We start from the raw sequence: 144,179 nt of genomic DNA on the forward strand, positions 1-144,179 counted from the left end.
TTTAGATCCTGGATGGTTTTGTTTCTTTCCTTCGCCTGTTTGATTGTGTTTTCCTGTAACTCTTTAAGGGATTTTTGTGTTTCCTCTTTAAGGGTTTCTAGCTGTTTATCTGTGTTCTCCTGTATTTCTTTAAGGGAGTTATTTATGTCCTTCTTAATGTCCTCTATCATCATCATGAGAAGTGATTTTAGATCTGAATCTTGGTTTTCTGGTGTGTTGTGGTATCCAGGGCTTGCTGTGGTGGGAGAACTGGGTTCTGATGATGCCAAGTAGCCTTGGTTTCTGTTGCTTATGTTCTTATGTTTGCCTCCTGCCATCTGGTTATCTCTAGTGCTACCTGCCCTAGCTATGTCTGACTGGAGCCTGTCCTTCCTGTGATCCTAGTTGTGTCAGAACTCCTGAGTCAAGCTGTCTCTATGATCCTGTGATTCTGGATCCTGCGACACTGAGATCCTGGGTGTATCTGAGCTCCTGGGATCCTCTGATCCTGGATATGTTAGAGGACCTGGGAGTGGAGCTGCCTCTGGGTGTTGTGGGGCTGGCTGCAGAGTTTGCGCCCAAGATCTGCTCAGGGCGCTGGCCCAGACAGAATGGAAGGAACCCATGCCACTGGTCTGATGGAGTTCCTGCATGCCTGGATCCTGCTGGTCTCAATTACTCCCAGTGTTGGAGACAGATGTTGTGTCCTCCTCACCTCTGATCCTCTGATCCTCTGATCCTGGATGCTTTGGAGCGCCTGGGAGTAGAGCTACCTCTGGGTATTGTGGAGCTGGCTGCAGAGTTTGCGTCCAAGGTCTACTCAACTGATTTTGGATTTTCACATCAGGGAAATATTTTCTTTTGTGAAAAGTATGGATCTATGGAGTCCCAGATTACAGGAATCTAGTATGAATTACAGATGACATATTCCTGTGGCTGTATCAGTATTCTTCTCGATATACCAAAAAGAACTACTTATGTGTACTCAAAGTTATAAAGACGTTGTTCTATAGATTTAAATGCTAAGACATGTCTGATACATTTAACATTACTGATAAATTTCTGTTTTCATCTATACCATCTATGACATACCATCAAGAAATGAAGCCTTACTCTGATCTTCAAAACAATCTTGTAAGATTTCCAGCATGTTCTGGCCTTTTTTTGTATGAATGTTGGGTGCTCTAATAAAAAAAGAAAAAGGAAACATATAATTTCTGTTGGATGTCTGTTATTCATATTATTGTTCGCTTAAAGATGTTAACCTTAAATAAGAAGAAATATCTCTACTATTTGAACACAAGACACTCGATAGTCTAAGAGCCCGTCAAACCCATCCTATCTGTATGCAATATTAAGAGAAGTCATGTAATTATCTACTCAAAGCTGAATATCTATGTCAAAAATTGGTTCAGACAATTGCTACATTTCATAACAATTCCTGTTTTCAAAGAGACTAAATTGGTTCTGAATGTTTTGCTCTTGTTTTGGGATCTGAACCCAGGAACTCTGGCATCATAGGCAACTTGTCTACCACTGAGCTATAGTTACAGGCATGCATGCCTCTTTAATGAAGCCCTTACAGGTACCAGTCTCAACAGCTCCAAGAACATATTTTCTCCACAACTTTTCAAGTGTACTCTGTATTCAATAGTACTAATTTAATTAATCAGCAGTTTATGAATGAATAGAAATAGCTTAAATTAAATGTTGTATTGATTTAATATTACCATAGTACATATTTACTCCTGTTTTCCTGGTTCTATATGTACTCACTCGTGTGTTTATGTTTAAAAATGACTAATGTGATGCTAACTTGTCCCAACCCTGTTTGTCTGCCTAGACACTTCTCAGACTTCCAAATCCCCAATAGCCACATCCACGCTAGCGTCACTCTTGGGACTGGCCATGACCCTGACTGTGGTCTAGACATATTAAATGTAGAAACTGATTTTTCTGGAAGCTTAAAACTAAAACTAAAGCTGGGCAGTGGTGGGCACACCTTTCATCCCCACACTCAGGAGGCAGAAGCCAGCCTGGTCTACAGAGTGAGCTCCAGAGCCGCCAGAGCTACACGGAGGAACCCTGTCTGGAAAAATAAATAATAACAATAATGAAATACAAATCAAAAATAACTGTAATAAAGTGTCTAAAAATACTCCTGAGCTTTGCAAAAAATCACATGCTACTAGGGCATCCTAAATCCCTCACAAATCCTTTCCCCTAGCACTGCTGTAATTGTGGTTTTGTCTTTAAAACACTACACCCCCAAGCTTGGTCACCAAGAGACTTTTCAGAGGCAAGAGTCCACTTGTTGTATGGCCATGAAAAAGATTTAAAACTTTTAACTGGCTTAATCAGTGTGCTTGTCAGTAACTATCTTGCGTGGATCATTACAATTTCTTTTGTGTGTTATTCTGTCCAATATATTGCCTCTGGAGGTTCAACATCACAACCAGAGACAGGATACTGAACAGTCTGGTAAACATTCAGAAATACATCTACTTCTCTCTAACTGCCTTCATTCCTCATCATATCCTGTCGCTCCTAACCCATGTCCAGCAATTATGTCTTTCATTTCTAAATTTCTGTCATTTAAAAAATAAGCATCCATAGAAATAGAATTGTGTAGTATGAAGTAGTTTGCCCTGACTCTTTTTACTCAGTGTAATTCTCTAGGAAGTAACCCACGTTATTGCATGAATGAATTTGTTCATTGCAATTATTGCTGAATAATATTCTATGCTACGAATATATCACAGAGTTGAACCATTTCCCTGGAGGACATCTAGATTTCAGTCAGTATAATTTAGATACACACCTCTGAAAGGGGTTGACAAACTTTTGTTTAAAATTACTCTAAACCTTTAAATGTTACACTAACATCAAAAGCACAAATTTTATATAATTTCTTACATGGCTAGCTGCACTTCATGGCTAGCTAAATTATATAAAACTTTTATAAAATAAACTGTCACTTTATTATCCTATTATAAGAAATAGTTTTGCCCATTAAGTAATTTTACTAGTAATATAGAAAAAAAATCTTCAAATAGGAATGCAAGTATTTTACAGTCCAAATTTATTGAAATAAGTAACTTCATTAATATTACCATTCAGTGCTATAAGTAATTCAGTGTTCACTGAAATTAATAGAGGAGAATGTGGGGAAAAGTCTCGAAGATATGGGCACAGGGGAAAAATTCCTAAACAGAACAGCAATGGCTTGTGCTGTAAGATCAAGAATTGACAAATGGGACCTCATAAAATTGCAAAGCTTCTGTAAGGCAAAAGACACCGTCAATAAGACAAAAAAGCCACCAACAGATTGGGAAAGGATTTTTACCAATCCTAAATCTGATAGGGGACTAATATCCAATATAGAACTCAAGAAGCTGGACTCCAGAAAATCAAATAACCCCATTAAAAAATGGGGCTCAGAGCTTAACAAAGAATTCTCACCTGAGGAAAACTGAATGGCTGAGAAGCACCTGAAAAAAATGTTCAACATTCTTGATCATCAGGGAAATGCAAATCAAAACAACACTGAGATTCCATCTCACACCAGTCAGAATGGCTAAGATCAAAAATTCAGGTGACAGCAGATGCTGGCGAGGATGTGGAGAAAGAGGAACACTCCTCCATTGTTGGTGGGATTGCAAGCTTGTACAACCACTCTGGAAATCAGTCTGGCGGTTCCTCAGAAAATTGGATAGTGTTACCGGAGGATCCTGCAATACCTCTCCTGGGCATATATCCAGAAGATGTTCCAACTGGTAATAAGGACACATGCTCCACTATGTTCATTGAAGCCTTATTTATAATAGCCAAAACCTGGAAAGAACCCAAATGTCCCTCAAAAGAGGCATGGATACAGAAAATGTGGTACATTTACACAATGAAGTACTACTCAGCTATTAAAAACAATGAACTTATGAAATTTCTAGGCAAATGGATGGACCTGGAGGGTGGTATCATCCTGAGTGAGGTAACCCAATCACAAAAGAACATGATATGTACTCACTGATAAGCGGATATTAACCCAGAAACTTAGGATACCCAAGATATAAGATACAATTTGCAAAACACATGAAACTCAAGAAGAACGAAGACCAAAGTATGGACACTTCGCCCCTTCTTAGAATTGGGAACAAAACACCCATGGAAGGAGTTACAGAGACAAAGTTTGGAGGTGAGACGAAAGGATGGACCATCTAGAGACTGCCGCACCCAGGGATCCATCCCATAATCAGCCTCCAAACGTAGACACCATTGCATACACCAGCAAGATTTTGCTGAAAGGACCCTGATATAGCTGTCTCTCATGAGGCTATGCCAGGGCCTGGCAAACACAGAAGTGGATGCTCACAGTCAGCTATTGGAAGAAACACAGGGCCCCCAATGGAGGAGCTAGAGAAAGTACCCAAGGAGCTAAAGGGGTCTGCAACCCTATAGGTGGAACAACAACATGAACTAACCAGTACCCTCAGAGCTCGTGTCTCTAGCTGCATATGTAGCAGAAGATGGCCTAGTCGGCCATCATTGGGAAAAGAGGCCCCTTGGTCTTGCAAACTTTATATGCCCCAGTACAGGGGAACACCAGGGCCAAGAAGTGGGAGTTGGGTGGGGGGGGAGGGTATGGGGAACTTTCGGGATAGCATTTGAAATGTAAATGAAGAAAATTCCTAATAAAAATTTGGAAAAAAAAATTCAGTGTTCAATGCTTCTTGTTCATGATTCTATGTAAGTATTTTTTCTTACTTCCACTAAGTTATTATACAACTTGTGTTAATATTTCTTTCTTATATAAAATAATTAAAAGACCAAACAATTAGTGGGCATAGAAATTAATCAGTCCAAGGTAACAACTTTTTTATCTTCAAATCCATTTTGTAAAGATGAAAATAAGTCACGTTAAAAGTTCAAGTATAAAAATGGTACCTGGAAGACCGGCAATATCTTCTGTGGTAGTTCTTTAGATGATCCTGAAAGAAAAGTTAACTATCAATTTTTTTAAAATATAATCAAATACAACTCATCTTCAAATAATTCCAGTACAATACATAATTAATAAGAGAACATATTTTCATGCACTCATTGGACAAGTGTCTATCAACTGTCCAGTATAATACTATAAAGCACCCTAGAAGCAGGCAAGATGACTAAGAAGGAGCTTGCCACCCACATTCCAAGCTTTAAGCCCTGGAAACTGAAAAGCTTCTGCAAGGCTAAAGACGCCATCAATAGGACAAAATGGCAGCCTATAGAATGGGAAAAGATCTTCACCAACACTATAGCTGACAAGAGGACTAATATCCAAAATATAAAAAGAACTTGAGAAATTAGACACCAACAAACCAAATCACCCAATTTAAAAATAAGGTACAGAGCTAAACAGAGAATTCTCAATCTCTTAATGGCCAAGAAGTGCTTAAGGAAATGTTCAATGTCGTTAATCATCATGGAAATGCAAATCAAAACGACTCTGAGATTCCATCTTACACCCATCGATGGCTAAAATAAAAAACTCAAGAAATAGCACACGAAGCCGGGTGTGGTGGTGCACGCCTTTAATCCCAGCACTCAGGAGGAAGAGGCAGATGGATTTCTGAGTTCGAGGCCAGCCTGGTCTACAAAGTGAGTTCCAGGACAGCCAGCGCTATACAGAGAAACCCTATCTCAAAAAAAAAAAAAAAAAAAAAAGAAAAAGAAAAAGAAAAAGAAAAAAGAAAAAAAAAGAAAGAAAAGAAAAGAAAAGAAAAAGAAAAGAAAAGAAATGAGAAATAGCATATGCTGGCGAGGATGTGGAAAAAGAAGAATTCCATTGCTGGTGGGCATGCAAAACTATTACAACCACTCTGGAAATCAATGTGTTAGTTTCTCAGAAAACTGAGAATAGTTCTACTCCAAGACCCAGCTATATATGCCACTCCTGGGCATATACCAAATGATGCCCCCATCATACCACAAGGACACTTGCTCAACTACATTCATAGCAGCTTTACTCATAATAGCCAGAAACTGGCAACAACCTCAATGTCCCTCAACTGAAGAATGGATAATGAAAATGTTGTACATCTACACAATGGAATACCACTCAGCTACTAAAAACAAAGACATAATGAAATTTACAGGAAAATGGATGGAACTAGAAAATATCTTAAGTGAGGTAACCTAGACCCAGAAAGACAAGCATGGTATGTACTCATAAATGAATATTAGCCATAAAGTACAAAATAAACATGCTACAATCCACAGACCAAAGAAACTAAGTAATAAAGAGTGCCCAAGGGAAGATGCATGACTCACTCAAAAGGGAAAATAATATAGAGATGGATGGAGGCAGGGAACTGGGTGGGAGAGGGGAGGAGAACAGAAATGGGGATTGGGTGTGGGAAGAGTGGAGGATGCATAGGGTTGGCTGGGAAAGTGAACAGAAACTGGTGGGGGGCATCTCTGGGGCTAGCTAGAGAACTGGGGTGGGGTGGGGCACACAACACTCCCTGGAGTCTATGGGGGTGACCCTAGCTGAAACTCCTAGCAGTAGGGTATATGGAAACTGAAGTGGCCACATCCTATCAGACAGGACCCCTAGTGGAATGATAAGGATACCAACCCATTCACAAAACCTGAAATTAGCCCTGCCTACATACACAAGATGTACAGAGATAAAGATAGAGCGATGGAGCAGAAATTGAGGAAACAGCTTACCAATGACTGGCCCAACTTGAGATCCACCCCATTCAAGAGAGCCAATCTCTGACACTATTATTAATACTCTGCTATGCTTGCCAATAGAACCTACTATAACTGTCTCCTGAGAAGCTTCATCCAGCAACAGATGGAAACAAACTCAGAGATCACAGTCAAATATCAGACAGAGCTCAGGGACTCTTGTCTAAGAGTAGAGGATAGAATGAATCAGGAGGTGCTACACACACTCCGAGAGGCCTGGAAGCACTCACAAGGCAAAGAGTTTCAAGGAATCCCAACCTCCTGGTATCTTGGCATTCTCATAACCCATATACTCATACCCTATCCCCACGTTAGTCTGGTGTATGGATCCATGTGTTCTCTTTTAGTATTATTTTATTATAAGTGCCTTTAAAGATTGAATTCTGACATAACTAAGCCTTCGCCAGTGTTCCGACATCCCAAAAAATCCTTGAAGCCGACAAACTTGGAATTCAGTAAGAAGGTTATCTATTCAGTAACATTCAAATTTACTTCTAATTCACACTGGCCTAGGGAATAGGTGGGTTTACCATGAAAGAGTTAGGGAATCCCCGAGACAGGTTTCTTCACTAGGTCCAAAAGAAACAACATAATCAGGCATTTACTAAGAACCCCTAGTGGTGGGCTTAACAATAAATAGACTAGCATTACACCAGGCTCCCTTCTTAGTGGCAGTGGCCTGGTCCCTGCCTTCTTTTGATGTATACATTCCTTATGTTTTGTGTCACTGTAACTCGGTGGATGTATCTCGCCTTGGTTCTTGTTATTCTTCTGTATAAAAAGTTCGATGCTCGACTAAACTGTCTTTTCATACATGTTAAGCATGCATAAACACACACACAACTACATGATAGAAACCATCAACGAAGGTTTTCTTTCAAAGATAAATTGAACTGCTGAGTTAGGGAGGAAATAGGGCATAGTAATCATACAAAACTTGGAATGAATATCAAGTGTGTCAAGAGACATAAAGTGGCAAGTCGTGGCCCACATCAAACATTCAAAGCTGGCACCTTTTAAAATATGATTGCCTTGTATAAAGCTTTATCATTAACAGGTGTCCCATAAATATTAGACTCTTCACATAAAATAGTATTTCGAAATTAATACTCGAGGTTTTCCAGACCATCAAGACTGGCTTGTACAATAGTCATGAGTATTTGGAAGACTGAAAAACGGGAAAAGGCTGAAATGTAGAAATGAAGGAATCTCTTCCGGGGGGGGGGGGGGGGAGCAGGCACGGATGGATGAGCTTACGACGTGAACCAGTAACAGTCCAGTTACTTCCACTACCAGTACACCAGCACACCTGATTTGTTACCTGTGCAGCTTTTAAGCCACCCCAGACAAGCCCCACCCCACCCAGACAGGCGGGACTAGGCACCCGCTACCCGATCCCTCCGCACCCCTCACAAGCCTCCGCACCCCTCACAAGCCTCACCCCACCCCACCCCGACAAGCCGGATATGCACCCGGTCCAGCACAGGGCGAGCGACGCATCGCGCAGGCCCGATCCAGACCCGCACTTACCAGATGGAACGAGGCCATGGTTCCGGCCCACTAGGTCAAACGGAGGCCTGAGAGGGAAACCCAAGCCGGCCAGGGTTCCAGGAGGGTTAGAGTAAGATTGCGGACGGAGGCGTCCCCAGAGCTGCGCGACCCGCACTTAACACTCAGCCGTAAATAAACAGCAGCCACCAAGAAAAATAAATGAATAAAAGTCAAACGAGCCACGCCTGCGCACAAGCCTAGCTTAGCCGGCCGTTAATTGGCGTTTTTTAAAGACTCCGGCTCTTGTTCCCGCCCATTCGCCTGTTACTCACCTATCAACCCGCCTTTCTCAGTTCGCCCCGCCCTCCTGCCCAGCGCGCCTTGCTCTTCCGCCCGCGTCTCAACCTCCCACTCATCGCCCCGCCTCTCACCCGTCGCCACGCCTTTCACCAGTCGCCACGCCTCTCACCCTTCGCCACTCCCCTCGCCGGTCGCCACGCCTCTCACCCTTCGCCACTCCCCTCGCCGGTCGACTTGTCCGGGCTTTGTGTGGACTCTCCTGTTCTACTTTCTTCAGACAGTTTGTTGCGTCTATGACTGCTCGTATTTAGAAAGCAGGTGTTGAGCACCACCTGTGCTCCTTGAGATAAATGTATAATACATCCCAGCAGTTCTACTACGGATTAATAGGTAATACTTAAAAAGGATTACAGGTAGAAATTGCTGGCGTTTTGAGCAGAGTACACTACGCAGATTCGTCAGCTGCAACCCGCCCATCTATACAGTATCTCTGAAAATAGTAATGCTATTCTTTTTTCAAGTATTTAAAAATTATTTATGAAGCAAAGGCATAAATTATATATGCATATCAGTAGAACGAACATAATGTTTTTAAGAGAAAGTGACTGCTTCTGTCTTATGCGAAAATTAAGGTAATGACCCCAATTGGAAAACAAGGAAAATACACCGATGTGTATTTTGTCCTGTCCACGTGACTCTAGGTCGCAGCCTGTAGCTGCTCTATTTCCTTAGGAGACAGAATGCCATAAATACATACATACATACATACATACATACATACAGAAGGAAGGAAAGAAAAGAGAGAGAGTCTGCAGGGATGGAGCGATGGCTCAGTGGTCAAGAGCGCTTGCTGCACTTTTAAAGGAGCAAAGTTCGATTCCCAGCACCCACAAAGCAACTCAACCGTTTGTAGCTCCAGTTCCAGGGGATCTGACACCTATTCCGGCCTCAGCTAGCAAAAAGCACGCACGTGATGTCCTCGCAGGCAAGCAGACAAAACAATCATACCTATAAAGTGAATAAATCTCTTTTTAGTGTAGATTATTTTAGAATGATGGGGCTCCATATGAGCTGAATGTGCTCATGATTGCAGCGACGCTTGCCCGGCTCGCCAGTCAGATCCGCCAGAGGGCAGCAGAGGTGCTGCAAACTTACTTATTTATCATATTCTCCAATGGGAAGCTACAGAGTCCAGGCAAACTGTACAACAGCTACGACTCGATAAATCTCCAAGAGGAGTCAGCCGACCCTGGCGGCTGAAACGGAGACTTTCTCCTGCGTTGAAAATCATTTTGAGACGGTTGTCCTCGGTTGCAACACGACACTTTGTGGGAATTTTGAACAAGACCTGTGACCAAAATGAAAGGGCAAGATGCTTGAGTTGCTCAACATGCAGACGCTGTTTGCTGAAAAAGCAGTTGAGAGTGAATCGACTCTAGAGAATCACATCAAAACGTTCAGAGTAAACATGGGGGTTTTTGCTTTGGTGCCTTTGGAACCAACAAGCATCAGGAAGCTGTTGCTGTCCAGGAGAATAAACAAAGTTGGCAATGAGGGTTTGAGTCTCTCAGCTGCTCAAGACACAGAGAGACCAGCCCTAATACACAGGGTGTGACCTCTCAGGTAGGTGATGGCATCCAGGATGACTTGCAAGTTGATCGCCTTCCACCTTCCTTCGAATTGTGCTGATGCTGCCCAACCTGGAATAGTTGAAAATATTCTGCCCCGCTCCCCACAGAGGATGAAGCTCGAGAAAGTCCAAGTGGAACTTCCAGAAAGGTATCATCAGAAGAAATACTGAGGATGATCAAACAGGACAGCCAGTGGGGCTTTTTGTCGTCAAAATGCTAACATCCCACAGGGAATGAGGAGAGGAGAGCAGAGCCCACCAGGCCGAACGCATCTGATTTCTAAGACCCTCATCAAGTTCACAGCCCAGAAAGGCATAAAGGGGAAAGTGTGCTGGGACCTGAAACTCTCACTCCACCCCTCAACCCCACCCCTGCACATCATGAAAACCAGCCTGGTGGAGCACTTTACCTGCCTAGCTTATAGCAACGGCCACACACAGAGCATAATCTCTGATTCTGTGAAGGCAACAATAACTGCGTGTGTGGTTACCCTTGCCTTGCGCATAAATGACTTCCAGATTTCCCTGATAGTGTTACAGGCAAAATGGCACACTATGTCCTAAATTTGGATCATCTGCAGATACTTGTTCATTCAAAATGACCCTAGAGGGTTTTCGGAGGGGAAACGAGGAAAGGGGTTATAACATTTGAAATGTAAATAAAGAAAATATCCAATAAATTTAAAAAAAAAATGACCCTAGGAAACCATAAATGATAAAATGCCAAACTTTATCTCACAGGTAGTACATAAAAATAAAAGCGTGTTAAAGAGAGAAAACACAAAGAAAAAAATGCCAGCAACCTTATGGGGCAGAAATTGTAGCTGGATTAGGGGAAATTTTATTATATTGAAAAATACGTTGAGAAGAGCAAAATGTAATCTCATTATGGGACACTTCTGGTGTTACAATAAAATTTCAATAATTCTATAGCCAATGAAGGAATTATTAAAAAGACTGTAATCAGTCATTCCTATTAAAGCCCATGCGCCATCCAGCATTTAACAGCTTAGACAATCTTGGAAGGAATGGTAAAACAGTGGCTCTGGGGCAGGTTTAGAGGACCAGGGTCAAAAAAAATCAACAACAACAACAACAAAAACAGTGCAATTAAAGCTACACTAAAACACTAAAGCAGTTCTGAGGCAAATCGAAAAATTAGGAACCTGATAATAATGTTGGCCTCTAAAGAACATAAAGGAAATGCAATCAGGAAGTCACCGGAGTTACAAAACTGCCACCTCACGGAAGGCTCCGTGAATGCTAGGCCACACCAAGGCTGACCACCTCATACCTAACACTAACTGATGCCCCCTGGCTAAGTTGTCAGCATCCATGAAGCTAGTGACCAGACACTGTACCCTCCCACCCTGTTACCATGGAAAAGTCAGACACCTATGACTCATCCCTGCCCTTTCTTTGGGAGGAAAAAAAGCAAAGGCAGCAGTAAGAAATGATTGTGCTTCTCTTCTGCCTGCTTCTACAGATAAGAGCCTCACTCTGGGAACAGGGGAAATGGCTGTGAAACAGTGAAGCTTCAATCCACGGTTTCCTCCAGCAGGACCAACTGAATGATCTCAAAGGAACAATAAAGACTTGAATCTTGTATATGTTGGGTTTGTAGTGGTAAAAATATATTTTCTAAAAATTTGACTCATACAATAACATAACTATTATTCTAGCCCCAAAGTATCTATCATTCTGAATTCTTAGTTTCTGTTAAAGCTAACTGTAGCTTGCGATTGTCCTGATTTGGGAACTGGTGTTCTGGATCTATTTGCCCTCTGGGTTAGACTTTTCAACAGTGTAACCAAGCACTTGAGGAAACAACGTAACGGGAAGGGTTTTATTTTGCTCCCGGTTTCAGAAGTGTCAGTTCATGATAACAGAGGGGATATGGCAGCAGACACACAAACCACAGAAGCCAGGGAGCAGCCACACCCCCTTTTATTCCATCCTGGCTCCTTGGTATGTGCGAGGGAGTCGTCCCCTCTTAGTTAAGCTTCCCTGTAAATGTCCTCATAGACATATCCGGGAGTGTTCTTTACTAATCTAGGTGCTCCACGACCAGTTGTCAATCAAGAACCACAAGCTCAGCTGGGTGTGGCGGTGTACATCTTTGATCTCAGCACAGGCAGGCAGATAGATCTTCTGGAGTGCAAGGCCACCACCCTGGCTTACAAAGTACGTTCCAAGTCAATCAAGTTGCATAATGAGACCCTGTCTTCAAAAGGGGGAAAGGGAGATCCATAACCTCCCATATTATTCTACATATATAACAAGATACATTCTAAAATAGTAGGAACGTATAGCTAAGAGGAGCTCTTAGCAGCTAAGAGTAATTCTTCATTCAATACTTAAAATGCTAAGGCTAGCAAATTAAATTCTTAAACAGTGATTCTTCCTCTTTTTTTTTCCTGACCCAAATACTTCAGGAAAGCATGTTTTGATTTTTTTAAAAAGGCTCACTGTGTCAATAATTACAGGGTAAAGGGCAAGGGAAGAAACCCTACAATGAGTACCTAGGAATCCCTGGGATCCTATTACAACCATTTCCATTTTCTCTACTGAAAATACTTTCATCCTACCAGAGTCAATAAAAACTGACTGGAACTGAGACTGTGTGACTTGTAATTCATTCAAATATTCCAACTTATGGATAAAATTAAAGCTGTTTTTCCCCCCAGTTATGTGTTGTAAACACATATGCATGCATACACACCACACACACATGCACATATATATTTATTTTTATGTTTCATATTTATATGCAATATATTAACATATTTTATATCAGTGAAACATTTATATATTATATATTGTTTTATATATTTATACATGTTATTTATTTATTTATTTATATGCTTTTCAAGACAAAATCTCTGGCTGTCCAGGAATACATTTATAGGCCAGACTGGTCTGAACTGAGAAATTTACCTGCCACTGCATCCCAAGTGCTGAGAGTAAAGGCAAGTATCACCATGCCTGGCAACACGATTATATTCAACTCAAATTTCTTTTAAATCTATTGAAACATATTGTGATGCATGTGAAGATAAATCAGTAAATAGTAAGGGCCAGAAATTTGGAAGTACCGGATGAGGACATTTCTATTCCTACTTTCTGGCTTAATCAGTATAATAAGTCAATAAAGTAATTCTTCCCAATAACAGATTTCACCAGGCTCTTGAAGGAGAAGTAAGAATTCACCAAGTAGATAACAAAAAGAAGGGTGTGGGAGCACACAGGAGGAGCTGTCAGAAGGAGGGCCAAGGGCTTTGAGACGTCGAGGAGCAAGTGTAAGGCCTAGAGCAGAAGGTACTTGCTGGGGAAGGGGCTTGGTTTCTTGCCAGTGCAATAAATAGTGTTCAATAAAAAATGAAAGGAAGAACCGCAGAATCTGTGAGGATCGATCAGACTGACCAAGAATGAAATTTTGAAATCTATAAGGTTTGGGGGAGATGACTGAAGAAGAAATATTTGATTCTTGGTACATTGAGGATTAATGTTATTTACAAATCAACAGTCCAAAAGAGTCTACCTGGTTTGATGAACTAGATTTAATTTAATTAATTTATTTATTTGTGCATTTACTTATTTATTTATTGCTTACTTTTTAAAATGGTAAAAAGACAAAATTAAGCAGATGTTTAATTAACATAAATATTTCTCTCTGGGCTCAGGACACTAAGGGACATACTACCAAATTCGTTGCTTGAGCCCCCACATATTAGAAGAGAACCGATTGCTACAAATTGTCCTCTAAGTTCCACATGTGCACTGTAACATGTGCACACTTGAACCTACCTGAATATTAGCACACACAAACACACACACACACATGCACAGCCCTACACACACACACACACAAAGTAAATGTCAAAACATCAAAAATATTCTTTTCTGTATTTTTCTGTAAGTCATCTTTCTCTTCTAAAGCTCTCTGGCAACAGCTAGGTATGATGACATAAATCTTTAAGCCCAACACTTTGGAGGCAGAAGCAAGTAGACCTCTGTGAGTCTGAGACCAGCCTGGTCTACACAGTAGAATTTCAGGCTATCCACGGCTACAAAAATGAGACCATATTTTCAATAAAAAAAAAAAAAAAACACTATTGGATATATAGCCAATAGGATCAATACAAAAATATTCAATGAAGAATTTTTTTAATGGATACAGTTTATTTAAGTCACATATCTTCGAAATAAAGGCAGAGAACAATCAACAAAAATGAAAGCTGGAAAAGCTAAGTGTGTCGTTGGTGTTGCTCCAAAAGTCTCGCACCTGCTCCTTTCATCATTAGGAGATGGTAATCTGCTGTTTATTTTGTTACCATCAACCTAAGCACATGAAGTTTACACAGCAGACGCCTTTTAAAAGTTGGTCTGTGCCTGATCTTTTTTACTTCACAATAACTGAAGGAGGGAAAGTGTGTGTGTGTGTGTGTGTGTGTGTGTGTGTGTGTGTGTGTGTGTGCTGTTGGTGGAAGGGTTGGTGGTTAAAAAGCGAGTTGAGACTTCCTCTTTGAACAGTTGCCTCTCCTCTCAACACTACGGAGATTTCGGTTTTTTTGAGGCTGGATAGAACTGAAAGCAAGCCAAACTCCAAAGCAAAGGCTATGATGGCGAAAAAGCCCCCGAAACCTGCCCCTCGCAGGATCTTCCAGGAAAGACTGAAGATCACTGCTCTGCCCCTGTACTTTGAAGGATTTTTACTGGTCAAACGGTCTGATCACCAGGTAAGTGTGTAGACAATAATTGTAACCCTGAACATTGGCACTTATCATAAAACTTATGTCATGGCAACACGATGCGATGAAGCCTCCTCGTTTCTGTTTGGGTTATACTGTCTTCCTTGAGTTAGAAGAATGATTCTCACTTTGAATTAATGCACAGCTTTACACACACACACACACACACACACACACACACATATGTATTGTAAGGTTTCTAATATTTAGCCATAATCTAAAAATGCAGTGAAATTTCCAAAAGAGTCTTTTAAGCATCCCAGAAGATTTTGGCTTTAAAGATGAGAGTTTTATATGTTTTATAAGCATAGCTGACTGCTATGCTTCGGTGGTGAGGAACCGCATGATGTTGAGGGGATTTAATGAGAGATAACAACCTACTTCTACTCTGGTTACAATGAGCCTTATAATGACCACGTTGTAAGAAATGATAAACTTCCATAAGATTGTGAAAATTTGATATTGACTTAATATTGTTTCATTACACAATCTGAAAATACTGTTCACAATGCTTATTTTAAAAGAATATTTAAGGTGTTATTGTAACTAGTGAACACATTAGGGTTTTTTTTTTTCAAAAGTACATTTGCTCTAAGAAAACTCATGAAGTATTTCACATACTTTTTATGTAAAATCTTAAACTACAGTTATAAAAGTGTATTTGCCTTTAAAGTTGTAATTGTGGACAACATAAAATTGATTAAGGAAGTACGAAATTATGAAATTATGTTACTAAAGAAGTAAAGAAGCCACTAGTGTAGGTATGGCATTTTCATATTGACTGAAGTTAGCAAGGTTTTAAATGTTTTCAGAAGTAGCAGTGGGTGTTCAATGAAAATGATAAGGCAAGGTTCAGAGGAGTCGATAACAGTCATGGAAAAGTTCTAAATGTGAAAATACTCTACTTGTAAGCTCATTTGCCATTTGAAAGTCAGATTGTGACTCTTGCCGTGGCTGTTAAATTTGCAAATTTAAAATAGTAAATTGGCAAACTATATTCAAATGTTGTTGTTGTTGCTGCTGCTGTTATTGAGTCTTCACAGGTCTACAAGGTTTTTACTTCACCAGAAGTGTGCAACACCTAGAAGTAAATTTCTAGGTGGTAATTTAGATTTGGTCTTTCTCTGATTCTCTTCCCAAAGTGTTTATAGTAACTGGGTCTATTACCAAGATCCTTCAGCTGTTTAAAGAAGCCATGTGGTGGCACGCTTAGCAGGAGAAAAAAAAATCCCATGTGGTGGCACGCTTAGCAGGAAAAAAAAAAAATCCACAATTTTAGAATACCAGTAAACCATGTCTTCACTTGATAGTTCTTCTACATACAACTCATGACCTTAGGAAAATTCTTCCACCCCCTGAACTCAGTTTATTCAACTGTTAAAAAAAAAAAGTAGCCAAAGGATACTACTTGCTGTGATGTAATATATTATTATTTATGTTGTACTCTTCATTATGTCTGGGATAAGCAAATGCAGTGCTGAATCAAGTTGTGTTTCAAGCAACATTGATCTTACACGTTGCACTCAACAAACGTTAAAAGAGGCTTAGCTCGGTGGGAGTTATGACTTTGCTCTTTTTATCTAACTCCTCTTCTGGTTTTGCTTAGAAAGCATGTTTTAAAATAGGATGAATTATGAGGATTAGGGATATATAGCTAAAGGTAACACATTCTCGAAGAGGCATTAGGTCCTGAGTTCAGCCCGACCGAGGTAATGTAAATAATGGTGAAACGCGTGTATATGAGAAAGCCAGTTTCTTTTCCCATTTGAATTTATTTCCAAGTTTCTTTCTCTCATGTGTCAATCAAAGAGGAACCAGAGGGTGACAATGACAACATAAAGGGTGGCTGGAAAGATGAAAACCGTAACTACAGGCTTCATTCGCACTTCAGAGTCATTTTCTTCTGGTTTACATAGATGTTTGCTAGTGTCCTAAAGTCAGGTTGAGGTCTACAAGTAAAATTGCTCAAAGGAACACCACAGGGCTCAAAGATTTAAATAGAGAAGCAATGAGAAAAACGCTAAGGGAAATAAGTGGAGTTTCTATACAATTGGCAGCCAATTCCAGGGTGCATTGAGAGCAAGGTGAGCTGCGAGAGCTATCACCAAGGATCTGTTGTGCGATGGGATACAGGAGGATAGGAGGCTAGGCAGGATGCTGAGCTCCTGCTGAAAAGAATTCAGAAGACTGAGCTGGAGAAAATGTGGCTCAAGGACAATATGCTCAGAGATTACAGGTCAAGAGGCTCTTGTTACAAGGCTTTTTGTTTTGGGGGTTTGTTTGTTTGTTTGTTTGTTTGTTTTTCAAGATCATTGTTTTAAAAGATTTATTTATTTATCTTATGTATATGAGTACACTGTCTCAGTGTACTGTCATATGGCTGTCTTCAGACACAACAGAAGAAGGCATCAGATCCCATTACAGATGGTTGTGAGTCACCAAATGAACTCAGGACCTCTGGAAGAGCCATCTCTGCAGCCCTTTCCAGGTCATTTAAAAAGAAGTTACAATGTTCCAATGCCAGGGAAATACACAATATATGATGATTTTAATGCACTTCTAGAAGGACTCTGAATTTCAGGCCAATAATCTATGAAAAGTATCTTTGAAGGGAAAGATTTGGGAAGTTTCATTTGAACTGCAGCATTAGGAATTTAGGTTCACCAAGAAGATGTATTCAATAATTTAAACACAATCAAATACAAAATACATCATACATTCTATAAATTGGGGTTTAAAAAAAAGCAAACTTTCCTGAAACTTTAAATACAAGAAGGTTTGGGCAATAGTGCCTTGTTCTTTCCATCTGTGATGTGCATGGCTTACACTGTTACACTGTTAAAAAGTGTAATATGTCCTCTTTGCCTTTGTGATCACCATAATGTAACAAAATATCACTCTCTGATGGCCCTCACATTTATGAAGGCTTTTGTGTTCCCTTGCATTTCCTGAAACACAAACTCCACAGTTTAAAATAGCATATCTCTTCCAGGAAAACATTTTGAACATAGCTCTCTACGGTGAGAATGTGAACATATGCACCTCTGGACTAATATTCTATGTAATTTATTGAATATATGCATCTTTTAGAGCCAGAATGCCAATAATCAGCTTTGGCATCCATATGGTGGGTAAACTGAGGCAGGCAGCCATTGGTAGTCAGTGCTTAGAGCTGCTTACGGGGGGGGGGGGGGGGTGGATCCAGTTATGTACAGGGCCTGCTGCCTAAGGCAGCCAGTGATTAGAGAAGTTACTCAGCAGACTTTTCTCTGAGGGAATAAAGCTTAATTTCCTGGGGCTGAAACATTATTATTGTGAGTGCCAAAAATACTGCCAGCAAGAGCCTCAAAGCCCCCTAGAATTTTCATATAATTCTTAGATTAAGAGGGATGTGAGGGCAGCAACCAAAACAGGACTCCATCTTTGCCATCTCACTCAGATGAGAATATAAATCACTTCGTTAGAAAAAAAAAAAAGCATTCCAGGGAATGGGGAGATGGCACTGGCTGTGCTTCCAAAAAATCCAGGGTCAATGTCCAGCCCCCACCTGGTGGCTCATAACCATCTGTAACTATAGAAAGCAATAGTAACCATCTGGATTCTCTACTTCTCTTCTCTGTGATATGGATACTGAAAAATACAAAATACCTGTCAATACTGTGAAGGGCCTACATGGTTGCTCACAACCACCTTTAACTCCCGATCCAGGGGATCAGACCCACTTCTTGCCACTGTGGGCTCCTGCACACACATAGTGAATATAAACTCATTAGGCACGTGTGCACGCGTGTGTGTGTGCGCGCACACACACACAAACATACACACTAAAAATGACACAAGTATGCTTACACATTGGGCTTCACTCTCTTTTAGAAAATGTTTAAGTGTTCTGTTTTTGAGATTTACTTTTAATTATGTATATGGGCGGGGAGGTATGTCCATTATGGATGTTGGGAACTGGATCATGACTTCTGGAAGAACAGCAAGCTGGCTTGCTTCTTGTTTGCTTGTTTGCATCCTTCCTTACAACCTTCCTCCCTCCCTCCCTCCCTCCCTCCCTCCCTCCCTTCCTTCCTTCTGCTTTTGATCGCTGTTGTTGTTGGTTTTTATTTTCAAGGCAAGGTTTCTTTGTGTAGCTCTGACTGTCCTGGAACTTGCTCTGAGGCACAAACTGGCCTTGAACTCAGACATCTACCTCTGCCTCCTGAGCACTGGGATTAAAGGCATGCATCACCACCTTGGCTGTCACCACCACCCAGTCAAAAAGCATTCATAATCACTGTACATCTCCCAGTCCATTTCTGTTGATGTTTATAAAGTGTGTGAATGAAGCCTGGGCAGGATGTAAAGATACACACTTTTAATCCCAGCAGACAGGACAGGACACGCGGACAGGTAGAACTCTGTGAGTTCAAGCCTAGCCTGAAGCCTGGTTTATATAGTGAGCTCTAGAAGAGCCAGAGCTACCTAGTGAGACCCTGTCTCATAATAATAATGATAATAATAATAATAATAATAATAATAATAAATGAAGCTTGAGTCAAGTGAAATGAGAGTCTGTCTAACTAGGTTATTTTTAAAATGTTTAAATTTAGAACATTATTTGTAAAGAACTCATGGAAATGTGATCCTATTATTAGTTAAACATTTACTTAATGAATGAAATATGTTCTTTAAACTTCAACTATTAAATTATTTTTATCATCAATTTATTTATCCCCTTAATCTATGTCAGTAATAAATACTTTTTAAGGAACCCAATCTAAGCAAGATGTCCTCTGCTAAGTATGTTAACTTTACATATTTGCTCAGTCCTTTCATCTCCAATAGAGAGCAGATATATACGATCTCTGATCTGGCCCTCTCACTCACGCAAGCTTCCACTAACGTTGAATAAATAGTTTAAAATTAACAAGAAGAGTTCCAGAAATGATCTAATTAAGAATAAGTTAAACATCATACTAAGATAAGTTTGAAAAGGATTTACCCAAGAATTAGCAGGGCTAAAAAAGTGGTTCAGTGGTTAAGAGCATTGGTTGCTTTGCCAGAGGACCTGGTTCAGTTCTCAGCACCTCTATAGTGTCTCACAACTGTCTTTAATGCCAGTTCTAGGGGATTCAATGACCTCTTCTGATTTCCAGGGAAAACAGACACACATGTGTTGCTGATAAAATACATGCAGGAAAAATGCTCATACATATAAAATAAATTTATCAATTTTTCTAATTAACTGCAAAGTAAAGCCATTAAAACTTCATTTAAGAATGTCATATACTGATTACATGTATGGCAATTTAAAAAATTATGGGAAAATTCAATGAATAACAAGGTGTACTGGTATGCACCATTAATCCCAGCACTTGGGGAGCAGAGGCAGGAAGATCGCTGTGAGTTCAAGACCAACATGATCTACACAGCCAGTTTCAGGCCAACCAGGGCTATTTATTAAGATACTGTCTCCAAAATTTAAAAAAGAACAGGAAAAGAAAGAAAGAGAGGAAGGAAGGGAGGGAGGGAGGGAGGGAGGGAGGGAGGGAGGGAGGGAGGGAGGGAAGGAGGGAGGGAGGGAGGGAAGGAGGGAAGGAAGGGAGGGAGGGAGGAAGAAAAGAGGTGTGTGTGTGTGTGTGTGTGTGTGTGTGTGTGTGTGGGTGTGGGTGGGTGGTGTGTGGTATGTGTGTGTGTGTGTGTGTGTGTGTGTGTGTGTGTGTGGTGTGTGTGTGTGTGTGTGTGTGTGTGTGTGTGTGTGTGTGTGTGTGTAAATGGCTCAGTGATTAAGAGCACTTTCCAGCACCCACATCAGGCAACTCACAATCTCTTGTAATTCCAGTTCCCAGTGATTCAACTCTTCTGGCCTCCTTGGTTACACAGGAGCACACACATATACAAATAAAATAGATAATGTTTAGGCAAAATGTGAAAGATAAAGAATAAATTTGTATCATACAATTGCAAAAGATAAAACAGAAAGTGAAAAAGGTTGACTATGCCTTTGTGAAGTGGTGTTTCTTTCTTTTCCCAGGAGTACAAACACTATTGGACGGAGCTGAGAGGGACCACGCTGTTCTTTTACACTGACAAAAAAAGCACAATCGTAAGTAGAGCCTGATGTGGCCACATAGTTCAGCCTTTCAGTAGGCCCTTGGCATATAAACTCATTATCCCCTTTTCCTCTCATCCCCAAATGAAGGTATTCACACATGTAAATCTGAGGGGCCTATCAAGTCCTTGGACAACTCAGAGGGTATTCGTTCATGTTTTTTAACTTTTTGTTATTTCTTCCTGGCCTAGATAATAAAGAATTACTTCAGAAGTAGAAATCTTAGATACCTCCTCGCTATCACCCGCTTAATGCAAAGTGTTAGCTTCCATTTCTTGTAACTGGAATACTACTATGTTATGGCATGCGATTGTAATCTGAAAGGAATGAGATGATTCCCATAGCATCATAACATACGATGCTACAATTTAATTTTCCCAGACAAAAACATACCCTCTAGAAGTAGACTTCTAAGAGCTAAAGGAGGCAGAGGAGGAGGAGGAGGAGGAGGAGGAGGAGGAGGAGGAGGAGGAGGAGGAGGAGGAGGTGGAGGAGGGGAAGGAGGAAGAGAAGGAAGTGATAATTTAATTAATCATTTAAAGAGTAAGATTGTTTTAAATAGTGTACTGCAACTGTCCAGTGATGTCAAGAAAACAAAGATCCTGGCCAAAACCTTGTGTGATTCACAGTAACCAGCTTCACTCAGAGCATTTCAAGGGAAGTACAACTTGGTGATTAGGAACCTGGTATGTCCAGAAAGATTGCCTAGTTTTTCAGTGCTAGCCCTGCTATTGGTAACTGGGATATTGAAATAATTACCCAACCTCTCTATGAGTCATTTCATATAAAGGGGCAGATTAGAAAACAGATGACATCTCAAATTGGGCAATTTGAAGAACGTCACTAGAAATATGTAAAGCAGTGGGCAGAATATAGAGAAGTCACACACTTAGCTCTCAGGCTAAAAATAATGCCATATTACCACATGAGGCAGGAGGGGAAAGAGTGGGAGAGCTCATACTTAAGGGGTAAACATGACATTTGATTGAAGGAACAGCTACATAGGGCACTAAACCATCTTCCTGCCTTAGTCTCCTGGGTGCTAAGATTGCAAGCATGCACACCACGAGGCACTGTGGGATGGCTAATTCCTAGATGAAGTTGCAGTCAGAAATGGCAGGTCTGTGAAAGGAGGTCCCTTAATCATGACATTAAAAAGCCCCAGCCCAGCTCATACAATCTCCTTCCACCCTCAGGAGGCTCTGAGCCATTAGACATCCTAAGTTATATTTTAAGTTTAAATGACTGCGCTTAAGAGATCTTTAAGACAAAATACCTCTAACCTGTAAGTCTCACTTACCCAAAGGCAAATAACTTCCTGCAATGTTGAGGGCTGTTTTCACGAAAAGTCATAAGCCGTATGTATTCACTTCTGTTAACCAGTTTGCTTGCCCCAACTGCACAGGATGTATGTTAGGATGTACGCTAGGATGTAGAAAGAACTCTAGGATGATTGGACAAACGCAGGAAGTGTGTAGTCTTGCAAGTTTTGCCTTTATAAGTTCCTGGCTGATGTAATTCTGCATCATACACTGGAATCTGGGCATGGACCTGGTCAGTATTTAATAAAGTTTGCGTCAAATTTGGCTAAGAAATTGTGGTAGTGGTCTTATTCTCACTTGGTGGTATTAATAACTACTTAACCCCTATTTACAAATGAAAACTGTCAAATTTAAGGATTAAGAAATTGTAGAGGCTCATACATACCTGGCAGGGTTGATACCATCATCACCAAGGTGGGTTTTCCAAGGACAAGTCTTCGCCATCGTATTCTAGATGTGCTAACCCTTATGATTTCCCCAAAGGCGCAAAATGTGTGGAACAGACTTGCATAATTTGTGTTAGTGAAGAACTGAATACACATTTTCCTCTGAAAACATTTTTTATACATATACATGAAAGAAATTGTACAAGATGATATCACTAGTAAAAGGGGGTGTGATCCAGGTATGGCCTTAGAGCCTGTATTTTTAGGCACAGTGCCACAAAGAGGTCACAGCAAAAGGCTCTACAGTTGTCCACCTACCAATGTTGTTAAAGAGGATGAAAAACACTTGGGGAAGTTTTCTGGGTGATAGTCTCAGAAGAAACACCAGAATAGACCAGCTGAGAGCTGGTCTATTTGTGTGGTCTACAGAAGGGAACAATATAAAGCTGGTTTTACATGTCTAAAGGGCTTAGAGGGTGTCATGTGGAAAGGTCATTGAATTTGTTTAGTGTTATTCCAGAGAAAAGAAGTCAGGACCAGTAGATGAGAAGTAGCTAGAGGGAAACTTTGGCTCAAAGCACAGAACACTTAGTAGGGCTGCGTCCGCAATGTGACTTCAGTGTTATTACAGATGTTCAACGAGGCTTGAGGTCAGCATGGAGAACGGATCCAATCAGCTGGGTTGGACAGATGACATTTCAGGCTCTTTTCAACCTACAGTTAAAAACAGAAGCTTCGACTCCTTTTCTGTAATTGGTGTATCAGTCTCTGTTTGTTACAGCAGAATTCATAGAGATTGATATAGACATAGCCAGAGCATTTATTAGAAGGAGGGTTGCCTGTGGGACAAGCAACACGCTAATACATTGCAGTCATTTGTAAGTGGCCTAGCAGTTGCCAGAGTATGAACATCCCTGCTGCAATTGATTCAACCTTTCACTGGGCCTGTACTGAGCACGGCATGTGACGAGATACACAGCAGCACTGATGCACAGTATTAATGCCACAGAGAACAAGGATGGAAATGTTGTGGACATTATAGACAGTGAACTACTGCAATAGAATTAGAAAATAATGAAATTTGAATTTCAACCTTATTATACATTTTATGTTAATAAAATTTTTCATTTACTGGTATGTTAGTATAATTAATTTTTAATAATAGCTATGATAACCAACTGCAAAGTTCTCAATTATTTAATATGACTTTTGCAAATTTGTATGGGTCAAAGTCAGTACACCACCCCAAAATGCGTTTTTACATACTTTCTGGCATGGGATAAACCAGGTTATTATGCAAATACACTTAAAAACTATGATTTTTCTTTCATGTTAGAACAAATGTATCTTACACAGGAAGTAATTTAACAATATTTTCCTTTATTTTTGCAGTATGTTGGCAAGTTAGATATAATAGACCTCGTGTGCCTTACTGGCCAACATTCAACTGAAAAGAATTGTGCAAAATTCACTCTTGTTTTGCCCAAAGAAGAAGTGCATGTGAAGGTGAGCGAGGAGAAATAGCAACTCATAGAGAGCAAAGTTTGTATATCGCTTTTACCTTCTAACATCCTGTTTTAGTTAGGGTTTCTATTCCTGCACAAACATCATGATCAAGAAGCAGTTGGGGAGGAAAGGGTTTATTCAGCTTACACATCCACATTGCTGTTAATCACTGAAGGAAGTCAGGACTGGAACTCAGGCAGGTCAGGAAGCAGGAGCTGATGCAGAGGCCATGGAGGGATGTTCTTTACTGGCTTGCTTCCCCTGGCTTGCTCAGCCTGCTCTCTTATAGAAATAAGACTACCAGCCCAGAGATGGCACCACCCACAAGGGGCCTTTCCCCCTTGGTCACTAATTGAGAAAATGCCTTACAGTTGGATCTCATGGAGGCATTTCCTCAACTGAAGTTCCTTTCTCTGTGATAACTCCAGCTGTGTCAAGTTGACACAAAACTAGCCAGTACACATCCCATAGCTGGAATGAAGAAGAATTACAAGAGGGGCTGAGTCTTAACACTTTGCTATCATTTTTTTGCCATAGGCTTTACTGTTCTGAGTTACAGTTTAGAAGAACACATGCACTTGTTTAGTCTATAAGCACAAGGAAACCTTAGACTTCTATCCTCTGAAAAAGTCAAGGATCCTACCTGGTGTTTTTCAAGGTTGTCCTTGAATTAGCATAGTGAGCTAAGAAAAATCCCCCAACAACAACAGTCATAACACAGAGAACAGCTTGGAATTGGTAAAGATAATAATATTAGAGACATTCCTAGGAAGTTGCTGGCTGACTTGGAGAGCTGTAGAGGTCAAACTTTGCAACTCTATGCAGAAGTCGTGTATCACAGGCAAGTCAGTCAACCTCTTTGCTCATTTGTTTCTTGAATTAGAAATAAGTCTTTGCTCAAATATAAGGTACCCTCCGTGGTCCACTTCATCAAAACTGTATCCTGGTCCACCTAGCCTGCTGTTGTGGTCTCTATGAGAATGACCCCTTGGGCTCCTTAGGTTTGAAAGCCTGGTCCCCAGTTGGAGAAATATTTGAGAAAGATTAGAAGGATAAGGAGGTGTGGCCCTGTGCATCATTGAGGGTGGGCTTGGAAGTTTCGAAAGCCCACACCAGGGCCAGTACCTGTGCCTTTCTTGCTATCTGTGCCTGTTGCTTGTGGATCAGGGTGTGAGGCTCTCAACTCCTGCTCCAGCACCAGGCCTGTTTGCCTGCCATGATGACCATGGACTAACCTTCTAATCCTGTAAGCGAGCCCCCCCCCAGTCAAATGCTTTCCTTTGTAAGAGTTGCCTTAGTCATGGTGTCTCTTCATAGCAGTAGAACAGTGACTAAGACCCTCCCTTTCATTACATTATCAGTTTGTCTTCTCTGCTCTATATTTTATTTTTCCTATTTGTTTCTTTCCAACTAAATCAAAATTACTATTACATCGACTATTTATTCTTCCTTGCTATATTTCAAGAACGAGGATTTTTGTTTTGCTCCCAAGATCTACACTTAACAATACATATCTTTTAATTGAACAGATACAAAAAAAGGATAATAAAAAACCTCTTACTAAGCTACCTTGAAGATTGTCAGAGGATAAAGTTACATCATATAAAGATCTTAATTAGTTTTATAGACTACTAAAGAACCAGATGTTCTTGGTAGACAAAAATAAGAAGACAAATAATAGAAAAATAATTGTCATTAGGTTACTTCAGGCTACTTTTCTTGGACACAGAGGGAACAAATTGAAGTTGTTCTGTATGGGAAATGTGGTTGTTATGGTTTTTTTTTTTTCTGATTTCTTTTTTTTTTTTTTTTTTTTTTATTTATTTATTTATTATATGTAAGTACACTGTAGCTGTCCTCAGACACTCCAGAAGAGGGAGTCAGATCTCATTACAGATGGTTGTGAGCCACCATGTGGTTGCTGGGATTTGAACTCCTAACCTTCGGAAGAGCAGTCGGGTGCTCTTACCCACTGAGCCATCTCACCAGCCCCTTTTTCTGATTTCTTAAGAAGGCAAGATAACATCTTCTTTTGGCTTAGTGATGTGGAACACTAGCACAGATGGCTCCATTTTTATTTCTTGTGAGGATTATTCAGGACCTCAGTGCAGAAACCTAGCAAACAATGGCCACCTACCTTTCTTCAACATGATTAAGCAGGTAATACCTGTGGAATACATAGCTAGATGCACTCTAGGTTACAGTCAGTTGTTTGACTCTAAGAGTGCTAGGTAGCTGGAAGTGGCTTCCAAACTTTCTCCTCTCACTACCTCCCATTTTGCCAGAGGCACACTAGAATTATATGTCTCAATGTGCCCAACTCTGTGACTTTTTTGAGGCTTGAATTCAGGTCTTGGCACTTGTGCGACAAGTGCTTTATTCACCAAGCAACCCCACTCCCAGATGTTTATATTTTTGCTTGCCTATAAAGGAAAAACGGGACTGAAATATTTCATAATAAATATATTAATTCTAAGCAAAAAAGGAAAGTGTAGTATTTCTCCTTGCAGCTGATTGTATACAGTTCAAAATTTTCAAATGATCTTATTTAACAAAGTTCCTGAACAGAAAGAAGAATATGCGTTTTTTTACCAATCTTGCTAGGTTTTTTTCTCTCTTTGCATGTATGTGTGTGTGATACATGTGCACGTATGCATGGATATTTGGATGTGGATGGGTGTTCAGGAATGTGTAGGTGCAGTTGCATGAGTGTGCTTATGTGTAGATTTTTTTTCTTATTCACCTTCCGTCTTATACATAGAGGCAACACCTTTCGCATGGACCTCATGGCTTCCCAATTTGACCCATGTAGCCAGCCAGCTTGCCCTAGAGATCCTCTGTCTTCACCTCCTAGGTGCATGGATGACAGTTAAGCTGCCACGTGTACCTGGCATTTTATTTGGTTCCAGAGGTTCAAACTGTGGCCTTCACACTCATGTGGCAAATGATTTACCCACAGAACCACCTCTCTGCCTCGAGATCTTGCTAGCCTTTGATGGCGAACCCACTTTGTCAGCAAATAATCCTGTGAAATTCTTGTTATTCAAAGTTAGTACAGATCATCCGTTAATTATGTATTTTCTGCTTTATGTTTGTTTTCATCTCTAGACAGAAAACACAGAAAGTGGAGAAGAATGGAGGGGCTTCATTCTTACAGTAACAGAGGTAAGGGGGCCATCTGCTTCTTTTGCTGAGACAAGGTGTCAATAGCCCATGGTGGTCACAAACTTATGATTCTCCTGTCTCGACCTCCCAGGTGATAAGATTTCCACTGTGAGTCACCACGTCCAGCAGAAGATCATTAATGTCTGCTGATTCATCATCTAGTTGTAAAATAGTTGCTAACACCTACTGCCGCTGTGTACATTAAAGTGGCTGGGATGTAGAAACTAGAAAAGGCAGATAGAAATCCATGCTTTTATTTCTGAAAGTCATAATTTTTTATCTCATTGTATCTGGTGGGTCAAGAATGCAAATGTTAGTCTGGGCAGTGGTGCCACATGCCTTTAATCCCAGCACTTGAGAGGGCAAAGGCAGGCGGATTTCTGAGTTCGAGGCCAGACTGGACTACAGAGTGAGTTCTAGGACAGCCAGAGCTACACAGAGAAACCCTGTCTTGAAAATAATAATAATTAATAATAATAATAATAATAATTTTACTAAACACAGCCCACTTCACCTTGTGATAACTGTTCTGAAATAATATTGGTGAGCAAGGGCTGAGGGAGATCTACTTCGTCTATGATTTTCTGCTTGATACATATTTAGGGCAGAGCATCAACTTGCTGCGTGTGAATACATCATTTGTTAAAATGTTCCACTATTCTGACTATTGCTCCAGGGGAGCATAATGAGGAACTAGACTTGCGTCTGAGAGCAATTTAGTAGGACATGTTCGGGTGACTCAATCAAAACCACACTGCTAGAAAAGGCAGTATCAAGGGAAGCAACTACCCTAACATTCTTAGGCCTTTAGCAGAGGAGCCCAAGGAGCACGAGCTGCCCCGTTGCTTTATTTGACATTCCTCATTCCTGAGTCCCAAGAGCATGGGACTAGACAACACACACACACACACACACACACACACACGAGAGAGAGAGGGGGGGGGTTAGCTAAATTGAAAATTGAAAGTGAAGTTTTCTACTCACATGGATTCTCTTGAATGTTACCTGATGAATGTTCATTCTCCTCTGGTGGCCAAATTATAAACCAGACATGGCTGTCCGCAAATACTGACTAGCTAGCTAAGGTCACAGGTAGAAAACTGTTGTATCATACTTCCCCAGAAAGCACAGGTTGTTCCCAACTAAATTTTGAGATGTGAATGCAATTCACAAGACTTTACATGGATAATGGAATTCAAAACACATTTCTACATGGATAATGGAATTCAAAACACATTTCTAGAGAACAACGAAACTAACATGAAGAGCAATATCAACATGTTTAAATATGAATGGATGGCTAGAAATGGAGTGAACCCCCAGCAGTGTAAACCTGCTCACCTCAAACCCACGTTCTCAGAATAATGTGGGGCTTTTCCAAGTTAACTTGTAGGAAAATAAGGTATCTCCTGGCGATACTAAACTTCTTGGGCATTACAAAGGTATGTGAGTTTAGAATGAGAAATGAGAGATTAGCTGTGTGTTGGTGGCAAATACCTGGTCTACAGAGCAGAACAGCCAGGGCTACACAGAGAGACCCTGTCTTGAAAAACCAAAAAAATTAAAAGGGAGAAAGAGAGAAAGAAAGAAAGAAAGAAAGAAAGAAAGAAAGAAAGGAAGGAAGGAAGGAAGGAAGGAAGGAAGGAAGGAAGAAAGAAAAAAATTGAGAGATTGGTTGCTACTTAGCTCACAGTAAAAAGTATGTTTACTTTTACCTAAGACCAGATCAACTATGATCTCAGCTAGGCATGTTGGTAACACACCTTTAATCCCAGCACCTGGTCAATCTCTGTGAGTTTGATTACTGATCTGATGTACAGAGTGAGTTCTAGGACAGCCAGGACCACATAGAGGGACGGTATGGAAAGAAAACATACAAAACAAAACAAAATAACCTAAATAAACCAACCAACCAACCAGTTAACCAACCAACCAGTCCACCAAACAATCAGCCCACCAACCAGCTCATCAACCAACCAGTTCTGCAAACAACCAAGCAAACCTCTGTGCAGGTTCTAGTTGATATAGGGGCAGTACTGTAATGCCCAAGTTAGACTGGAATCTTCTTATTGTTCTGTCCATTTGTCTTTGAGAATGGATACTAAGTCACTACAACTCCTTGTGGCCAACAAGGTCCTCTATACTAAAGCCAGTATGCTATTTGGTTGCAGCTTTAGTTTGCCTACTGTTTTAACTGGTTTCAGTTGACAGTTCCTCAGCATGTGTCACTTCTACCTGGGCAAGTGATTAGACTGCACGAAGTCTTAGAGAGAGAAAAGAAAAGAAGGATTGAGACAGATCAGCTGCCTCTTATGCCTCCGGAGAAAGAGAAGGAGCCAGTACAAGACTATGCGGATGTACTGAACCCACTGCCTGAGTAAGTGCATAGTTGACTCGTTTATTCATTCAGTTAAGACTAATTGCTAGTTACCAGGTAGCACTACCTACCTGAACGTGTTGCCAGCAGGGATGCTAAATATCTTGGGGACCAATTGTGAGCCCTGCCACACTTCCTCTCTTATGTCATGATCAACGTTGTGTGCATTTGAACTAACTCTTACCACAGAGGAAATCCCCTTCCACCCACACATGTAGACTAAATAGATCTCCTTCCGGAGCTCAAACCTAAATTAAAGTTGCTATGAAGAAGGAAGGAAATGGCATAGATATGTGAGACTCTATAACTGGATGATTTATCATCATGTATACCAAATATTTTTAAATTCTTAGAATATTGTATTCAGTTGGTTGATCAGTGAGCATTGAACTTGCCTTCTGAGGAAAGCTTTGTGTAAAGCATTTTTTAAAAGGTACTAGGACAGTACCTGGATTCTGAAGCATCCTATACGTCTTCTTTCTTGAGGAACATATTATGGGCCTTCTCCTTTGGGGATTTTGATGCTCTTGCCATTAAAACACATCCTGGTTTTTTTCATGACATTATGTTCAGATGCCTAGTCCACTGGAACCTGCTAATCAATGCTGCCAGCTCAAACTAGACAGGGGATCAATTCATAAAATAAAAGTCACATGGACTGTTTCTTTTTCTTTTGTTCCAAGAAGAATATAATATGTCTATTGCAGATAAATAAAGAGAAGATTAAAATTAATTCTTGTCGCTACACTCAAAGATAGTTGCTGATAACACTTTGGATATATTATATACTCTGTCAAAATTTTCTATGATGATTACATTTCACTGAATATAACATGCATTATAAAACAGGGGACAGTGGTGGCACATGCCTTTAATCCCAGCACTTGGAGGCAGAGGCAGGCAGATTTCTTTTTTTTTGGGGGGGGGGCATTTTCAAGACAGGGTTTCTCTGTGTAGCCCTGGCTGTCCTGGAACTCATTCTGTAGACCAGGCTGGCCTCGAACTCAGAAATCTGCCTGCCTCTGCCTCCCGAGTGCTGGGATTAAAGGCGTGCATCACTAGCATCACTATGCCCAGCGGTAGACGGATTTCTGAGTTCGAGACCAGCCTGGTCTACAAAGTGAGTTCCAGGACAGCCAGGGCTACACAGAGAAACCCTGTCTCGAAAAGACAAAAAAAAAAAAAAAGGGAAGTTTTTATTTATTTATTTATTTAGATATTTTATTTATATACATTTCAAATGCTATCCCGAAAGTTCCCTATACCCTCCCTCTGCCCTGCTCCCCACCAACCCACTCCCTCTTCTTGGCCCTGGCATTCCCCTGTACTGGGCATATAAAGTTTGCAATACCAAGGGGCCTCTCTTCCCAAATGATGGCCAATTAGGCCATCTTCCGCTACATATACAGCTAGAATATATGAGCTCTGGGGGTACTGGTTAGTTCATATTGTTGTCCCACCTATAGGGTTGCAGACCCCTTCAGCTCCTTGGGTACTTTCTCTAGCTTCTCCATTGGGGGCCCTGTGTTCCATCCTATAGATGACTATGAGCATCCACTTCTGTATTTGCCAGGCACTGGCATAGCCTCACACAAGACAGCTATAACAGGGTCCTTTCAGCAAAATCTTTCTGGAATATGCAATAGTGTCTGGGTTTGGTGGCTGATTATGGGATGGATCCCCGGGTGGGATATTCTCTGGATAGTCCATCCTTTTGTCTTAGCTCCAAACTTTGTCTCTGTAACTCCTTTCATGGGTATTTTGTTCCCTTTCCTAAGGAGGAATGAAGTATCCACCCATTGGTCTTCCCTCTTCTTGATTTTCTTGTGTTTTGCAAATTGTATCTTGGGTGTTTTATGTTTCTGGGCTAATATCCACTTATCAATGAGTGCATACCTAATGACTTCTTTTGTGATTGGGTTACCTCACTAAGGATGATATCCTCCAGATACATTCATTTGTCCAAGAATTTCATAAATCCATTCTTTATAATAGCTGAGTAATACTAAAACAGGAAGTTTTAATTCTTTAATTTTATGTCTAAAAATACTATGGGTGACATTTTAACACAAGTTATAAATGAAGCATGCCTTTAATCCCAGCACTCGGGAGGCATAGGCAGGAGCAGGTAGGTCTCTGATTTCAAAGCCAGTTTGGTCTGAAGAGTAAGTACAATTGGGGCTATATGGCTATACAAAGAAACTTAATCTCAAAATATCAAATGAAGAAACAAAACCCTACAAACAACAAATTATGCCAAATAGAGTCAGTTCAGACACAGTCTTACTGTCAGGTGTTTAAACAGAGCCCTACTTGGCTGGCGTGGCTTCTAGCTTCAAGCCCAGTTCTGGGAAGATGAGGCAGGTAGATTAAGGCCAGTTTAAGGCCAGCATAGTCTATATGGTGAGTTTCAGACCCATCTCAAAATAAATAAAGAGATATACAAGAAAAACAGAGCCCTAAAGAGAGCCTTAGGACATTTTGGAGTCCTGCAAGGAAACGACCAACAAATCCATCTAAGACTTGTTATGGATTGAAACTGGGGCTATGCTATTATTAGTTGTCATAAGTTTTCTTTTTTTTTGTGTGGGGTATTTTCTTTTTTTTTTTCATTTTTTATTAGGTATTTAGCTCATTTACATTTCCAATGCTATACCAAAAGTCCCCCATACCCACCCACCCCCACTCCCCTACCCACCCACTCTCCCTTTTTGGCCCTGGCGTTCCCCTGTACTGGGGCATATAAAGTTTGCGTGTCCAATGGGCCTCTCTTTCCAGTGATGGCCGACTAGGCCATCATTTGATACATATGCAGCTAGAGTCAAGAGCTCCGGGGTACTGGTTAGTTCATAATGTTGTTCCACCTATAGGGTTGCAGATCCCTTTAGCTCCTTGGGTACTTTCTCTAGCTCCTCCATTGGGAGCCCTGTGATCCATCCATTAGCTGACTGTGAGCATCCACTTCTGTGTTTGCTAGGCCCCTGCCTGGTCTCACAAGAGACAGCTATATCTGGGTCCTTTCAACAAAATCTTGCTAGTGTATGCAGTGGTGTCAGTGTTTGGATGCTGATTATGGGGTGGATCCCTAGATAAGGCAGTCTCTACATGGTCCATCCTTTCATCTCAGCTCCAAACTTTGTCTCTGTAACTCCTTCCATGGGTGTTTTGTTCCCAATTCTAAGGAGGGGCATAGTGTCCACACTTCAGTCTTCATTCTTCTTGAGTTTCATGTGTTTAGCAAATTGTATCTTATATCTTGGGTATCCTAGGTTTGGGGCTAATATCCACTTATCAGTGAGTACATATTGTGTGAGTTCCTTTGTGAATGTGTTAAGGGCACAGGGACAAAATCCTAATTAACAAAATCAGAAATGAAAAGGGAGACATAACAACAGATCCTGAAGAAATCCAAAACACCATCAGATCCTTCTACAAAAGGCTATACTCAACCAAACTGGAAAACCTGGACGAAATGGACAAATTTCTGGACAGATACCAGTTACCAAAGTTGAATCAGGATCAAGTTGACCATCTAAACAGTCCCATATCACCTAAAGAAATAGAAGCAGTTATTAATAGTCTCCCAGCCAAAAAAAGCCCAGGACCAGACGGGTTTAGTGCAGAGTTCTATCAGACCTTCAAAGAAGATCTAATTCCAGTTCTGCACAAACTATTTCACAAAATAGAAGTAGAAGGTACTCTACCCAACTCATTTTATGAAGCCACTATTACTCTGATACCTAAACCACAGAAAGACCCAACAAAGAGAGAGAACTTCAGACCAATTTCTCTTATGAATATCGATGCAAAAATCCTCAATAAAATTCTCGCTAACCGAATCCAAGAACACATTAAAGCAATCATCCATCCTGACCAAGTAGGTTTTATTCCAGGGATGCAGTTGTCATAAGTTTTCAATGGTTATCATGCTAAAGTAAATTGCTTTTCATGTTCTCTATGTTTAAAAGATAAACACTGTAGCTCTCATGTTATTTTGGTAGTATTATTTTCAAGAAATTATCTTCGTCAGATATTTTTTAAACCTTTTTTTTTCTTTTCATCTCATACTTATAGATGTTTTTATGCAGTTTCCCGGAAAGAAGCAACTGCAATGCTGGAAAAGAACCCTTCTTGGGGAAATATGATCCTGAGGCCTGGTAGTGACAGCAAAAACTACTCCATCACTATCCGGCAGGAGATAGAGTATGTTCAATTTCCTCTGGCTATCATATTGTTAAGAGCAGGCATGCAGGTCATTACCTGCTGTGCATTCTCTTAGGGCTGCAAATATTAGCACAAGAATGAGAAGCACTGTAACATAAGCAAAGCTCTCTCCTTAGTGGTGGCAAAGAGAGCAGACCTGCGATGGCTATTGTTTTCATGTGCAGTCTGAAGAGTGAAGGCACTCAGTTAGTGGACGTTTAAGCAGAGACTCAAAGAGAGGGAATCAAACCACACCAGTGCTGCGGGGGGTGGGGTGGAGGTGGGGTGGGTGGGGCACATCCCAGGCAGCAAGTGTACTTCCCCAGAAGCAAACACCTCTCTTGTTCAGGAAAGAGAAAGAGCTGCAATTTAATTGATTAATAACTTAACCAGTGACCTTGAAATAAACCCAAAAGAAGTATAGGCTATAACTGCCAGTGAATATGTTGAAGTAAACACGGGTTTTTCTCCTCTCTCTCTCTCTCTCTCTCTCTCTCTCTCTCTCTCTCTCTCTCTCTCTCTCTTTCTCTAGATAATATAATTACAACATTTCCCTCCCCCTTTCCTCCTTCCAAACCCTTCCATATACCCATCCCCACTGTCCCTCGAATTCAAGGCCTCTTTTTTCACTAACATTTATTGCATGCATATATGCACAACCAAATGCTGTGTTCTTCCCTGGGGAAGACCACCTCTCCCACTCCCAGATTTCCTCCACTGCTGCTGATTGTTCGTAGAGTTGAGACCTCCTGGGTTTATTCCCATTCACTTGGGAATGTCCTTTGGTGTGGTCCTTTTCATCTCACCTTTGTGCAGTCCTGAACCCTGGAAAAGCATCAGCTCTTTAATAGGAGATTCAAAGCATGAAATTCAGGCCCGGTCTCAGGCCTTTAGTTTAGTATCTTCTACTTAGCATGTCACTTGATTTTTAGAGATAGCACTATGAGAGGATATTAGAATTGTGCCTTACTGGTAGAGTTGAGTTTAATGTAAAGTTTTGGGCAGGCATCTGGACTATTAAGAAGCACCTGTGTTTCCCACAAAACAAGTTCATTTTCTTTCCTAGAGTGTCCAGGAGAAGTGCTCAGCCATGCACATTGCTCAGTGAGTCCGGTAAACACAAGCTGGAAAGGACAAACTGGTTTACACAACAAAACTTGAAAGTAGTTTTTGGTTTTTTTTTTTTTCCCCTCCTGTGTTTACAGATCAGCTGTAGGAAGGCTGTTCTCAGGAGTAATCAAAGGTTGCCATTGCCAAACTAGCAGGTGATTCCTCTCTCAGAGCAGAGCATCATCTGTCTTCACCCAGGGAAGTGGTTCGTGAACTCTTAAGACATACAACTATTTTTACAAACCTCATACATTTTCCCCCTTGAAGTTGTTCTGACTAGGCGTCGTGCTAGCATTATAGGCACCTAATTAGTCACTAAGGAGGCAGGCGAAAATCCTTACCACAGATTCATCCTTTTCCAAAAATTGAGGTTAGGACTTAAGAACAAATATCTAGTACCACACTGAAGGTCACAGTTTCGGGTTTTCGTTTTGTTTTGTTTTGTTTTGTTTTGTTTTGTTTTGTTTTGTTTGTTTGTTTGTTTTTCTTTAAAACTAGCTTCTCTTTTCCTGTCATAGCCTAGATAGACTTGTACTTCTCCTGGCTGGGCCTCTTTTAAGTGCTAGGATCACAGGTTCATGCTACTACATTTCATATGATTCTATTTTTGATATCATAACCAGAACACTTTAAACAGAAAAATTTATCCATTGTGTTTTTTCCTTCCTAAGACAAAACAAAACAAAACTTGGAAGAAAAGTATGGTCTAAACAGAGAGATAAAGCCTTCGAGACTTCCGAGCCACTGTTTCTCTACATCAGCTCGGACTGGGAAACGTAACCCCATTCCTCAGACATTCTAGAGCTTCTGTGGACCTCCGTCTGCGTCCGTCTCACAGCTTCCCATGAACTGATGAGATGATGTGACGACTGTTCCCAGCCATCATCCCATTATATGAAAACCTTAAGTGCCTTGTGCTGAGTGCTACAGACACTTCCTCCAGGCACAAAAGAATAACTGAGATGTATAGTATTTTCCATGCTTTACAAATAAGACTTGCAGAAAACAATAATATTATCTACATATGTGTTCATCCACATATGTAGATAAATGTAGATAAAATAGTTATAATTTAGTGAGTGCCTAAATAAGTCAAGGACTTTACTAATGGCTTTTGCAAGTATTACCTAAGACGTAAGCCTTTATTACCTCCATTATATAGACAGAAAACACACACACATAATCATTCACCTACACTCACACACACAGACACACACAGACACACACGTACTCACAAAGCACGCAGAATTACACAACACCCACATTCACACATACATACACACACAGTTGGGGAAGGTTTGGAGAGCACATATGATAGAAACAGAACTTAAGCCAACTGTCCCATCAGTCTCCCATTTACTGTCATTTACTGTCAGGACACAGGAATTGTGATTGAAACCTAAGAGTTTTTAACAGTAACTGTCTGACTACAAAGATGCTGTCTTAGGGTTAAGATAAGATAAGATGAGAGGCAAGCATCTTGACCAGGCACATGTAAGACATCCTCTGTCTAAAGATTCTCTCCCTACAAGCCTTTCTCTTAGCTCCTGAACATAAGGCAGATATTGAATCAGTTTGCCACTCAGATAAATGACACCATAAGACATGCTCTCAACTCCTCACCATTAGAAAAAGTTTACGTTAAACACAATTGCCCTATGAACCAAATGAGCTCAAGACAATCATGCTGCTATCCCACACTAACTACCATGGACTCTGACTTCTGTTGGCATCGGAGATTCTTGGCTTATGGCAGATAGCATTTTGAGATGAGCTCCTAATATTGTTCAATTGGCTTTATAAATTCTGTGTTTATAATGTTGAAATAACAGTGCTGAGAACAATGTGATTTCTTGTTTTGAAGCGGTTCGTAATAAAATCTTACTATTTGGGGTGTTAACAATATGGTGTGTTATAAACTAAAACGGAAGACCCGAAGATACTCCTGAGGTCTTTACATTCCCACGTCCCTGTTACATAGCACTTAACGTGTTTCCTGTCTTTACGATAGCAAAGTTAGTAGCAATCGAGGGTTGCACGGGAGCTAGCACAGTCACAGGTGTAGAAGGCTGTCTGCTGGGATTAGCCATGAGGCAGAGTACAAAGCTTCTTGCTTTCAATAATTCCTTTTATTTCTCTTTCACAGAGGGGTAATTATTTGACCTATATGTGCCCACATAAGATTTATTTTGTATTCCTCTGGGATTTGGTTGATGGTTTTGTTTGTTTGATTGGTTTTGTTTCCAAACGTTGGGAGTGGTATACTTATACAAGTGCTGAACCACTGAGTTCTATCCCTCCTCTTCCATAAGATTTTATAGCTCTACTGTATAGGTCACTGACTGAGTTTTAGTTTTTTATTTTCGTCGACTCTTTTCTCATTTACTAACATAGTGACTCAGATTTCCTATGCTTCCTCATGGATTGCCATGTGCTCCAAAGAGATGTACTAATCCCAAGGAAGAAAACAGGATTCTATACCCTAAACTATAGTTGTAGGTGGACAGGTTAACCAGCCAAGGCACATTTTATATTAATTAATTTGCATCGATGCAACTGTATAATCAAAAGTGGGCCAACCATGTATTTCCTTTCAGAATGCCAAGAATCAAGCACTTCAAAGTGACGCGCACTGGAAACAACTACACCATCGAGCTGGAAAAACCTGTACGTAGCCATTCCTTTGTTGTTGATAATCTTTCTCCTCTTGCCTCCCGAATCAACCTGTAAAGAATCCAGTGAAAAGTGTGAAAACAGAAGTTATCCAGAGGAGCAGATGCAGAGATGCTAAAAAAGGGAGATAAGCATGTGGCGGTAGATAAGCCTATCTCAGAGAGGAAGGGTGAGAAGAGACAACAAGAACAGGCAGGGAGACTGACTAGCCAATGGTTTGCTTCTAATAGCCGGTCTCCCTTTACTCTCTCTGCAAACAATTACTCATATAATCGTTTCAGGGCAAGAAAAGTGTTTTTATTAAATGTCTTTGTAATAAATATTCAAATGAGCCTATATCGGGTGGGAAACCATCAAGAGAGCCTTGCCCTCTACTACCTGCCATGCAGAAGTCCAGCAATGCCCTCTTACCAGCAGTGTGCAGGAGGCCAGGTTTCTTCTCTGTCTTCAGTGCATCTTCAAGCTTAGTTATCATCCCCTGGAGCTAATGATGGGCAGTCTTATCCTCCAACACAACATGAGGTACACACATTATGAATTTTTCTATTTCTATTTTCAATTCTATAATTGTTACATATATTATGTATGTGAGTAAACTGGCATTTAGAGTGCCCTCAGCCATTGACTGTGTGGTGACACGGCCTGATCTTGAAAATTAGCTCCTGCTCCCTCAGCTTCTCTGGGCACATCTTATAGCAAAATGGACTGTATGGTAGAATTCCTCCTGTTTTGTCTGTAAATCTTAGAAGACACTGATCCATACAGCTCACTTTAGATGAGAAGGCCTCCAGAAATTCTCGGATTCACATTTATGGATCCAGATACATCTCAGCCCATCCTAAACACAAGATCTCCTTGCCTCTGGAAGAAGCCAACCAGACCTGGATCCAATTGAGCTTTGAAAGCAAAGTTCTAGTAAAGGAGACAGAGAATTTGATTTCTGAAGGAGCATCCATCAGACCAAATGGACAGAACTAGTTCCAGGGAGGACCAGTGTGATTACTGTACCCTTCTAAGTGCAGAACTGGATTCTTGTCATTAGCCTCTAGGGTCCACAGAAGGATTGCTCTTTTACTTTTTAAATTCTTCCTAACCCTGCTTTCAACCAGCTTGCATTTTACTGAGTTATTTTACTCCAGATTATTTGGGATATTCAGGTCTAACCAGATTTCACTTGGACAAAATTATTGATTTATGAGCTATTAAAATGCTTACATTCTATTATCAACCTATAGAAGGTTCTTATTATAAACAGTTTGCAAGGTAGCAAATCTTATGGACTAGAAAACATTTGGTTATAGAGTTGTCGGGTGTTTTTGTTTTTTATTGTTTGTCTATTTAAGTTCCAGTTTCACAAAGGGAGAACTTGGCCTACATTAAGTGATTTTTATGTTTTAACTGAGAGAAGGCATCGTACCTAAATATGTATTGTTCAACAGACTATAGCAAATGCAAAGAGAACAACTCACCAGAGAATGTGAGGCCTCATAGTCCTTTAAAAAGGGAGAAAACAGACACCGGTAAGAAAACTATAGTCATTCAGCAAGTCATTAAACTATGATGTTGTCCTGACCTGACTTTCTGGAGGTCAGGAAAAGGTAGCAATCCCCACTACACTGCAGGAGAGTACCTCTTGTTTGTAGTGCCTTAGCCAGGCACTGAGCTATCTCTCATTTTCTTTTACACAGGTAACACTCCCAAACCTTTTCAGTGTCATTGATTATTTTGTGAAGGAGACTCGAGGGAATTTGAGACCATTTATACATTCAGCTGATGACAACTTTGGTATGTCCTGGATTTTATTACTACATCAAACAAAACAGAACAAAACCAAACCAACCAACCAAACAAAAAAACCCAAAACCCCAAACATGCCAAGGTAGAGACTAAATTTTAAACATTTCAATCTCTCTGTTTGACAATCATTTTGTCAGAGTCTGGGGGAAAAGGCATGTCTTTGCAGATGGTCTATGAGTCATGAATTGTTATGATTAACACCATCCCACCAGTCCATTTGACATCATCAAACAAGTTCAGAAACAACAGGACAGCAAAACAATATGGACTCATGAAAAGCAAAGCGGAAGTGTAAAGGGATGGGACTACAAGAGCATCAGATGCTTGAGACTGGGTAGAATGCATTAGGATAAGCAAAGGCTGTGGGGATTGGCCACTTGGTAGTAATGGCCTCAATCCTAGTGCTATTCTGCTACAAAGGGGTAACGAACTCAGATAACAAGGTCATAGGGATTGAATGATGAGGAGCTACTGAAAAAGACTGATGTTGGGTCAGCTTCAGAACCGGTGGGCTCCTTTTTCATAAATTATGAATGTTACCTAGGCAATGGTCCACTAAACTTAGCAAAGAGACCTGTGTCATCAGGGCAGTTCAAACATTAGTTAAATTGGCTCCTTTCACATTCTAGTTTTTGGCACAGCATGGCAGACTAGACATGATCATTTGCCCTGTTCTATCAATAGTCTACATGTGGTCCCTAGCCAAGCTCTAAGCAGGAGAGGTGAACTGTCTCTAGCTAGTTTGGGTTTCATTCCTCAATAGAGTTTCTTTTCCTACACATCACAAAGGAAAACAGCTTTGTCTACCAGCACTAGAGGCATCTCTGGAATGACTAATTAAAGGAGCAGCAGGTTTAAAAAGTTCTTAAAATATCACTGTTAATCTCTGGATGTTACATAACAATACAAAAATCCCAGAGAACCAAATAACCCTATTAAAGATGGGGTACAGAGCTTACAAAGAATTCTCAACTGAGGAATACCGAACAGCTGAGAAGCACCTAAGTAAATGTTCAACATCCTTAGTCATCAGGGAAACGTAAATCAAAATAACCCTGAGATTCCACCCGACCCCAGTCAGAATGGCTAAGATCAAAAACTGAGGGAAAAAAAAAAAAGAGCTGGGCAGTGGTGGTGCACGCCTTTAATCCCAGCACTTGGGAGGCAGAGGCAGAGGCAGAGGCAGGCGGATTTCTGAGCTCCAGAGGCCAGCCTGGTCTACAGAGTGAGTTCCAGGACAGCCAGGGCTACACAGAGAAACCCTGTCTTGAAAAACAAACAAACAAACAAACAAACAAACAAACAAACAAACAAACCACCTCAGGTGACAGCAGATGCTGGTGAGGATGTGGAGGAAGAGGAACACTCCTCCATTGCTGGTGGGATTGCAAGCTGGTACAACCACTCTGGAAATCAGTTTGGCAGTTCCTCAGAAAATTGAACATAGTACTACCTGAGGACCCAGCTATACCATTCCTGGGCATATACCTAGAAGATGCTCCAACATGTAATAAGGACACATGCTCCACCATGTTCATATCACCTTTATTTATAACAGCCAGAATCTGGAAAACACCCAAATGTCCTTCAACAGAGGAAAGGATACAGAAAATGTGGTACATTTATACAATGGAGTAAGTACTACTCAACTATTAAAAATGATGAGTTCTTAGACAAATGGATGGAACTAGAAAATATCCTGAGTGAGGTAACCCAAATCCAAAAGAACACACATGGTATGCACTCACTGATAAGTGGATATTAGCCCAAAAGCTCAGAATATCCAAGATACAATTTGTAAAACACATGAAACTCAAGAAGAAGGAAGACCAAAGTGTGGATACTTTGGTCCTTCTTGGAAGGGGGAACAAAATACTCTTGGGAGGAGATATAGAGACAAAGTTTGGGGCAGAAACTGAAGGAAAGGCCATCCAGTGACTGCTCCACCTGGGGATCCATCCCATATACAGTTACCAAACCCAGACACTATTGTGGATGCCAACAAGTGTTTGCTGACAGGAGCCTGATGTAGCTGTCTCCTGAGAGGCTCTGTCAGAGCCTGACAAATATAGAAGCAGAGGCTCAGAGCCACAGGGTCCCCAATGAAGGAGTTAAGAGAAAGGACCCAAGAAGCTGAAGGGGTTTGCAGCCCCATAGAAGGAACAACAATATGAACCAACCAATACCTCCCCAGACCCCAGGGACTAAACCACCAACCAAAGGGTACACATGGAGGGACCCATGGCTCCAGCTGCATATGTAGCAGAGGATGGCCTTGTGGGACACCAATGAGAGGAGAGGTCTTTGGCCTTGTGAAGGCTCAGTGCTCCAGTGTAGGGGAGTGCCAGGACAGGGAAGCAGGAGTGGGTGGGTTAGTAAGCAGGGGATGGGGGATAAGATAGGGAGTTTTCAGAGGAGAAGTGAGGAAAGAGGATAAAATTTGAAATGTTAATAAAGAAAATATCTAATAAAAAATACAAAAACCATATAAGAGCTCAGTCCGAAGGAGATTAGGAAAGGGATCAAGTGTGATCTTAGTCTGTGTAGGGTCCTCCTCTGTACATTCAGCAGAGGAAGTGTCTCTAAGTTGTGGTCACACAGTGTGCTTGGCAACCTCTATTATGTGCAGCAGTTTACTGGGGTTTTGTTCTAAAAAAAGAATTCTTCCTCCAGTCTAAAACATTCCTTCATCTTCGGCCATATGAATCTAGTTTTAGGCTTGGAGTTTTATACCATTAAAATAACCACAGCACTTCCTCGTAGTGTTTTTATCTGCTCTTTGAGTTGCTGGTTCCCAGAGCCCACTTTCCTCTCATCTGACCTTCTCTGCAGGTTTTCTAGCCTCTGAAAACCTCTCATAGCCTATGATCCCAAGCACAACACATAACTACACATAAAGTCAACATAATGGGCTGTTTGATATGTATGCAGGAAAACACACCTACGAGCTCTATGAGAGAATGAGTTCTTAGAATAACATTTCCCCAGTCCCTTAGGATTTCTTAAAATAAAAGTTGGGGTGGGTAGAAAATCCAATGTAACTTTCTTCCCCTCTGAACACAAGTTTATTTGTTAGCTATCCAGCCCTGTAAAATAAACTGCCTCCATGGTGGTTAAATCAACTATTATGTATTGTTCTGCGGGTCAGAAAATTGGATTGGATTCAGTTGGACAATTTTTCTAGTCTCACTTTGTCACTCGCATGTGCTCCAGCTTGATAGGAGGTTTAGGCTGAGACCTTCCACCACCCTAGTGCTTGCACTACAGACACATACCACCACACCTGGCTTGAGAGATTTTTCTGTAGGATTCATGGTGTGGTAGACATCTTTAGCTCTAGAAAGCTTTAGCTTCCCTAGTGTGCATGTACTCTCACTGAGTGGAGTGGCCAAAACCTCCCTCCCGTCCTTGCTCTCAGCTTTAGGGGAAAAAACTTCCATCTTTCATTACTATGTATAATATTGTGTTGTTTTTGTTTTGTTTTGTTTTGTCTTAATTCAGAATGAAAGAAGTTCCCTTTACAATTACTACTTTTTTTTTTTTTTTGGAATGGCATTTTACTCAGATATCATGGATAGATGCCGAGTTTTGTGAACTTTTTTTGCATATTTTGTATATGATCATAGTTTTTCCTTAGTTGGTTAATATGGTGTTTTTACTGTTTATACATACACACATACATACATAGTTTCTACTGTTGATCAGATCATTCAGTGAACCCACTTATAGTGTATCAGGTGTTGGATTTGCCTAATATGCAAAAATGTGCTTGCTTATGAGAAATATTGTGTTTTTACTAAGTGAATTCACTTCTCACAGTTTACCTTCTAGGTTTCAGTATGGTTTTGATTCCGTCTTAGACTGCAGAGCTTTATCCTTGGGCTAGGGAGCATAGGTCAGACAAAGATCCTGCATGTATTCCCCAAACACTCTCCCCTCAAGTTAAAAACAAACGTAGCTGTAGCTGTTCTAAAGTCCATATGATAATTCCAACATTTTGTTGCTTTCCTATTGACCTCTGTGGTTTTCTCAGGAGAATCAGAGGACTGGTCATATTTCTCTAGTTTTTTTGTGAAACAAAATATTACCTTTTTTTTTTCCCAAATAATTCTGGGTTTCAGTTTGGGCCTTTTGAGTATTACTGCACTGAGTCTTTACATCCGTCTAAAGCCTCTGTAGCACTTCCTTGTTTTAAGCAGACATGATTGCTGCTAGGGTGAAGCAGTTGTTTCAACTGCTGTGGGAAGAAGCTCCGAGCCAGTTTCCTTTGTCTTACTGCTTTGGGTTTGTACACCTCAAGATGTTGTCCTACCTGTTGGGCAATGGTCCACACCACAGCTTAGTTCTCAGAGCCTTCGATGCAACTCATTGTCAGAAGTCACTCATCAGCTAGAGGACATTTAGTCTGCTTTTATTTCCTAGCCATTGTGACCAGGGCAGCAATGACATGGCTGAGCAAGTATCTCTGGAAAGGATAGCTGAGTCAGTCATATGGTAGACTTATTTTTAGCTTTTTGAGTAATCTCTACTGATAGTATCTAGCTGATAAAGAATCTCTCCTACTCTGGGCTTCTTCTTTACGACTGCTTCTTTTGCCATAGAAACTTTTTAGTTTTATGAAGTTCCATTTGTCATTTGTTGGCATTATTTCTTCAGTGAATGGAATTACTATTCAGAAAGTTCTTTCTTACACCTGTAACTTGTAGGGCTCTGTATATATTTCCTTCTAGCAGTCTCAGTATGTGGGGGTTTTACATAGAAATCTTTGGCCTATATGAGTAGATTTTTGTTCAGGGTGATAGATATCATCTGTGTCACAATTGGTTCAACATTAGTTGGCTCTCTTTCCCAGTTCTTTAGGACTTCTTTGTCCTGAGGACCACTGTTCCTGGTCATCTACATAAAACAAGGGGCTTGTGTTGTCATGCAGTCTGGTGACCTAGACACCATGTCTCTTCAAGCAAAGAAAAAATATGCAAAAGAAATTCCAACTGTTTTCTTAGTTCTCTAAGCTCATTGTCTTGATTTCTACAACCAGAAAGGGTTTCTTTGGAGTGTTATGACCAGGAGTGAAGAAAACAGACAATAGAAAAAACCAAAACCAACTGAAAATGGCTTGCTGAGTTAAACTGTAAATGATTTTAAAAACAGACTACCAGATTATTAGTGCTATTTGACTGAATTGGTTTGGTTTGTACTGTGATCATGAGAATATTACTCAAACCCCTTGCATCTGATTCCTTTTTTATTACTGTTATTGATAGGGAAAACAGGTCAATTACAGCAGCCTGGGGAGCCTTTTCAAATCAGAAAAGCTTCTGGAGAGTAAATTTCAAAAGCAAGAAGAGGCTGGGCAGTTGGCCCTTGCCTTTAATCCCAGCACTTGGGAGGCAGAGGCAGGTGGATTTCTGAGTTCGAGGCCAGCCTGGTCTACAAAGTGAGTTCCAGGACAGTCTGGGTTATACAGAGAAACCCTGTCTGGGGGGAGGTGGGGAGCAGGACAAGATGAAAAATAGGACTTCTTGAGAAAAGCCGGTACTCATCCCACCCCTCCCCTCCCAACCCTAAATGCTTCATTTCTTTTTTTCCCTTTTATTGGGTATTTTATTTACATTTCAAATGTTATCCCCTCTCCAGGTCTCCCCTCCAGAAACCCCCTACCCCATCCCTCCTCCCCTTGCCTCTATGAGGGGGTTCCACCACCCATCTACCCACTCCTCCCTTCCAGCCCTGTCATTCCCCTACACTGGGGCGTCGAAGCCCCACAGGCCCAAGGGCCTCCCACTGATGACCAACAAGGCCATCCTCTGTCACATATGGGGCTGGAGCCCTGGGTCCCTCCACATGTACTCCTTGGTTGATGGTTCAGTCCCTGGGAGCTCTGGAGTGTCTGGTTGGTTGATGTTGTTTTTCTTCCTATGGGGTTTCAAACCCCTTCAGCTCTTGAAGTCCTTTCTCTAACTCCTCCATTGGGGACCCTGTGCTTAGTCCAATGGTTGGCTGTGATCATCCACATCTGTATGTCAAGCTCTGGCAGAGCCTTTTAGGAGACAGCCAAATCAGGCTTCCATCAGGAAGCACTTCTTGACATCCACAATAGTGTCTGCGTTTGGTGACTGTATATGGGATGGATCCCTAGGTGGGGCAGTTTCTGGATGGCCTTTCCTTCAGTCTCTGCTCCACACTTTGTCTCTATGATCGGGTGGGTTACCTCACTCAGGATATTTGCTAATTCCATCCATTTGCCTGCAAATTTCATGAGATCATTGTTTTTTAATAGCCGAGTAGTATTCCATTGTGTAAATGTACCACATTTTCTGTATCCATTCCTTTGTTGAGGGATATCTGGGTTGTTTTCAGCTTCTGGCTATTATAAATATGGCTGCTATGAACATAGTGGAACATGTGTCCTTATTACATGTTGGAGCATCTTCTGGGTATATGGCCAGGAATGGTATAGCTGGGTCCTCAGATAGTACTATGTCCAATTTTCTGAGGAACCGCCAGACTGATTTCCAGAGTGGTTTAAATACTTTGTTTTGAGAAAACTTTGTGGAATCTGGTGATTGTTTCTGGGACACAGACTTATTTGTTGAGACAGTGGAAATGCTAGACCACTTAGTTTAATTTGCCTTGAGCTGAAAATTGAAGTTGTACAGTACTTTATCAGGGATCTGGAGATGTGGAATGGGTCAATAATGTGTTACACAGAGTACCAAGAACAAGAAACTGGGATTTTCTTTGACCTTTGTTAATCTATATTAGTGTCCAGCTTCCTTTCCGACATCTGAAGGCAACAGAAATAGAAGAGTGAAGAGATACCATCTGAACTTATTTTCCCCAAACGCGTCATTTCAAAATATGGCATGGAAGGCGTATAGAACATTAAGCTAAAGCATAAGAAAATGCATGATATTTTAGGTAGAAGATACAAAGATATTAAAGAAGGCTGGATATTCCTCATCTAGTTATATAATACCAACATAGTGCCAGTGTTTGGGAACAAGAAAACCAACTCCTATTGAAGTAGCAAAAACTTAATCCTGTAGTATCGCTTCATTAATTAATCAAGACTTTCTATTAATAATTTCTAGGTCAAGATCCCAACATAGAAGACAGGAGTGAGAAGTTTAAGAAAAATCCACACAATGCATGAAGTAACATGACACCTTTCTTCATTTATCTCAGTATTTATTATTTTCAAAAGGAAGACTTTCACTTTTAAAGAAAACAATCTATTTCCCTGACCTAGTTTGGGCATAAGAATAAAATGATGTAGCATATAATTTGATTATCAGCAGGAAAATAACTTACCACAACTCTACTCTGTAGAGTAGCTTGATAACATGCATTTCTTTGCATTAAATAGAAAAAAAAATTTACTTTCCAAAACAAGGTTTTTGTTCCCTCTTGGCTTCAATTTCACATACAAAGTTTGCATTACAGATTATCTAGTTCCCCTAAATCTTACCAATCTCTTAAACCCTAACTAGGTTCTTAGTGTATTCTGATGGGACTAATTAATCAAATATAAGTTATTTAAATTATCTAGGTTGGAGGTCACAAACATGAAACGAAGTAGGAAATGCCCCTCTGGTGTAAACACTATATGCCAAGTATTATGTTCATGGAACCAAATTCAATCATTTTAGGTTCTTTTTCGATGCTATCTTCTTACCAGTTCAAAACTAACTCATACATCTTTAAAGGACAATAAAACACATACCACTGTTTCAAATTTAATACTATACATGTTAACTATGGTGATTCATTTCTTTAAAAACATGGAACCTCCATCAAGACTAGATCTCAGAAATCACAATTTAAGCCATACTATTTTTTTCTCTGAAAACAAATTCCTAGGTTGATTTTAGTGGTCACATAGTTAAAGAATTATGGAATTAAGAACAAAATGAGGGGCAAGAGATGGCTCAGCAGTTAAGAGCACTAAGAGTTTTTCCAGAGGTTCTGAGATCAATTCTTAGCAACCACATGGTGGCTCACAACCATCTATAATGGGATCTGATGCCCTCTTCTGGTATGTCTGGAGAGCAACAGTGTATTCACATACATCAAATAAATAAATAAATCTTAAAAAAATATGATATGGTATATATTCTACTCTTGGTTCTAATTACTTGGGTATTTAGCTTGTTTTTCTCACCTAAAAAAAAAAAAACACAAACCAGGCAGAGGCAGGCGGATTTCTGAGTTTGAGGCCAGCCTGGTCTACAAAGTGAGTTCCAGGACAGCCAGGGCTATACAGAGAAACCCTGTCTCGAAAAACCAAAACACAAACCAAAAAAAAAAAAAAAAAAAAAAAAAAGGTTAGAATTGATTAAGATTCTCTTAGCTTAAACATCTTATTAAGATGCTAATAAGGGATTAGGACTCAGAAGAAATACTATAGGTGACCAAGGGAGAAGATGGCCACTTATGTGACAATGAAAAGAATATATATTCTCAGTTTTGAAGCTGGAAGTCTGGTTGTTCTGTTTTTTTCCTCTAAGCCCTATATTTGTATGGAGCTCCAGTCAACTAATTAGTGAGCTACCTTCTAAGCTTCCCTTTAATTTGCTGCACTGGAATTTCTGAGGGTTGACCTACAACTTTGCCTTGTTAGTGTGAGACTATGTTAAATTTCTGTGCAGGAGTTTATGCAAAATCAGGTAAGGCTGTTTTTTAAATGGAAAGTTAGTGTTAATGAGAATTCTTAGATCTGGGGTATAACATAAGTATTATTAACAGAAAAGTTGATAACAAACTCATAGCACTATTAGCTCGTGCACCAAATAAGGTTCCGAAACAAGAGACTGGTCAACTTTAACATAACATCTCAAACTTTCTTTTTTCCTTTGGGTTTCTCTGTGTAGCCCTGGCTGTACTGGAACTCACTCTGCAGACCAGGCTGTCCTCGAACTCAGAAATCCGCCTGCCTTTGCCTCCCAAGTGCTGGGATCAAAGGTGTGTGCCACCACTGCTGGGCATTTCTCTAAAACTCTTAAAAGTCTTTTGCAAAGCTGGTCAAACAACATGGCTGGCCGCAATGGACAGAGAAATCTAAGCCCAGGGCATAACTAAGAAGGTCATACTAGAAAGTTATAAATACACTTAGCTGGGAAATAAGCTCTCCAGATGTTTCAATAGCAAATATGGAACCCATGAGATATTAGAGGAATAAGTACTTTCAGAAGATTTTATTTTTAATGTGCATTGGTGTTTTACCTGCATGTATGTCTATGTGAGGGAGCCAGATACCTTGGAACTGGAGTTATAGACACGTGTGAGCTGGGATTCTGGGAATGAACCTGGTTCTCAGAAAGAGCAGTCAGTGGTATTTACCACTGAGCCATCTCTCCAGCCCAGAATAAATATTTTCAATGTATTAAAGAATATTAAAAAAGACTAAAGAAAGCTATCCAGTTGTTTAAAAATACAGTATTGACTGTTGTCTTAATAGAATTCAGACACTGTACTATATAACAGAATAAAATATGTAAAAGAAATGTGTGATAAAATATAAGTTGGAGATAACAAAGTTGCTACCTGTATAATTCAGAACTCTAAAACTTCATACAGTATGTTCATGGTCTTGGCAGGTCAACCCAGGAAAGAATGGCTAGACCGTATTCAGTGAAGTCTATCACTTGATAAGCTTGTTTACTCACATCTGATAACGGAGTCTGCCTAGATTTTCTCACACTGGAGTCTCTGGGTTTCTTCACAAACTGATTCTAGGAGTGAACTTTTCAAGAGATACAATACAATGGAGTGAGAGCAAGGTGGCAAAGGTGCTTTGACCCAACCATGGAAGTCTTAAATAGGGCCCAGGAGTGGCAATTTTCTATATAAGTATTTGGATTAGAAAATATTGCTGTTTGGGGAATATGTAATTTGCCCAAGGTAATGATTAAGATTAGTTTTATTTTGTGTGAACATGCAGAATTTAATAAAGTAAAAACACTAGTTAAGAGAAAACAATGCATATAATTTAAAAAAAATGGAAACCATAATGTATTTTAATTAAAAATTTAACATAAAACTAAGTAAACATATTTTGGGAGAAATGAAAATGCCCATATAAAACACAACTATAGAAAGGAAGGTGAGAACAGTGTAGAAACTGGGAGAGATACGCCCCAGATGGCAGAGAAAAGCTAGAGCCTGCCAAACCATTATAGATGCTAGAAGAACAACTGTCTGGGGAAGATTATACCAACACCTCCTGACCACCAAATCCAAACAAGTGTGGTATACACTAGGGAAACGTCTAAAATTAGAATATGTAAAGATTCAAAGTTAAATGGACTGAAAAATTATTCCTTGAGAGTACCAACCAAAAAGAAACCTGAGATTGCTAAAGAGAAGACTTAAAGGCACAAAGAGACAATTTCACATTGATAAAACACAATTCAACCGGAAAATATAACAAGCTAGATTTACAGTCCTAGTCACTGTTAAATTGCTCTGAAGACACACCATGACCATGCCAACTTTTATCAAAGAAAGTGTTTAATTAGGGGTTATAGTTTCACTTTAGTGAATTATCATCATCATGATGGGGAATATGGGGGCAGGCATGGCACTGTAGTAGAGTTGAGAGCTACATGTTGACCTGAAGGCACACACACATGTGAGTGCCCAAGCACACACATACACACAAAACACCTGGCCAAAGCCCATCCCCAGTAACACACTTCCTCCAACAAGGCCACACGCCCCAATCCTTCTAATCCTTCTGAATAGTATGCATTCTGGTAAGTATTCAAAAACATGAGCCTAGGGGGACATACTTAAACAAGTGTACTTACTAATTTTGCTTCAGGATATATAAAACAGAAATACACTCTGGGAGAAAAACAGCAAGTATAATATAATAGGTGACTTTCCATATAAATCTTATAATAATTCACATTATAGCTTATTAAAACATAAGGATATAGAAAATTTAATATTAAAGATTTGATGCCATTGACAGGTGCTCGCTCCATTACTACATTCCAATGATCCTGGCTCATTAGGACTGTTTTTAAGCATGAGTTTTTAAATCATCAGTATTTTCGAAACATGTGTTTTTTTTTAATAATCTTTTTATTTTGAGTTTTAGTTTAGCTGGGTATTGGTTAAGGAAAAAACCTAATTTTCAGGGTCAATCAAGAAGTGGGGACTCTGGTATCTTCAAACCACTTTTGGAACTTCGAAGGGATGAACTTTAAGGATAAGGGTAGACAAGAACTAAGAACAAACAGTATGACGTTCTACCTTGAACTCCATTAGAAGGATCAGGAAATTGGAGGGCCTGAATGAAATTCCAGCAAAGTGATTTTAAGTCACTAGGACCTAGGTTTTGGCAGAAACAAAAGATGTGTATGTGTGTGTAGGAAGGGGGGGCGAGGGGGAGGCAGGCAGAAGTCTTGAAAAATAAAAGTATTATCCCGCTATCAAGTAATTTCTGTACATTTTCAAGTAAATTTTGGCAAGTAATTAAAAGGAAACTGGATACAGAGAAAGAACAGAAGAAACGAAAGCTGACAGACTCAGAGGAAGGCTTTTGGTTCATCAGATCACGCTCACTCTTTGGGCTGGAGAGATGGTTCAGTGGTCAACAGTACTTGCAGTTCTTGTGGAGGAGAGGGTCTCATTCACAGCACCCATCTTGGGTAACTCACCAGTGCCTCTAACTCCGTATCTAGGGGATCCGATGCCCTCCACTGGCCTCTGCATACACACAGTGCACATAAACACAGGCACACTGCATGGACACACAAACCACACAAATGAGATTAAAAAAAAATTTTTAATTTGACTGCCAGAGTGATCAATTTCCAAGTTTATAGAGAACTCTGAGAACAGAAAATAGAGGGTTAAGAATAATCATGACATTTTAACAGAAAAAATTGATTAAGTTTGAAAAATGAATTTTGCCAATCATTAAAAATATCAGCTTCAGTGATGTGACAGTATGTTGTCATTAAGACAGAAAGGGAAAGAAACAAATGGTTCAGAAAGATCCATACACATTTTTTAATGCTACCTTGGCAGTACTAGAAAAAAAATACTAATAGTATTAGCTGTCACATCTGGAATGAACTCCTTACGAATTATGACTTAAGTCTGAAAGGCAAAACTAATGTGCTTAGAAGACAAAAGAGAAGATTCCCCAGGCTGGGAATGAGGTTTTTATTATGAAACAAAAGACTGGTCCTGCTAAGTATCTAACCTTTAGCTTCTGAACAGAAGATATTTACAACTATACAGACAACAAAGAACATGATATATAAAGATCTCCCATGTATCAAATGCACTGCCAAAACAAAACATAGATGTGCCACATATATGACAAGATACTTTCCAAAAAGGAAGGTTGAAATGGCCAATAAATTTGTGAAAAGGTGCCCCACACCCTGTAATAAGAGATATGAGGAAACAGTCAATGAAATACAATTGCATGTCTACCACACTATCAAAATGTAAAAGCAAAAACCATACAAACTGATCACAATGTGGAGAAATGAACATATCTAATGCTTAGCATAGGGTGATGGTGGCGTGGTAAGCGTTGGGAAGAGGAAAGCAAAGTAGGGAAGGGGAAATGATGTAGTTATACTTTCATTTCAAAAAAGAGTATCTATAAACATGCAATTTTTATCCTTGACATATTAGTTGCAACTCAAGAGAAATGTGTGTATAAAACACATTTATTATAGAACTGTAATTATCTGAAACTAAATACATCTCATTATTCACAGTCAATACAACAGTCAATAAACTGGTACATTAATACAACAGTAATTACAGCAATGGTAAATAAAGTATGGCTACAACAAACATGGATGAATTATGATGAATGACAGACACAAAACAATGCAGGACGATTCTTTACATACAGTTCAGAAGCCGCAGAACTAAACTGTTCTGTTTAGATTCACATACATAGCAGAGGTAACTTCAGAAAAACGAGGCAACTGCAACCATTAATAAAAAAGAAGACAATAGTAATTATCAAGGGTATTTAAAGTGTTTGTGACTAGAAAGGGATTAAAAAGGTTTCTGATACCAATGTTCTATTGATTTCAATATTGGTTAGATAAGAAATTACCTTAAAATTATTCCTTAAACTGTATATTCATATTTTATATACTTTCAACATGCATTTCTCAACTACAAGGAAGCTTTGGGGTGGGGGACTGGAGTGATGGCTCAGTGGTTAAATAACTGGCTACCCTTCCAGAGAGCCTGTGTTTGCTCCCAAGGAATAAAATTGCAGGTCACAGCTGTCTGTAATTCCATCTCAGGGGATCCAACACCCTCTTCTGGCTTCATGAGCACTGCATACATGTGGAGCATGTACATATAGGCAAAACAATTCACACACACACATACACAACACATACACACACTGCATACATGTGGCACATTTAAATGCAGGCAAAACAAATCATACACACACATACCATTTCAAGATACAGTAAGAGAAAAGCAAACATAAATTGCCTGTTGATATTTCATCTGACTCCTAAAATCTAAACTTTGAGTTTTTTTTAATGAGTTGGAACTCAAACCCAGAGCCTTGTGCATGTATCTTGTGTACTACAGAGTTACAACTCCAGCTATAGTTTTTTTTTTTTTTTTTTTTTTTTGTATGTTGATGCTCTCCCCAACAATGTGCCATGGAAGACAAACTGTAAAAGCAAAATATAGTGATTCCAATTTCTACTTCTTGAACAGTATATAAGGAATAAGACACATAACACAATTGCTCCAAATCCTATAAAGAACTGACTTTAGAAACCTCAAACTAAGTTTCTGTTGGAGTGACTATTTCTGCCCTTTTTTCTTATTTATTTTTGCACCTGTATATTACAGTGAGGGCTTTACACTTGCTAAAAACACACTCCCTCTTTGGTTTACAAGGCCCTTACTAGTCTGCTTGCAAAGCATAAAAGTGAGGAGACAGTAGCAGCATTAAACACAGAAAAAGAGGTATAATTAAATTCTCTGCGATGAACCACGGGGCATGGTTGAGAATGACACCTAAAATTTCTCTTACTTTTAGTATTAAAACAAACATACAAACAGAAAACAAACCAAATGGAATAACACAACTTTCCTTCTTTTTTTTTTTTTTTTGCACTCAGTATTCAATAGCTATATTTTAGTACCAAGAATCTTAAAGTACAAAATGAACAAAAAAAAAAAGTCATTAACTTCATTATGGCTTTCCAGTTCAGTATAATTTAGTAGGACAGTAATAATCACTACCTACAGAAAAACAAAAACAAAACCCAATGACAAAATGGTTGTGGATTTAATTAGAAACAAACCAAACCTGGTTGATTTTATTTACTAAAGCACTCTACAAAGCATGGCTCTCATTTACTTTCAAAGATACGTGTAGACTTAAGTAAACAGAGCCAAGCTATTGCTTCATGTTTGAGGATTCCTGAATGATTACCTACAGAATACGTTACTACCAAAGAAGAGAAAACAAAGTGAAAACTGGAAAATAGGACTTCTTTTTGTCATTAAGTTCTAAGCCACAGAGCCTTTGATATTCATGGATTCAATTTATGAACAATGGGAAAGGTAGGATATGATAAAAACTATAGTTTATTTTAAAGGTAGCCAGTTCTTTAAAACAAACCCTGTCCACTTTTCTCCACCTCTGAATGAACAGATCATTTTATTGTACAAACTCACCCCATTTCCCAACTGGACACTTCGTAAAAGGAGGAAACAAAAAGCTGGTTACCACAGAGATCATAAATTGTTTGTAAATGGAAAGAAAGTATAGAGTATAAAGAGATACCATTGGAGTTAATACTGATGCAATCTAAATTTTAATTCATCAAAGTATTTAGTAATGGTCTTAAGAATAGGAACTCCAGGCAAGTAACTTCCAGAGGCTGTAAGCACTTGTTTAGAATGCGTGATAACCCTTGTAAAAAAGACTTACTGGCTGTTTTCAGTGATTTTACAGTCAAGTATTGTTTATATATTTTAATGGACCCAATTATATCATAAGTAGCAACTGTTCACATCAGGCAATGGAGTATTTCTTTCAGTAAAGAAAAATCTAAAAAAATATAATTTTTTCTATTTCAGTCAATCCCCAATTTGGGAATGAAGAGTGAAATAACATGCCTCCTTTAAAAAAAAATACTATATATATATATTTTTTTTTTTTCTCCATTACATTGCTGGAAAGGGAAAAAAAGACAACCAAATTAATTTGTAACTTTCATCTATTTCTAAGAATATTCCCTTTATAAAAAATTTTTGGTCTTAAATACTATGACTAGTTTAGACTTCCAGATAAATAAAATAAAGGTATATTAACAATCAAATGATTAACCATATTTATCTGCTCACATTTATGGATTCTCTATCAGAGTGCATGTAATACTGTTAACATTTAGTCCAAGTTAACATGTCATGTTACCTCACTGTTTACAACACTGATCAGATCAGGGACAATCCTGACTTAGGGAAGGGAGTAATATATCACACTGTTAGCACAGGTAGCAGGACACTAACTGTAACTACAGTTTTAAATCTCTACTCATCACCTATCTGCCACCCCTCTTCCTATCAGCTATGGAATTTTCAAAGCCTAATCATGTAAGCAGCACAGTGCCACACTATTTATATTGAAATAATGGGTCTCAAATACCAAATAAAAAAGAAAACGTTGAAGAAGGATTTAACTTTCTGAATAGTACAAATTCACTATTTTCAATTTCTTCATCTTTATTTCTTCTGGTCATAGATAAATGATTTCTTGTTCCTTCTTTCATCCACAGGGCTTAATAAGTATTAGAAAATGGTATTCCAGTTCAAAGGTGCTGTGATCATAACCGCAGGGAGCAACAGACAAATGTGTACTATGCTTCAAAATGGTTTGTAATTCTCCACTCTAGTAAGTTCCCTACTGATGGTTCCCTTACATTAAGGCAAAAAGAAATCCACAGTATTATGAGCTGAGCTTCTGAATTAAGTACACTTTCCAAAATAAAGTAGTGCTGGAGTATCTCGGTAACAATGCTACTCATTAGTGTCATGACTGAAGTAGTATCTCACTGGAGGGCCGGGCAAATCTTCATCTCCATCAGCGTCTGGGGCAAATGACACAGTAAGATCCACATATTTCTTCTCAGTGGAAGGCTTCACAAGTTTGTGCATTCTAAGAATAAGCAAAGATAAGTACTTTGGTGACTTGATTAAATGAAAGAACTTTTTGTTACTTTGTACTAGTCAGAGATTGAACTTGCATATATACTTTAAAATATGAATAATTTGCCTATTCTTATACATTAATTTTTCCTTACTAAAAGCTCCAAATTGAAAGCATGTATCTAATAGGACGTCCTCTGGTCATGACAAAAAAGAAACAAAAATCCCAAAGAGTAATGCAGTGATTCTTCCTTCACTGCCAAGTTTAGAGACATAATGGATCTTCTAGCATTTTTTTTTAAGAGAAAAAAAAAAGTAAGTTCATTAAAATCTTAAAATACAAACTGCGCAGCCTATTCTTTATTTTATTGATTTGTGCCAGGGATGGGGGGTAGGAGGGGAGCCGCTGTAGTGTCCTCTCTGAGAGGAGATAAGGAGTCCTTGAGGGAAGAGTGAGTCAGATGTGGTGGTGATCAGTGGAATCTTGCAGCTCTGACTGACTAGTGATCAGGTTGCTTTTTCAGTTGTGCAGGTTTAGTAGAACAAAGACAGACTAATGGTTATCTGAGAAGTACAGATGATATTACTTTGTCTCCAGACATGTGATTTTTTTCATTTTGTGTCCAGGGTTACAAGTTCAGTTATAATTAGAAAGTACAATTAGAATATGCTATTTTTATTTTTAGCCCTATAACTCCAATTCAAAGACTCTAAACACTGTCTCCATGAAAGCAAGCACACTGTTACGTGATAGCCTGCTTTTAAGCTGACAGTATTTACAGTTTTAAACAGATAAACAGAAAATAACTGAACTGGTCTTTTCTACAAACAGCAAATACTAACACCTAACTCCTTTTATCATCTAAGGTATACAGTAGGAAAGGTTTTTTAGTCCATCTATCTTACTTACCAAGTTCTACTTCTCCAGGGGCATACTCTGTATGATTCCTTATCTTTAAACTATACTTTTGGGGAGCTCTAGGTGTACTGTAAAAAGAGGCCTTACATCTGTTACCAAGTCAACTGCCAGTTGGAGTTTGTCAGCTATCTCTAAGCTTTCCCTGTTCTAGTTACACTGTTTCAGTTTGCTTAGGCCTCAAAAAGAAATTCCTAACTTTGTGCTTCTCTGAGCGTATCATGATCTCCACAGCATAAGGAAGACTTCCAAATAGGGCCAGATATAATTATTTCCCTAAAAGCAGGAGGGATAGTGAGTTTATGACTTCCCTAAAAGGACTCAGATATAATTTTCTCAGGAAAAGACATAAAATGAATCATAACAGAAAGTCCCCCAAGAATGCAGCATGCAGAGACCAAAACCTAAAAGTTAGAGACAGAAAGACAGCAATGACAGCATTCCACTTTGCTTTGCTGGAACTGTGTCAAGTAGCTGTGCTGGCTGCATGACTCTCACCACTTCCATATCTACGGCTATGCAAGGTTTGGCTGCCAGGCTATGAATTATGTTATCTATTTAACCCCCCATGATGCTCTTTCCATTTTACAAAGGTACTTTGTTCCATACATAACTTCACTCTAAAAAGAGTGAAATGGTAAAAACCATTCATATCCATATCACCTGACTTTCCAAAGAGATCATGTGTATTCTTTTTATTTTTCAATATGCATAAGCTGTTTGCTTTTGCCTCCTTGAAATGCTCTAAGGAAATCTAACCCAAAACAGAGGTTTGATTTAACAAAGTCCATGGTATGATGTCATTATAATAATGATTTTAGTTACAGTCTGAATTAATAATTAATGTGCCAGTTTCTTTGAGTAGACTATTTGCTATCAGGGATGTTTGTATAATAACAAATAGTAAGAACTAAAAGTTATGAAATATTCCTCCTGTGCTATTACATTTTTAGGGCGTACTAATACTTACTAATACTTTAACACTAAATAGCTATGGGAACAATCATGGAATAGAATTTATATTTCAAAGCTACTCAAGGAAACAAAACTTAATAAATAACCACCTAAGCCTGCGAGCATCAGTCTTTATAAAAAGTCTTAATCCATTGATCTCATTCACTATTCTAAAGTGTCCAGTCACTTAGGTAATCAATAAATACCTGCTAAATTAGGGATCACACACTGGCCAACTCTCATGTTACTTTGCAGCAAATTTAAAATTACTAACCAATTCATAACCATACATTTCACTTACATCTAGGTGGCAGACATCATAAGAACTCTAAATACAGCTCTTAAGTTCTCTAGATGATATTTAGGAGTCTTAATAAAAGCAACTATAAGACAAATTAATGCTTACTAATATAACCATTTTTAAGGTGAAGATGATTAAGATAATTATAGTATATGTGATTAACTTCAACTGATAACCAAAAGTTGAGAGTTATGTTAAAGAAAATAACTTTGAGAGTATAAAAGAAAATAATACTGCATAGGTAGTATGAATGTTTTTACTCATGGCTATCTTGTGCCAGGCATTGGTCTAACTGATTGAGATACAACAATGAAGAAATCTAATAAAGATTTATATCCTGTGAAAGCTAGTTTGTAGTGAGAGGGGAGAATATAATGACAGAAATAACAATACAGGCAAAACATGCTGTAGCTATTACATAATGGAAAGTGCTATGAAGAAAGAGGTATAGGAGAGCTTAGGGAAGGTAAGTGTTTGCTATGCTGCAAGCACGAAGATGTGAGTTTGGTCCCTAGACACCACATAAAAAAAAGATAAAAGGGGCAGCATTTGTAGTTTCAGTATTGAGGAGGTGGGGATGGGGTTTACAGGGACTGCTGGCCAGCCAGCTTGGCCAAGGTAGCAAGCCAGCTCTAGTTACATGAGAGACTTTGCTCCCTAAACAAGGTGGAAAGTAGCTGAGGACAATAACTGACATCATTTATATCTTTATACACAATCATACGTGTAACCCTACAGTCTACAGCACATACTACACATGTCCCTGTGTACACAGACACACATGCACATGAAAACAGGTTGGTTTTCTGAAAAGATAAACACATTTGCATACTCTTAGTCAAACTGACTCAAAAAGGGGGAGAAAAGACCCAAATTAATAAAATTGGAGATGGAACTGAGATACTGCAACAGATAAAATTATAAGGACACACCTTAAAAACTTATATTTCACTATGTTGGGAAATCCAAAAGATATAGATGAATTTCTAGATGCATGTGGCCTATCTAAGTTAAACCAAAATGACATAAAGAATTTAAACCGATCTATAATGAGCATCAAGATTGAAGTGGCAACTAAAAAAAAAAGTTGAGAACCAGATTGGTCCACTGCAGAACTCTACCAGGCTTCGAAGAACTAATACCAATCTTTCTCAGACTAGTCAATAAAATAGAAAAAGGAATAGTTCCAAAGCCACTTTGCAAAGCTACTCCTTCCCTGTCACCAAAACCAGATAAACACATACACACACACACACACACACACACACACACACACGCAAGTTACCATTCAATCTCCTTTATGAACATAGATGAAAAAGTTCTCATTAAAGTACTAGCAAACTACATTCAAGAACACATCAAAAAGATCATTCCATCAGGATCAAGTTTGCTTAATTCTAGAGATCCAGGGATAACTAAATATAAAAAATCCAATAAATGTAATATATTACATAAATAGAATTTATAACATTAATCACATGGTCATTTCAATAGATGTATAAAAGGCCATTGACAAAACCCAACATCCTTTCATGATAAAACCCCAAAGAGGCTAGAAATAGAGGGAATGTGTGTTGTGTGTGTATGTGTGTGTGTGTGTGTGTGTATATATATATATATATATATATATGAAACAAGTCTACAATGGGATAGGAGAAAAATTCAAAGTATTTACACTAAGATCAAGAACAAGATATCTGTTTAATATAGTGTTTAAAGTCTTATCCAGAACAGTAAGATAAGAAAAAGAATCAAAAGTGATTTAAAACAGGAAAAAGAAACTCTTTGTAGAAGACATGCTTATATACACTAGAGACCTTAAACATTCTACCACAAAACAGAGCTAACAAACATTTTCAGCAAAGTGGCAGAAAAAACATTAACATGCAAAAATCATCAGCCTTTCTATGATAACATACTGAGAAGCAAGCAAAGGAAACACTTTCGTTCACAAAACTACAGAATACCCTAGAATAAACAAAACCAAGGAAGTGAGACCTTTACAATGAAAACTTTAAAACACTGGAAAAGGAAATCAGAGATCTTTCAGAATTCAGAGAACCTCCTATGTTCAAGAATCAACTGTGAGCACGATCATCCTATCAAAAGTAATCTACAGGCTCAATGCAATTCCCAACAAAATCCTAAGACCATTTTTCAGAGAGAGAGACAGAGAGAGAGAGACAGAGACACACAGAGAGAGAGAGAGAGAGAGAGAGAGAGAGAGAGAGAGAGAGAGAGAGAGAGAGAGAGAGAGAGAGAAAGAAAGAAGAAAGGAAGGAAGGAAGGAAGGAAGGAAGGAAGGAAGGAAGGAAGAAAGGAAAAAAACTTTAAAATGCATATGGAAATATAAAAGGCCCTGAAGAGGCAAGTAATACTAGGCAGCAAATAAATAAATACATAAGTAAATAAGTAAATAAAGTGGCGATATCACAATACTTGTTTTGAAGTTCATATGGAAATATAAAAGGCCCTGAAGAGGCAAGTAATATTAGGCAGCAAATAAATAAATAAATAAATAAATAAATAAATAAAGTGGCGATATCACAATACTTGTTTTGAAGTTATACCACAGAGCCATCAAAATAAAAATGGCACAGCAGCAGACATGTATATCAGAAGAAGAGACTAGAGGAACCAGTTATAAGCATCTATAGCCACATCATTTTTGAAAAGGATGCCAAAACCACATACTGGAGAAAAGATAACTTCTTTATAACAAATAGCTTCAGAAAGTGGATGAAGAATGGAATTAGATCCTTTTTTTCTTAAAAAAAAATCAATTAATTCCATATGGAGCAAAGATCTTTTTCTTTTTTTAAAAGATATTACTTATTTTATGTATATGAGTACACTGTTGCTGTCTTCAGACACACCAAAAGAGGGCATCAGATCCCATTACAGATGGTTGTGAGCCACCATGAATTCAAGAATAGTGAATGGGGAAACTGCATGTGTTGAGATTAGGTGATGACTAATCTTTTTATATAAATTCCAGTAGCTTTTCTTTCCAGTGTGAATAGAAATGACATGCTGATTCTCCTCACTCTTCTGCACGTACGTTAAATACTTACGTTAACTTTAGCCTTTTTGCATGACCTGGCATTACAGGGACATAAAGCATTTTGACTCCCTGCACCACCATTGTCGGCTCAATTCCATAGTTTTCCTAGAAGTAAACATCAAAGGAAACAATCAAAGCTTCGTCCAAGGGACACAGGTAAAAATGTTTTATAGCTACCAAAAACAGGGCAGGTTTATACAAATATTAGCTAGACCTTCCAACAGCTTTACAGGTTAAAAACTATAGTGGTTATCTGTGGTTTCACTTTTCTCAGTTAACCAGAGCCTAAAAATATGGAAAATCTCAGAACTAAACAACTTATGTGCATCCCCAGTATTGGAGGCTGCACCTAGGGGCTAGATGTGTGTCAGCCACATGCTCTTCCACTAAGCTGCAGACTCAGCCCTTAGAACAAACATGTTAACACTGAACTGGATGCCATTCTAGGCAGGGTGGTAAAGTCTGACGCTGTCCTCTAACATACCCAGCCTGTGAAGCAATTGTTGGTCCAGTACACTCGCATGTTCGACCTACCAGTTGCTTTAGTAGCTGTCTTTATTACTTGAATGACTTCTCTAGTGCTAGTGTTTTTAAGTAAGCTCTGTTTCAAAATACAGCACTTTTCAACCTGTGAGTCGTGGCCCCTTGGGTATCATGTGACCCTTTCACAGTGGTCACATAAGACCATTGAAAACAGATATTTACATTATGATTCATAACAGTAGCAAAATACAGCTATGCAGTAGCAACAAAAATAATTTCAAGGCTAGGGGTCACCACAACACGAGGAACTATATTAAAGGGTTGCAGCATTAGGACGGTTGAGAATCACTGACTTGATAGAAGGCACAATGTGCAACGAGACTGACAATTCAGCCACGCCAAAGGGAAACCGAAAGTGCTTCCTTAGAAAGTAGAGAGTTCTCAATGTCAGAGGGAAGAAAACAAAATATCAGAGGCTCTGATTGGGAGGCAGAGGCCAGCCTGGTCTACAGGGTGAGTTCCAGAATAGCCAGAGCTACACAGAGAAACCCTGTCTTGAAAAAAAAAAAACAAAAAACAAAAACTACTGTAAAGTAAGGTAAGCAATCTTGAAAGAAATTTTGTCATTACATTCTACTATAATACTCTTGTTATTCTTGTAACATCTTATTTGTAAACTATACTACGTAAGTATATACAGGAGCGAACCTGATAAAGAATTTAGAACTATTATAGCTTCAAGGACATACTAGAGATTCCATATATTAGGAGGCACATTACACAGAAACCCTAGACTTCAAGGTACTAATTAAATGAAGGAAATGAAAATATCCTACTTTGACAGCATTTATGAAATCTGAGAGGGTGAAATCTTCTTTTCCATGTACAGTCCATCTGTCCCAAATTGTAAATGATATTCCATTTCTGTTGCAGAGTATATAAAAAACACAAATATTAAAATTTCCATTAGTAGTAATACATTTCCTGCAGTCCATAATTTATTATTTAGAAATTAATGCTATGGTGGTGGGGTTTACAATTTCTAAAATAGTCAATATATATAGGTAACCACTTTTATCTGTGTTTAGTATATTTTTTGCAGTGACTCATTTCAAGTATGTATTACAAAGTACCCTCATTTTCTCTTCAATACTTCTTTAGTTCACACAAAGTAATGAGTTTAGTACAGTTTCATGCACATATACCATTGCTTTTTTACTAATGTCTCTGACTCTCCTTCGTTTCCTTCTGATCCCCTCCTTCCATTCATACAATCGTTTTGTTTTCATGTCTTACACACTATATAGGTATATAGCTATGCTATATGGTGTTTCTTTCTCTCTGTGTGTGTCTATGTTTATGTATGTACATGCATGTATCCCTTTCTTTTTAAGTAGTTGTAGGGGTTTCAAAGTGCAGATTTCTAGCCATTGATAATTGAACAATCTAATTACTCAAATCACTGCATGTCATAAACATGCTACAATGATTATCTTGGCTTATATGTGACTTGGCATGTGTGCGAATGTTATGTAAAAGTCAGAAACATAGCACCTCACTTTACTTTGAATGGATAACAGTATTTTCTGTTCTTGTAAGTAATGTATGAGCATAATATGGATTAGCTCTTCCTGATAAGATTCTTCTACTGGCATTTCTGGCTGTGTTCAACCTGAAATGTCAAAAACAAAACCTCAAGGAATTGTTTTCTGTTGTAATAAATGTATAGGATTACATTGTAAGTTTCACAGTTAGACAGGACTATAACCAGACAAGAATGGTTTTAAAATTATCTAAGTTAGGAACCAAGTATAATGCTAAGTGGTGTGGCAAATCAACTGCTCTGAGAATTCTTTGGCTAGTCTACTTGGAGATAATTTATCAACATGAGGTTTGGCTGGGTCCTGAAATAGTAGGAAGGATTAGCAAAGACAAGAAGAAATAGAGATGAAACCCAGTATGTTTCCTTTTTAAAGGCAGAATACTTTCTTTCTTTCTTGTTATTTCAGCAAAACAAACTTTCATACATACCTGATTTCAGTTTTTCTTACTTCAGATGTCTCTGTAAACACTATTATTGGAATGGCTAAATTAAGGAAACAGTTTTTGTAAGCGTCGAAGGGATAGCCACCAGCTACCTTGATCATCTCCAAAGCAACCTAGATAAGAGAGGTGATCTGATTATCTGAAGAGTCTAAACTACTTGGGAACGTAATTGGTCTTGCTGTTTTCCAAGGTTCAAGCATTTCTCTGTAAATAGTATGTAAATGTATGATTGCAACAACATACATTTCTTATTTAACTGACCTGTATATTTTTAGTAAAGTTTATTTTTTTATTTTTTCATAATTTTCATTTTAGTAATTTACTATTATATTTTTAAATTCTAAGGAACATTCAATGTATTTTATTTTGTCTTTTTTTTTTTCTACCAGAGCTGAGGACTGAACCCAGGGGCAAGCACTCTACCACTGAGCTAAGTCCCCAACCCCATCAATGTATTTTAAAAAGAACTTCAAAGATGTTTTTCTTTCTTTCTTTTCTTTTCATATACTTTAGTTAAAACATAAAAAAAGTTACAAAAATATACAAACTTGGTTGGTACAACATGAAGTTTTAACACAAGTAAGTAGCTTGGGTAAATACCACAAAAAATGTAATTATTTTATTCTCTTAGATAAAATTTAGTAGTATATTAATTTATTTGTATTAACATCATTTTGAAATTTTGTGCCCAAATATATTAATCATCTGAATTTGAAAATGTTAGAGAAAGTAATTATTATCCAAATTCATTTTTTGTTTTAGCTTTGCAAGTGGTTTTTGAAAGCATTTTTAAAAATAAATATATTCTAAAACATGTAACAAAGTAATCCTTTCATGGAAAATTCTGAGCCAGCCCACATATGGCATTATTGAAATTAATTAACCTGTACAGATATCTAAAAAAGCAACAAATGATTTTTTTTACACATTCTATAATTCTCTATTAGATCGGCATTTTAATTGGAATTAAATTAAATTAAAATGGAATAGATTCAATATGTCCAGCCTATTCCATATATAGTAAACAAAATTATTTCACCATTTCATCCTATTTTCAAACTATAACACAACACAACACAAAACTAAAGCAACCTAAAACCAATCAATACAGGGATTGATAATGGACTCTAACTTTAGAGTACCAATACAGTACAGCGTAACAAGTGCTCATAATGATGATTCGCAATTACTTACAATATTGAGAATTCCTACTCTGCGTGGAGGCTAACAAGAGTCCTGTGGAGGGAGCACTGGAGGGAAACTGACAGGCTCTCTATCTGGATGCTTCTCTGTTGCCCTCAGTTCTGCTTTGGGAGGATAGGGACCCCCCATCTTCTTCCCTGACCCTGTCCAACTGCCTCTGAGTGTTCAAAAGCAAGTACTCTTCCGTAACTCACTCTGGGACCTCAGGATTTCTGCATGCTGAACTCCAAATCCAGGGGATCTTGACATGTCCCCTGGCCTCCAGGTCCTGTATATCAGCTGGCTATTGGGGTGGGACATTCTTTCCACTGCCCCAAACCCAGGAGGGAAAGAAACGTTATTGGGACCACTGTCAGTAAGAACAACTATATCCTATGTTGAGCTTATTATGTTTATAAATGTAGGACCAAGATATATGCCTTACTGTATTTTCAGAAATATCTTAAAATTTTAAATTTAGAATTTCCAACTTTTTATTCCTTCATCTCTAAAATATGAGCGGCAAGCTAAGGTTGGTATAATGTGGGAGAAACAAGCATTTTTAAAAGAATAAGCTTACCAAGCCAGAAACTGCAGCAGTAGATGTTGCTATAGCAGGTATAATTTTACCAGCTATGCGTTTAGTTTTAAAACGGTCAGCTGGTTCAATGCTATACATTTTGGCTCGAAGGTTGGAAGCAGCTGTGATGAAATCTATGTGTCCATTACGGTCATCATCTTTTTCAAATGAAAGCACTGTCATCTGAAGGTCACCTGACCAGAGCAACCAGACAAAGTTCTCTAGTTAGTGGTAATAGCTTTATGAGGTAAAAAGCAATGTACAAAGTGTATATGCATACAACTTTCAATGAAAAAGATTTTAAATAAGGAAATATACAAGTTACCAAGCTGAAGGACCCACCGAAAGCATTTCTCAATTAATATGAATATATTCATCATAAAAATCCTTGTTATTAATCAATTGAAAAATATATAAAGAACAAGGCAAATGAAGTTAGAAAAGAACATGAAAAAATAAAAATAAAAATAAAAGCAAGCTGGGCAGTGGTGGCACACGCCTTTAATCCCAGCACTCGGGAGGCAGAGGCAGGTGAATTTCTGAGTTTGAGGCCAGCCTGGTCTACAAAGTGAGTTCCAGGACAGCCAGGTCTACACAGAGAAACCCTGTCTCGAAAAACCAAAAGAAAAAAAGAAAAAAGAAGAAGAAAAAAAGAAAAGAGCATGAAAACCATGACTTTAATGTCACTAAACTAGAAGTTAATGTATGAAAAATAGTAAATAGAGAAATAAGAAAGCAATCTGCTACATTATTTGCTTCCAAGTAAATCTTTGGTACTCCTAAGAATTAACTGCATAAATATTACTTTGAAACATGTTCTCTCTGACAACTAACAAAGTCATTTATGTATCTTTTTTAATACTTCTACATTAGTGAATTCCGGTATCACATTAAATACTATAAACAGTACATTTTTTTTTCCTGAAATTTTACTGGTTCACACATGAATTCACAGAATTTTGAGCAATAGATTTCTCTAATAAAAGATGGTAAACATACATAAGCAGATGAACAATTAACTCTGCTTTTAAAGAATTAAAAGTTCAGCTTTAATAACGGTATTTTTTAAATCAGTTTGTACTCCTAGTCAGCAATTGAGACAATTAGGTAGCTCTGTAGGCAAAAGAACTTGTTCCATAGCATTAGAACCCAACTTTCAGGCCCCGAATCTCCCACACAAAACTGGACAGACACAGTGAGTGGATCTGCAACCCTAGCACTTCTATGGAGAGATGGGAGGCAGAGAAGGAAGACCCTTGGAAGCCTGTAGGCCACCTAGCCTGGTACACACAACAGCAAACCAACAAAGAGCTTCTTTCTCAAGCAAGTCGGAAAGCAGGACTAATGCCCAAGTACCCAAGTTTACCCTCTGACTTGTGTGTGTGTGTCATGGCATGTGTACAACCCACATGGTCACCTACATATATTTATTCTCATATTCCCTGTGTGTGTGTGTGTGTGTGTGTGTGTGCGTGCGCGTGTGCATGTGCGCGCACCCTTTCCTTATTCCCGATGATCCAATACAGTATGCCTAGCTAGACCTGGTCAACATCTAAAGCATAAAAACAGTAAGAATTACAATGTAACACTTAATATAATTTGGAGAATTTTACAACTTGAAGGTAACAACATAAGGAGAAAATGATTAATTTATTCATAGTTAAAGCAGAAACCTTGAACCGGGCAGTGGTGGCGCACACTGTCAATCCCAGCACTTGGGAGGCATAGACAGGTGGATTTCTGAGTTCGAGGCCAGCCTGGTTGGTCTACCAAGTGAGTTCCAGGACAGACAGGGCTACACAGAGAAACCCTGTCTCAAAACAAAACAAAACAAACAACCCCTGCAAAAAACAAAAACAAACAAACAACCCCCCCCCCAAACCAGAAATCTTTATGATGATTCAATTAGCTATTATGATTAAAAAATATTCCCATGAACTTATCAATATGGCTCTTTGGGAAAGTCGGTCTATCTTTTCCATGATATTTTAAAGAGTCCCTCTTACTTTTGGTAGCTTTGTTAGAGGAAAGAGCCTCTTCTAGTTGGAAAACAGCATTCCTTTCATCTTCACTGGAGACAGGAACATGGTCGGGCTTCCTTGCAGTTTCGTCTGTTTGAACAACCTTTAAACATATGTGTACTTGTTTATTACTATTATCACATGATTACTAATATCAACTTTACTTCCAAGTTTGACTACGACTTATCTTATTTACTTAGTGAAATCATAACAGAAAATATTTCCTCAATGCCTCTGATCACTAATCATTATGGCCTATTTTATTTCTTGCTTAGTAAGATGATTTTAATGTTTTGTTTATTATCTATTTCCATATACTAGCATGTTTATGATATAACCTGGGCCTCCACCTTGGTCACTAAGAGACCGCTAGCTTTCTAAAACAATTTATTTTTTTTACTGGAGTTTGAAATTTTTCTTATTTTAAACTGAATAGCCTGTGTGGTAGTTACTTTAAAATTTCTCACTTAAATGAAATTGATAATCAGTAGTTTTGACTTTGACAAGTCTACATTAGACTTAAATTGCATAGTTCTAAGTAGCTGGTTCATGCAGAAAAAAATGGAAGTATTTGCAAAATGTATAATATGGCCTATAAGTACTTGCTAATTACTGAGTAGTTCTTTTCTAAAGAATACATCTTCCTTCATATACCAACTACAGCATCATTAGTGAAGCATATACCACAACTGATTTATCTTTAAATTACCCAGCAGACCGTTCACAGGATCAGTAGATGTTTTTAAACCAAAGAATGTCTCCATGATTGTTAAAGTACTATTTATTTTACAAATTTACCAAATTATGTTCTGAGATATTAAACATCACAAACATTTATGATGTATAAAGAAGCAATAAAATAGACATGTCTAATATTCTGGCTGTCACATCTAGAACTACAAGAGCATGTTGGCCTTAAACCTGTAGTGTAAGCGATCTTAAGGAGTTGTACAACAGTCTATATTAAAACTTTATACTGTTCAGGGAAACCTACTAGACCTGAACTGCCATACCAGCAGGAACAATGCAAGCCAGAAAACATACTAGAGTATGTTTCCTGGGCTTTAGTTTGGCTTTGCCAAAGAGAAATATGGGTTGGAAACTTTTCTTATGAAAGTGACACCACTTTGTCCTTAATTTACTAAATTATTATTTATAGGTTACATGTCATGAATATTTTTTTTTCAGAAAACTCATCCACTTATGTAAAAATCCACTGGCTACAAAGATCCCTTTCTATGAAATAAAGATGTAGGATGCCTACACATATCACTTCCTTGAGGAAGGTTATTTCATGGTTAATTTTTAGAGTATATAAAAGAATAGCATACAGTATGTCTATAAAAAAGAAAAATACTTTATGCACATAAAAATTTTTTTCTCCAAACTTTCCTATTTTCACTGCCTACTTCTCAGGTTCTGATGCTTTCTAAGATATTTTCTGGGCGTAATTATTAGACCAATTTTCCATCTATTTGGTAGCATAAACAAGTGCCACAATGGTATCAAAGCTAAATGTGTTTGAATGTCATGGCAAGCTATAGTAGAACACATCACACATACTAGCATTATATGAATCCTCAGTGATGTCTTGCAATTCTGTATCATTTACTGACTTTTCTACTCTGCTCTCAACTACTGTATACTCTATGTTCAGTTTCCTACCTTCATCCCACACTGTTAAACTTATTTCATCTAAGAAACTAGCAGTCTTTCCCATAGCTCCTTTTAATTTCAAATCTTGAGAACTCCTGTCAGTACTACACACACACACACACACACACACACACACACACACACACACGCGCAGAATCCAGTTCCATGTCATCTGTCTTATTATCCATGTCTGCCTGTGTTCTTGAAATACCTAACAGGGCTGCTACTCTTTCCCACCACTTACTGTAAGGACAGGTTTCTGTGTAAGGCTGGAAGATGCTTTTGCCTGTTTAGCAACGGCCCAAATGACAGGCCAGCTAGAGCAGACTTTGGGTGCATTTCTTCCTATAGCACATCTCTACTCTTTGGAATAAAATATCCCTAACGGCAAAAACTGTTCATCTTGGAATTCTTCAGGCTGAGAATGGGATTTGTTATAAACAACAGTTTAATAACCACTAGTTATGTGAATAGACTTCTATCTTACCTTGTTGGAAGGCTTGAATTCCTCAATTTTAACTTCTGAAAGAATGTCCATGAGGCTATTCACTGATAAGTCCTGTTTCATAAAATAAGTTAATTTATCAACACATTTCTTCATTAAACACATTAAGTTCATACACTGAGAAGCAAGAAACTATAATAGCCCAAGCTGAACTAGATGAACCCGCATCCACATTAACTATTAGGAAGCTCCTATGAAAAACTGAGACATACTGCTTTTGAGATCGGTTTAGACTTGCAGCACAAGACTGAACACTATTAGTTTTTCCTAGACCTTTATATGTTTTATTTCCAAGAAAGATTAATCTATAACATGCATATGTACACTAAATACAGATTCAGATTTAGGGCATATGTCTATAATCCCAGCAGTTAAGAGGCTGAAATGGACGAATCATGAGTACACTTACTGGGTTTATATATCTACTTAGTAAAAACCTATCTTAAAAAAGAAAACAACAGAAACTAAGACCTTTTTCTTTTTATATTTCTCTAATCAGTTTACTTGAAGGCAGAATTTACTTAACTCTAAATATACATTTAAGGAGAAAGCTAAGCTATGCACATGAGCTCTCTCTAAACGATTTGAGTCACGCACTTGGGTGTGACTCAAAAGATGATGTCTCACAGAATGAGCATGACTCTAAGGACATGAAAATCAAAGCAGAACAACACTTTCAGACTTCTGGAAATGCATGAAAGTTAACATTAAAGGAAAAAATTATGTAAAGAGCATCTATTTCTATGAAGTATTTTTAAATTACTATGAACTGGCTCATTTTGACATCTAATAACTAGAATAACAGAAAAAGGTAAAAAAAGCTATAAACATTTTTACTACTTAAGTATGATTGCTTTCACAAATATTTCAACATTTAAAATTCAGAAAAAAAATTAGTTTTCTATTTATCTGCGCTATAATGAGTAGACAACTTCTGCCATTAGAATAGAGAGTAATACAATAAAATAAAAGATTTTTCTTTTTTAATCCAAAAGAATGATTTTAGCTGGGCATGAAGGTACATGCCTATAATCTGAGTACTTAGGAGGTAACAGCAAGAAGATCTGGAGCTTAAGGCAAGTTCTAGCTCATGGCTCAAACAAATGCACGAAAAGAGACTGAATGATTCTTAAGATCTAAATGCAAATTTTGAAGCCACCAACTAAGTCAATTCAGGTTTGAATCACTTGCTAGATCCCGAACAGTATCTTACCTTTTCTGAAAACGGAATACAATATACTGTAGCATATAGTTTTGCAGCACTCTGAAGAAAACTGAGGTGCCTTTTGAAATGAAATAAAAAATAAAGCAGTTTGAATGGCAGTTTTAAAGAAGATATTTAAGTCAGTAGGAAATACAGTCTTTATATTAATTAACACTTAAGAACTACATTTAAAGTCTGTTTTGAAGAGTTAATTTTTACCCCTTTTAAAGTTAAGGTAATGAAATTCTTGTCTAGACTAAAACAAGAGGAATACCAAATGTCCTTTTGATATAAAAACACATGTTAAAACACTATATTCAAGCAGTCATCAGGAATACTATGATATTCAGAACTATTAGAATACTTGGAGAAAAGTAATTTTAATTCATAAGAATATATGTATCAGGTATGAATGAGTATATATTAAATCTGAAATAGCAAAAAAATTTACTAAAAACAAAAATGGGCATGTCATACTAGAAAGGCAATTTAGTTGAATTCTGAAGGAAGTAATAGCTGAGAAAATTCAGCAAAGTGCTATTTGTAGAAAGGCAGATAAGTGAAGGGAGGCCAAGTGTTCGATGAGAGTGTGCACACTAAGTGTAACTATAAAAATAGCGTATAGATAGATCCAGGCACTCAGTAAGAAACAAACTAAAATCTTACTTGTATTAATATAGGTAGGTCATATTAACTGCATTTCCACAGAAAGCATCTTAGCTTTATTTATTGTAAGAACACATATTATCATTTTTATTTTCTTATAGTAGATGACTTAAGTATTTTATGGAGTAGATATTACAAACAATAAATGTATTAGGTACATAAATAAATAGATGCACATCTGTGTAGGAGGAATGTGGCTGGTTCTGCTGACTAGAATGACTTGTTAACTTTTGGATTAAGAGACTTAAATTATTTAACACTGAAGATTCTACAGTATATAACTAAGACATTTAAAGTTAAAATATACACATATACTTACAAAGGTTCATTTAAATCAAATTTTATTGGAGAAGGCGGCCTTTTTGGTGATTGCCAAAACAAACCTAGTAAAATGATAAAATATCATTTTTAATAAATATAGGTCTTATATAGTATTTCATATTACAATCTTTTCTCAATGGTTATACTCACTGCCATCTTTTAGTCTTGTCTCAAGAGGAAAACAGTGAAGAAGCTGCAGAGCCTAAAAGAGGAAGAAAACATGAAAAAAAATCCCCCCTTTTTGTTATCAGAAGAAAAAAAAACCCTGAAATTAAAAAAAACCTGCTCAGTACATATTTGCATATTTTCATTATAAATCAAACAAAAAGTCTAAAAGATACACAATGGGGTCTTGTAGTTAGCTTCCTCCTGTCCTGCCCGCATCATTATAGTCTTTTTAGAATTACTTCATACCTTTCTTACAATATTTACACACCATTTTGTATCTAAGAGCTAATCATTACAATAAATTTAAAAAAAATACAAATATATATGGCATTTAGCATTTCAAAATTATTTGCTTAAGATGTGCTTGGAAGAGGGTGGGAATATGAAACATCTGTAAACTGATAATGCTTCAACTGAAGTGAAAGGTAAAAAATGATGAATATGGACATTATACTATTTTCTTATATTTCCACGATTCCTTAATTTTTTTCTATACTACTAATAAAAAAAATCACCCAAAACAGGGCTGGTGCTCAGCGGGTAAAGCTACTTGCTGCCAAGCATAGAAACCTGAGTTTGATCCCTAGGACCCACATGGTGAAAGGCAAAAATTGCTGTTGTTTGTCTTTTGACGTCCACAGGAGCACTGTGGATGTGAACATACTCCACTCCTCTACAAAACAAATCATTAAAAGTGTATCAATAAAAATAAAAACACCAACATTAAAAAAATCCAAACCCACAATTACAGAAGATAGTTCAGAAGAAACGTAGTTAAGACATACAAAGAGTGTGCTGATTGCAAGTCCTTGAGAGTTTAGAGGCTAGGTCCTGCTCTGCAGACAAAAAGCTCATGAACAGGCCACAGAATCTCTCCAATCCCAGGCCATCCTGACAATGTCCTATGGAAGCCTGCCGCCTACTCAGTTCTCTGCTGCTTCTCTGAGCAGAGTCAGTCACTTTCGTGTCTTTCTCAATAAATCTTTTACCTGTGGTTTGTTGTACAGTGTGACTTTATGGTATTTCTTGGCACCCTACTGCCAGGACACCTTTCTCCTCAGAACTGTAACACACTGATAATTATGATAAAAACAGGGGAAATATTAAGGAAAGAAGTCCTATTTTTGGGGAAGTGAGCTTAGAACATTTCTCTAAAAAGCAAACCATACAGGAAGTGAAAACAAAAATATATCCTCAAAGACCATTTCTCTTAAGGATAACCTTATAAAGTAAGGGCTTAAGTGTAAATTGGGAGAGAAGCAAGCAGGGTACTGAGCAGAAGGCAAGATTCATATTGTTTCTTGGGGAGATGGGGTTTGGTGGAAGAAAGCTCAGGGATTGGCCCTGGTCTTGGGGTCAAGTAAGGGGCAGGGTGCTTTTCCTCCGCCCTGATATTAGGGTCAGGGTCAGGGTGTTCACTCCTTGGTCTTTTTGCCCTACCCTGAGGGATGGGTTAAAAAAGTACAGGATACAGTCTGTTAGCTATGTGACTGTAAGAATCACAGTGTGAATGAATATGTGCCTTGGCCTATTCTAAATGCTTTATATGGATTAGCTTATTTGATGCCTACTGTATTCTATATGTCTTAATTACTTTAGATTTTTAGTTGAAGAAAGACCATAAAATGTATTTATGAGTTATGATTAGAAAAGGCAAAATCTGAACAAAAATTCCATCTCAATTATCAGTCTCTTGTTTCTATTCTGAACAAACTTAAACGCCTCTTTTTTTTTTAAAGATTTCTTTATTATTATAAATAAGTACACTGTAGCTGTTTTTAGACACACCAGAAGAAAGTGTTGGATCTCATTACAGATGGTTGTGAGCCACCATGTGGTTGCTGAGATTTGAACTCAGGACCTTCGAAAGAGCCGTTAGTGCTCTTACCGCGCTGAGCCATCTCTCCAGCCCAATTGAACAAACTTCTTTAGACTACAGAATTAATGCACTCCATATTACCTAGAGACAAAAGCTACCTAAAACCCAGCTTAGCACATAGGGCCAAGTCAGTGCATAGATGACAAGTCAAGCTAACGGAGGCAGAGGCAGGTGGATTTCTGAGTTCGAGGCCAGCCTGGTCTACAGAGTGAGTTCCAGGATAGCCAGGGCTACACAGAGAAATCCTGTCTCGAAAAACCAAAAAAAAAAAAAAAAAAAAAAAAGAGAAACGGTTTATGTTAAATGGTTAAATGTTTTAACACAGAGAAATTGGTCATATGCCTAGGAGCTACTCTCATTTAACTTACTATTTATTTCTAAAATGCTTGGTGAAAAAAAAAGAACAAATATTTTAAGTCTGGGAAATTAGTAATAAATAAATGAGCCATGGACAGGCATTCATTTAATGTCTCAGAATGTATACTTACCTTATGGTTAAAGTATTTTTCAAACTTTAGTCTTGCTAACTCTACACACTGGGACCAAATTCTAGGTCTTCTGCTAAGTAGCTTAATAACTTGAAAACAGCCTTCTAAACTTTGTCCATTTTGTATCTTCTAGAATAAGAGGAAAACAAAGAAAAATAAAACACTTGATCACAAGCACAAACACATTCCAAAAGGACGATCCAAAGTGACTAACGGACTTAGTATTTTAATTTTTTTTCCTGCTTAAGAACTTCTCTCTCTCTCTCTCTCTTTCTTTCTTTAAATTATGAGGGGAATAGTAACTGGAATTTTAGACTACTTTTTCTTTTTTAAAAAATTTATTCTTATTTTGTGCACATTGGTGTTTTGCTTATATTGTATGTATCTCTGTGTGAGGGTGTCAGATCCCCTGGTACTGGAGTCAGAGACAGCTGTGAGCTGCAGTGTGGGTGCTGGCAATTGAATCTGGGTCCTCTGGAAGAGCAGTCAGTGCTCCTAACTGCGGAGGTATTTCCAGCTCCCAGATTTGAAGTTTGTTTGTTTCTTTCTTTCCTTTTTTTTTCTAGACAGGGTTTCTCTGTGTAGTCCTGGCTGTCCTGGAACTCACTTTGTAGACCAGGCTGGCCTCGAACTCAGAAATCCGCCTGCCTTTGCCTCCCAACTGCTGGGACTAAAGGCGTGCGCCACCACACCCGGCTAGATTTGAAGTTTCTTAATTCAAGAAATATTTTCATGTTTTCCTATGAGTAACATACTAAGTACCAAAGAGGTCCTTAGTATAGAGAGATCTAGGAGTAATAGTTAATTAAAAAATTGACTTTTTTAGTTGTGTATGATTAAATGTAAACTACTATCTTTGAAGTTGGCCTTATTGTAGTGATTATTTTCTCTTGAACTGACCTTAACTTTTTCCCCAAAGAATTTACCAAACCCTCTATTTTTTGCTATTTTATCATTATTATTACACCCTCATTTGGTTGAACCATAAAACCTAATGTTTGAAGGTCAGTGACAATTACATACAGTTCAATTAAGCTAAAACAAAACAAATCAAAACAACACAAAACAAAACAGGCTATTTGTGACCTAAGTTCAAGATTCCCAGTAGAACGTTTCACTGTGATCAAGTTTTTAATCACTCCCTATTTCTACAGGAGATATTATTTTTAGGTAACTAGAAAATAAGATTATACTAACATAAGTATCTGCAGTAAAATGCATTCCTTTACCTGTAAGACATCTTCTGCAGAGGGATATGCTTGCCAAAACTTGTTAAACAGTGAAGGTTTGTGGGAGAAGGAACTTTCAAACTATAAAGGGGAAAAAAAGTTTCAGATATGTTTAGTAGTTATAGTACTGCCTTTTCTAATTCAGAGAAGACAAATTCACTAAGAAGAACTTTTACCTTGTCTCTTGCCCACTGGATAGTATGTTCGATAGCTGCTGGAAAGGACTTTAGAGTGCAAAATGGTATTTCCTCTTCGGGGGGGTCTCGCTATTGAAAAATAAAAAGTAAAACCAAATATCTGGCTAAATTTTGAGTCTGATTAGTCTAAACATAAGGCCTGTTATACATTTTCATATCAGTCATTTACATAATAAAGCAAAAGTTAATTTCTTGGCCATTTAACCTGTTGAAAGTCATGTGAAAACACAAATCCCATCGTTCTTTACCATTGTGTACTTGTGCGGTGTGGCAGAAAGTCCTCATGGTAAATCATAATACATTATTAAGTTTTTTTTTCTAGAAAAATTCATGTGACATGTAAAATTTTATTACATTACTTCTAACTTAGAGAAGTGATTAAGAATCCTTAATATCTAAGCTCTTAGTGTTCCTAAAGATTCCCCATGAAGTAAATCATTTGGGAAAAGGACTCTTAGTAGTTTACTAGAAAGTATATACATTAGATGGGCAATGATTAATGTCTTACTAGTAGAAGTACCACTGAAGACCTCCTTGTCTATTAGATGGCTCACTTACAGCCTAAGCTTACTGGTTTACTCAGTCAAAAATGACTCAACTTATGCCTTTTTACTGAATGAATCTCTAATTTGATGATTTATGAGCAAATAACTTTTTATAATTCAATGAGGAGCATTGTAGGAATATTAAATTATGTTATACAAGAGTCTAAAATAAAAAAAAACAAGAGAAAGTTCAGCAAATGTAGCAGAATGAGAGGATCCTCTACTGTGAAAACCTTCCCATGGCATCATGCACATCATGACTCCCTATTTAAAACTCTAATGAACCTCAGCTTAATCTACTATATTACTGTTATTACATCTATCAGTAAGTGAATTTCATGAGAGAAAATAAGAAAACAGTGAATGCTAAGAATTTAAAAACTTTACTAAACCAAATGTACCCTTTAAATCAAGGAACACTGATACTTATAAAAATCATGTACTTTAATTATTTTACTTTAACTGTTCAATTTTAAATTATAAAACCTACAATTATTGGGGGCTGGTGATATGGCTCAGTGGGTTAGAGCACTCGACTGCTCTTCCAAAGGTCTGAAGTTCAAATCCCAGCAACCACATGGTGGCTTACAACCATCTGTAATGAGATCTGATGCCCTCTTCTGGAGTGTCTGAAGACAGCTACAGTGTGTACTTACATATAATAAATAAATAAGTAAATAAATAAATAAATCTTTTAAAAAAAACCAAAACCTACAATTATTTCTTAGATCCATAGATTCAATGTTAGCAATATTATAAAATCATTTATGGGATAAAAATGTTACATTTTACTATCTATCTAATATATATATATATGTACACACACTGCTTCCTTTGAACCATTGAAGAATATTTTTTTCAGGTAGTGTGTGGGTAGATTATCAGGTTATATTTTTAATAGGTCTGACAAATATTTCTAATAATGCATGCTAGGGACATAAATTCTTAATGAGGACAAACATTTAAGATGTACCTAGACTTACTGCAACTTGATATGCCAAGATTGGCTGGTATCTATGGGGATGGGGTCTCCTCTTTTTTTGAGGAGAAGGGGAGGAGGAGTGCATGGGGTGGCAGGTAAGAGGGAGGTACCGCAGAAGGGGAAGGGAAAGCTGTCATCAGGATGTAAAGTAAATAACTTAATAAAAAGATTTAAAAAATAAGTACACATTTATTACACTTCTGTTATTTTACTATATGCCAGCTTATATCTAATAGAATAAAACCCAACATCAGAAAATGGATTTGATTCCAAGTCTCTGGTGACAGTTCTATTTTCAGTCAAAATTTTTAATTGCTTTTAAAAGCTATTTTCAACTCTATGATAGTCAGAAAATGTAAACTCTTTCCTGTTTTATATTCAGGGGCAGGGCAGATGTATCATGTTGGTGATGTGAACTGAAGGACCTCAATGTGTTCTCAGGCACCCATGTAAAGCTGGGTGTGGTGGCATGGCATGGAATCCCAGCACTAGAGAGACAGGCCAGTCAGTTCAGTCAATCTGTATTTCTAGTGCTCAGTGAGAGACCCTGTCAGAAAGAAATCATAGAATACCAGAGAAAGATTCTGGACATTGAAATATGGCCACTATACATATGTGGTATTCCTACCATCTGAATACACACTTAAAAAACTAGGTTCAACATGTTTAAACATGCAGATGCACATATGGGTCAACCTGTCAGAGCTAAAGTCAAGATTGATAAAGCTAAGTCAAATTTATTGATTCTTTCATGAAAACAAAAATTATGATATAAAAAGACAAACATTTATTCAATATACTGACTTACATGACTATTATAAGATTCAGTTAATTGAGGTACGATAATTTCAGTATGTCCCTTGGTGCCCATTGTTCCAGAATCTAAGAGAGGCCGTAGATTTGCTAAACAGCGACTATTTGAAGACAAAATATGTAAAGAAAAAAACAAAAGAAAGCAAAACACAAAAGTGATCAGTAACAGTAAATAAAGGACAGGTTACTGCTATCTACTAAATATTCAACATGCTGATCATTTTTGTATGTAGTGTAGCGAATAGAACATGACCCACGTAACAGTTTTTCTCTTTAGCCCTATCATATATATAAAATTTGTTTCCAACCTAGTAGTTTCTATTTCTTCCTACTTACTACCTGGATTAAAATCTCATTTTTTAAAAATTTCTATTTCCTCCTTAAATTAACTACATTATTCTTTCTTCACTTACATTCTACTTACTATTTGATTATTATTGCCTGTAAGTTCTTCTCAAATGGCCTTTATCCCAAGCAGTATTAACTAAATACTATCACTAGTCATGTTTCATCCACTTTAGTATTTTAAGTTTTTTTGTGTGTGTGCACCACCCCTCCAACACAAAAAGAAATGCAATAATTTTTTTTCTTCTGCTCAAAATTTGCTTCTCTTTCATTTCTCAACTGGTAAAACTCTGATATATGCTCTGGCATCCTGACATTGCAGTCATACAATGATTCATTCAATGACTGATTTCATAAATCACATTGAATGAAATCAGATGATTGACACTGATAATAAATGATGTTTGGATGAAAAATTTAGTGAAGAACCAAACATTAAGTAAAGATGTATGTTAATAAAAATAAGTGCCACAATGAAAAAGTATTAAGAAAAGCAGATTTAGGAGTGAATGTCTGTTTTAAGAAAGATATTTAGGCTGAACCTCAAAGATAAAGAAATACACATTTGGGAACAAGAAGTTTGGAGGAAGGGAAATACAACTTCCAGAAGCCCCAAACCGATTCAGTTCCTAATGTAAAGAAGCCTTTGAAGAGCCTAAAGAAGGCTTATATAGCTATAGTAAGGAGAAACAGGGAACACTGGCCACATTTAAAGTAGGAACAGCGGATAGGTGGTAGGTATTTCATTTAAAAAAAAAAACAAAAACAAAGAAACCCAAAAAACAACAACGAAAAAAACATTTAGGCTGCTTTACCAATAGTAAATTTTTCTAAATATAATGGGAAATCATCAGTATGCTTAAATTTGAGTAGTTCTATTAGAATGACATAAAAATAATTAGGTAATTTGGTAATTTTTCAAAAAGTGAGAGTGAAAAACAAAAATAAAAGTAGTTCTTTATGCACTTGAATTTCAAGAACATACCTGTCTACATATCTCCTGGCTTCCACATTATCTAGTGCTGTAATAATGATATCTTGCTTAGTGTAAAATTCATCACTGTATATACTCTCAGTGGCTGGACAAACTTTGTTCAGGTGTGCATCTATTTTTAATTGAGGATTTATTTTCAGAGTTGCTTCAGCAGCAGTATAGCTTTTAGGTTTCTAAACAAGTAACAAATAAAAACAGAAGAAATAAATGTTAAACAGAAAAGATGAACTATGACTGAATTTACAAATTCTAATCATTTGGAATATATGAGGTGACAGCAAAGTAATGAAGTTAGCTCAAATAATTCACATATTAACACAATCTAATCATCCTTCATTATGTAGCAAAATGCGTTAGAGATTTTAAAGTATTTTTATAAAAGTCTTAAAAATGTTTATTCTTATTTTTAAATTAAAGGCTTATCTACCATGTGTCATTGAATCTTGTGTCATTCAGGGGCTATGAAGGTCTTCACAGCATCCTTTGAATTTGTCCGTCTCTTCTCACTATTAGGCTAACATGTTTTACTTTTTACTATAAGAACAAAGTCAGAAACTTACAAGTCAGGAAATTAATAAATAGGTCTTAGTGTTCATCTCCAGATACTACACAGTGAATCATTTTAATAAGACATCTGAGTTCATAGAGACTGCTGCCACATCCTTTGTAGTTATGCGAGAGGCTATCAGGTTAACTATGACAGTGTAGCCACTTTTTAGTTCATAACATGCTTAAATTTCATTTCCTAAAATCGACAATGAGTTGACAATACAAGGGAAAAATTTAAACTAAAAGCACGTGGTTTTGATGAACATATTCTTCTTTTCTGTCTTTCTTTTTTGGTTTTTCGAGACAGGGTTTCTCTGTGTGGCCCTGGCTGTCCTGGAACTCACTCTGTAGACCAGGCTGGCCATGAACTCAGAAATCCGCCTGCCTCTGCCTCCCAAGAGCTGGGATTAAAGGCTTGTACCACCACTGCCCGGCTTGTTTTTCACTGCAGTTTTACCATGTAACTATGACTAATAATACTCACTGTGTAGAACAAGCTGGCCTGGAACTTAAGAGATCCACCTGCCTCTGCCTTTGAGTGTACTGTCTGTTTCTTTTCCGGATTTAAATATTTTGGTTTGAGACGACTAAATAGTGTACAGCAATTTTTAAATACTAAACCTTACCTGTTTTATAGCAAAACAAACAACAAACAAACAAAGAAACAAAAAAACCCAAAAAAGTAGTGTTAAAATTTGTGCTTTGTTAAAACCTCGAATTAGAGAATTTGTTTATGGAAACAAATTTCTGTGATTACAAAATGAAAAGTACTACTCATGTCATGATTCAAATAGTAACATCCAAAAACCAATTTTAGTGTACATGAAAGATCATTATTTTCTTCATTTTGTTCTTTCCAAAGAATCTTTATTCTTTCTCTTAAGGATCTAACAAAGAACAGGATTACCCCGCAACCAATATCTGTTTATGATAAAAAAACAGTGACAAACCTGTATGTGATGAGGACGAAACAGGAACTGTCTGTTTAAATTGGATTTTTCTATCAAGTCAGGATCTGTAACTGTTACCTTATAACAGGAGAATAAAACAAATGAATCTATTTTGCATTTCTCACTATGACAGAAACAGCACTCTCAAAGCATTTTTGCTAGTAATAGTCATTTTAAAAAATTCCCAATGTTACCAGTAATATGGTATCATTGTTAAATTTATTAATTTCAACTAATATTTAGTGCATGATCATAGCAAATAACACAAATGATTTAAGCTTATTAGAAACTCCCTTTAAAAATTCTTTATTTGGAGACTAAAACTATCCCTATCATCTTTTATACCTAAAAAATGAATTACAGAGGAACTATCTCTTCTAAATTTATGACATTCATTCTTTTAAAAATTATTTATTATTTCCTAACTATTGTGTATGTGTGTGGAGGAATATGTGCCCATAGCATAAATGTGGAACTCAAACAACAACTTTGTAAAAGTCCTTTGTCTCCTTCCATGGGTGGGTTCTGGGGATCAAACTAAATCAGGTTTAATGGCAAGTGCCTTTACCTGATAAGCCACCTTGCTAGCCCAATATATATTCTTAATCTGAAATAATTTGAGAAGAATGTTGTCATGTTTCAACTTGACAGGAGTCCAACTAAGGCTGAATTTATAAACTACTAGGCAGTTCCAGTAGTTTTTGTATAGCCAACTAGCTATCATAGATAGTTGATTTAGAGGCCTAAAACACTTGCCCTTTAAGAATGTATAGATTGGGCTGGTGAGATGGCTCAGTGGGTAAGAGCACCCGACTGCTCTCCCGAAGGTCAGGAGTTCAAATCCCAGCAACCACATGGTGGCTCATAACCATCTGTAACAAGATCTGACGCCCTCTTCTGGAGTGTCTGAAGACAGCTACAGTGTACTTACATATAATAAATAAATAAATCTTTAAAAAAAAAAAAAAAAAAAAAAAAAAAAAAAAAAAGAATGTATAGATCCTATTTCTGGAAAGTGAAAGAAGAAAGCAAACAGGTAACATAATCTGCAGAATTGAAAACCCCTGTGCTATTAAGCTAGAATTAAAAAAAATGGCATAGTACTGCTCAGTGCAGGTTCCAGTTTGAGGTGTTGACTGGTGTTCACATTCATTTTCTTTTAGCAATTTTCCTTGTGTATGTGTCTACATTTTTGTGGAATTTTATGTTTCTCTCTCTCTCTCTCTCTCTCTCTCTCTCTCTCTCTCTCTCATTCTCTCTCCCTCTCTCTCCCTCCCTCCCCCTCTCTCTTGCGGGGTGCTGGTTAACAGTCTTACTTTCTAGTGAGTGTCTTTCTTTTCTACTTAAAAGCTTTAGACATTAAAAATAGAGAAAAAAATTGTATCTAGTGTTTAATTCAAGGTTTCATTTTTTCCCCCTTGATTCTAGGTACCTGGGGATTTCTCTTTACATCTTGGGTGTATCTATGAACACTTAAAGTTTTGTTACAAGTCTCTGTGTTCAGAATGACAGAAGCCTGCCCACATTACAGTCTTTACTTCAGCTCATCCTGACCTTTACCTACTAAAAGCACTGTTCTTCTATACAGTTAAAACATTCAGGTAATCCCAAGCTTACAGTAAAGAAGCGATTTTACACAAGAAAAATCCAAGTAACTTTTAAGCTACTAGACTCATAGTTTGTGGAGCACAGTTTAGAAATGCCAAGCATGGCTATGTGTACCTACCTACAGCTATAATAATAAATCCCTTTTAAAACTATATCAAGGCTACAATGTGGATTACCATATTCACTTTAGTTATTTATGCAGTGTCACTGTTAGTTACCAAGATAAATATATGAAGTCATTAATGAAAGTTTTTAATCTTAAAGGTAAAATACCACTAATAAAAGTTATTTTAAATATGACACGGTTTTGTAATAACTCAGGGTGAAGAATTTTAACTGCATACCAAAGTATGTGTTATTCTCACTATTTGAAACTCACCATTTAAATTATCTGAGCACTCTGCAGCTTGTTAATGTCATTTCTCATGTTAATATTTAAGAATGAATAATGTAACAAAAGAATAACATGGTTTTCAGTTTGTAAGCTATGATAATAAAAGTTCCTTTCAAATTTAATAATTGATGGTAACTACAAAAAGAGAGACAGGACTTATTTCAGGAAATTACAGTTAAGAACCAAGAAGCGGCCGGGCATGGTGGCGCACACCTTTGATCCCAGCACTCAGGAGGCAGAGGCAGGCGGATTTCTGAATTCGAGGCCAGCCTGGTCTACAAAGTGAGTTCCAGGACAGCCAGGGCTATACAGAGAAACCCTGTCTTGAAAATCCAAAAAAAAAAAAAAAAGGAACCAAAAAAAGAACCAAGAAGCAGAGAATCTGGGACTAAAAACTGACCAGAGACAATTAAAATCTTCTAATTCTCAGTTTAATGGTCTACACCAAGTAAAACAGGCTAGTATAGTTAAACACAGTTCAAAAATGGGCAACAGGAGAAATATAAATGTTTAAGTCTCAAGTGACTTGTATCTTACCATTCCTTTCTCTCTGCCTGTACCAACACCCAGTAATGCAAAATTTTTTAACATTTCACAGCCTATGGCACCACATCCTACCTATTGAAGAAAGAGTACAAATGTCAGACAACAATACTATAATTTTTAATGAATAAAGAATTTCATTCTAATTTTCATCAAATGCTATAACACTAAATACAATTTTAAAAAATGATTTGTGACTGACTTGTGGTGGACTTTACTTTTTACAAGTTTCATAATGCCTTTTAAGTGTCTCAATTAAAGAAAAAAAGTATAAAACAAATAAGAAAACTATGGTATTTATAACTTCTTCAAACAAAAATAATTGAAGATTCCTAACAAAAGCTAAATGCTGAACTTATTTCTTATAGAGAAAAGAAAACAGTAACAGAAGAAAAAGCAAAAAAAAAAAAAAAAAACATAAGAACAACCCGAGCCTGGAACTAGGTAACATGAAAAAGTCTTTACTTTTAGACACTTGTCAGTCTATCTGAAAGACAGAGATATGTTTAAGACAAGTCTACAAAGAATTTTAAGTAAAACAGATATTTGAAACCTGATTATATTCTATCTATATGAAAAAAAAAATCTCAGCAGTAATTGCTAATCTTTAAGATATTACTTTACAAAAATGATTACTGCCGGGCAGTGGTGGCGCACTCCTTTAATCCCAGCACTTGGGAGGCAGAGGCAGGCAGATTTCTGAGTTTGAGGCCAGCCTGGTCTACAGAGTAAGTTTCAGGACAGCCAGGGCTACAGAGAAACCCTGTCTCGAAAAACAAAAACAAATAAACAAAATTATGATTACTAAAAGTAGTATTTTTAAGACTAGCCAACAACATTTATGCTCTTGTGAAAATTTTCTCTCAAAATAAACTAAGATATTTAAAAAAAGAGAATACATTTACTCATTTTTAAATGTAGTTTCAAAAAATGTGTTTTTAAAGTACTTCTAGAAAACCATTTAATGTTGAAAGCTGTTACATTCATGCTTTATTTTGAAATGAATACTCTTCAGATCCTAAATTGACTAAGTTTTACGTAGGAGGACCAGGAAGTAAACATATTAAGCTCTGGAGATTGTATGATTTATCAGTTACTCATTTACATCAAGTTGACTTTAAAAATTAACTTGACATTCAACAACATTTTGAACATGTTACTTATTCCCATCTTCATTCACACTTACTAAGAAGATATTCAAATTTTGTAGCTTCTGACACAATGTATTTCCAATGCAGGCACGTATGGCATCATATCTATCTCCTCTGAAAAAACATTTACCAAGAAAACAGAAAGATATAAAAATACTATTGATTATTGTTAGTAACAATTTAATATTGTACTTTAAAACAGAATATACTTCTGAGCTTCTAAAGGATTAATGGACAGACAGAAGGATGATTCCCATCCCAGGAAGGACAGCGTGTGATGTTATCACTTTGTACCCAAGTATATGTAATTTAAATTTATCAATAGTTTATTTCTGTACTTTTCCATTTTTGTACTTTTCGATAATTTACATGCAACTAAAATCTGAGAAAGTTAAACTGCAGATAAAGAGGGACTATTGTATTTAAGAAAAAAATTATAAAGATCATAATATTTAAAAAAAGTTTTTAGAGGAATCTACAGAAGGGATTTGGAGTTATTAATTCATTTACACTGAAGGCAGAACTCTGGGTTCTGTGGTTTTCTGAGATAATGAAATCTCTAAAGTTTTAACTGATTTTGAATTTATGGCCTCAAATGGAAAGAGACTTATTTTTAAAAAAATCATGTATAGCAATCTTATTCATTAATATTATGGCTTTTGAATGCTAACCACTCTCATGTATATAAGCCGAAAATCTGTATCACTACATATAAAGTGGTAAAAAGACATAGTACTACTGCAATATTTAATCACTAGGCAAAGAAGTAACAAACCAAGAAGTAAAATGTCAGGAGGAAAGACACCTAAGAGAGGAATGCTTACACAAAATTGTTCTATCTCTGCTTCTTAAAGAGATACTAAGAAAAAAATAATCCAAGTTTCAGCTTTACCGTGGGAGAAACTCTTCATGCCCAGGATTGCCTAGGGATTCCACAGTATCTGCTGCTTCAAGGTACAACTGAAGACAAGATTAAAAACATAACGATTAAGACTTAAGTCACTAAAAAAACCCTGCAGCTTTTCTCTTATAGTTATTTAATAATCGTGGAAGATAATAAAAATGGCAATTCAATGTAAAGTATTAGAAAAATCATGGTTATAACATATATTCTTAAAACTGAGAAACCTAAAAGGACTGTTAAAGGTATGTAATTTAATTCATATCACTTATCAATCCTAAGGATAATTTTATTATTTTTTTTTAATATTTAGAGGAAATTTTACCTCAAAATCTGTTCATAACTACAAAAAAACTTTGGAGTTCCCATTCAATTTTAGTTACATTTGAATAAACAGTATGATTAGCTTGAAAAAAAGTATGTAGAGTGTATTTCCTACTGGAGATATTTTATGTCATCTTTTACCTCATATATAATTATAAAAGACAAGATCCAGGAAGACAGCTTCAACATTTTTAGTTCTGAAAAGAATTTCTTTAACTCGGTAATAATTAAAGAAGTCTTATGCATTGTTTTAGTCAGGGTTTCTATTCCTGCACAAAACATCATGACCAAGAAGCAAATTGGGGAGGAAAGGGTTTATTCAGCTTACACTTCCCACATTACTGTTCATCACCAAAGAAAGTCAGGACTGGAACTCAAATGGGTCAGGAAGCAGGAGCTGATGCAGAGGCCATGGAGGGATGTTCTTTACTGGCTTGCCTCCCCTGGCTTGCTCAGCCTGCTCTCTTATAGAACCCAAGACTACCAGCCCAGAGATGGCACCACCCACAATGTGCCTTCCCACCCTAGATCACTAATTGAGAAAATGCCTTAGAGTTGGATCTCATGGAGGCATTTCCTCAACTGAAGCTCCTTTCTCTATGATAACTCCAGCCTGTGTCTAGTTGACACAAAACTAGCTCATACATGCATATTTTCAATTAAGTAAGTAACTTGTTTTAAATTTGAACAAAATGAGATGATAATATCATTGTAACATTACTATATTAATAACAGAATGTATACTTCATATGATATTAATAGTTAAAACTATGCCAACTTCCACCATCAATTTGTAATCTATTTTAAATAACAGCAGAAAAATGGCATTGTATAGGTGCTGTATTATATTCAAAATCAACTCAAACAGAAAGGACTTAAGCAGTATGCGCAGACTTCCTGCCACTTATTTTCCTTCTTGTAACAGAATCAAATATTTTAATTATTTTTTGTTTTGTTTTGTTTTTCAAGACAGGATTTCTCTGTGTAGCCCTGACTGTCCTGGAACTCACTCTGTAGACCAGGCTGGCCTTGAACTCAGAAATCCGCCTGCCTCTGCCTCCCAAGTGCTGGGATTAAAGGCATGTGCCACCATGCCCGGCTTAAATGTTTTAATTCTTATGATGCTTTTATCTTACACAGCTCTCAAATTTAGACCATTCCTATATTCTCTATCTTCAGGCAATATCAGGCATTAATTAAACCTGAAAATTTGTGATGGCAAACTTTCTACAGAACTAGTTCAAGAGCCCAGAGAACCCCAAAATGGTAACTAAGCCAAAGTACTAGAGAAAAATTGTAGAACAGAAGCAGTGATTTTTAAAGTACATGTAAGGAAATACATCTGAGAAAGCAATTGGGTCATATCCCAACAGACAAAATATATGCTTCTGTTAGCTTCAATTAAAGAATTAAATTTCTGAATTTTGATTACATAATTATTTGCCTTTTCTTTTATAGTTAATATATAATTATATATAATACATAATAGTGTATATAATACTAAATATAAAGATATATTTATACCACACTATAATTAACAACTCATTGATTTTATGGAACACTTAAAATGTAAAGAAATAGGAAATACTGAACTAACCCATTGACACAAGGGCGAGAACTTCCCCGTCACAGCTTTTAAGACTTCTTGGCTAGCAACACCTCCAACTGCAGCAGCGAGTGGTGGTAAAAAGCCTTGGGCAGTCCACGAAAGCCAGTGCACAATGTCAGCATTCACTTCAGGCTAAAACACAAACCACAGACAACAATGATACTAACAGTACTCACAGACAGTACCTGAGACTGCAGGAACTAAGTTATCAATAGCATTAGAATCTAACTTCCAATAAACAAACAAACCCAACCAAACTACCAAATTTCCTTCCTAAATAAAAATACCTTAATCTCATAATAAAATACCAATTTGCATGTTACCTTAAGCAGTGTTTTCTTTTTACTAGTCTCTGTTCAATTCTGCTTTTCTAACTGTGGTCTAGATTGCTATTTAGAGTATCTGGTGTCAGAGAGAAAAACAACTCAATACCCTCTTTTTTGTTGGTTTGTTTCTTGTTGCTATTCTTTTGTTTTTTTGTTGTTGGTGGTTTTTTGTTTGTTTGTTTGTTTGTTTGTTTTGTGGAGACAGCCTTGGCTGTCCTGGAAGGCACTCTGTAAACCAGGCTAGCCTCAAGATCAGAGATTTCTGTCTCCCTGGTACTAGGACTAAAGGTGGGCACCACCACCACCTGGCTTCCCTCTTTCTTATCCCCAACATCAAGTAAATTGCAAAATGATAAGCTTGAGGGAGGAAAATAAAGCAGTTCTAACCTGCAACTCCTCAGCAATGAAGAAACACCAAGCAGCCTTTCTGTGGCTTTGTGGATTTCTTCACTGTTATTTTCTGTAATAGCATCTCCCATTTTCTTGTCATATCGTGCTTTCTTTGTATCCTTTCTCTATCACCTCTTACTGTTTAATTTTCAATATTTCTACATCTTTACTCATTTACCCTAATTCCTAGAGTATTTCTTGTCTACTAGTATTAAAGGTGTAATTCCTATTTACAACTGACATTTATTTTTTTTTAATTTTCTGTATCTGGTTTGTTCTTAAATTGTTACTGTCACTACTATGGTCACTCCTTGAGCAGCAATGAGGATTAAGAGTTCAATAAGAGGATTCCCACAAAGGTTATCATACAAAAATATGATAGAAAAAAAAAAGATGTTATGTCCTAACAGGTGAACAAAGAATATTATATAAACATAAGAAATATGGTCCAGCAAGACAACCCAGTTTGTTTGAACTCAAAGAACAAACATAAAGTGGTACAAGAAGTAATGCAGATCAGAAATTAATGAAGTAGAAACCAAAATAATGAAACTAAAATTCTGTGAAAGGATAAAAGATTAACATAGTGTCAAAATAACCAAAAGGAAATCAAAAGATCAAAAAAGGTGTTTGATAGAAAACACTGAAATGCAGAAGAATGGGAAATACTTACTAAAAAAAAATAAACCAATAACTAAGAAAATCTAGGGAAAAAAAGAATAACTTTCTAGACATCTATGACCTATCAAAACTGGACCAAAAGAATACAAAACCCATCTAAATGGGACATACAATGAGCAAACAGAATGAAACAAAAGGGATAAGAATCCTAACAAAACAAAGTCAGGATCAGAGTTTTATTGATGAGTTCTACTAGATTTTTTAAAGAAACTATAACCCTGCCAAAATTATAATCCACTCTGAAGAGCACAGAACTCTGAGGCGTTAGTAAAAAAGCTTATGGCTGTGGATATAGCTCAGTGGTAGGTGCCTGCCTAGTATACATAAGGCCTGGGCAGGATCTAACTCAGCATTGCAACATTCTACAATGCTTAAGGAAAAAAATATATATATATATCATATATATGACATATATATGATATAAACTATGAGAAAAAACCCAATAAATTAAGTATAAGATTATTTATAAAGCATGTATTTTAATAAGACTTATATAAAAACTATAAACTATCGAGCCCCCAATAATTAAAAAATAAGCAAAGATTTGAAAAGCCACCAAAGAAATGTACAAATGTCAATAGGCACATAAAAACATAGGCTCAGATTAGCTGTAACTTTAGTGAAATGCAGCTCAAATCCATGTGATACACACAAATAATAATGTGGTTACAATGAGAAGGGAAACAGAGTTTTGAAGAGGTTGTTGTTACTGAACCTGATATAGATCTTGTAAAAATGCAACATAGTGAAGCTGCTTTGCAAGCACACAGGTTAGTCACAGTGACTACTCCTTTACTCTCAGCAGCCCTGCAGGCTGAGACAGGTGGATCTCTCTGAATTTGGGGCTGGCCTTCATATGCTGAGTTTTAGACCAGAGAGGGCTACTTAGTGAGAGCCTGTCTCAAAAAAGCGCCAATTTCTTGTAAGTTAAACACCATATTTTACATCTATTATGTGAATTTTCAATGTATTTCTAAGTATTCTCACAAGAAAAATGAAAATATTTATCAATATAAAAATCGATGTATTTGTAGTTTTATCCATAAAACAATACTAACACTAATATAAAAATAAAAGCAGCAAATAATAGTTATTAAATGACACATGGTATTATCAGTACTTTATGAAATAAAATTACTTAATGTTTACAACTTGTAAGCTAAGTTCATCTAATTTTATAGATACATAAACTAAAGTAGAACAAAAGAGCTTCTTTATTAATGCCACAGAATCAGTAGGTAGCATAGGGAAGATCTAAATGTAGGAAAATATTAATATGTATTTATGTTATAAACAAATACATAGCCAACCATAATTTTATTGATACTTACCTTCTCTTCCAAGGTTTCATTTATAGATACTGTTAGCTTCAATAGTTCATCTGAATCCTGCTGACATCTATAGTTTGAAACAAAAATACAACTTCAATTTTTGGAATTATCACCAAGGTTATATTCAAAATATAATACAATGTGTTTTAATCTAACTTCAAAGTTTAATCTAACTTTTAGGTTTTTTTAAGCTTCAAAGTTAGCTGTCTTATAGTCATAAGACATTACGTCAAAATCATGGTCATCTAAGACAACATATGAGACTGAGATTTAAACATACAAGGTAAGAAGCTTGCAATTTCTAACTTAGGCTAGAAAACATTATCACAGATTGCCAGTTCACCAATTAGAAGAGGTTCTGATTTTAAAACCTATAGATTTTAAAGTCTCTAAATATGAAAAATTCCCGTGTGGTATGATTCCATTCTTACAAATGGATCTTTCTACTTCCACCAATAATAAATCACCTTAAATGTCATATTTGTGCAATTTAGCATATTTACCAGTAATGTAATAATGTTACTAGTTATGTGAGTAATGTAATTAAAGGTTAGTTCTATTATCAACCTATAATTTTTGAGACATGGTTTTCATAAAGAGAGGGGGGGGGAAAGGAGGAGGAAGAAGAGGAGAAGAGAAGAAGAAGAAGGAGAAGGAGCAGCAGCAGCAGCAGCAGCAGCAGCAGCAGCAGCAGCAGCAGCAGCATTAGTTTTAGAACCAAAAGCATTACCTGATATTTGGCTTACGGTTATAGTTCTCCTGAAACTGGTCCAAGGCAAGCATAGCGAGATGAATCTCTAAAGGTGCCTATTTGGAAAAAAAATATTGTCCAACATTTGTTAAGTGCTATAGATTAGGGTAAATGTTTTCCAACTATTATTTAATTTCACCCTCATAATAGAGTGTAATATAATGATTACCATTAGGAAAGTTAAATGATTTGACATCAACACAATAAAGGTATTTTAAGAAGCATTTTCCAAATAATTAGTGTTTACTAGGTTATTCATAATAAATATCAGCTGAATGCCAATAATAAACATTTGTACCACTGGACATGGTGACACTTTTAGCCTCAGCACCCAGGAGGCGGCACTCGGAAGCAGGTAGATCTCAGATTTCAAGGTCAGCCTGGGCTATGTATACGCCCTGACTCAAAAATCTGAAACCAAATCCAAAACCAGAACCACTCCAGAAAACATTTATAAAAAAAAAACAACTGTTTTTTTAAATTAGTGTTTATAAATTTGGAAACTGTTCATTTCTTATCATAATATATTTACTGTTAAGATAAGGTATCATATCTAATAATATAAAGTGGAACATAACAGCTTCAGGGTGTATCTCCCTGTACTACATAAAACTCTGTGGCCAGTGAAATGGCCTACCACCAAGCCTGATGACCTCTGATGGAGTCCAGCCTCTGACCTCCAATCAGATGCTGTATTATCTCCTTGCTGCTCACCTGCTACCTCCCCTGCACATAAAATAAACCAATGTCCAATAGAACTGCATAGTTGAGAAAAATCTTACAGTAATGCCCCATCTATATATATATATTACTAAAATTACTTAATTATCAAAGCTAGCAAATCACCAAAGTACAACTTCATTCTCCTCTACCATTTTGTGGCATGAATTCTCATTTTAAATCCTTCGATTTGAACTTTAAATATTGAGGTTAAGAGTAGAACCTTTAGAAACAATGGTTAATCCATTTTAAGTTTTGAATCATTTACCAAATCCCATCCATCACTCCATTGCCCCTTTCAAGCCTTCAAAGTAAATATTTACCTCAGGTTTGCTAAAATCTGCAATAAGGCACCTTGGATGTTTTATCTGGCTCTCCAGGGGTTCCTAAGAGAAAAAAAAACCATTATTTCACAGTACATTGAGTGATTATTTTGCAAAACATTTAGGGCACTGGAAGCAACAGATCTTTCTCTAAGGCTGAAAATTGGTGAGGGGGAATTGCTGTAATGTTATAGTTAATCACATAATGTAGTTAAAATGCTCTGTAATATCTCATTACTACACTAAAAACCACTTGTACTACATAGTTACTTCAAAAAAAATTAGTGAAAACTATCTTTATAATCCCAAACTTTGTCCTAATGTAAAAGCTACCATGTATTCTGATATCATTAAGTAACTGAGACTAGTTATGCCTGCTAAGTCTTGGGTAGATATTTCAAGCTAAAATCTGCGTGAGTGTAAAGTAAGAATAGAAAGAGATCTTGAAAACCCCCTATAGCCTGTAGCATAAGCCCAACAACTAAAGACATGTTATACATCTCACACTGAGAAGCAGCCTGTCAATTTAAATAAGACTCATTAGTTCCAAGAAAATAGCATTCTCTACACTCTATTTATCAGCATGTTTTTTTTCATGCAATAGTCAATGTGAATCAAACTACTTTCAAACATAGTAGTTATAATGCAGATTAAAATTGCAGTAACAGGAATTAACAAATAATTGAGCCATAAAGTGTAACAGCTCTTGCTGCATAAATGAAAACACTGTTATCTTTTTTTTTGGGCAGTAAAAAGTATGATAAATTCTTTCATTATTTAGGAGGATATAGCTCCTTTGAGGTATAATCACAATCATACACAAGAAATATTCTAGCTATTAAACCATATAAACTTGTATTTGCCTAACCTTTGCAGTACAGAGGACTGCACCAACTAAGGATGTGTGTAAGCTATAGCGCTACGTCTGTATGTTATTTTTATAGTATCAGTTTGCCCCTGGTTGATTTAACTTTATTCAAATTAGTTATACATTTTTTTAAAAGTTTATTCTTTATGGTAACTTGATATTGAGCATTTTATTCTTTTGGGTTATTCATTATCTCTCTCTCTATTCATTCTCTCTCTCTCTCCCTTCCTTTTATAAAAAAAAAAAAACTTTTTAAGCAGAAAAGATACTTACAAAGCAGAATGTTTTAGGAGTCTTCACCTGCACGGCTATGCCTCCATGTAAATATGGGTCCAGTTTTGTAGTATCACCAATGCTGAAGGAAAATGGTGATATGACTGCAAGAAAAAAATAAACATTACATATAGGTACAATCACAAAGATATAATTCTCCATTTATAAAAGTAAGATTCTAAAACAGCTTTGCTCCTTTGTACTGTTAGGAATCTGTTAGTAAACTATACCAAGTATTTCTTCCAATGTGAGCTTTGGGACTTAAAAAATAATTGGGGAAAACCAGTGCGTAAAGTAAGAAATGAGAGGTACTTACAATAGAATATTAAAATATGTTACATCATCTCTGTACCATGTTAACACTAATTTTATTGGTACATGGAAAGATAAAAGGAATAAAATACATCTCTGAAAAATACATTCAAGTACACAAAGACAAGTCATTTTATTTGATGAAATTGCAAAAGGCTATAACGATTGTATAGGTACTTTCTGTGTAAGACAGCATAAAGAACTTCTTTACTGGTATATAATAAAACTATGATGGGTGGCTGACTACTAAGGAGGAATAGCGGGGATATGTAAAAAACTTTTCACTGTCAATCTACTTTGTTATTGAACCATTTAATAATTAAAACTTAATTAAACAGTAAGTTCTACTAATCACCAAGTAAATTACAATACTTATAAATATATAAGTGATTCTTAATAGTCATACATTAAATAGAAAAAAATAAGCAGACTCCAAGCTAATTTGATATTTGGAAAGAGGAGGAAATCTACAGTGGGACTCAATCACAACGCTATTTAAATGCACGTGTAGACATATCTATATTGATTGTATAAGACATAAATATACATATACTGTTTAAGAATTAACATGTTTTATTTTAGTTATTTAATTTTTTCATAGAACAAAACTATCTTAAGGCAGGAAGCATCAAGTATTAAGTGTTTGATTTAAGCAACTTTTACCCAAAAGTAATCTTTTTTCCTACAAATAAAGTGGGTTTTAGGGGCTGGTGAGATGGCTCAGTGGTTAAGAGCGCTGACTGCTCTTCCGAAGGTCCCGAGTTCAAATCCCAGCAACCACATGGTGGCTCACAACCATCCGTAACGAAATCTGATGCCCTCTTCTGGAATATCTGAGGACAGCTACAGTGTACTTACATATAATAAAGAAATAAATCTTTAAAAAAAAAGAATAAAGTGGGTTTTAATGTAAAAGACTTGATTTGTTGCTGTCAGGCAGTTTCTTACTATATAGGTAGCTCTAAGCATCTCATCTGATCACCACATTCTAACACTAAATGGTAGCCAACGTGAACAAATATAATTCCGAATTATCAAGTTAGCCAACTTTCCCTAAACAAATACAAATTCTTTAACATTATGATCTGAACCTCTATTTAAGACAAATGTACTCAAACATCAAATTAGAAAGCGTTTGCATACCAAAAAACACCATCAGCAGGAGGAGTGACCAGCCATAGAGTAGAAGTAAGTAATCTGCCAGCTGTATTTCAAAACTGCTAATATTGAGACTAATTTCAACGACACAGAACAAATACATAAAGCTGCTACACAATCAATAGGTCAATGAACTTACAGAGTTCTAAAGAAAAAACCTGGCAATACATATCTTTAAACGTGCTCAATATCTTTAGTCATCAGGAAAATGCAAATTAAAACATATTTATCAAAATCAAACAACCCAAACAAAAATGACAAATGCTGGTGAGGATGTGGAGAAAACGGACCCTTACTGGGGGTGATTATGGTAACTGGGGCAATCACACCTGACTGTACTTTTTAAGTGCCCAAAAGATACAAGTGAGTCATCACTGTCCTTCAACTATGCAAACATGCCACAAAGTTATGCTGCAAATTGTATAGCACTTTATATTTTAAACACAACTACAGGTAAAATACAAATTATATAGATTAATAATGATATAAATTACTTCAAATGGGCCATACATTCCCATTCACTATCAACTTTCCACTTTAAAAATGGGTATTCTCTCAAAGCTCTGACTTTAGCATCCTCTATCCCCTTGAGTAATAATCTGTAAGTCCTCTAGAAGCAAGGCAAAGAGGGGAAAAAACAAAGACTCCAAACTTGCCTGCTTAAATATTCAATTCAGTGAACACAACATAGATTTAACAATCATCTCCATTCACTATTTCACTGCCATCTCATTCACACTTGAATTATCATCATATATTCTCCAAAACCTACACAACTTCTTACATCCCTAAAGTAGGTTGCTCAAGCAGGAATCTTTGTTCACCTACAATTTTTCATAACTGTATTCTTACTCGTGTAAAGATTTGAAATTTCAACTTGTATTTTCTCATAGTGTATTTCTACACTTCACTTTCTTCCTTGTAGTATTACCACGGTTCAGTATGTCCTCCCTTGAATATACTGATTTGAAGCTCAGAGATGTGAATCAAGTCAATATGAGGCGATGTGTTCAAAACACCGAATGAAGTATATGTTTATAAATAGGCTAAATAACTAAAAGTAAATTAATAAAACATGTAAACTTACCAGTTATCTGTTGTACAGATCCATTTAAGCCTGTCATTCCATGAATTTCTCGAAATGTTAGGAACTGTCCTGTCTCAAGCTTGTGAGGATGACTTTCAAGGCAAGTGACAATACCTGGATTAGCCTAAAAATAAGAGTAGGTTATTGACCACCAAGTTTTTATATTCTGTTATTTTTTTACAAGTTTTTACAAATAATCATCTATGAATATTAAAAATTAGTATTCTTATACTCCTAAATTGTATTAAAATAATCATACTTGCGTTATGTTTGAAATGAAAATTTCTTTTGGTTCTTCTCCTGTTGTATCTGAAACTTCAAATTCATCACCAAAATCACAAAACAACCTGGACCAAATTCCATGTACATCTGCACTAATGAACTGAAAAGACAAAAATAAATGTATGTGAATAGAAAAAAAACCACTTCAGTTATCTTACATCAATTCATGACTTCATTTAGAATTAAGTATATTCCCTGAAATGTAACATTATTCATGTACAGAATGAATCATTTATAAATTAGTTTGGGGGTTAAGAAATGTGGTATTTGGTGAGTGGGTTTCTGACACAATGAAATTAAAAATACCTTCAATGTATCACCATTACATACTCTTGTCATTTCAATAACAAAAATTCTGGCTTGGTCATAAATTTTAAGTTCAACACATAAGATACAATTATCCTAGTTTAATTGCCTAGGAATGAGTAGTTATTATTTTACAGAAACAGAAATGAGTGTACACTCACCAAAAGCACTAGTTAGTGGAAATTAGAAGAGGACGTTAAGCTGGGAGTAGTCTACAGAAAGAAGGCCACAGACGTCAAAGTGCAAACCAAGCCAAGAAACGTACACATGAGGTTCTTTAATACAGTAACAAATGCTCTATTAAAAATTATTTTTATAATGGCAGTCTCTATCCCAAGATTCTGTAAAAAATTATGTTTTTGTGCTTAAAGCTCTTTCTATAGGCATCACAAGTCTATTCAGCTTTAAAGAAAAACAGTCACATAATTTGCATCACAACGGATCCACTTAAAATGTATCATTAAGGTTGTACATTCTCTGGAGGAAAATTCAAACGTTCTCCCTATATATTCCTGATATAAAGAATCTAGCCAATAATATACGAATATACGCAAATAAAAGTATCAGTAGGACAGTATAAACATGTACAAAAGAGAACAAGAAAGAATCAGTATTAGATCATGAGAAAAGACTAAATGCAGGCAGTAGACAAAGTATGAAAGACAAAAACAAAGCTCCTTGTTCCAGTTTGAACTGCCTGGGATATTGTTCTAGGTGGTGGAGAACACATTCCATCGTCAGAAGGTAAAATGAAACACGGAACTTTATAACTTTAGAGTGACTGTTTTGTGTAGAAGAATCAGAATGATTATTCTGTGTAGACTGAGACTTACATAGCTGAGTCTTCTTAATTTGGGGGTGTGTTTTGTGTGTGGGTGTGTAGTTATAAATTGTTTCTTTGTTGTACTTTTTTGGTTAGAGTCTCACTACCTAACTTGGAACTTGATGTGTAGCCTGGGCTGGCCTTGAAATGCGCAGGTGTCTACCAGCCTTGCTCCTGACTCCTTAGTGCACCTCTATGCCTGCTTATCTACAAGTCTTTAAAGATAAAAGTTTATTTTAAAAAATCATCTTAGTGTGACTATACACACAAAGCCCTTTATGTAACTTAGTGAAAAGCTATAAACTGGAATATGAAAAATGTTCTTCCTTTAGTTAGCTGAATATTAATATTATAATTATTAAATTATATATATTACCTTAATTGGAGGGCAATGAGAATGGCAAAAATTGTTGATCTTCTTTTGTAATGTCAGTTTTATTTCAGTCAATACTACACACTGTTGAGAATAAAATAAAGATCAGAAAGTACACAATAACTTTTATAATATACCTTCTCAATAGGAAACATATACATTCAAATTCTACCAAAGAATCATAGTTATCTTCACAAAAGTTACTATCCTATATTGAATTCTGGCCTAGAATTAATTATATATAGAAGTACAAAGTGGCAAAACCAAAATAAAAATATAGAAAGAGCATATGCTTACATAAAATAAATTCCTTTACTCTAAAGAACTCACAATTAGAAGCAAACCTTACACCCTATGTTGTTTTGTAGTCTTCCAATAGAGGGCTGGAGACTTATCTGTCGCTGTCCTATAATCACTAATCTAGCTAACAAAACATTACTTTCAGACAAGCTTCAAGAGTATCAATTACAATTTTCAAGGATATTGGTCATAACTCTCTAATTTCTGTATTCAATAGATTTACAAAATAAACCTTTATTTACAATAATATTAGTAAAATCACAATATTATTTAAGATTGCAGATAATTTTCAGTACTTATTTTTTATTAACACTGTGATAAAAGTAGGTGTGAAAACAAGATTTTGATATAGATTATACTGATAGAGGTCAAATAATTTCTTAAAGCCATTTGCCTATCAAACATCAAAACCAATAGGTTCTCAGTTCTATGCTTTCCTCAGTGTTTGTACTCTTATGAGGTATGCCAAGAATGTCCTGATCACTCTTCCTTTTTAAAACCTGAGGCAGGAGGTAATATCTCCTTCATGATAAAAGACTTACTGCCAAACAGCAGGTTCTCTAGCTCAATGTTTCCCTTTAAAGCTACCCACTACCCAATACTCAAGGAGGCATCTACTAAGACCTCTGTACTGCACTGGTTGGGAGAAGAGCAGAATTGGTGGTAGTAAAAAAGGAACCTAAGATAATGCCCATGCCCTAAAGCTTCATCATGTCAATTGTATATATTAGTAAGCTGTGTTATACATCAATATATGCACATACTATATACTGGTAAAGCTAGACATTCTTTTACACTTTTCCCCACACCGGCATGTTTTTATGAGTAAAGACAAACGGACAGACACACACATACTCATAAACCAAGTTTTCTTTATGAACATACTGAAGGAAGGGCATTTACGTTTGCTTACATATGTTTAAGGTGAACAGTGCTGCAGGGAGCATGGGCATGTGCCTCTATGGCAAGCTGATTTCATTCAGATTGGTTATATACCTAGAAGTATGATAACTATGTTTTTTTGTTTTTTTTTTTAATTAAAAAAATTCCCTTTTGTGGTAGATTCTTGCCAGAATGATTTTTTTTTAAAATAATAGCTTTCTAGTTTGAGTGGGTAAGATTTTTGAAGTTTATTTTGTTATTCTTCATTTTATTACATAGTGGTCAGACAGGACACAATATTTTTTTCTTTGAGACAGGGTCTCATGCAGTACAGAGTAGCCATGAACTTTGTGTTGCTAAAGATGACACTGAATTTCTGGTCCTCCTGCCTCCATGTTTAGAGTGGCAAGGCTTTAGGCATGTCCCACATTTATTTAATGCTGGCAATTAAACTCAAAAGCTTTGTGCATAAGCAATCTATTGACTACGCTACATTCCTAGTCTTCACTTCTGTAATTTTTGTGAATGTCTCAAGATTTATTTTTAATGTCCTAATACATGGTATATTTTAAGGAGCGTTTCATGTGCTGAGGACGTATATTCTATACATGCTGCTCAGTATATTAGCTATAGTACTTCAATGTTGCATTTTTGTATGGGAGAGAATTGAGAAAGGGTATCATTATAGTTGGCCTTGAACTCAGGATAACTCAGCATGTTTTTAAGCTATGACAATCCTTCTTTCTTTTTTTCTTTCTTGGCCTCTCAAATACTGGGAGTGTGTTACCACAACCAGCTTGCTGTTTGTTGTGTCTGAAGATCTGTACAATGATGATACTGGAAGTCCTAACACTGTCCTGGATCCTACTTCTCCTTTAGAGCTAATGCTTGTTGTCAGATATTGAATTGATTCCTGATTAAATGACTTGCTGTTTTACAGTTTTGTTTTTGTTTTTACATCTATTCTGTGTAAGAATACCCACTCCTGCTCACTTTTGGTTTACAGTTGCATGGAATCTCTTTTTGTATACACACACACACTTGACATGCAGAGAAGGACTTTGGGGGTTTCTTTCCTATTCTTTTTTTTTTATTTACTTATTCTATGTAAGTACACTGTAGCTGTCTTCAGACACCCCAGAAGAGGATGTCAGATCTCATTACAGATGGTCGTGAGCCATCATGTGGTTCCTGATTACAGATGGTCGTGAGCCATCATGTGGTTCCTGAGATTTGAACTCAGGAACTTCAGAAGAGCAGTCAGTGCTCTTGACCACTGAGCCATCTCTCCAGCTCTTCTTTCCTATTCTAAGAGGATTGCCATATTGCCCTGAATCATGGCCTCTTCTTGAGCAAGAAATATCCTAGCACATTTCTGCTAGGATGGCTGGGATAGCTAGGCTAGCTCTCAGAATCCACCTGTCATAGTCCCACCCCAGTGCTGGCAAAGCCATGACCTGTTTTTTATCTGAGTGCTCCCTCATGCTTTCAGAGAAAACAAACTTAGGTAAACTATCTTCTCAGGCTTGGAATACCTTTTTTCCATTTTTTTTTAACACTTTCAGTCTCTGTGTGCTCACTACTAATGGAGTTCTGATAGACACTACACTGTTGAATCTTGTTTTAGATTCAGTCCATTTGCATCATCTAACTGGGGAATATAGTCCACTTACACTTAAAATTAATATAGATAATATAAGAATGTCCATTTTTTTCTATTTGTTTTGAATATCATTTGTTTGAGTTTGCCTTTCTTCATGGAATGAAAAAAAAATGTCATTCCATCCCCTCTTGTTAAAGTTTCTGTTGAACAGTTTGCTGGCTGTTAAATGAGGGCATCTTAGAATGTGAACTGCTCCTCTATGTGGCTTGGCTCTGCATTTTCCCTTTCTGTGTCTTCTTTCCAAGTGGGGTACTTTCATGTATACACAACAGTAGGTATGGCTCTTTTTCTTCTGGATGTGGACTCCCTTGAGCATCTTTTGACAGGCTGGTCTGGTAGTAATCAATTCCTTCATTTTTTCTGCTGTATCATGAAAATGTCTTTTTCATCTTGGAAGGATAGGTTATATATATCCAAGTATATATAAAGCTTGCTGAATTACTATCTTCTGAAATGGAATGATATTGAGCAAACTACGGTAAGTCTAATGGAAAGATTACATATACTTGTAAATGAGAAAGGCATGAGATCAGGAACTCAACAGTGGGACTTGTACATGTCACACAATTACTGTAAAACTGAGTTTTATTGCCACCTGCCTTCTGTTTCTGGCAATCTTACTACAATATAACAGGGACAGAATTCTGCATGGTCATAATCCCCTTAACTATGGATCCCAAGATTACAGAGGCTTGCAGGTAGAACTTCTTTGAATCGTTTTTTTTTTTTTTTTTTTTTCTTTTCTTTTCTTAGGCATCCCAAAAGGGAAATGTTTGTTTACTGGGTTGTCAATGATCTTCAAAGCCCTTTTCATTTCTTACTTTTTTATTTCAAAAGGCCTGCTTCTAAGCTTAGACAGTCTCTCTCCCTTGATCTTAGTCCACCGTTAGAAACTGTCAACTATATTTGTCTCATTTGTTTAGCTCTTTCTTCCTACTATTTTTCCAAGGTTTTTTTTTAATTTCTTATGTATTGTTTTCTTTAATTTCTTCAAATATTCCTAGAGGTTCTTTATAACCACTGCTTTCCTTTATCAGATACTTCATTACTAAGTTTTCTTTGACATTGGACACTAGAAAGTACTTTTTTACTTTTGGAATTGACGTTTTTCTTGGGTTCCTATTTGTGTTAAAATTTGTGTTTCTGATAGATCAATTTTATGGCCTATCCCTTAGTGTTTTCTGTCAGTATTTATGAAACACAACAAGGTATTATATTAAGAGTATAAATTATATAAGGCCTAGTACTAGCTCTAGCACTTTTTAATCTAAAGACTTGTGTTCATCAGGTACTGGAAATTTTTTCAGTCAAAACTTCTGACATCGTTTTCTTATGTGCAGTACATGCATGTGTAAACTTTAAGTATGTTTGTATAAGCCAGAGGCACCATCTGGAGTTTTCCTCTATCACTTTCTACTATACTCTTTGAGACAGTCTCAGACTCATTAATTAGCTAGGGTGGATGTCTAGGAAGCGATGGGGCTCAGCATGGGTGTTGCAGATCTGAACTCAGTTCTTTTGCTTGGATAGCAAATAATTTACCCACAGAGGCACAGAGGCATCTCTCCTGGGTGACACTCAGTTTTACTATTTCTAGAAACAGCAATGTCATAAAGTAAACTTTTTCATATAAGCTAAATTTTCTTTTAATTTTTTACTCAAACTTTTCCTGATTTCTGTGTTCTACGCTGTAATTTACTCATATTTATTTTTCAACTCTCTAACGCTTATTAAGCCACAGTTTATCAACTAAATATTAACTTTTAAAAGATATAACCAGAACAAGTAAATGCATATTGTTAAAAACCATTGAGTTTCAACAGCATATTACTGCTAAATACCTTTCTTACGTCAACGAGTTCTTAGAACTTTTTCTCAAATGGAGCACTTAATAGGTATTACTTTAACCTGATGTCTTTTGTTCTGCTCCTCAATGTATTTGGTTATATCAGTTATATCATATAATTTCTTTGGAATGTATCAATAACAACTAATACAAAATACTAACCTGATATTTTTCTAAGAAAGAGAGGTCTGTGGTTTCATCAAGAGGGGCAGAGGATGATGAGACCTGAACATATGGATTTAGTTCTGCAATACGATGAAGTACAGCTTCAGCCCTAGAAAAATATAATTTTCCATTTATTATTTTCGGTCTCAATGTTAGACACTGAACATAAGAAGGACCTAACATATGAAATTTTAATGAAAACTAAGTATACTGTAGGTAAGCACAGACTTAAATTTGTGTTTTCTAAATTAATACCATCTTATGACACACTACTACATTCTTTATAGCACGCTTAACAATCTTCACATATACCCGCTTGCTTCTAATCTCTAAGCTTTCAAAGTCTCCTAATGACAGCAATACTACAGATATCCTTTACCCATGAGACTAGAAAGAGACTGTCAGAGAGGATGAAGAGTATATAGGCGAAGCAAGGAAGGCAACAGAAAAAAAGCACTGGTATGTGTGTATATATATATATGTGTGTATATATGTGTACACAACACATATGCATGTATGTCATAAAGGAAGAGAACATCTAAATGAAGGAAGAGAAAAAGAAGAGGCTAAACAAGTCAGTGTGAGGGGCAAGGGGATAAAAGCAAACTATAATGGTATATATGTATCAAAATGTCATAATGAAACCCATTACTTTGCTAAATAATGTTTTTTGTTGTTTTCTTTGTTGTTGTTTTCCGAGACAGGGTTTCTCTGTATAGCCTTGGCTGTCCTGGAACTCACTCTGTAGACCAGGCTGGCCTCAAACTCAGAAATTCACCTGCCTCTGCCTCCCAAGTACTGGAATTAAAGGCATGCACCACCACGCCCGGCCTGCTAAATAATGTTTTAAGTTCCTTTAACAATGTAAAATTCATTTCTAGGTAACAGGATAAATGTATCACAAACTTGACAAAGGAGATAAATAAATGCCACTACATATTTATGTAAGGCAGTGTGAATTTACCTTGACAAAGTAAACAGCTATATCTAAACTGTATTCTCTATAGATAAAACATTTTTAAATATAACAGTTAAAAAAAAATCCCATGACAATGTATCAAAAGATCTTTACCTGTTTCTCTCATTAACAACATCATCTTCACACAGGAAGAAATTGGTCCCTAGATCCCATGCTTGGCATTTTTTTGTATCATGAATTGTTAGGGCCTTAAAAAAACAAGAACAATACCTGTTAAGTCCAGAACAGAGGCAAGGTGCATACCACCTCTAATGCTATGTACAGTGTGCTGGAAATACTATGCATACATGAGTAATAAAGAGAACTTAGTGGCATAAGAATTGAAAAGGATATACAATTACATCTTTATTCAGAAGACAGGGTTGTAAACAGCTGAAGAACTCAGAGGAGAAACTACACAGTGAGAAGCTCTAAACTTATGACATTAGCATGTTATAAAAATCAACATAAAGAAAACATTCAGAAAAAACATATAAAAACATTTAAAAATTCCAAACTCCATATGATAAAGGTAATGGAAAAACTAGAAAAAAATGTAACTTTTATCGCATCACATACCATATAGAAAAAGATGAATTTATAATGAATATGCTGGAATAATATATATTTTATTGCTCTTGAATATGAATGCTGAATATGCAATATCTTCTCCATCCACTAGATAGACTGGCAAAGTCCAATGATTTGACAACAAGTTGCATTATGATGGTACTATGAGGTACTCAGCCTCCATGGAAAAAAATTCAGTATAACCTCTGGCAATAAGACATATATTTCCCCTTGAACTGAGCAATCCTATTTTTTTGAATCTGTCCAAAAGACATTCTTAGAAAGATTCAAAAGCACTTACAGCAAAGGTTATTAAGTATAATTCTATTAAAAACACTAGAAACAAAATGTACATCATCATGGGAAAATTTGTCCAACGTGATACATGTGCACAACTTTATCTTCAAATGACTATTAAAAAAATAAAACAAATAATTATCACTATGCAGTAATCGTAGGGACAGGATGTTAAACAATAAAAAGCAAGGCACTTTAAGAAGCACAGGAAGAGACACATACATAAAGTTGAATGGAATATTTATGCATACATATATTTGCTTATATTTAAATACAAATGAGTAAATAAAATTTAAAAGTGGATGGTCTTAGGAGGGAAAAAGAGTATAGAAACCAGACTAACCTGAAAATATTTTTTATTTAATGCTTAAAGTTGAATGAAATAAACATAAAAAGTAATAATATTGAATTTAAAAAGTGACACTAAATGATACTTAGAATCCAATCTGAAATAATCCAAACTGCTTTTATGTAGTTGGCACGATTGACTGGAGGAGTTATTGAATATGATTTTTTTTATAAAGCTATCAGTCAAAAGTAAGGGATTTTAGAAAAGGATAAAAGATATAATTTTCGATGGCCTAGTCGGCCATCACAGGAAAGAGAGGCCCATTGGACTTGCAAACTTTATATGCCCCAGTACAGGGGAACACCAGGGCCAAAAAGGGGGAGTGGGTGGGCAGGGGAGTGGGGGTGGGTGGATATGGGGGACTTTTGGTATAGCATTGGAAATGTAAATGAGTTAAATACCTAATAAAAAATGGAAAAAAAAATAAAATCCATATCTGAAAAAAAAAAAAAAAGAAACAGGAACATCACAAGTTTGAGGTGAGCTGGGGCTAGTAGATGTATAGCAAGACATTTTCTGAAAAAGAGCTCTGTCTTTCTCAAATGATTTTCTAAAATGCATATTAAAATAGTTAAAAAGAACATAGATATGTAGAAAATATCTATTGATTGAAATGTGTAATAGGAAAATTTCAAATGTGTCCAAGGAATTTTCAAGTGTTTTTTCCATATTTGTTATTTAATTTCAATTTAAAAATTGGAAAAATGAGATGTGATTCATATTGCTTTGTAAAAAAAAAAAAAAAGATATAATTTTCAGTAATTAGTAATATTTAAATTGTATTCTGAAACCACGTCATATAAGTAAAATATAATACAGGGCAAATGGACTGTCATTAAAAACATGAATTTTACAATAAAAGAATATGTACAAAAAAGGAAAGTAAAAAAGTAATCCATTCCTACAAGGGAATTAGAAACGTATTAAATCTGAATACAATTCAGTGCTTCCTGATGACTAACGTTTCATCTTTATCCCTCAACAAGACTTAAAATGACAAAGACTCCAGGTGTTATGCCACAAAACCTCAGAAACGTAAAGATTCCACTGGAAAGATGAACCAATTTTTATATTAAAAATAGACTATACAATGAACAAAAACACAACACAGTATATTTAAATGCACAAGTTTACCATGGTACATATGTAATCAAAGTTCAATAGTCACAGCTGAGGGATGGTCAGGATGACTTTTGGGGGGGTGGTAAAAATTCAGAATTTATCCTGCTTTTGTACATGCAGTCTATAAACTTTATAGTGAAATCAGGTAATCAATAAAGAGAAAAATATTTCTAAAATACTATTACAATTAATGAACAAAGGGGAAATGACAACTATAATTAAGGAAGTAATGAATTAAGATTCTGATGGTTAATGGCTAAAGTAATAATGAAGAAGAGAAAATAGGTTATTATTGTCTCCTGGTAGGACATAGTATACTTCCTGTGAAATAGTCTTGCTAAAGGAATCAAATCTCATTTTGACTCTGGCTAGGACTACCGGTTTATAGGAAAATATAAGACACAGTACATGCAACATTTTTTTCCCATTCTTTCTATTTTGTTGGAGATAGACCTTGCTATGTAGCCCTGGCTGGCCTGGAACTCGCTAGGTACACTAGGCTAGGTCTTCCACCTGTAAGTCTTTCTCCTTCCTGCCTTCGAAAAGCTGGAATCAGACACATGCCACTATAAATGTCATAAAATAGCTACTTTTTTCATTAAATAAATTTTGTTAGGGTGAAAAAAAATTAGGGAAGGAAAACCTACAGATTAAAAGAAAAAGATACAATATACAGATTCTCCTTGGCTCCTGATTAGAACAAAATAAACTTTAAAATAGATTTGTCAACAAAACAAAGCTGAACTCTCAACTGGGCATTTTGTGCTTATGCTAGCAAGGTTCCACAGCGGCACTAACACCCCATACTTCTGAAAGTTAGGCTTTTGGATAACCCTCTCCGCTTGATTATGGGCTAGTGTTGTCTTTCTCTCGTTTAGTGCTTGATGAAGCCAGCTGTCCAACTATCAGCAGCTCTATGGAAACAGGCTAGAAACTGAGAGTAACCTCTGGTCCATAGCCAGTAAGAAACAAGGTCTGAAGTCCCACAACCTGGCTGGCTACAACCAAATGTGAGCTTTGCAAACAAATTATTTGACAAACTACACTCAAAATGACTACAGATCCTATAAATACTGTTTGCAGTCTTGTGAAAGATAGTAACCAAAGAACAGGCTAAAATCTTTGCGCATGCAAACTAGGTATAACAAATGATGCTGTTAAATTTTGAAGTAAATGATTTTATAGTAATAAAAAAACTAATACATTTAAGGTGTTGAAATGGTACTAAGTTGTGGTTATATTAAAGATATATACTAAAAATATTTAAGAATGATAAAACAGCTTGAGTTCTTATGAAAAGAATTTAGCAGTTGCAGAGAGCAGGGACGGGGAAGCAAATATATAAAACGTACATGTATGCCGAGTTGGTAACCTAAGCTGTGTGATAGGAAATAAAAAATGTGTTAGGTGACTCTTTTTATGTTTAAATTTTCAATAAATTAAGAAAAAGAACAACAGCATTAATGATTCAGGTATGTAAAATAGAAAACAAGACAAAGTACACGATCACTGAAATTCAGCAAAAAACGAAACAGTTCACAATAAACAACTTTTCATTCTGAGGGTAGACACTCACCTTAATCCCTGCAAGAACAAGATTCTTTGCTGTAAAGGAAAAAGAAAAAAGAATAACTTAGCTTTGTAAATTCATACCAAACAGATTCATGGAGTTTCATCACACTTCTGAGTAACTGTAACTTTTTTTACTTGTTTAAGAAAGTTAGAAAATACGAACTGATACAATTTTGCATAATCAAAGCGTTAAAAGATATCTATTCATTTTTCAGTGTTTTAATGAACACACTATGAAACCATAATAAAGTAAGAATCATCATTTAGCCAGGTCTAGTGGCACATGCCTTTAATCCCAAGGAGACAAAGAGAGATGGATATTTTTCTGAATTCAAGGCCAGCATGGTATACATATTGAGTTTCAGACAGCTAGGGATATATGGTAAGACCCTGACTAAAAAAACAAAACACAGAACAAAGGTATGCTATGTAATAGTTATTAAGGTTACCAAATAAGTATTGGCTTTGTTTTTGGTGGAAGATCATACCTCTGCTACAAAATATTTTGTTAAAAAATTTGACCAATATTTGGAAGCTAATTTCCTTTAAAGAAAATAAGAGTAATATTTTTTATCTTACGCAAAAGTATCATAGAAATTATAGGAAAAAAAATACTGCTTACCAATTTCCACTCCAAGACCACCCATACCACTTAAGAAGACACAGGACTTGGCCATCTTCTGCATTGCTGTGTCACCAAGAACATATCTCTGGCGACTATATGTAAAGCACAATGAAAAACAAAATCATTATTTCATCAAATAAATTATGCCTTAAAGTTTCATTAACTAACAGCTACAACACTCGATTCTATCCAGAATTGTTTTAGCTAAGTTATACGGCATTTACAGCTAACCAACTGAATTGCTAGCTAATTAACTAACATACTTTAAATATGATGTCATTTGTCACCACAATCCACATTCTAACAGAGCAGAGTTGAGCAGGAGCTGTCCTCTTTATACAATTATGTTAGGTAGACTCTCAGTGTTCCACTCCCTCCTGTTACTCTCATTTCATCATTCCAGGGGGTCACCAAAGGCCTGGGATTCTGCTATCTTTGATTTAAAATTCTGATAACAAACAGGATTTTGGAGGGGAAATTTCATTTTTTTTTTTAAGAGAATCGGTCATGCAATTCTTGAGTACTATTTTGCATTGAAGACCTGGTAAAGCACACTTAGTTGGATCTTGTTACGTTATACATCTGAAGATCAAGCAGGATCAGGTCAAGGTTTTAAAAAAAATATGCACTGGAAATTAAAGAAGGTCAGCTCAATGACAAGTCAGTAGCAATTATGTAGATAATACAATTCCAGTAAATTCTTACGAGAGTCAGAAGTAAGAGTTTGGTGTAAGCAAGAAATAGTTTTAGTAACCTTTGGTTATATTTACTTCTGAAATTAAAGCACTGACATATTTAATGTATATTAAAATAATTTACATATTTTAGTATTTAAAAGCCTAGAAGTGTTGCCTAGTTAGATGGAAAGTGTTGCCTAGTTAGATGAAAATTTGAATCTTTATCATTTCCTTCCTTGTTCTTTAAAAAAAAAAAAAAAAAAGATTAAACCAGAACTTTTAGCGAGTAGGTAAGTTTATTTACTTGGAGTGCTAAGGAATGACCTCAGAGAAGGAGAACAATCTATCAACTGGGCTGTATCCCCAGCCTAAAACCAAAAAGTTCATCTTCAATCAGTACATAAGACTTTAGAAGTAAAAACTATACATTTTCTCCCATTACGTCTGTTAAGAGTGTGTCTGGCCTGTTTTCATCTTTATGTGAATTAGCTCATTTTGAATATGTATCTTGTTTCTTTGAATAAAATTACATTGGAGATTCTCCTCTGAGGTTATGGTTTTTCACTTTAAAGTTTTTACTTTAATTAAATATCATTTTCTCCTTCCAATCTCTTCTCCCTGACTCCCTATACTTTGTGTGTAAGATGCCAGAGCTTATGAATTTGTGAGAGAACAGAGACATGCACACACATGTATATGAATATATACTCCTAAATACATAAAATCTGTTCAGTCTATATAATGTGTATACACTCATGTATATATATGCTCAGGACTGACTGCTTGTTATTAGGAAGCCAACTGGAGGACACTTTCTTGGCTACACTATTTTCCCCCACTCTCAGCAGTCCTTAGTTGCCTTTAGTTATTTGTCTAAGGTTGGGACCTCTTGAGATTTCCCTCTTCCACATTAACAGGATTTATTTATACGTACATGTGGGGGCTGTAAGGGTGACCACAGGGGCCAGAAGAGGGTATCAGACACCCCAGAACTGGAGTTACAAGAGGTTCATGAGCTGCCTGCTATGGGTGCTAGGAAGGAACTGAGTTTCAGCTTTCTGCAAGATCAGTACGAGTTCTTAACCACTGAACAATCTTACTCATCCACGTTTATGAGATTTACTCATTTGGATTAATGTAAATACTCAGTGATTTTCATTTTTTCTGACCTTTTATACCAATGACACTACTAAGTGTGTATGCCATAAAGCAGTGAAAAGGACCAGGAAAAAGAAATCACCTAGTTGTTTACTTTGAGAAAGTCCTAGCTACTAAAAATTTCTACCTTTGCTAAAAGAACACTATGTTCTCATATTTTAACACAGCAGTCCTAAGTGCACTTTCTTGAAGCTATATAGAACTCATCTAATCTCTCTGAAGATTATATTACAATAAGCATCTTCTCTCTTAACACATCCAATTCTGTAACTCCTAATACAAAATGATTTCATTCCCTCTGAATAGTCTAAACATTTTCTGGATGTATGTCAATAATCTTCATTACATGTCAATACTATTTACTAATACCAATATTCCAGGAGGTTGGCAAAATGCCTAAATGGTTAAGAGCATTTGCTACTCTAACAGACAACCTGGATTTGGTTCCATCTGTAACTCCAAATCCAGAAGGATCTATGCCTTCTTCTGACCTCTGTAGGCTTCAGCCATGCATGTGGTGCACATACACATGCAGATAAAAACACTGCATATATATAACATGAAAATATCTAACTTTTAAAAAAATATTTTAGGTTTTTAATGTATTCACTGTGCAGAGAAAAAATAGGAAGAACTTCATAGGGGTACTATAAAAGGTCACATAGTAAAAAAAAAAAATAAAATATTCAGCAAAATGACTATGATATGCCACTCACTATGAGACAAATAATCAAACAATTCTATAAGTAATACACAAAAGTACCAGAAACTATGCAATGCAGAAGATGACTTGTATATAGTTAGGAACAAACACTTTCAAAATGAGGTTAATTTAAGCTGAATTCTAAAGAGTTCAAAGAAAGATGGCTCAGTGGTTAAAAGACTGACTGCTCTTCCAGAGGTCCTGAGTTCAATTCCCAGCAACCACATGGTGGCTCACAACCATCTGTAATGGGATCTGATGCCCTCTTCTGGTGTGTCTCAAGACAGCCACAGTATACTCATATAAAAAAAAAGTTCAAAGAGTCATCAAATAGGAACAACACAGAATGCGGCTCAGTTGGTAGAATATGCCTGCCTGGCAAGCACAATGCCCTGAGTTCAATCCCCAGCACTGCATAAACTGGGCCTGGTATAATTCCAGCTCCTGGGAGGAAGGGGTCGGAAGGATCCAGAAGTCATGTTCATCCTAAGCTATAAATTTATGGCCAGTCCTGGTTACCTGAGACTCTACTTTGGACCATTGTGAAACTATAGGAATTAGATCCATTCTCCTGTTTTAAATAACTGGAGAATTTAAAGTTAACTGTTTAAATCACAGTAATGATACAGTGTGAATTTATAACATGCATACAACTAAATATAAGACAATAAGAGCACAAATTTTCCAATAGAATAAGCATACTAATGTATAGTTTTATGAAACTCTGATAATTATAGTATATTACTAGTGGTTATATAATTATATAGTTTATGTAGTTAAATAAAAGTTTAAAACTAATGATAATTACACTCAATGAAGTAAAAACTAAGAAGTAGGGCTGGAGATGTTTCAGAAGGTAAAGTGCTCAGCACAAGCCTGATGATTTGAGTTTTATCCCTGGAGCTATGGTAGAAGAAGGAAACCTCCCCAAGTAGCACCATCAGCTGGGAAACTAGCATTTCATTCAGTGTGTGTCGATATTTCATATTCAAACCATAACATTATGACTCATCCTCCAGTCTTAACAGTTCTAATATCACACTAGTATCAAAAGTCTAAGTCCACAGCATATTCTGTGATGAAAAGCAAACTCTTAGCTGTGAGCTGAAAAATAAAAAACAATGTTACATACTTCTAAGATAAATTAGCATAGTGAGCATTTTCACCTATTTGAGATAGAGAAGGGAAGGACAGAGTCAAAGCCACCCTAAAACACTGGATCTTTGTCCGGCATCTGCTGCACATGGTATGATTGTTACCCAGCCCTGCCCTTACCAGCTGGAACTACATAGTTAGTCTCTCTCTTGTTGGCTCTAAGTACTGACTGCACCTTTCTTGAACATACATTTTTTTCATGTACTGGCTTCTCCATCAATCCAGATAACTGACTAGAGCTTAAGCTTCATCTTCACCGCTCTGAGTATAGCCCTGTCAGACGCTGCCTGCAGGATCCTGACCCTTCCACCCCCAGGTCTCATTGCAACCCAGTTCCCAGTCAAATGACAGCATTTCCCACTGTACCATTTGGCATGTAGAGACCTGACAGAGCTCTTCATAGACGTTCATGCTCCCCTCGTAAACGTGTTTCTTAAAGTATTGGTAGATAAACCTTCCAGATCTTCCCAATATAGGTGTCCAATATATGGAAACTCTACTCTAGCATACTAATTTCCCTGAAGTTGGTTGCTAAAAATATTTTAGTGTATGTATGTTTGAATACTGCTGTAGTATACAAGTTTGTATGGAAAAGTCCAAGGGCAATGTCTACAGAGTCGGTGTTTTCCTCCCATCATGTGGGACTAACTCAGGTTGTCAGGCTTGGTGACAAGCACCTTCAGTCACTGAACCATTTCTCTAATCCGCAGAGATTTGGTTATATACACCTGAAGCTGAGAACTTAATCTGAGTTCATTCTTCTTTGTTATATGGTCTTAAGATGCAAGGAGCAGCAGATTCAGCATCGCTATATATCTTAGTCTTCCAGAAGTCTCGAAGAGTCACTAAATTCTCAGACTCTCAAACTTATTAAGTTAGGAGTATCAGTGAATCGACTTTGAACAGTATACTGGCTAGTTTTGTGTCAACTTACACAGCTGGAGTTATCACAGAAAAAGGAGCTTCAGTTGAGGAAATGCCTCTGAGATCCAACTGTAAGGCATTTTCTCAATTAGTGATCAAGGGGAAAAGGCCCCTTGTGGGTGGGACCATTCCTGGGACAGTAATCTTGGTTCTATAAGAGAGCAGGCTGAGCAAGCCAGGGGAAGCCAGCCAGTAAGGCACATCCCTCCATGGCTTCTGCATCAGCTCCTGCTTCCTGACCTGCTTGAGTTCCAGTCCTGACTTCCTTGGTGATGAACAGCAATATGGAAATGTAAACTGAATAAACCCTTTCCTCCCCAACTTGCTTCTTGGTCATGATGTTTGTGCAGGAATAGAAACCCTGACTAAGACAAACAGTTAATATAATAGCACAGATTCCAGTACTCTCAATACTATCCAGAGGAGAGTCTTAACTAACTTTAAAACAAACCAAATTAACAACCACAATCACAATTAAGAAAATTCTATTGCTTTAGGATCACTTTCAGTGTAAAATGATGTACTAATTATTTTTCTCATTTCTAAGACAAAATACTGGATAGAAAAAGGAAAAAAAAAAGAGATGTATTTGGGTCACAGTTTTAGAGTTCATTTATGGTTGCTTGGTCTCATACAGGTGGAAAATGTACCACAGTGACTCATAGCCAGCAGCAGAGACACTAAGGAACTAATGGCCAGGGCTAACCTTTCGAAGCTCACCGTAGGTGATCTTTTCTTCCTCTCTCTAGGCTCTACCTACTTAAGTTTCTATATTTCCTCAAAAGTACCACCAATAAGGGACCTTTAAATAAATGAATAGAAGACTCTTCCTATTCAAGGTATATCTCACTTTAAAAAAAAACTCATTAGAGTTCATCCAAATTATAACTGTCATGAATTTCTCTACTATCTATATTGTATTTTCTTGAGAATTCACTAAAATAATTTTCCTCTAAACTTGACTGCATAACCGAAGAAACCCCTACACTATCAAGAATAGTAGTAAAACCTATTTTCTAAACTCAAGACATTTACTTTCTTATTAGAGAGTAAAATTACATGCTAAAACTTTCATACTATATATAACGTGAGAAAATCCCACAAAAATCTCAATTTTAATTTAAAAGAACTTGTAGGATATCCATATGAAATTCTTCACAGGTATAGCCATCAAAAAAGACTATGAGATTCTATACTAACCATTATAAAAGGTGGGTTTTAGTCTCTGAAGTTCTTACCTGTATAATCCATCATCGATTTCCAAAGATTCTGTTGTCATGGTAGGTAAATTTTTACTTGCACTAGGGGGGAAAAAAACCCAAACTATTAAACAGCAAATATGGGTTTTAATTATTCATACTCTATAATGTGAAATTCAATTGTGCATGAAACAAGATTCCCAAGTTACTAAAGGTCTGTACTGGCTGGTTTTGTGTGTCAACTTGACACAGGCTAGAGTTATCACAGAGAAAGGAGCTTCAGTTGGGGAAGTGCCTCCATGAGATCCAGCTATGGGTCATTTTCTCAGTTGGTGATCAAAGGGGGAGGGCCCCTAGTGGGTGGTGCCATCCCTGGGCTGGTAGTCTTGGGTTCTATAAGAGAGCAGGCTGAGCAAGCCAGGGGAAGCAGGCCAGTAAGGAACATCCCTCCATGGCCTCTGCATCAGCTCCTGCTTCCTGACCTGCTTGAATTCCAGTCCTGACTTCCTTTGGTGATCAACAGCAATATGAGAAGCGTAAGCTGAATAAACCGTTTCCTCCCCAACTTGCTTCTTGGTCATGGTTTTGTACAAGAATAGAAACCCTTAGCCGGGCGTGGTGGCGCACGCCTTTAGTCCCAGCACTCGGGAGGCAGAGGCAGGCGGATTTCTGAGTTGGAGGCCAGCCTGGTCTACAAAGTGAGCTCCAGGACAGCCAGGGCTATTCAGAGAAACCCTGTCTCGAAAAACCAAAAAAGAATAGAAACCCTTAGACAAGGTCCTTCCATACAAAATGTATGTTTTCTTAGGTATCATCTTCCTTAGAGTTTTAAAATGTGTTGAAGTTAATTTCACTAACTGTTGCTATGTGCAGTGCTTGCTGTTGAGATTTTTAGAGCAACCAGACACTAACTGCACTGTAAGCACCTCATATAATAAAGTCAGCATATTCACACAACATATACTAAAACTATATATAAACCTGTAGTATCCTATCATTTTGTTTCTATTTTACACACTTTATTGCACTTGCTATTCTATGTTACACACAATGACTTAGGTGGATTAAAGTTCTGACTAAAAATGAGAACGGGGTTATGCTCAGCCGCTTAATGGCTATGGCCAACACTTAAAAAGCTCTGTCTCAATGATTGTTTCGAGAATATGTTCAAAAACAGTCACGCCTGATTGCACATACTTGTAATCTCAGAAATTCAGACGAGGAGGGAGGAAGCCATCTTTGGCAAACTTGGAGCCAGCCTCAGAATCAATATAATAATAATAATAATAATAATAACAACAACAACAACAACAACAACAATAACAAATCATCTGTAAGAGCAACTAAGGGGCAGATATTTGTATTCAATAATATTTCTTAAGTCGATTTTGGCAGCATTGGCCAGGGCAGACAATACTTCCATCCAGTCCTTGAAGTATATGTCTCAATGTGCAATGTAAAGCTAGTAACGTAAGAAATCCATCACTTCTATATTTGGTATGTAATAGTCATATACTGGGTAGGATACAAGCGGGGCTTTCTTAACTGTAAGATGACCAAAAGAGAACTAACGCAAACACTGGAGAGAGTATACCAGGACCCCAACCCCGGAATTTTTGCAGGCTGAGAAAGAAAAACTCCAAGATCCTCAGCGGGAAATAATCCTAGGAACCTTGGGCCCCGCCCCGCGCTCCAACACCCCCGTAGTAAACAGAGAGGATTCTCGGGGTGTCCACACTGCAACGGATTCATCCTGACTTGAGCTCTCAAGAACAGTTTTCCTAAGGAGCACGGCTGGAGGAGGATAGTGCTCCGTGGCGCTGAAGGAAGTGTGCCAAGCAACAGGGGCCACAACCCTCTCCTGAATGACTGGCCGCTCAGAAGTAGTGACCTGAGGGAAGGATGCTGGACCCGACCCGGGAAGAGCCGGTCTCCTCAGAGGAGCGGAGCTGGAGCAGCGAGGGCAGCGCCCACGCCGCCACACCCACCGCCCGCCGGCTCGCTCGCTCGTTCGCCACCTCGCTAGCTCCCTGTGGCTCCGCGCGGCCCCGTGGCCTCCGCGCGCTCCGAGCCGCCGGAACGCGAGAACGGAGCCCGCGTCGGCGTTCCTCCGCTCCTTCCCGCCCAGCCTGCCCCGGGCCAGGCCTCTCACCCGCAGGCTCCCCAGGAGGAGCAGGACGCCTCTTCACAGGAAAGCACAGCCAACGGCTCGGACCGCTCCATCGCCTTCCGACAGACTGACTGCAGCGAGGCGGGGAGGCAGGCGAGGGGGCGGGGCCGCGAGGGTCAAGGGGCGGGCGGCGACGTCACCAGGGGGAGGAGCTGGGGAAAAGTACGCCCAGGACAGGGTTTCCAGTCAGCCCCTGGGACACCTGACTTCCGGTTGGGGCGGGGCAACGGGGCGCGCTTCCTTGCAGGTGAGGGGAGTGCCTACGTGAAGGCTGCTGAGCGCTGAGGGCAAACGCGGAACCAAAACGCGTCACTTCCGGCTGTGAGAGCGTACCGCTCCAGGGGGCTCGACAGCTACCAGATGCTGTTGCCTTGCAAATCCAGAACTGTTACAGTGCCTTGAGGAGATCGCTTTTCTGAACAACAACAACAAAAAGAGGACATTTCCAGGCTGGGATTCCACTTAAAGATTCCATTTAAATTGTTTTGAACATCTATTACTGATCTCTGTAGTCAAGTGACTAAAAAGAGCTGTAAAATTTGGCACTTTCATTTTAAGGGAGGAAAAACAAGGAACTCAAATGATATGATCAAAGACATACAGCCAGTAACTCATATTACCAGTTCTCTGATTGCCGATTTCTCATCTAATTCTTTTTTTTCATTCATTCTCATTTTACCATTTTTAGAAAACAATTGTGTACACACAGTACAATTAAGAATCTTTGTTGTTGTTTTTTTTCGAGACAGGGTTTCTTTGTGCAGCCCTGGCTGTCCTGGAGCTCACTCTGTAGACCAGGCTGGCCTCGAACTCAGAAATCTGCCTGCCTCTGCCTCTTCCTCCCAAGTGCTGGGATTAAGTGTGTGCCACCACGCCCAGCTATTAAGAATCTTTCTAACTGGTGATGTGTTTGACGAAACACTAGCCCAATTTTAAAAATCCGTGTTTGATTATAGACATAGGGCAGCGTTCTGTAAAGTATAACAGGTTTTACTTCAAAATTGTCTTGAAATCACAAAAATGATTTTAGGGTTGGTGGTCACCACAGCACGAGAAGTTGTATGAAAGAGTCACAGCATTATCAGTGAGAACACAGTAGCTTCTCCGGGCAGAGGAACTTTGCTGTATGTTAAAGCATGTTTTTATATTTTTTACTAGCTTTGTGTCTTGACTTTTTCTGTATCTGTTACTGCTATTAGGGAAAATAAATTTTTATTTCCTTAGTCCAAGGAGACCATGGATTTAAGGGAAACTTTTCTAACTTAAAAACTATCTGTCCCTGTTGTATGGCTTGATTGAAAAAAAAAAAAAAAATGTGGCTCCCAACCAGGCAGCATACACTAGCTTGAGGCCCTTGACACATGTACAGCAGAGGACTGCCAGGTCTGGTCTGAGTGAGAGACTTGAGGCCCCAGGGAGTGAGGAGGTCTGGTGGGGAAGGGTGGGGGAGGGGCATCCTCTCGAAGAGGGAAAAGGAGGAGGAGGAGGAGGAGGAATGGGATGAGGAACTGCCAGAGGGCAGACCTGGAGGGGGACTGGACTGTTAAAAAAAAAAAAAAAAAAAAAAAAGATTTAAAAAAAGTAAAATACTAATACTACTAGTATGGCTCAATGCCTGTCATGTCCACTCCTATTCGTTCTCAACCCTGGTGTTAGCTGTCTCTTGTCTTCTTGTCTCTGTCTGTGCTGAGCTGCATCCTAACGCTGCATGTAATCATTCTACTTGCAAACATTTGTTTCTGAATAATTTCAGATTTACAGAAAATTTAGAAAGATAATAGAGAATTTATCTGAATTCTTCAAATAACTTGCCCATTTTGTATTTGGGTGCATTTTTCATGACTTAGAAATTGATATTTGTGTGATACTTAAATCCATACATTTTACTAAGATACCACAGGTTTTTCTGCTAACCATTCCCCTCAGAATCCATTCCAGGATAACAGGAAACATTTACGATGAGCTGATATTACCAAATTTTGTAGGTGAATACTGTGATGTGTATTTTCCTGAAACACATATGCCTGTGCAAATTCTGTAAATCAAAATGTTTACATTATAAATTATATATAACCAACAATCATATTGTTTCTATAATAACAGAACATATCCAAGTCTATTTCTCTTATTTCATACTTCTGAACTATTAAATAATAGCACAGTAAAGATGCTCAATATATAATTTCTTTGACTTACAGAAGACGACTCAGAGATTAAATGGCTCAAATAAATTCATATCATTTTTTTTCATACAACCAGGGCTAGAATTCAGTGTTGTTCCTAGCCTGGTGTTCTGAGAGACTGGACCACCCATTTCACAATTAAAAATTGATTACTAATGTCAAGTCAGCACATTAATACATATGTTCCTGAATTTTGAGCAAGATCTTTTCCCAAGGACGTTCTAAAATTTGAACTGGTTGAAAGCTAACTGTTTAACCCAGAGGTAATTCTTTTGTAAAGGAAAAGTCTTTATTAAAACCTTAATAGTTATGCACTGATTTGAGCTGTGGATCGGAATATGTATGTTGCAGACTGCATGTGCTTACATCACCCAGATTCAGATGTTGAAACCATATTCATGGTGATGGAATTTGAAGATTGCATTGTTCAGAGATGAAAGCTTAGAGATCCCTGTCATCCTTCTGGTCCTATAAGGGCATAGCAAGAGCCAATTTTCCCAGAACCAGAGTGGGCCCTTCCTTATAAGAGATACAAAATCTGTGGGCACTTTGTAGTCTTGAGAAAGGGGGGTTTATGTAAGAGCCTACACAGATTACAGCAATTGAAGATCACAGTGTTTGGAATAGTTTTAAAATGGTTTATAGAATAAAAGAAGAGCAATAGCCATAAGCTTGCAACTTAAATACCAGTTTCAAGGACATTCTAAAAAACAGGTTTTTAGTTTATGTGTGTATTTTGCCTGCATGTATATATGTACACTGCATGTGTTCCTGCTGTATCGGATACCTTGAAAAATGGATTTCTAGCTGGCTGTGAACCTCTCTGTGGGTGCAGATGCTCCGAACTAACCCAGGTCTCCTGGAACAGGAATAAGTGCCCTCAACCACTGAGCCACTTTCCAGCCCGTTCAGGGCATTTTAATTGTTTGATTGTGTACGTGACAGTGTTGGCAGAGAAAAATGTAACAATTATACTGTCACATTTACCTTTTGACTAATAAGGACAAAACCCCTGAAAATCCCTAAATGGGCCTTCAAATTTTCATATCTTTTTTCTGGGTAATATGCTGTCGTTTCATCTGGATCTATCTGTTCTGACTGGGGAAGGGAGGCAATTGAGCAGCCCCCTGAAACAATACCCAGTCCTTATTTAAGAGATTGAGATTTTAGCCACAGTGACTATTCCCCCATAAACTCAACTGTAGTTTAAACTCTTACAGAAAGTGCAGTAGTCACTGGATCAATGGAGGCTTTCTTGCACAGGTATTTGTAGTCCACAGAGCTAAGGTGCTGGAAAAATGAACTCAAGGACCACCAGAGCTACCCTAGGCAGTGCCATTTAGGTCCTTTGTCTCAAAGTGGAAGGATGCATTTTACAGAGTTTAGACGGGAAGATGGTTTTATAGGTGGAATCTCAAGAAAAAGAAGGAAGGAGAGGCCCTGTGTAGGAAGATTGGGTCCCAAACAATGGGCACTGACAAGGACTGGACTCCAGGTTTTCTTAGAACATAGGGAAGAAGCTCTGGAGAGACAACGGGGGAGGGGCAGTCAGTCCAGTCAGTCCCACCTTGTTTCCAGGTGCCTCTTTTGGTTACATCTCCGTTTAGCTCCCTGGCAGTGGAGCTCACTTAACTTGTGTAAAAGGGAAAGAAAGCCAGTGGGAAACACAATTAGGAAAAACGGACTCCACCAGAAGAGAATCAAGTACATTTCTGGCCAAGAACAAGGATTAAGGTTCCTGTTCCTAGGCTGTCTGACCAGTTCCAACTTCCTGTCCTCATCAACACTAACTCATTGGATGCCTTTTGTTTTCTTGACTGAACCAATATGTAAGCCATCTTTCTTTAGCTTCTTTCCTACATGGTTTGATATCCTGATCCTTCAGCTCAGAGGACATCAAATATTAACAAGCCTCTTTACTTCCTAGTTAAAGTACATTTGACCCCACTCAGCACTTCTTCTGAAGTGTGAGGCTAAGCGTCTGCATGTCTAACAGGGTTCCCTGGTTATATGTGTGGGGCTAAAAGTCAGGACCGTATTTTGTGCTGTCAAACCTGTTTTACTTCATAGCTTGACCCTCTTGAGTCTTAGTGGGAACTTCTTTATTGAATTCTGGTCTTTACTCATCTTTAATAGTCTTTGGTTTCTATTGTGGTATGTGTGTGTGTGTGTGTTACTCTTGCTCTGTTCTTTGGCTTGATTGTCTGGATCTTGTCTGGAATCCTGTCTGAATAGTGACACCTCTTTCCTATTTCTGTGTAATACACAAGGTGCTTTGTATGTCTATGGAAAGTAATTGGTATTACCATGAGGTAAACTACACAGAAGTAAGATGTTTTTCCTCCCCCGGAGTTCTACCATAAATTTTCCTGATTATCCAAAATCTGAAATGTTGTAAAATACAAAGCCTTTTGAGTATTAGATGCTATACATGACTTCATGTGATAGGTTTCAGTAAAAACAAAGGTGCACTAAAAATTTTATACAAAATTACCATCACGTTATTAGTATGACAATAGATAAGGCTATACGAAGCAAATGAATACTATGTTCAGACTGGGGTCCTATCTCAAAAATATTTTAACTATAAATATATGTTTCAAACTCTCGAAAATCTAAAAGGTGAAGAAAGTTATATATGGATGATCACACCCAAGAGAAAAGACAGTGGGCCAGGAAGATGCTCAGCAGGAAAGGGCACTTGCCAACAAATCTGAGAACCTGAGTTGTTCCATCCCTGGGTTGCACATGGTGGAAGGAAAGAACCAAGTCTTGCAAGTTCTCCTTTGACACCTCTATCAAACACTTGATCTCCTTTGTGCTGTCAAACCCGCTTCTTCTACTTCATAGCTTGACTCACAAAAGGAGCACAAGTAGATCCTTGTGCAGGACAGCACAAAGGAGATCAAGTGTCTGCTTGATACAGACACTGTGTCATACATATGTATGTGAGCATGCACACACACTCATGAGTGCATGCACACACACACACACACACACACTAATTTTAAGAGGTATCTAAATAGACAACTGTTGATTGAGGATAGCTACAAACTAGATATGGTAAAGACTGAACAGACCTTGATGCTTCTCTTCTTGCTCCCTCCTCTTCTCTTGAGCCCACAATGAACTCTTCATATTCTTACTCTAATGTGTGCGTCAACTAAAGTTCCCTGAAAATAAGGCACACCTGTGTTAAAAATTCTGGCTCGGCATTTGTGGGAATGTGGACAGTTGAAGTGTCTTAGGTTTAGAGCCAAATTCTCTTGGGCTCTTACTAGCTGATCATTACTTACTTCTGTGTTGGACCTAACATTCTTGTTCAGTCAGATGCTATGTTCTGGAATGCACTGGTAGACTCCTAGCTTCAACTAAGGCAAAGGGTAAGAACGTCATCAGATAGCATCTAAGTCGTACGACAGAGATTTTCCTGCTTTTCTGTAACTCGATTGCTTGATATTCCCAGCAGTGCACTTTTAAAGGGCTATCAGTTTTTGTGTTATAACTATAAAAGCTTCTTGAAAACTGTTACCACATTGGATCATCCTTTTGAGACTCACTTAAGTACTTATTCTCAGAGCATGGTCATTCATATTTGATTCCAGAACAAAGTACCTCTTATTCTCTTTGATGGTGGGTGGGTGGGGGAGCTATGTTTTTTGCGTAATACCAAATGTATAATTTAAAATACTCCCCTTCATATTTTCTCACTCCTATACAAGGTGGACAAATGCTGTCTCGGAACAACAACAAACATGTGGTCTAGGCCAGGCCAGGCCTAAGCTAAAGCCTTCAGTCCTGTGCAGGGAGAACACACCTCCTGTCTGTTGGCAGTCTCTTCCAGAACAGCAGAATGAGGCTGATAAAAGATGGTGACCTTGGGCTAGAGAGATGGCTCAGTGGTTAAGAGCACTCTGCTCTTCCAGAGGTCCTGAGTTCAATTCTCAGCAACTACATGGTGGCTCACAACATCTATAATGGGATCTGATGCCCTCTTCAGGTGTGTCTGAACACAGGGACAGTTTACTCCTTAAAATAAAAAATAAAAATATAAAAAAAGATGGTGACCTTAAGGTCAGGGAAGTACTGACCTATAAACTAAAGTCAGCAAGAGCAGTGTTGCTATCCCATATTTGAAACACGGCCCTGAGGGCTGGCCAATTAGAGTTAAAGAGCAGCCAAGATGAAACATAGTAAGTAATAACTTGGGATTATTGATAGGAAAGAAGATTCTAATAGCATAGAGGGTACTATCTGCCCAGCTCTTATGCTGTCTAAGACTTATTGTAGCTATAAAGGTTTTGTGTGTGTGCTTAAAGATTTATTTATTTATTTATTTATTTATTTATTTATTATATGTAAGTACACTGTCACTGTCTTCAGACAAAGAGGGCATCAGATCTCATTACAGATGTTTGTGAGCCACCATGTGGTTGCTGGGATTTGAACTCAGGCCCTTTGGAAGAGAAGTCAGTGCTTTTAACAGCGGAGCTATTTCTCCAGTGTGTGTGTGTGTGTGTGTGTGTGTGTGTGTGTGTGTGTGTGTTTTAATCCAGGAACTAAATGGTTTAAGGTGGGTTAAAAACCCTGGGTTGGGATTAAATATTTTCTACAACATTTTGCCAAACATACTAAATCTTAAACAAGCTGGGATGTTTAAAAGAATAACTAGGCATACTGAACTGACAGTTTCAATGTTAACATTTTGATTCATGTAGATGAACATATATATGAATAAACAAATATAGTTAAATACATTTTATTTAATAACTTCTCTTTATATAATCAAGATAGTATTATTAAACTTTTTTGGCAGTCTGGTTTAGTTGGTAAATCCTTTCTCTGAATAATAATAGTAAATGTCTAAAATAACACCAACAGTACTAAAACAAACAGAAATTTATTGACATATAATTCTATTCGTGGACTACTTGAGGACCTTTGTATTAAGATAACTATAGCAAATATATCTTTAAAATACCCAAGGCAATACCTGAATAGAACAGTTTCTTGAACACATATCAGAGACATACATTTTAGACAGAGATGTGATGAAGCCCTTAAGATTTCCTTGTCCATATGTATTATTTTTGCTTTAAATCCAGAAGTAAGATTTGTTATCATTTTAGGAGTATGCATGTTATGAAGCTAGGTTGGTATTGTTCTGACTTAGCTAAGTCCTGTGCCCTAAGCAATCTTGGTATAAATTCACGTGTAAACTTGGAGCATTTCTTTCAGCACAGGGGAAACTTCAAATTCCACTCAATTGAAGGATAGAACTTGTGTTTTGTAAAAAGATAAGGAGAGAAGAAATATGTTTGGTGGATGTGTAGTCAGGTATGTGGGAAGGGGGTAACTCCAAGGGCCCATGATGAGGCATCCCTTCCCCCTGAGGGAGCACATGAGGGTATAGAATAGTTTACTCAGGACATGAGGAGGGTAGTTGGGTGGGGGTGGGGGCATGAGCATGTGGAGAGAGGGGGAGGGGAATGAGGAGAGGGGGGAGGGGCAAGAGGGCAGAGCAAGAGCAAGAAGGCAAGAGAGAGGAGGGTCAAGCAGCCCCTTTTACAGTGAGTCAGGCATACCTGTCTGTTGCCAGGTAACTGTGGGGCGGAGCTTAGAGAAAATGCTAACAGAACTCTACCAGTGATTGTTTAATTGAAAGTATGAATAACACAGAAGATAAAAAGGAGAGAATAATGGAAAATAAGGTGAAATCTGAAAAAAAAAAAAAGAAACAATATCCAACAACGCTGCAAAACCCAAAGTAGAAAAAAGAAAGGGAAGAGAAGGGACTTGCCATTGGTGAGCAGTTTGCCTTCTATAGTCGCGCATACATAGCTTGATGTATTTACAAATTACTTTCACGTTCTGTATGGCATTTCGTAGTTCACATCAATGTCTATTAGTAATTATTGAATGTGAGTTCACATACTTTCCCGAGTGAGTGGGTGTTGTAGTCTAATTTTCACCTCCTCCCGTTTTTCACGAGTTGAACAAAGCACGTGATACTCTGCAGACATACTTTTCAGGACTGCGTTCTTTTTCAGCGGTAGTTGTTTTTTTCACACGTAGAGTTTTACTTCGCTCCTCTCTAATATTCTCTGCTATTGTATTTGGTCTGTGTAGGGGAAATTCTATGCTCTCCTGCCTTGAGTTCCCTTAATACATCAAACCTCCTCTTTCTGTTTGTATATTTGCTTGATGTTTTTTTTTAAATTAACTTTCCTTATTTATTTGTGGAAAATGATTCCGTAGGTTAAGGTGATAGACAAAAGTTCCACCATGTTGTTAAAGTGGATTGTATATTATTCTTACAAGATAACTCCTATCTGCATTTTCTTAATTATATTAAAACACTACTCATGACTGTCAGCTAACATAAACCCTATATACTGTACAGTATGAAATATTCTAAGGAATAGTCTAACAGTCTATGGGGGAAAATATCTATCCCTTTAAATTCCTCCACTATGTAGGGATGTGTCACAATCTGTAGCATGTAAATGGGACTGATTTGTATTATCATGTAAATAATCTTGCCAGGCTGGTGGGATTTGTTGCTGAATCAGAATCAAAAAAGCTTTTAAAGTAAAAGAGAAAACTAAGTGCTTTAATCATTGCGGTTAAGAATTGACTTCTGGACAGTAATTCTGCTCTGTATGCGCTCTAGGCTGTGATAGCATCAGCCTGTCATCGCTCCTGACCTGTGGACAGTGACTGATTCTACCGTCTCTGTGCCTTAGGTGTTGGGACAACATCAACCTGTTTTTCCTGCTAACCTATGGACAGTGATACTTCTGTCTCTGGGCTTTAGGTCTTGGGATAGCATCTGTTTTTGCTGATGACCTGTAGGTGTTAGGATAGAGCCAGACTGTTATTGATGCTGAGCCCCCTTTGAGAAAAAAAAAAAATTCCCCAAACTGTGCTGATGTTATGAATATGTTGTGTTTTCCCAGCCTTTGTTTTTGGTACTGTTTACCTTAGGACGTAGTCATTTTAAGTATTTATATATTATGATCTAAGGAGGAAGTAAAGAATCCTAAATCATATACAGCAAAATATCCGACAAGGCTGAGGTTAGTTTAGAAGCTTATGAGTAAGGACACATTTCGGGTTTTTTTGTTTTTTGTTTTTGTTTTTGAAGGTCTTCTGAAGCTCTAACAACAAACTCTGTACAAAAACAAGGTTGATAATCTAACCTTAAACCCTGCCTTGTATATAAGTGTGTCAAAAGCTTTGAGTTTATTCTCAATTGGTGCAATTAGTTACCTTATTTCTATCTGAGTTCTTGTGTAGTCTCCCAACTACAAAGAGAAATACCCATATATGAGTGGGTCGAAGCACGGGTTTAGGAAAGCAAAGAGAAAGAAAAAGTGATTCACTGGCTCTGACACCCTGTTCAACATTTCTGGATCAAACCAGTACCAAATGCCTAGGACATAGTAGGGAGTCCAGCAGACGACAAAGGAGGTAGCGAATGCGACTGTCATCTTTAGCGTTCTCAGCCGAGCTCTTGGGATATTATTCTTGGACTGATTCAGCTGTAGTTCTGTTAAATAGAGAGAAAGAGTACATGTTTAGTCAGCTTTCTCAAAAAACTGAAATGATAAAAAAAAAAGGAAGATTCATTAATTCTACCCATCGATTATAAGAAAAATGATTCCAATATTGATGATTTGGTTAAAAATATTTCTCCCCTAACCCAACCGGGAGTGGTAGTGTTCATCTGTAATACTCCTACCAAGGAAGCAAAGACAGGAGGCTAGCCTGGGCTATGTAATAAAGCTGTCTCAGCAAGGGAAGCAAAGGCAGGAGGCTAGCCTGGGCTATGTAATAAAGCTGTCTCAGCAAGGGAAGCAAAGGCAGGAGGCTAGCCTGGGCTATGTAATAAAGCTGTCTCAGCAAGTAACTATGTTTTCATACTACGTTCTCCTCTAGGAAAGAATGAAGAGTAGAGTAGTCTTTAAATTTTTATTAAACCAAAGAAGATTTGAAAAACAGAGATATTCATACAATTCAAATATGAACTTGGTTGCTATATTCTAGACATCAGATGTCCAGTGTATTACTCCAGTAGGAGTATATCTTCACTACTTATCCTTAGTTTTCATAGAGTAATTATCCATTTAATTTGCATATATTAATTGTACACAACAGTGAGTTCAACACAGTGATGTGTATGTGTGTATATGTGTGTGTGTATGTGTGTGTGTATGTGTGTGTGTATGTGTGTATATTCACCCTCTCCTCCATAGCTCTCTTGCTCCCTTCCCTCTCTTCCCTCTTCCTCCTGATCAGTCCCATTTGTACTTTTATGCCTTCCCTTCCCGCCTCCCTGCACTTTTTGAATGACTACCTGATTACCAGGGGGTGGGGGGGTGGGGGGTGGGTCTTTCTGGGGGACCTCATGGAGATCCTTGCTGACAAGGACCTGCAGAGGTGATAAGGAGTCAGCCAAGGGATGGGAGTGAGTCAGTTTCCATGGTGAGGTGAATCCTGCAGTTCTGACAGACTAGCCCCCAGGTGCTTCTTTATTTACAGGACTGTGACAGAATAAAGACAGACTAATCATTATCCAAGTGGTACAGATTATATGTTTGTTTGTTTTCCATTACATGTCCTGGGTTACAAGTTCAGTCACAATTATAAAATACAAATAGAACAGACTTTATTCTTATTATTAGCTTTATAACTCTGATGTAAAGAATCTAAAGAATGTCTCTACCAAAGCCAACACTCTTATTATATGACAGCCTGATTTTAGGCTGGAAGCATTTGCAGTTTTGTTTTTGTTTTTGTTTTGTTTTGTTTTGTTTTTTCGAGACAGGGTTTCTCTGTGTAGCCCTGGCTGTCCTAGAACTCACTTTGTAGACCAGGCTGGCCTCGAACTCAGAAATCCACCTGCCTCTGCCTCCCGAGTGCTGGGATTAAAGGCGTGTACCACCACGCCCTGCACGTTTGCAGTTTTATAGTCCTCCAGACGAACAGAAAATATCTCAACTGATCTTTTTAAGACTAGCAAATACTAATACCTAACTTTTTAAACTGTATGTTTCATCATTTATGCTATAAAATAGGAAGAGTTTATTCTTGTCAATCTATCTTATTTACTGAGTTTTATTCTCCCAGGAGTGTACCCTGTATGACCCCCTATCTTCAAACCACATTTTAGAGTGTTCTAAGCCTATCATTTAAAAAAGGCCTTGAATCTGTACCCTTTTCTCCTGGCCAGTCAGAGTCTGCCAATTGTCTCTGTTAACCCTGCACCAATTATACAGTTTGAGTTTGCTCAGGAGCAAATACCTCAAGAAGGTTCCCATAGTAATGGCATGATCCAGCTATGTGCTTATCTGTGCTTAATGATCTCCAGGGAGTAAGGAAGCCTCCCAAAGAGTAGCCAGATAAAGTTAATTTTAGGATTTTCTCAAAAATACTCAAGGCATAATTTCCTCATGAAAAGACATAAAATGAATGCAGAAAGTCCCCAAGAGACCAAAACCCAAAAAGTTAGAGATAGGAAGACAGCGAATTCGGAATTCGACTCAGCCTTGCTAGAACTCTGACGAGCATCTGTGCTGGCTTCATGACTCTAGGGGATGTGGCTGTGCCAAAGGACCTAATGAATTTAAGGGTTTAATCTTAGTAAGGGTTTCCATTGCTGCAATGAAATACCATGACCAAAAATTAAGTTGAAGAAGAAAGGATTTATTCAGCTTATATTTCTACATCACTGCTCTTTACCAAAGGGAAGCCAGGTTAGGAACTCAAGTAGTACAGGAACCTGGAGGCAGGAGCCGATGCTTCTGGCCATGGAGGGGTGCTGCTTACTGGCCTGCTTCCTGTAGTTTGCTTAGTCTGCTTTCTTACAGAACCCAGGGCCCCCAGCCCAGGGGTGGCGCCACCACAATGGGCTGGCCCCTCCCCCATTGATCACTAGTTGAAAAAATGCCTTACAGCTGGATCTCATGGAAGGATTTCCTCCACCAAGGCTTCTTTCTCTCTGATGACTCTAGCTTGTGTCGAGTTGACACAAAACCAGTCGGTACAGTTGCTTGTAGGAGCAGTGGCACCTTATGAAGTGGCTACACCACTGTCGAAAACGTCTCCCCGTACCCCCAACTCTTAACTGTGCATAAATCTTCAAGGACGTGTGGGGACTTTTGAGATCTTATGTGACCTTTATTCCACGGTGAAAAATGAGACCATGAGGTGTCAGTAAAGGATCTCATCTATAGTATATAGTAAAAATATTATTTCAAGGGGGTGATTGTGAGTTATCAAATGACCTAACCTTTGTGAGCTGTTTGCCACCGTCTATAAAGCACGACCACTCTGTGTAAGTGTTACTGTTTAAATTCCGTTTGTCTACAGTGATTCTTAGATCTAAGGAATACCGTACTGCGTGGGTCTTGATGAAGGACTCGCGTGAGAGCAAAGATGATTTTGGCATTGCAGATTAGCATGATGAGGAGGGGGATGATGAAGAGGCAGCCGAAGGTGAAAAAGTTGTAGAAGGCCTGATGCCACCACTGTGGAAAGCTGCAGTGGGTCACACATTGCGAGAAGACTGTGGGCCCAGAGCCGTCTGCTAGGTAGATCATCCTGAAGATATATAACTGCGGGAACAAACAAGACAAAGTTATGTGTCTTTGCCTGAAAGTGTTGAAAGTTGCTTCTTCCTTCTTTCTTCTGGCTTTCAAACCTAGAGCAACTTCTGAATTCCTTGGCACAGCGTTCTGAGCATTGTATTGAAATTTGTAAGGGAGATTTCCTTGAACTGTGCCTTTGTTTGAACCGCCCCATAGGGTTTTGTAATTGGTGGAATTATTTCAGCCCTGAAGAACAGTGATCACTCGAGGACTTGAACCTCACTTGGGGTTTCAGCTCCCCTGTGCTTATACTGAGAAACCTTTTCGAAAATGATTTTTTGTTCATTTCATAGCCATAGTGTTTAAAACTGGGCCTTCTAGAATATATCCATAAAATACACATTACATTTGTTTTAGATATTGAAAGGCCCAGCAAGGTAATATTTATTTATTTATTTATTTATTTATTTATTTATTTATTTATTTATTGTTTTTCAGGACAGGGTTTCTTGGTGCAACAGAGCTCTGGCTGTTCTGGTTTTGCTTTGTAGACCAAGCTGGCCTCAAACTCACAGAGCTCCACCTGCCTCTGCTCCTGAGTACTGGGATCACAGGTGTATGCCACCACACCTGATCCACAGTTATACATTTTAGAATGGTCAGAACACGGAAATGCTCTTGGGGTTTCTATTCTGATAATATTGATCAGAAGGTAGACATGAGCAGAGGCGTTGGGAGAGGGGCCTGGTGGAAGGGACCCCCCCCCACTCTTGTTTTTTTATGGCTTGGAAAGTTATTATAAAACCTGGGCAGCAGATTTCAATATAAAGCTTCAAATCTAAAAACAAAGAGTTTTAACTGGTTGACAGCCATGTAATCAGTCACGAACATCGCCTTAGACAGTCTCAGAAAGGAATTAGCTCTGAGGGAACCCAGAGAACTAAAGTTGTTTCTTGGTTAGCGGTATCTCCTGGGCTTAGAGAGCACCTCTGTGTTTAAACATCCTTGAGGCTGCAGATAGGCCTCTGCCACTGTATCAAAAAAACGGAGGCCCCTGGGAAGTTTCCCACACGTGTCCACTAAAGAACAGCTCTCATCCTCGAAAGACCTCTGCTCAATTCCATGATCTTTCCACTTTGTCTCTCCTACGCTATTTTCTAGAGGGTCGTGGGGAGAAATGCTCCAAAGAGAGATCTGTTCCATCATAACTTGGGAGGGAAGAGAAGTCACCTTACGCACAAATACACCGCCCACCCCGGATTCATAAAGCTTCTTTGAAGACCAGGGCACAGGCCTCACTGAGCAGCTAACTCCTCTGAGAGAGCTCACTGAAAAGCCATTGGAGTGCTTACTTGCTTTTCTTTTTCAAACGAATGTTTCTTTATACATTGCCCGGAGTCTTTTGACTGCATCCTTTCTTCTACGAAGAAAAGAGTGGAGAGAAAGCTCTTTCCTTCCCCCTATCCACACAGTAACATGTCAATTAGTTACATAAAAAAGAATGGTATTTTCACTAAAGGGACTGGCAACAATGAAAACGTGCAGCAGGGTGTTTTTGGCACGATGCTGTGCAAACCAACATCTCTATGTGCGGCTAGCAGGGATGTAAATTGGTTCCACCATAATGGAATATATTAACTAACCACTTGACAGTAACTAACGCTTACGAATGCAATGGATAATTTTGGTTGTCAACCTGACTGGATTGGGAAATGCCTAGAAAGCTGGAAAAACATATTTCTGTACGTGTCTGTGAAGGCGCATCCAAGAGATGATTGGTGGCTCAGCCAACTGAGGGATGAAGATCCATTCTGAATGCGGATAGTACTGCCTTACGGCTTAAGGCGCTCTTAGAGCCGCGTGTGGAAAGAGGGAATGTTGGGCCTGCGTTCCTCCACATTTCCAGAGTGCTCGCATGTTCTCGCTGTCGTTATTGCCTCAGACAGCAGGATCCCGACTGCTCAGCTTTTACGTTTGCTTCTACAGTGGCAACTATCCACCTGGCTTCCAGCCCTCCCGCCTCAAACTGGTGGGGTTTCCTTGGTCTCTGTTGCTGTGAATCTTCCAGTTTCTGGCTTTCCCAGGCTTCTGTCTGCAGATCAAGGTCGTGGGATTGTCTAACCTCTGATCGGGTAAGCCTGTGGGAGGTACAGAGGTCCTTCTGCTCCACAGATAAGCACCAAGGGGAGCCAGGAATGTTAAACACATGGGGCTGTCCAAGTGGATAAACGTAGATAGCCTATTTCCACCCAGAAGGCGTGGAGTAGGTGTGGTTAATAGCCTGGCGCCTTTGTACTTTCTGTGTGGTTGGGACCAGAGTAAATCCTCCCTGAGACCCTTATCCTCAGCTTGCCAATTTATTAGAATGCATCCTTATGGAAGATGTCACATGTCAATCCGTAGAACCCATCTCTATGAAAAAGCTCACATATACATTCTGAGGACTTTCGATGGGATCATTCTGTACATGGGATCGAGTCAACATGAAAGGTGTAGCCCAGATTAAAGGTGTGTTCCTTAAACTTGGAGATTCAATCTTCTGGAATCCATAGCCACTATGGCTCAAGATCTCCAAACCAAGATCCAGATAAGGATCTCCAAGCCTCCAGATAAGGGTCACTGGTGAGCCTTCCAATTCTGGATTGTAGTTCATTCCAAATATAGTCAAGTTGACAACCAGAAATAGCCACTACAATCCACCCCTTGTCAACTTGACACAAATAATATCTCATGTTCACATGAAACAATAACAAGGTTGTGAATACGCCTAACATGATATAACTATCCCTCGTACAATCTCAAACGCATTTGTAAATTTACAATGGGGCCTTCATATTACTTTATAATCCTCGTTTCTGCAACTGGTTACGTGGCCTTAATTGGTATTTATAACTACCTTCCTCTACTACCCATTCTGTATTTCCTTCACCTTCAGCCAGCACCTCAGCAGGTCTTGGCTCTTTTCCTGGAGGATTGACCCATACCTTCATTCCTGATGGGTCTTCGTCCTTTGTCATCCTGCTTGGATTAGGCTGTTGTAGTTTCCCATTGACTTTAATCACAGGACATGGTAGTACTAAGAGACACCCTAAGGGATCTCCTACACTCCAGACATAATCTTGCTTACCACCATTGTGAAGAGGTAATCCAATTTCCCCATGGTAAATCACCAGAAACATTTTCGCCAAGTTCTGCTCTGTTTTTTTACTCTTCCAGTCGGGGATCAGACTCGTGAAGTTTGAATCAGCTAATGAGTTATACAGAACAGAGAGAGCTACTTTCTTCTCTCTGGTAGATCATTACTCTTCTGGCTGCGGTGGTCAAAAAGAGCCCCACATAAGCCGGTCTAAGAATCCTCTCTTAGAGTTCTAGATACATTTTATTGATTCTATTCCTCTGGACAATTCTAAGACAGCATTTATTCATCATCAATCCTATACCCAGAGATTTACTTTCAACATACGTCCATAAAACCATTACGTGGAAAGAATTGTGCAGGAGATCCTTCGCTGATGGCGCGTTATTGGGAACCAAGAAGTGTCAGAATAATCGACATGACCTTTTACAGAACAGTGGCTGAGTGAATGATGGGAGACTATACAGCAGTAAGAGTAGGTAAGAGCCTATTTGTGACTGTGTCTGTGTATTTATATGTTTATATTTATTTCAGTTCTGCACTAGAGGGCGGGTTGAAGCTTGGTTTCCAAATTCCTTCTTTTACCAAAAGAATCTAGTGCTTGCTGGAGTGGATGGACCAAAGCCTGAGGCAGACAAAATACAGTATGTTCTTCAGATGGCCTTGCAAGTGTCCAGAACTGTCTAGAGAAGACTTGGGTGTGAAGGAGAGACTAAAATCCAGCTGGAGAAATCCGAGACAGTTTAATAATCAAACAACAAGAAAGAAACTAATCAAAAGTAATGATAAAAAACAGGACTTGGTGGCACAGTCCTCCAATTCCAGCAAGCAGACCTCAGGATTCATATGTTCCAAGCCAGCCACAGCCACACAGCAAGACTCTGTTTAAAAACCAACAAACAAAAAGTAGTGATAAACTATCAAACAAAGCAAGAATCCATGAACCCACGTGGATGTAAATTATACAAAACAAAAATGGGCATAACTAAAAGCTTTTCTTTAATATAGGATGCTTATAAAGTAAAGGGAATAAATACAGTGGAGTTGTTTGCCAATCACTGTAATACCGGCTTCAGCAAAAATCATCAATAATTGGCAAAAAATAATCAGTGAAATTTTGAGAATAGGACATTGAGAAAATATCAAAGTATCACCTCCTAGACACTTACTCATCATAAAGAGTAAGACAACTTTATAATGGAGAAATAACCATGTAATTACCATCAGAGGACAAGTTGACATCATTTGTCTCCTTAGACAATGCATTGAGATGAAACCAACATTACATCTTCAGTGTGCTTACTTAAGCTATAGTATAGATAAACCTAAAGTGGGGAGCAATTTGCAAATGGCCCATTGTCTTCAAAAGTATCACTCTTATAAAACATGGAAGGAGACAGGAACAGTTCCAGGGAAAGGGACTTCGGTAATGGCATAGAAACCACCGTTTAGCCTTGTGTTTCCTTTTGTTAAAAAGATCAGAAATTGGGGAAGGTCTGGGAGGATTGGGGGAGGGGGAAACACGATCAAAATACATTATTTAAAAGTTATTTAAGTACAATTTTTTTTTTCAAGAGCAGGAAACCAATTAGGACGACAGATGAAATTTGAATTGGGCATATAGATTAGATGATAGTACCTTCTAGGGGCTAATTCCTCATTTTAATACCCCTGTTGTGGGGGTGTATGAGATCTCGTCGTCAACACTTGGTAAAGAAATACCATATCCCCAACTTTTAAACAACTCGCAACCATTGAAGAGCGGCGACAGCTGTGGTGGTTTGCATGAGAATGGCCCTCACAGGCGCTTCTATTTGCAACCCTACTCCCGGGTAGACTGTTTGCAAGGACGGAGGGATGCGGTCTTGCTGGAGGAAGTGCATTGTTGAGGGTGGACTATGAGGTTTCGAAAGCCCACTGCAGGCCTAGTCCTTCCCCAAATCTTTGCCTGCTGACTACAGACAAACTCTCAGCTCCTGTTCCAGAATGACGCCTACGCGCTTTCCACCGAGAAGATCATAGACCTGCTCTCGAAAACTGCAAGCAAGCCCCAGCCCAGCACTTCCTTTTTAAAGAGTTGCCTTGGTCACAGTGTCTTTTTACAGCAGTAGGACAGAATAGCACAGAAAATGTTAATACTTGGTGACATATAGGTTAAAGGTAGCCAAGAAATCGTCAAGCCCTTGCAACCTTGCTCTGAGTGTGAAATCCTCTTTTAAAATGATGTCTTTATTTTAAATTAAAAAAAAAAAAACCCAGCTTGAATACATTCATGAAAACGTTGTAAGTCATATTCGAAAATGAACTCCAGGGTTGGAGTGTTGGATACTTAACAGTGCTGAAGTTCCCAGCTTACAACTGCCCTAAGCTGTAGCTTCAGGGGATCTAGTGCCCTCTTGTGGCCTCCATGAGCATACCGCACACAAATAAAACCGAGTCCCAAAAAACAAAACAAAACAAAACAAAAATCAAAATTCTAGTAGACATGCATTCTTTTTTTTTTTTTTTTTGACCCATAAAGCACATTTTAAAAAATGTTTGTCATTTTCAAGCATCCTTTGGTAACATTGTGCAGATACAAAGAAGAGAAGAAACACATTAAAAAAATCTATAGCAAGTAAATTTGAACAAATGCTTTTGATATAATCAAATGGTGGCTAATATGCTATATTTTTTCCATTGAATAAGATATTTTAGTTTTCTTTGCAGTTCGTTCTGGATTTCTTTACTCTGGAAGGTTATGGGGTAGAAGTGGAGTGTGCTTTTTACAAAAAGGATTATGAAAAATGCTTTTTCTTTGTGGAATAGAGAAACAATTTGTATCTTATATTTGTACTTACAACATTGACATTTCAATTTCAGATCTTTTGTCAAGCGGACAATAAAGTTTAAATTAATCCACTAGAGGGCAGCAAAGGATCATACCATCATCCCCAAACCAGCAGCCCCAAAGGAGTCAGCTACTTTTATCCTAAGATCCAGGTTGATTTTCCCCTACGTTATAATCGGAGTTGATTGTTATCTCATAGGCCTTTTTGCCTTGGCTTGATTTAAGCCGCAGTTTTAAAGCAGATCAATATATATTTTTCTCTCTTATTCTTGTTTCTGTCAGTCTCTGTTTTACCACAATCAAGAACCCAAGGTTTCCCTTCCTCACAAGCAACTGAAGATACTTACTTCTTCTTGAATATGATATTTTGTCCACGTCTGGGAATGTAATAAGTGGATAATATGGATTTAATGTAATAATCATAATACATACAGACTAATTATTTTTACACTAGAAGTTCAGGAAGGTATATGGAGATTCAAATATTACCTGTAAATTTCATTTCTTTTAGCCTTGGTTTGATCTCCTCCACCCCCGCACTGTGTTCATTCCGGTGATTAACACAGAGACCCACTTCTCTCTCAGCGGTTCCTTTGTCCTTGGATCCTGTCTTCAGTTTCTGTTTATTTTTTTTTTCCCTTCTCCATGACTCACAGTCTTATCAGTGTTTGTTTCATTTTGCTATAATCCAGAACATTCTGTTTCTTGTTTTTGGAGGCAATTGAAGAGATGAATTTGTTCTTAGAATATGATCTTCTATCTGCAGTTTACCAAACCAACTACAGCTCACAGCTTAAATTTCCCTAAATGTGGGTTTAGTTTTTTAGTTTTTTTAGTGTTTTTTTTTTTTTTTAAACTTCAGTTTCTTCAGCTATATAGTAGAATTCATAATAGACTCTTTCTGGTGGCATTGTCATGACGATGGAGTTGTTTCCTGCAAAGCCCCTGGACTAGTGCTTATGAAGCTAACGCTAGCTGGAGCCCAATCATAGTTATTATGAACATTTGAGGCACACTTTTCTTTGTACCCATAAGTACATAGTCATACATCCATAAATACAAACTGTATACTTTTTCCCCTTATATACATTTGTAACTTTAAGTTTTCCTTCCTGTGGGCTAGACTTTGCCTACTGTGCTGGAGTGTAGTAATTAAATGCTCTGACTACAAGTGCTGTGGGCACCATTCACAGATCCCTGGCCCTTAGGATATCAAGTCTGGTGCCAGGCCTCACTGTGTGCTTATTGTCTACAGAGTGGACATTTAATGGGACAATAACCTGTGCAGAGCCCTGAGCTACATGGAATTCTATTTTTGGTTTGGCTTTGGATAGAGGTATTATCAATGGCGACCTTTAACCTCTTAAATTTCCGTCTCTCATGTGCTGAGACTACAGGTATGCCACCATGTCATGTTTGGGTTTCTTTAAGCAGAGAAATTAGAGTACAGGGAAGTGCCTGGGACAAACTGCAGGTACTAACAAAGAGGACGGTGTACGTGTGTCGAGGCTTGCAGAGGGTTTTCACAGCCAAACCCTAGATCTCTGGTTCTGAGTGCTAAGTCTTAACCAGAGTACGGACTATTTTAATCCTGACGCTTAATTAGCAATTTGTGGTTTGAAAGGTCAGTAAAGTTTTGATGTTATCCTGCGGGGGGTGGGGGTGGGGTGGGAAGAAGGACCAAGAAGTCTGTTGTGGGAGTTTGTCTCCTGGAAATGATAGGTTCACTACACCCATGATACCTTAACGACAGAGATGCATAAAAAAGGCCTGAAAATGATATCAATAGACACATTAATTTGGAAGGGGGAGAGCTCATAGCTCCCACTCTTAAACAAAGAACCACAGACAATTAACAACAGAGAGAAGGAGAATTAGTCTTTCTAAGGGGTGAGTCTCCTGTTTGTATCTAGTACCAAGTACAGGCTCATCCCTGAAATTGCACACACACAGACACACACACAGACACACACACACACACACACACACACACAGACACACACACACACAGACAGACACACACACAGCACTAAATGTATGTCTTCTTTATATATTTATTTCTATATCATATGGGTAAAGATTTCCATGCACATGCCAAAAGAATGTAATTTTTATGCTTATTTTTTAACTATGTCCAATAGTAATTGGATTCCTAGATGTGGATAGGTAAATAGCCATCTGAACAAATGGAGTAGTGTAATTTATACCTTGCCTATAGAATTAATTGTATTATATTAAAATTTCTACTCATCAGAATACCCTGGGCATCTCATCTAGTACTCATGGGCTCAATTTCTTCATGTGAAAACTAAGAACAATATACATAATTTATATCGTTGTTGGGAACATTCACGAAGTATTCCATATAAAGGCATTTAGCATAATTCTTCACATAATTTTGTCTTCAACTATTATTTATGATCTTATTATTGCAACTACTGAGCCTAGCACGCTAATATTGTTCCTTAAACAATGCTTGGTCTATTGCTCATGGGAGGTAAGTATTTATTGAATTTAAGCTGCTTGTCAAGTTTAGAAGTGCATTTTACTTAGTAAATTAGCTCATGTGTCAAGGCAAGTCTCTGCATATCATCTAACCATACTTCCTTACTCCAAAAACTAAGGAGTGTCCCATGTTTCCTGCCTACAGGCTTGTGTCAACTACAGGATTTAAACACTGTTTTGGTAATACTCCGCATGAACAAGGTAAGCCAGGAGCACGAACTCTTCCTGTAAATTCGTTGTGACTCTGCACATTGTGGTCTTAGATGACTCTCATTAAGGAATGTGACTTTTAATGGTGTGCAGCCGCACCCAAATTAGGAAATGTATGGTCATAAGAGCTCTTCCCGATGCTTGTCTGCTTAAGTATCTCATCCCGTCTCCCTCTTCTCCTTTTCCTCCTTTCTTCCCCTTCTAACTTACTTTCAGAAATGATAAGTTTAAGACTTGAGTTATCATATTCTGGCACAAGGAGATTTCAGTATGTAGTGTAGCTTTGTGATCAGGGTCACCTTGAGAAAGTTGACTACTTAGTAAGAGTGCAAGCTAAATTTTTGAAAGATGCAAGTAATTTTTCTATGTAATCATTGTCTTTAACTCTTTCCTAAAGGAAAAAAAAATCTTCATTTTCCAGTTTTTTTTCTTGCTAGCTTTAAAAACCTTGTTATGAAGAAAAAATAAGAGACAGAAATGAATACTAACTTAATCATTAAAATTAAAGAGTTATAGCGTGTTGTTTTACATAAACTATAACATTCTTAACATGGCTTATGCATTTACATATTTGTCTGTTTGGAGCCATCTAGCCATGGTAACCTTGTGTTTTCTCTCCTGTTGCCTCAGCCTCCGAGATGCTGGTATTAAAAGGACATATTATCACACCAGGCTTAAGTAACGTTTTCAAAGTTGCACACTGAAAGAGTATGGCTAGCAGGTACACAGCTCTGAGTCTGATCCCCATCATGACAAAAACCAGATTCGGTGTTACACACAGGAAACAGAGGCAGGGGGATCACAAGTTCAAGTTCATCTTCTGCTACCTAGCTAATCTGAGGCCATCCTGGACTATGCAAGACAACAGGTGAGGGGTTTCAGGTCCTGTTAGCAGAGTCATCCTACACTCATTTAGCCCTGTCATTGCTAGATGACTCAATGTTATTTTTTTGTCTCGTTCATCTCAGAACCTACATATATTTTGTTAAAATATTTTGTCTTAAAAAGTCACTTTAGATTGAAGTTATAATTGTTCTAATTCCCCCATCTAATTTTTATAAATATGGTGCATCAACTATTAAACTATCACATTGTGTCATATAGATACGCACAATTATTATTTGACAGTTAAAACAAACTTTAAATGTTACATTTATTCATTATACTGAACCCTTGAAAGCTAACTGCCTTTCTGCCTTCTAGATTAAAGTTATTTTTTTCATTCATTTATAGACCCAAATATTTTAGTGTTATATCTTTAAAAATTAATTAATTACATTTTATTCACCAGCGCTGAGGATTGGATTTATCTATATTTATTTAGTTATGCCGTGGAGCTATACTTGGATCTGAATAATTGTTTCCATATAACCTAGGCTGGCCTTAGAATTTTGATTGTCCTGTCTCTGTATTCCAAGGGTCAGGTAAGAAGTATGTATCCCCACCCCACACCTAGCATTATTTTTACATCAATAGCATAAAATAATAAAAATTGTACACACTAATAATTTTTAATTTGCATTTACTTGGTATCTTATTAGATACTATAAATATTTACTTAATTTAGGACAAGCATATACACTTCTACATGACAAACAGAATCACTGTTTTATGACAAATACATAGTACATTCTTAGCTCAAAAAAAAAAAAAAAAAGGGAGAAACTACCAATCCAGTTTCTCACTGATCATAGCTTTCAACCTCTCTTCACAAACAAACAAGTTTGCTGTGCAAACCAGTCATGATCTTTAGTCTTCCTGGAAAAATATGTAAGAGGCTTCACTTAGTTTTCCATCCTTCTAAACCTTTCATAATCATTTCATACTAAACTTATACTTGTATATAAACTTGTCCTCTCATACTTGTATATTTTTGAGGTTTTCATATTGAGTTGTATTAGTTTTTTACATGCATTTTTTTCTATAAAAAGAATGATACCTCATCTCTACCCCAGTTTGTATTTTAATTTCTTTGAGAAAACTAACCAACTAATAAGTATTGCTCATACTTTAAGGAAAAAAAATCAAATGGAAAATACAGGAATACAAACCTTAGCTAAATAACCTCATTTCAAGGGACATGTCTGTGAAACTCACTCTTAGTATGTGTTGTCCATTGGGAGTCATTATGTTTGTCACTAGGGAAATAAAAGCATTTCAGTTGTCCCCACTGCCTCTGCCATTTGACACATATTCATTAGATACCCATTCTCTCAATTCAGTGAGAAAACATTGACTTGGCTCTTTACAATACTTAGTGAGTTCTGCATAGTAATTTTGCTTGTTAGACACGTGGACAATTTAGAATGTTTAGACAGATTTCTATTTTTTTTTCAGGCAAGCCTTTGCTGGATTTCAGAGAAGTCTCACTTGTTCTGACATCTTATACCCTGGTTTTTCCACACAGAGCATTATGAAGCGTAAAGACAACTTATCCATCTGTCAATGACGGGCTCTCTATTAGTTGCAAGAATGGTCATGTTTCCTTCAGTGATCTAATTTTTCAAAAGTCAGATGCTGCAGGGCAATTAGCTAAGAGCAAACATAATAATCAAGGTAATTCTTTCTTGGTTGCAGTGACAGAGATCTTAGTTGGTACCTGGTAAATCTCAAGTAGGAAAAGTTTAAATATTTCTCATCTGTGTAAGTTTCCTAGCTCTTAAGCATTCTCTCCATTAACCACTAAATCCATTTCAACCAGAGCAAATGGAAAAACAGAGGAAGTGGAGGACAAAGGGACCATGCCTGTAATCCCTCTTAGGGGAGGCTGAAACTGTAGGCTTTTAGTTTGACAACAGCGTTGGGAACATAGCAAAAACACTCTTTCAAGTCTTCCTCAGAGGAGGAATGAGAAAGAAGGAGGGGAAGAGGATAGAGTCAGTTGTGAGAAGACATTTTAGGGGACACTTTAATAGAGATAACACTTTAATACATTATTCACCTAATCAACATGAAAGCAGGTTAAGTAGACATTTACCCCATTTTATAAATGAAACTCAGGGACATTAAGAAGTTTGCCCAAGAAAACAAAGTAGTCAGGGTTAAAGGCTACTGCTGACTTTCAGAGACCCAGTTCTTAAAGAGCCTACAGTAGGTGCTGCCTGGACTCTAGATTAGATAGGAAGTCACCATGTTCACACAAATTCAGGAGTAATGGTTTACCTGTGGTCCTGCAAAGACAATGCTGAGAATCCAGGCCAGGCTGATCATAGACTGTTCAAGCTTGCTGTTGCTTTGTACAGCAAGGGGCTGAGTGATGGCCAGGGAGCGGTCCAGGCTAATCACCACCATCATGAAAGCTGGGGCATACATAGAGAAGAGCTTCAGATAGCTGAGAACTTTGCAGAGGAACTCCCCAGCATACCACTGAACAGTAATATTCCACATCCCATCCAGTGGCATGACGATCAGAGTCTCCAGCAGGTTGGCTAAGGTCAAATGCTTTAAAAGCACCTTCATCCTTGAGAGCTTTTTTCCTTTCTTCCTCTTCTGAGTCCACTTCTGCAGCTTCAACAAGAAGGAAGCATTGAAGGCAGTAGAGAGTAGGAAAAGGAAGAAAGTCACGGTCACTCGGATCTTTCCAGATACGGTTAGAGTCGGGAGCTTGCCCTGTATCAAGGGGATGCTGTTGTTGATGGCCGAGCAGTGATTTGGGTCCTGCTCAAGAGATGCATTGTTAGCCATATTTCTCCAAGGACAGGCTTCAAGAGTGGAGTCCCTGTTACTTCTGATGTTTTATCATAACTGAACGCGAAGCGCTGTTGATGTCTGCCTCCTTTAGATGGAAACGTCACAGGTTAGCATTTCTGCCTAATTTATTTTTCCCAAGATACTCTGGACTTAACGTGAAAGATCAAGGTAAACTTGTTTTTCGGTTTATAATCTAAAAGAGTGCTAACAGAACATGCCAAGCCCTCCTGAAGGCCAAGTGTAACCGTAGCCCCTCAGCAGATGGCCCGTCTTTTTATCGTAGGTGAGGAAGGACACTTGGAGTCTAATTCTGATGTCGAAAGTGACTCATAATATCATCCAATTAGCCTTAATGAATAGGTTTTCTAAAAACTGTTGTGACTAGACAGATACAAAATGAAATACAGAAAAGTAATTTAAAAATCCCGATCCAATTTAAAATCTGTTGTTTGAAGACCATACTTCTCAAAACAATTGCTTTTCAAATGCATTTTGCTGAATAGTCACACGACGGACTTATAGCTAGTACTTTAACTGTTTTAAGCAGCCTGTTCTAATACCAATTATTCTAGATTTAAGTTTATCAATTGGTTTTAATGATCAGACTATCCATGCTGAAATTATAGTAAAATTATTTTTGTTATTGCCTTGATTTTATAATTGGGTAAATATTTTACTTGTTATTATCATACCAAATTGAAAGGAAAACTAGATACTGGAACAAAACTACATACTTGCATAAATCCTGGAACTGAATTGATGATATAATATGCTAATTTATAATTTATAATCCTATTGTGTTATATAACCACCCCACATTGAGGCTACTTAGAATCCTTCTCTGTGTTATGTGATGATAGTATTTAGCCATACAAATATTGGTATGACTTCCATTGGAATTTAGTAAGTCACAGTTTGTTGTTATCAGATTACCAATTACTTTGCTTTCATCACACCCACCCAAAGCAGGGACACTATTAGGGTAAAGGCAGCTATTTTGGTTTGGATGGTGTATTTTTGTTGGTTTATTCTTTTTATACTGTATGCTATTAATTTATTTAGTAGTGAGTTACTGAGTCTCTACTACACACACTCTCCTAGTCTTTGCTGGTAATAAAGCAATTTTGAGAAGTTTTATAGTTTTACTATATGAAGAAATCAAGATAAGTTCAAAATACACTGTTGGGTACAGCAGAAAGCCCATTACAGCAAGATGTGGGAAGCTTTTCAGCATGTCTAAGATGCTGTCTGATGACAGTCTTGCCATCTCATTAGTGGCAACTAGTTGTCTGCTAAGTTATTAGAATACAAAAGTTTTTATCTATTAGCTATATAGTATGCTAGGTCTGATATGTATATGTGTGTGTGTATGTGTGTGTGTGTGTGTGTGTGTGTGTGTGTATGTGTGTGTGTGTGTGTGTGTGTGTGTGTATCTGTATGTGTGTGTATATCATGGAGAAGGAATGGATTCTCTGGGGCTAAAGCTTGTTCAATATAAAGTAATTAGCATCTGGATTGGGAAGATTTCTATTTCATGGTCACTGAAGTGTTAGTCAATTGGGCTTTGTAGACACATCTTTGCAGGTATTTTTGTTCGTGTGAGGAATATGAGTTTTTAGAAAACTGCAGCTCATCCATCTTACCTGTGAAGCACAGATGCAGTAGAAACATGCAGTTGTCTCTCATTGGTTGTCACAGTCACGTCCTATAAACTTCGGGAAACAGTGAATTATTGAACATCAACTATTACTCCTAGCAAAATGAATAATAAGGTCCGGTGGGCCAAAACAGCCTCTGCATTAAGCAAGGCCACTTGTCAAAGCCCCATAAAAGCAGCCAGTCTGATCAGAACAGTAGCCTGTTCTTCTTCATAAAGCTTCCCACGACTAACAATTAACAGGCAGCTGCAGGACTCACCTCCCATGACACTTTAGCACTTCCCATGCTTCCTTTAGGAAACAAGCAACCATGAATTTCTTGGGCTTTCAACTTCATGTGACTGTTCCTCCCTATATTAAACAACAAAATAACACAACAAAACAGCAAACAGTCCTTACACAATAAATTCAGAATTTAGCCAGTTTTCCAAGACTTGAACCAGCCCTGACTCTGTTTTCTGTCTCTCTTCTGCTTGGCTAGCTCTTCTCTCAGCTTGGCCATTGAATCTTTAACTACCCCTGAAATGGTCTCCAGTATGTGCTTCCCAAAGTTTCACACCCCCAGGTAGCACAGAGAAAATGGTTACCCCTCCACCCACTTATGGGTCCGCTACTGGCTTCTCCCATCTTGGGGCACACATATAGGGGGTTACTTGCAGGTCATTCCTCAACTTTGGGTGTCCAAATTCTAAATCCCACCTTCCTCTTCTGAGACATGGTTTAGATTCACAAGTCCCATGAATATCCCTCCCCCTGTGTCTCTAGGGTGGGGATATCAAGGAGTCAAGGCCTGCTGCTAACTGACAGAGTTCAAAGACAAGGTCTGGACACCAGGTATAAGGCAGGTATTCCTCTGTAGTGGACCAAGCTACTTCCCCAGTGTCTGAGAGTACTTGCCATGCGACTTTGGTATGGCTGTGGGGGTTGCTGAGGCCCAGCACCAGAAGGAAGATACACCATAGCTAGCTCTGTCCTTGCAGAAGGGCAGGTGATCTTGAGCTTGAGTGGGTGTGTCTTGCGTGTGACTGGCTGCTCTCCGGTTGGTGTCAGATGCAGGTGCTTGTCTGACATGAGTTATGTGAACCCAGGTAGTTACTCTACCCACTTTAATGGAGGTTGGGGTGGTCAACAACACCAGGAATGGCCTTTTCCACTTTGTTTCCAAGTTTTCAGCATGATGCTTCTTTTTTTAAAATATTTTTTATTACATATTTTCCTCAATTACATTTCCAATGCTATCCCAAAAGTCCCCCATACCCTCCCCCCACTTCCCTACCAACCCATTCCCTTTTTTTTTTTTTTTAGCCCTGGCGTTCCCCTGTACTGGGGCATATAAAGTTTGCAAGTCCAATGGGCCTCTCTTTCCAGTGATGGCCGACTAGGCCACCTTTTGATACATATGCAGCTAGAGTCAAGAGCTCCGGGGTACTGGTTAGTTCATAATGTTGTTCCACCTATAGGGTTGCAGATCCCTTTAGCTCCTTGGGTACTTTCTCTAGCTCCTCCATTGGGAGCCCTGTGATCCATCCATTAGCTGACTGTGAGCATCCACTTCTGTGTTTGCTAGGCCCCGGCATAATCTCACAAGAGACAGCTACATCTGGGTCCTTTCGATAAAATCTTGCTAGTGTATGCAATGGTGTCAGTGTTTGGATGCTGATTATGGGGTGGATCCCTGGATATGGTAGTCTCTAGATGGTCCATCCTTTCGACTCAGCTCCAAACTTTGTCTCTGTAACTCCTTCCATGGGTGTTTTGTTCCCAATTCTAAGG

General features: G+C 37.8%; 4 protein-coding genes and 1 non-coding gene across 19 annotated transcripts in view; 2 read left to right on the forward strand and 3 right to left on the reverse strand.

The window, feature by feature from the left end:
* Window positions 1-8,879, reverse strand: part of Cenpc1 (centromere protein C1) — a 53,945-nt gene extending 45,066 nt beyond the window's left edge. For 2 of the 9 annotated variants that reach the window (NM_001345904.1, NM_007683.4), the window contains exons 1-3: window positions 8,245-8,500; window positions 4,921-4,964; window positions 1,072-1,163 (exon numbers count right to left, since the gene is read on the reverse strand). Coding sequence is in view for 6 of the 9 variants with exons in the window: in NM_007683.4 (NP_031709.2) it covers window positions 1,072-1,163; window positions 4,921-4,964; window positions 8,245-8,262 (154 nt within the window). In the remaining 3 variants the exon portion in view is untranslated. Of the gene's footprint in view, window positions 1-1,071; window positions 1,164-3,441; window positions 3,814-4,920; window positions 4,965-8,244 lie in introns of all 9 variants that reach the window. The other 7 variants (XM_017320638.2, XM_030254097.1, XM_030254095.1 and 4 more) reach the window with 6 other exon arrangements.
* A 5,621-nt stretch (window positions 8,880-14,500) lies between these two features.
* Window positions 14,501-49,042, forward strand: Stap1 (signal transducing adaptor family member 1). Of its 4 annotated transcripts, none has more exons than XR_003955680.1 (9): window positions 14,501-14,874; window positions 20,906-20,977; window positions 24,084-24,197; window positions 27,306-27,362; window positions 27,454-29,739; window positions 33,814-33,942; window positions 37,650-37,719; window positions 39,414-39,510; window positions 46,617-46,808. XR_003955680.1 is itself a non-coding variant. In NM_019992.4 (9 exons), exons 1-9 carry the CDS (start codon window positions 14,755-14,757, stop codon window positions 46,676-46,678), a joined length of 894 nt encoding a protein of 297 aa, NP_064376.1. In that variant the 5' UTR covers window positions 14,663-14,754; the 3' UTR covers window positions 46,679-46,917. The 4 variants fall into 4 exon arrangements, 3 of the variants coding, with proteins under 3 accessions (XP_006535223.1, NP_064376.1, NP_001297568.1); NM_019992.4 differs by having other exon boundaries at window positions 14,663-14,874; window positions 29,567-29,739; window positions 46,617-46,917; XM_006535160.3 differs by lacking the exon at window positions 33,814-33,942 and having other exon boundaries at window positions 14,502-14,874; window positions 29,567-29,739; window positions 46,617-49,042.
* On the forward strand, window positions 22,683-22,852 carry Gm24524. The gene has a single exon (XR_003956115.1). It is a non-coding gene; the product is annotated as a U1 spliceosomal RNA (small nuclear RNA).
* A 4,594-nt stretch (window positions 49,043-53,636) lies between the features above and the next one.
* Window positions 53,637-115,660, reverse strand: Uba6 (ubiquitin-like modifier activating enzyme 6). The gene is made up of 33 exons (NM_172712.2): window positions 115,585-115,660; window positions 113,472-113,534; window positions 107,614-107,708; window positions 106,996-107,024; window positions 103,196-103,290; window positions 102,121-102,232; window positions 97,271-97,351; window positions 95,743-95,865; window positions 95,484-95,607; window positions 92,927-93,030; window positions 91,786-91,848; window positions 90,722-90,798; window positions 89,992-90,058; window positions 87,252-87,395; window positions 85,322-85,389; window positions 84,465-84,543; window positions 83,273-83,353; window positions 80,734-80,811; window positions 79,226-79,407; window positions 77,891-77,996; window positions 75,535-75,624; window positions 75,359-75,439; window positions 74,130-74,258; window positions 71,745-71,796; window positions 71,593-71,656; window positions 70,617-70,686; window positions 69,386-69,457; window positions 67,228-67,345; window positions 65,222-65,415; window positions 63,445-63,572; window positions 62,250-62,337; window positions 60,941-61,035; window positions 53,637-55,705 (listed from the first exon to the last, which is right to left on the reverse strand). The coding sequence occupies exons 1-33, from the start codon at window positions 115,653-115,655 to the stop codon at window positions 55,567-55,569; spliced, it is 3,162 nt and encodes a 1,053-aa protein (NP_766300.1). The 5' UTR covers window positions 115,656-115,660; the 3' UTR covers window positions 53,637-55,566.
* An 8,010-nt stretch (window positions 115,661-123,670) lies between these two features.
* Gnrhr (gonadotropin releasing hormone receptor) lies at window positions 123,671-140,818 on the reverse strand. 4 transcript variants are annotated; one of them, NM_010323.2, is made up of 3 exons: window positions 140,221-140,818; window positions 128,188-128,404; window positions 123,671-125,337 (listed from the first exon to the last, which is right to left on the reverse strand). In NM_010323.2, exons 1-3 carry the CDS (start codon window positions 140,740-140,742, stop codon window positions 125,093-125,095), a joined length of 984 nt encoding a protein of 327 aa, NP_034453.1. In that variant the 5' UTR covers window positions 140,743-140,818; the 3' UTR covers window positions 123,671-125,092. The 4 variants fall into 4 exon arrangements, with proteins under 4 accessions (NP_034453.1, NP_001297580.1, XP_017176156.1 ...); XM_017320667.1 differs by having other exon boundaries at window positions 125,227-125,337; window positions 128,188-128,280; window positions 140,222-140,742; NM_001310651.1 differs by lacking the exon at window positions 128,188-128,404.
* Between the last annotated feature and the right edge of the window lie 3,361 nt (window positions 140,819-144,179).

The sequence above is a fragment of the Mus musculus genome, chromosome 5 (genome assembly GCF_000001635.26).
Source record: "Mus musculus strain C57BL/6J chromosome 5, GRCm38.p6 C57BL/6J".
Taxonomy (NCBI): domain Eukaryota; kingdom Metazoa; phylum Chordata; class Mammalia; order Rodentia; family Muridae; genus Mus; species Mus musculus.

What these genes read in the sequence shown, in the direction of transcription:
- Stap1 (NM_019992.4), top strand. Translation starts at nt 14,755, where the DNA reads ATGATGGCGAAAAAGCCCCCGAAACCTGCCCCTCGCAGGATCTTCCAG. An exon ending in TCATTCTTACAGTAACAGAG is followed by an intron (nt 27,363 to 29,566) that starts GTAAGGGGGCCA and finishes AACTGGTTTCAG; the next exon opens with TTGACAGTTCCTCAGCATGT. An exon ending in ACTATCCGGCAGGAGATAGA is followed by an intron (nt 33,943 to 37,649) that starts GTATGTTCAATT and finishes ATTTCCTTTCAG; the next exon opens with AATGCCAAGAATCAAGCACT.
- Gnrhr (NM_010323.2), bottom strand. Translation starts at nt 140,742, where the DNA reads ATGGCTAACAATGCATCTCTTGAGCAGGACCCAAATCACTGCTCGGCC. An exon ending in TTGTCTTTGCAGGACCACAG is followed by an intron (nt 128,405 to 140,220) that starts GTAAACCATTAC and finishes TTGTTCCCGCAG; the next exon opens with TTATATATCTTCAGGATGAT. An exon ending in CCTTCATCAAGACCCACGCA is followed by an intron (nt 125,338 to 128,187) that starts GTACGGTATTCC and finishes TCTATTTAACAG; the next exon opens with AACTACAGCTGAATCAGTCC.
- Uba6 (NM_172712.2), bottom strand. Translation starts at nt 115,655, where the DNA reads ATGGAGCGGTCCGAGCCGTTGGCTGTGCTTTCCTGTGAAGAGGCGTCC. An exon ending in ATCGATGATGGATTATACAG is followed by an intron (nt 107,709 to 113,471) that starts GTAAGAACTTCA and finishes CTTTACATATAG; the next exon opens with TCGCCAGAGATATGTTCTTG. An exon ending in AAAAATACTTTAACCATAAG is followed by an intron (nt 71,797 to 74,129) that starts GTAAGTATACAT and finishes TTCCTCTTTTAG; the next exon opens with GCTCTGCAGCTTCTTCACTG.